Below are 138,244 nucleotides of genomic sequence, written 5' to 3' on the forward strand. Positions count from 1 at the left end.
ATAATCCACGTAGTTTAACTTGCGCCCGTCAGTCCTCGGAATTGCCGCCGTGGGCACTCCCAGGGCGGGGGTCAGGGAGCAGGAGGCTCCACGGTCACTCACGGGCTGGGGGGGGGGGTGGGTGGGAGGGGGCTCGCCTAGGGAGGAACAAAGGGCTTCTGTCTGTGCCTCTGGACCCTGGAGCTGGGGGAGGGGGAGGCGTGCAGGTTCTGAGAAGGGGGTGGGCAGGAGCCGTGGCGTCTCCCTCTCCCGGGCACCTCCCGGGCGTGGGGGCAGCACCAGGGGCTGCTAAGAGCACAGGTCGGGAGTGGCAGCTTCCCTGTGGCCCCGCCAGGCACGTGATGGGGTTTGGGTGCCCCAGGGCCGGGGGCTTGTGTGGGCCCAGCGCCCTGGTGCTGGTGGACACGGTGGGGTCAGGGCGGTACTGGTGACCGGCAAAGGGACCGGGGGCTGGCTCTCCGCAGTGAACTCCATCTGTAAGGAAGAGGACGTGGCGGCCCAGGGACGGACGCTGGAGGCCAGCACGAGTCGCCCTGGGACCCCCCTCCTCTGTGGAAGTGGGTGGCGGTTCCCCGGGCGCACGAGACCTCACCCAGGTAGCCGGGCCTTCCTGCTTTATTCCTCCGCGCACTGGCCCGGGACCGCCTCTACTCCGGCTCCGGGAGCGGCCAGTCTCGGGACTGGAAGTAGCCCTCCAGGTCTCGCAGGCTGAGTGGGGGGAAGTAGGGGCCGATCCTCTTCCGGACCCACCACCTGCCTGCCGCAGCATGCCGGCCCCCCAGGCGGCTGAACTTGTACCTGTAGTGCTCTCCCCGGACCCACCTGCAAGGGAAGACTCGTGTCGGGCAGCCTGGCCCCTTGCCTGCAGAGCAGCTGCTCCTTGGAAGGAGAGGCTGCGGGGGTGGGGTGGGGGGGCAGGTGACCCCCGGAAAAGGAAGGGCTCGACACTCGGTGCCACATCCTGCCCTCTGGCGCAGGCGAGCAGTGCCGATCAAGGTGGGGGGTCCAGAGCGTGGGGACCTTGGCACTCAGGCATGTTTTCAGGTGTTTGGGGCATGGCCGGGGGTGCCCGCATTTGTAGGAGCAGCGCTGAGGGCACGCTGGGCTGTCCAGGAAAGGGTTCTTACCTGGGGGGGGCCCTGTCCTTGAAAGGGTTGAAGGCCAGTAGGGACAGAGCCTCCCTGTCGTTGGCCAGGAGCTTGCCTGCCAGGTGAATGATCCACTCGTTGTGCTCGTAGGTCTGGGGGTGAGAAAGGAGTGGGGTGCTGGCTGTGGGCACAGAGCCGGGCACGTGGGGGGCCCCCTGGATGGGCCAGAACAGTTAAGCCGTGGTCCCTGGGGCCCTCAGCTTGCTGCTTCCTCACCTCCCCCCCCCCCCCAAGTGTGGTCAGGGTTAGTCTCTCCTGGGGGCCAGGCCTACCCTCCCACTTTCTCCGTCTGGGTTCCTCTCTGGAGGGGCCGCTCACTCCCTGCTCTTGGCCGTGGGGCAGGTGCCCGTGGACCGTTCCTCTCAGGGCCCAGCTCCCGCCATACTGTCCTGTCCTCGGATGGAGCGGGCACGGGCCTGTCAGTGTTGTCACCTGCCGGCCCCGGGGTCTCGTGTGAGGCGTCTTCCTGAGGCTGTCTTTGAGTGAACGAGGCCCCCGCTGACACCCTGACGCTGGCTTTCTCGGCCGCGTCCTCTCCCAGGGGGGCCGTGTGAGGCAAGGGCTCACCCCCACTAAGGGCGTCGTGGCCTTGGGAACGCGCCGGGAGCAGGAGAGGCCCTTACCTGGAAGGCCGCGAACCACATGAGCCAGTCCAGGCGGTAGTGGTACGGAGAGATGAGGCACGGCCGCCGCCCCGGGTCACCCGGCTTGCACTTGAACCCATAGTCCTCCCACACGGCGTCCGGCGCGCTGGCGTTGGGGCTGGCCGTGCCCTGCAGGATGACCTCCGTGCGCTCCTTGGTGATGCTGTGGGGAGACCGAGGCGGGGGGCTTTGGGCGCACGACGGTGGCGGCTGCTGTGCCTCTGCACCGTGGCTTCTCTCCTGAGCAGACCCGGCTGAGACTGGGGTGTCCACGCCCCGGCTGATCTCGGAGGCAGGTTCTTCCCAGAGCTTTGAGTGGAACCCGGCCTCCGGACACGGCGGTTCCGGCCTCTGGGGCTGCCCGGTTCCCACCCACCTCCCCACGACCCTGCCCTAGACCGAGGCTGCCCCCTTGGAAGGTTGGGGTCGGTCTCCGTGAGGGACCTTGGGTCTCACGGGCGCACACAGCGGACGGGGTGAGGAGAGACCTCGCACGTACCTTCCGAAGGCGCCGTATGTGTTGACGATCCTCAGAGAGTTGAAGGAGGTGTTCATGACCTGCGTGGGACTCAGCAGGTTGAGGACCACGGGGACACTGAGCCAGGCCACCAGGATGCCTAGTGCCACGTGCACTGCCTGCCGCACCACACAGCCTGGGGGGGGCAGGGAGGGGGATGGTGGGGTGAGCCTCACTCTAGGCCAGGTGCCCGCCAGGGAGGGGCGCCTGGCACAGCCCCGACACCCGAGCCAGGACGCTCTCTGAGGCTGATGTGGACCCTCTCTGATGGGCTGGTTGTTCCCATCCTGGGGACGAAGGGCTTCTGTCCACGGCGGGGGTGTCCACTCACCATATCTTAGGGTGAGCCGGGCCCCTCGGGCCGCCTCTTCCTGCATCTTCCGGACTCGGTCCTTGAGGCCCCCAGGCCCGGAGGGGAACAAGAACCCCAGAGCGGCGTCATCGAAGCAGGCGACGCTGGGCACCATGGTCAGCCAGTTCAGGAAGCTCAGGTTCCCGCTGATGACAAGGACCACCTGGAGGGGGCGGAGCAGCGCCTGAGCCCAGGGCAGGGGTGCTCACCGAGGACCTCGACCGTGGCACGCTCTGCCCGGGACGAGGCAGCCTAGCGTGGGTGGCCCTTGGAGAAACATGGGGTGTGCGAGGTCTGGACCCCTCTCCCTCATCAGGGTGTCCACGCCCCAGCTGATCTCCGAGGCGGGTTCCTCCCAGAGCTTTGAGTGGAACCCGGCCTCTGGACACTGCGATTCCGGCCTCCGGGGCTGCCCGGTTCCCACCCACGCGACCGCCAGCTGGTCTCCTTGCGCTGTTTGATGCCGTAGTTTGCGTTGGGGCAATTGCTGTGGTGACCGTCGACGAGTACAGGCCCGCGGCAGCCCCCGGGGACCTGTGCCCAAGTCACGCGGGAGGGGGACGAGGCTCTGGCTGCTTACCCGGAAGTTAGGGGTGGGGGGCGCCTGTGCGGCCACCCCATCCTCCACAGCCAGCGGTCCCCGAGGCACGTCCTGAGTGACCATGTACAAGGCTGGCCGGGGCCCGGGGCGCCTGCTGGGATAGCGTGGCCGGCCTCCACTCGGGTTCGGCTTCAGTGGGGCTGGACCGCCGGCACGCTCTCCGCCTGAACCGGGGCTGGCCACCGTCCGTCCCGAGAGGCTGGTTCTGCTGCAGGGTCTGGGGTGACCCGGGGTCTAGGAAGTCCCCATGTGCTTGGGGAGAAACCGCCGCCCGCTTTACCAGTTGTCTGCCGACTTCCCACTACCCAGGCTGTGGCAGTTTTCCTATAGGGCTCATCCCTAAAAGCGACTTAGCACCTTGGCTGTGAGAAGTAAGGTCACAGAACCTCTGAGCAGATGGAGTGCCAATAGCCTGGGGTTTTCCCGCACGCCCAGCCTCTTTCCCGGCGAGATGCTGGCTGTCACGGCTGCATCCCAGCCAGAAATGGGGAAAGTTCCTTCTGGCAGCTGTACATTTTTAAGTTGTTTTAGTGACTTGAAAATAATCAGGCCTGATTACAGCCCTGTCAGTGGGCACTGGAGGGGGAGGGGTGGGGAGGCTGCTGGGCCCGTGCCCCGTTCACGGACATGGGGCTGCGAATCCGGCCTCAGAGACCCACGCCGCCCCGGGCCGCACGGCTCAGCCAGATGCGCCTGACCCGAGCGGGGAGGGTCCTGTGAGGCCGGTCCTCCAAGGAGGTGCCGATGCCCTGGGCTGCCGCTCCCTGGGGATGGATGGGTGCCCTCAGAGCGGCTCGGACTCGGGAACCCGGCAGGAGCAGGCAGCGAGGGCAGCAGCAGCCGTGAGCTTCTGGCAAACGTGCGTCCTTACTTTCTAACTCCGTTCTCTTGACACAGATGATAAAGGCGTATAGTTCAGGCTCTTGACAAATGCTGACTCTTGTGTAAATCACCATAAAGTCTAGAAAGTTCCACTCCAGATAGTCCCCTGGTGCCTGTGTCGTCCACCCCCCCACCCTACGACCTGTGAGCCGACCTCTGCCTTCTGTCACTCTGCCTGTCCCCGAACGTGGCAGGCACGAAACCTCGGTGTCCCGAGACCCGCGGCCACCATGTGTGCAGTGGGGCTCGGGCGTGCGGGGCCCAGCGAAGCCCGCAGGGTCTCGGTGTGCCCCGCGGGAGCAGTGCTGGGGTGTCCCTGTGGGGCCTGTTAGACGTGCGTGCGTTCCCGTCGTTTCCAGCCAGCAGACTGCTTCTGTCGGGGCATCGGGTTGCCGTTGACGCTTTCACAAGATTACAAGTGACTAGTTTTTTAGAAGCTTTACAAGCGGTGCTCTGTGTGTCCTGAGACGCGTCCCGAGAGATGCTTGGTTACTCTGGGGCCACACGGGTGTGAACGTCGCATGTTTAGTTGCGAATTAGCTTCTTGCATGTGGGGTGAGGCTGGGGACTCCTCTGCACCCAGACCCCGTTGTAGGCCGGCGGCCCCGCTCGCACCTGGGACCTGCCCTGGGATGGCCGAGGCCCGCAAGTCCAGGGGCAGGGGAAAGGGGGGGGCAGGACGGGGCAGGAGTTGACGCGTTCACAGGAGACAGCCGCCTGCCGCATACGCCCGAGGAGACGTGAGGATGGGAGTGGCCAGACGGACCTGCTTTAGGAGGGACTTTGAGAAAAAGAGGAAGCCAGAAAGCAGCAGAATCGGCCCAGAGGCGAGAAGAATCCGAGCCAGTCACCCGCACACGTGAGCAGATGGACAGACCTCGGCAGCGACTACGGCCTGGACAAGCCAGTGGCCGTCACCAAGCCGAGCAGGCCGTCTCCCCGTGCAGCGACCTCACCGTGGGACGGCCCGGAGCGGGGCGTCGAGGTCAGGTCTCCCCGCGTGGCCCGTGGGTGCCGGGGGCCTCTCTGCCTCTGCTCTTCTCTGTGGCGGGCGAGTCCCAGCTGACGCCCCAGCCCCTTATTTCCTGAGTTGTGGTTGCAGCCGGTCCTGGTCCTGGCGACTGGGGAGGAAGGTGGGGTCACAGCCACCAGACTCAGGAGGCTCTGGCAGGAGGAGCCGTGCTTCCGGCGGGTCTCAGCAGCTTTAAGGACGAGGGCACATCACGAGGTGGGACGTGAGAGGCAGGGACTCACGGCTCTCCCGGGAGTAATTCTTGGTTCCAAGCCCCTAGATGATTTCTCCCCCGGGCCTTGGTCCCTGCTGGCAGGTGCCCTGGGCACACTGGGCTCCCCCCGCAGTGTGCCGCACACGGCATCCTGGTCCCCTTCCTCCAGGCCCCTGACCTCGGGCGCTGGTCTCCCTGGGCCCGGGGGCCCGGACGCTCTCCCAGCCGCATCAGCAGGTGACTCGAGGGGAAGCTGTGCCTCTTCTCTGCCGTCTTGGCCGTCGGCAGCTGCCTGCGTCTTCTGACAAAAGTCGTGTTTTCCGTGCTGTCGACTGGGGGTCCGCTCTGTCGGGACCCCACGGGGCTGGCGGGCTCGGTGCAGCTCCGGGGCCCCGGTGCCAGCAGAAGCTCCCTCCGCTGCTCCCTATGGCTCGGCTGCCACTGAGACGGTGAGCCCTGCCTCCTCCCTCTCGCCCGCACTCGGGTGCGTTTCCAAAGTCCTCTCTGGCCCAGCCAGGACACCGGGGCCCACCTGGGGTGGCTAGGTGGGGCGTTTACACCCCTGCCCCGCAGAGCCCGGCAGCCGCCCTCTCACTGCTGGCCGCCAGCACCCACCTCTGCCTACAGACACTGTGCTGACTCTCGTAGTGCCCGGGGACATGGCCCAGGGGCTCCCCTCCAGGCGTAATTGGTGGAACCTGCACAGGTACCGAGGCACAGTCTCGCCTCTGAGACCCCAGAGAAACCCAGTCCAAAGCCGCTAATCTTAAAGGAGCCTCACTGGCAGAGAACGTTGACGTTCTCCAGTGTGTCAAGGAGAATAAAAACACCAGGGGAAGGGCAGGGGGATTCTGCTGAGATCTGAGTGGCGCTTCAGAAGGCAACTTGACAAACCCTTGAGGGAAGGGAGACGGGCTGAGCAGCATCGGGGCTTCCTGCTGGACTTTCCAGAAACCCCCCGAAGGGGAAGGAGACCCGTGTGTCAGAGTGAAGGGGGGCCAGGACACCCCAGTGGAGCAAGGCACAGGCTCACGGGGCTCTGGCGGGCTCTGGTGTCCCAGGCTGAATTAGCAGTAAAGATGGTGTAAGCGTTTAGACTGAAAGATGTGAAACACGCGGCAGGACAGATGGCGTGTGGAGTGGCAGGCTGGAGTCGGAGTGGCACGGGGCTGGCCAGGTCGGGGCTCGCCCGCTCGCCACGTCGGAACAGAGGTTGGGGGAGCAGGGTGGTCGCACGGTTTCTTGACAGCACTTGGCAGGTGGGAGGCAGATCACCAGGGCGCAGCCATGGGGTCTGGCCCCAGAGCTGAGAACTGGGCAGAACCACGTGGCCCGGTGTCCGCCCCGAGTTCCGTCTGTAAACACCCAGACCGAGGACGGGGACGCCCCGTCCTGTCTGCCTCCCCGGAACAATCCGATCGCGCGCCCTTCCTCCTGTTTCCACCGAGCCGAGCCTGACGGGGACGGGCCGAGGCAGAGGAATGGTAGCTGGCATCCCGCCACGGCCTCCTCATCCTGGAAAAGTGGGGTCAGCCTCTGGGGCCCAAGGCCACAGCCGTCCTGCCTTATCATCGCTCGGCAGCCCCAGTGACATCTGAGCGACGGGCTTCTCCGGGTAAGGGCCCGAGGGGTGGATGTAGTGCGGCAGCGGGACAGCGGGGACAGAGCAGGTGAGGCGGCGTCCCGCAAGCCATGGCGGCCAGTGCCGCGGCACTCCTCCGGCCTCTGCTCTCCCCGCAGGCACTTGGGTGGCCTCAGCACAGGGAGGGAACCCCAGGAGCGCAAGCCTGACTCCGGGGAGGTCGAGGTGTCGGGCGCTCGCCGCACGAGCACTGCAGGGATGGCCCGGGTGCCCTCGGGCCTGCCACCACTGAGTCACGGGCACATGGAAGCTCACACGGGGAAAAGAAGCCAGGCACCCGGCAGAGACCCTGGCGAGGCGCAGGCCCTGTGAGGGCCAGACCAGCCTTGCAGTGAAGGGTATGTCCCACCTGCCTGGGATGGAGGAACGGACCCGTGAACAGTTAGCCGCTCGTCAGGAGAGAGAACTCAGCACCAAGAGGACGCTCGCTAGCACGGCCCGTGGTGGCCGGTGTCCGGTCACCTCTGCAGACAAGCTGCCACCGCTGGGATGGAACGGGAGTAGAATCACATGAGAAAATGTGCAACGAGGAGACAAGAGCGTTGAAGCAGCTACTGTGAGTAAAGTAAGGAATTGATGAGAAAACATCATCATAATTAAGAGAACTAGGAAAACTACGTAAAAGAACCAAATGCACTTTGAGAGTTTAAGAGGTCACACGAAAGATGGAGAATTTACCGCAAGGACTTCGGACAAACGGACACGATAAAAGTCCGCCAAACTGCGGGAACAGGGCAGGGGCCGCCTTGTGAACTGAGGCCCAGACCACCGCTGACCAAAGTGCAGCCCCCAGGGGCACGGGTCTGTCACACCCGGGGAGGTGTGGCAGTAAGAGTATCAGGAAGGCAGGTGCAAGCATTCTGATTGGACGACAGTGCTGAGCGCACAGATGAGAGGAGCCCAAGGAAACACAGGCGCACTTGGGTCCTGGGAGCCTCACCAGCAGGCTCGCAACGCGAGCAGGAGCCAGGGTCGCAGCGGTGTGAGTCCACAGTGGAGACCCCTGGGCATCGTGTCGGGCTCAAATGCCCACGTGACAGAGCGGTCCTGGAAGGTGGCCGGAGTCCAGAGCTGGCCGCGGCCTGTTGGAGCACCGTTCCAGCAGCACAGCTCCCGGGAGCCCTGGGTCTGCGCCCGGGGGAGGGGGGGGGGGGGCAGAGTCCCAACGGCCATACATGCGTGAATTTTTAAATATGTCTTACATTTCCTTAAAGGAGAATTGTTCGGGCAACAAACGACCCTGGACCGAGCGTGGCTGCCGAAAGGAGGGCTGCTGGCCCGCAGTGGCGACGGGCCGTTCGTGCTGACCGCTGGCTGCAGCGCCCGGGGCGGGAAACCTGCGGGTGGCTGCCGGGGGTGTGACGGACCCTGCTCTTCCCGCTTCTGTGCCAGATCGCCGGTGTTTTCCACTTGAGTGCCATCAAGAGGCTTTGCTGGCCACTCCCTCTGCCGTGCCCTAACCTGAGGCTTCCTGGAGGGGCAGACGGCCCAGGCCACCGGGGCCCACATCCCCATCCGCCCAGAGTGAACTGGGGTTTGGTGGCCACGCCCGGGCGGACCCTCCCTCCCCAGCTGCTCAGCACAGGCCGGGCCATCTCCTGTGGGGCCCTTGCTCCTGCTGCAGACTCCCCGAAGAGGGGGACGTTTGCAGCCAGCTGCCCCCTCGCGTGTGATCCCCAGAGGCCCCGAGGCCTTGCCTGAGGCTGGAGACGCGGGCCGCCTTCTGAGGCTCGCTGGTGCCCCTGTGTGGCACCGTTACTTTGGCAGCTGGGGGCTCTGAGTCTGCATCTGGGGACACGGGTCCTGTCGGCCCAGACCCGGTCCTCTGCCTGGTGACCAGCGTCTCCAGCCACACGTGAGAATCGGGGCTGCGTGGGACCTGCCCCGGGGAGGGCCACTGCTGAACAGCTTGCAGGGAACCAAGCGGCTCCGCTGTGGGTCACGGTCGGTGGCCAGCCATCCCACCCCTGGCGCCACCTCCTGGCCGTTGGGCTCCCAGCCCACCCCCGCCTTTGGAGTCGGGATGGGGTGTGGAGAGACTCCGCCCTGATGCTTCCCAATGGCCCCCCCCCCACTTCCCGCGCAGGCCATGGAGAGGAGGAAATGTCAGGAAGAGGCCCACAAGTCCATTATCCAGAATGTTCTGGCCCCACAGGCTTCTGACAATTTTGTCTGGGTCAGAGCTGGGGAGGATGTGCTGAAAGGCTGGCAACAGGCCCAAAGTGACCAGAGGCCTGGCTGTCCCTTGGTTCCTATCTTGGTGGGTCTGAGTAGGGCAGTGGCACAAACCTGTTTCTCACCTACCTGCGCCCACCGCGCCAGTCACCCTCCTGTGAGCCCACCTGGGGTGTCCTGACCCGGAGAGCTAGGGTGCCACAGAGCACAACGTTGGGTATGAAGTCTGCTTCTGACAAAGCAGCAGGAGCCCTGAGGCTGCAGAAATGCACGCTCCTGGCTCACTCCCCTCATCCCTCCTCCCGTCCATCGGGATGGTTACTTTTAATAAGAAAAAGGGCATTTGGCGTGTGTGGCCCCAGTGTGCTGAGGGGACACCACTGCCACAGCCTCTCCTAAGGGACAGTGAACGGATCACACTGTGTTTACGGCGGCAACGGAGCCTGAAACATGCCTGCAGGTCAACTTGTGGGCTGCAGGAGACCAGACCTGGGCCGGCAGCCCCGCGTGCTGCCCCCCCGGGGACCAGAGGGAAGCCTTGGAGAACACTCAGGACGCTGAGCCGTGCGCATGGCATCCTGGGCTCAGGAGACGCTGAGCAGGCGGTCCGGTGATGCAACAGACACCAAAGGAAAGGGGTTTCTGGAACTCCCGTGCCGGGCTCTCAGCTCCCAGTCTTAGAGAGGACACCCGTGCTTGTAGGTGACTTGCTGTGGCCAGGACCCCAACTCTGGCTCAGGGGCTGGGGGAGGCAGCTCTCTGCGCCCGCATCCCCGGTGAAGGCCCCCAGTGTGACACGTTCCCGATTCTGCCCAAATTCCTAGAGACTGGAAGGAGCAGGACGCTGTGGGTGGCGGAAAAGACGGGTGTGGGGTGAACGACTGGTCTCTGTACTGACCAGGAGCCACTTGCCTGGCAAACCCCCACTCCCACGCTAGGAGGGGGTGCCCCCCTGCCAGGGTCTCTCCCTGAGGCTTGAGGTGGCAGAATGGGGGGGGGGGGTCCGGGACCGCGCAGTTCAGCTCTCCTGTTGCCTCTCACGTGCACCTCTCCAAGGAGACAGCAGACCGGTGGCATTGCAGAACCCTCCGGAACAGCTGTGTAAACTGAGCGTGGGAGGAGGTGAGCATGCTCACATCCTCAATCCTTCCCCGAAGGAATGAATGGAAACAAACAGAACCAGAGACGCCCCTCAGTGTGTCGGGTGCAGAAACGGGAGCGTGGCCCCCGTCAGGACAACGCAGAAACCTTCGGGTGGGCGTGCCCACAGTGTACCGCTCGCTGGGGTGACCGGCACACCCGCTCCTGCCCCGAGACTGCGCCCTGCAGCCCCCCCAGCCTGAGACCCCACGCTGCCTGGGAGGGGGCCGGACACGTCGCGGCTGGACCAGCTGGCCATCCGTCCTCCCTGCTCCAGGAAGCTGGGGCCCGACCCCTGGGGGCATCAGACCGTGCCTCGGAGGAGAGCCGCCGTGCTAGCGTTCTGCTGCCTTGTCTGGCGCACGGCATGGCACTAGAAGGGGGGACACTGGGGACCTGCCCGGACTACAAGCAGAAGGGCTGGTCTTGTAGAATGATGCCCGGAACTGCAGGTCGGGAAGGTCCGGCTCTGGCCTTCCCTGCCCTGCGTTCCTGCACCATTGCCGTATGCCGTTACGCATGCAGGCAGCAGAGCCTAGAACAGGGTCGAGACCGGCCACGTGGCCCGAGACCCTCTGCTTGCAGTGTAGACGCTGGTGCCCCAGGCCAGGATTCGGACTTGCGGCCCAGCTGGGTCCGGCAGGCTGGCGCCCATCCTGACGCAGGCCTCCCGCCAAGCGCTCTGTGAACGGACAAGGGCACTTCGAGGGCCCTGGTTCTGCGGGCAAGTGAGGATCTCTCAAATCCCGCTCTCAAGGCGCTGAAGCCTCTCCATCCATTCTGTTAGTGCAAACCTCCCACCCTCATCCTGTCACGTAACAGGACAGCATGCTTTCCTCTTCCACTCGTCAAACCCTGGCTTCAGGGTTTTGGAGAGAAAGCAGTAGGTGCAAGCTGGTCTCGCGGGCCCAGGCGGGTTTACAGCCTGGAGAGGGTCCCCGTGGTCCACAGCCCGGAAAAGCAGCCGAGGCGGTGGCTAATTAAGGCCCCACGACGCTGAGCGGTTCTCTGGCACCATGGTAACCCTGATGCCAAGCGGGCTGTGCTGGCCAGGGTCCTCTGAGTCGCCTTGGAATGGGGAGGGGGAGTTCTCCTGTGGGAGGGGACAGGGGAGCCCACTGGCCGGGCATCCTTGGACAGCGGAGGAGGGTCCAGCACGAGGTGGCGCCCACACTGGCCGACGCTCTCAGGGATGCTCCAGCCTCTGCCCGAGGCCGCCTCCTGCTGACTTGGGGCCCTGGGACCACGGGGCTCAAGTGTGCGTGGGGCACGCGTGATGCACAGCGCCCCTGCCGGCCCGGGCGTGTCCCTCATCAGAGGGTGGGGGAGCAGGGGTCACGGGCCCGGCCACGCGCATTGTGACCGGGGTGTCACATGAATGCAACAAGTTCACGGACAAGGGGACCCTCCGCACTCAGCTTTTCTGTAAGTCCAAAACCGTTCTAAAAAAGTGTATTAATTAGAAAAGCAGAGCCACCGAAGCACTGGAGGGCCGGAGCAGAGCCTGGGCAGCCGTGGCAGCAGAACAGGGAGGAAATTCAGACTTTTCAGTCTGTGCAAAGAGCACGCGTTCACCTGCAAGAAGCCACGTGTGTAACTCAGAGAGAAATAACGGAACAACAAAAATAGTTCAAGAAGGCTGAAAGGAACAAAAGGAAACCCAAAGACGCGGAAACAAGTCCAAAAACACCAGTTGAGATACGTGCACTTGTGACTTGGGAGCGTGTCTTGCCTCCACTCGGGAAGAGACCTCTCTGCTGTGACCAATGGCCCAGTTGCCAGGAAAACGTTTGCTGCTAAATCTGCCTTCGGGACAAATGCAAACCCGGCCTGTCCAGCAGCCCCCGAGGTGCCACCTCTGCCCCGTGGCCGCCTGCCCTCGCGGAGCCGCGTGGGGGGCGGAAGCGCCGCGAGCGGGGCCCGGACGGGCCGCCACTGGCGACGGACGTCATTCCCTGCGGCCACGCCAGATGCACACGGATACCGGCAGGTTATTCCCAGGGACGTGTCGAAGTACACGTGTGGCAGAGCCGTGTTCACCCGAGGATGTGAGACTGGCTCAGCATTCGCGGCGTTCGTGCCACTCCCCGTGTTACAACTTCCGGGAGGGGAGGCCCTCTCCCAGCTGCTGGACAAAAAAAACCGTTGGCTGAAATTCAGCATCCACTCGGGACCCGTAAAACCCGGAACAAAAGCAGCCGGAGCGCGTACTGCCTCAGGGGGTGACGAGCAGAGGGACAGGCGAGCAGAGGGACAGACGAGCAGAGGGACAGGCGACGAGCGCAGGGGCAGTCGGACGTGGCCGATACGTGCAAGTCAGCACTGTGTCTGCACCCCAGCAGCAGAGAGGAACACGGTTGAGAAAACTTCCGCCGACAGGATCAACTCGAGTGATGCGAACGGCAGGAAGCCACCCCGGTGGGTATGAGACACTCTGCTGTGGACGTCCCGCACCGCAGGTGCCGGAAGGCAGGGCCTTCGTGAAGGTGGCGGCTCTTGCCGTCGGATCCCACTCCCCCCGTCGGATCCTCACCCACCGGAACGGCCAACGGAAAGACGGACCGGAGCAGAGTTAGCGAGGAGGCAGGACGAGCGGGGCTCACGTGCCGGAGGGAGAGGAGAGGACGCGTCCCGCATGACGTCGCGCCCGCCTAGGACACGGACTCCCGTTTGTCTGTGACAGTGACCACCTGGAAACACCCGGGATGGTACAGCCGCAGGACGTCCGCACCGCGGGACACACTCAGTAACCGAGGGAGCACAGGCCAAAGCACACCGCCACCACGGCGGACCCCAGGGTCTGGAGCAGGACGGCCAGGCCCGGCGCCCCTCCGTCTGGATAGGTGTTCCCAGGAACGCTCTCACGCGGCGCACACACGGCACCGGTCGTTGTCCGCGAGGACGATAAATACGACATAGGAATTGAAAGTCCCCACGGTGTTTTTCCTGGGGATCGACAGGTAGATGCCCACGTTTAGGGAAAGGAGAGGTCCCGGACGGTCAGCGCCCCAGGGGAGGGAGGTGGTGGAGCCCCTGCCCACCGCGGAGGGGCCCCGGAGCCGGGGGTTGAGAACAGCTGTCCGCGTGGAAGTAGACGACCACCAGCCCTTTCCTCGGAGACCCGACGTGCAGCTCGCACGTGAAAGGAACCCCACAGAAGGCACCACGGAGGGCTTCCCGGTCGCACGTCCTGGGCCACGTGCCTCGTGAGCCCAGCAGAGCCTGCGATCTCGGGGACAGTTACGGGGGTGACGTCGGCCGTGGACTCACCTGGAACAGGATCTGTAAGGCCCCGTGGAGGATGCACAGCCGCCGTCCAAGGAAGATGAAGAAAGGCACCACGAGCTCCAGGAAGTGGTTGCTGAGCGTCTCAAAGCGGTGGGCCCACCAGGGGGACTGGTGCAGGAGGTAGGCCACGGGGTTGGGCACCGGCTGCGTCTGGGGAACAGAAGCAGGCCCGTCAGCCGAGCCTGGAGCTCTGCCCACAGGGGACCTCTGCCCACGCAGCACCCACCGGTGGGCCCAGAAGCACAAGGGGGTTTTTAGGGGAGGGAGAGGTCTGGGAGCATCCTGGCCGGCAAGGGCACAGGGGAGGCCGGTCCCGTGGCCCTTTCTCCAGCGGCTCACGTGCTGGGGGGGAGGGGGGGCGGTACCGAGGATCAGCGACTGCTCAGGGTGTGCATCGCCATCCCCTGCCTGGTCTCCTGTAGCTTCTGACGCTGACCCATCGTGGTGCCCTGACGGTCCTGGTGACCTAGGAGCTCAGGTCTGTCCTGGCCAAAGGGACGGGGCACCGGGGGAGCCCATGTTTCGGGCCAGCACTCGCACGCGGGAGGTTTCTGCTCCGAGGCTGCCGGGGGTGGGGGGTTCCGGCCTGTGTGTGTTCCCGGGAATGGCCTCCGCACACGTGTGAGGGGGGCGGGTGTGCACATCCCACGAGGCCTGTGTGTTGACTCAGCCGCGGTGCTGGCCGCCCCAGGGCCCGGCTCACAGGCCCTGCGCCCCTGACCTCAGGGGCCCCGTCTTCCCTCAGACCCCTGGCAGGAGAGGAGGCCGGGAGCAGGCCACGCGGAAGGCTGCGTGCCCTCCTCACACACCCGCGCAAGCTCCACAGGTTCAAACACCAACCGGAGCCCTCGGATTCCAGGAAGGGTGCGGCCCACGATGAAGCGGGTGTGGGGGAGCCCGGCCCAGGCGAGGGGCCTTGCTCCTTCCCTTGCTGCCAACGGGCGTGCGCAGGCTGTGTGCCAACGCTCTCTCTCTCTCTCGAGGATTCGCGCTCACACTCCCTGCACACACACCTCACACGAGGACGTCACCATCAGAGGGGGAGGCTGGGGCCAAAGGGACAGACGGACAAGAGCGGTGGGGCCGGTGCAGTTCCAGCTTTGAAACTCTGAAGATGGTTCTGACACTAAAGGACTTACTCATCACAGGTGGTTTAGGCCGGAGGAGGAAGTATTTGTCCGTAGCTGCTGCCAGGACCCCGCGCCCACCTGCTCCCCAGCCCCGAGGTGCCCTGGCGTGGCACCTGTGTGGCGTGGACACCAGTACCTGTCCCTCTGTCTGTCGTGAGTGGGCAGAGGTGGGGACTGCTGGTCCAAGGATGCCGGTCACATGCTGCCCTGGACACGCAGGGTGGCGGGATCGGACGAGAGGCCGCAGGAGTGGGTCGCGAACACAGTGGCCCTCGGCCGCCCCGCCCCCTGGCTCAGGCTGGGGGCAGCTCCTGGCCGGACCACTGCCCGGGAAGGGCCACCGTCCCATCTGGGAACACTTTTCTTGCTTTCCATTGGACACACTTTCTGGCTCAGAGAAAAGTCGGTAGAATAGGAGAGACTCCCTGAACGGCACTCTTCCCCACCTCGTGTGCTTGGCCCCTCAGTACTTGAGCGCGAAGGGTGAGCGGTCTCGGTCACAACCAGGGACGGTTGACTCAGGTTCCTCCTGTTGCCCGGCAGGATGTGTTTAACAAAAGGCGACCCAGCCCCTAGACTCTCTAGACCCTCGTGTGAATCTTAGACACAGACTAGCTCATCTGCAGGGTGTCCCTCACGGTAGATGTGGGGCTTGCACTTTGGGCAGGAGGCCGAGGAGGGGACGGGCCTGTCCCCGGGGGCCTGAGGGGACCATGTGCCTTAGCATGGCCGTTTCCGCCTGGACCCGGTTAGGGGGTGTCGGCCGGGCCGTGCCCAGCACTTTGGGGCCGTGGAGTTCCCCACCCCCGCCTGCATTCCAGCATCCTTTGCGGGTTCTTGCCAGAATCCGTGGCTCTCTTGGCCTCTGAGCCATGACTTCTGGGTCCGCCGTTCCTCCTCATTGGTCAGTTGGTGTTCCACTGCAAGGGAGACCTGTCCCTCCGGCCCAGCTGCCTGTGCTGTGCGGGCACGCGGGTCCTTCGCTGTCACTTACTGCAGAGACGCTCCTTACCTTCTGGCCCTGAAGACGCTGCCGCCTCTGGTTCAGGTACGTTCCCCTCGATGGGAGCCCGGCCTGGGCACACGTGTCACGGGCTCTGGGCCCTTCGGTGGGCCCAGCGGGAAAACCGAGTGTGGCTCCGTCCACACCCGTCTAGCTCACAGCTCTGCGTCTACGCGTGTTCCGAGCAGACGTCTGCAGCCCGGGGCAGCGCCCCGCGGGCCTCTCCCCGTCCGTCCCAGGGGCTCTCAGCACGTGACACGTGTTCCCACCTGTGAACAAGAAGGGCGCACCTGCCCGCACGGCCTCGGGGCCTCGTTTGCTCTCTCCAGGTCCCCCGGCCCTCAACCCCGGGTGCGGCTGACTCGGACCCTCCGTGGCCCGGACGCGCGGTGGCAGGCGTGTGGGTGGGGCTACCTGGGCCCCTGAGCGAGTACAGCACGTGTGCCCAGGATGCGCCTTCCTCTTCACGATCATCTGGGGTTTACGGCCCACGGGGCCCCGCGGACAGGCAGCCCCCGGCCCCTTGTCCTTCACAGTGGACCGTCCAGCACTGAGCGACAAGCACAAGGAAGTCTTTTCTGCTGGGCCCTTCCAGACAAGCCTCGCTCACGGCCTCCAGCTGGTGACGGGACACGGGGACGTGTTTCTACTTGGCCTTCAGAGAGGTCAGTCCTTCGGAAGTCACCGCACCAGGGGGTCACATCTGCTTCTCCGGAGGTGTGGGGCCCTCTTGCGATCTGCGGAGGCCCCGGCGACAGCTGTCTGCCTTCTGGGACCCCCTGCTCCTGGGGAGATGGGGGAGAGAGGCCAAGCTCCTCACGGAGTCACGCTGCAGGGAGAGGCGCTGAGCGTCTCATCTGTTCCTTCCCTCAACGTGCAGGTGGGAGTGAGCCCGAGGCGCGGCCGGTGGTCACTGAAGTGTTTTCTGGCAGAAACAAACTGTCTGGGTCGGGGGTGAGGCTGGCCAGCCCCCCAAGGCCCCGCCTCCAGGCCCTGCAGCGGCCAGGCCACCCTCCGCTGCCCAAGGCAGGCTCATTGTGTTCTTGGCAGGGGGCGCCCAGGCTGGGGCTGCCCCCAGTTGGGGGCGCCGCGTTCTCTGCCAGTTTTCATTTCTTGAACTTCGTGTTTATCTCTGGTTGGGGCAGATTTCTGGGAACCGCATCTCTGGGACAAGGGGATATTTCCTAGGGTTTTGTGAGTAATTGTGTGTTCTCAGCAGAGGTCAGGCAAGACACATCTTCTCGGGAGGGCTGAGCTCGGGGCCTCTCCAGCTGGCAGCCCACCGACGCCACCTCTGGGTCATGCCCGCGGCAGCGGGAGCCTAGACAGGACAGTGGTCAGGGACCGTGTTGGGGTTTTGAGAAGGTTGTGACCTGAATTTGTAATAAACTTGGACAGCTGCTGCAAATTCCCGTTCCTTCGAGTTTCTGTGACCTTACTTATCGTGAAGCAGAGACACATGCTCAGTAGAATCATCCGCCGCTCGGCGCGGCAGGGGGCAGCGGGTCGGCGGGGGGACGGGGCCCCACGTCTGCAGGTGTGAGCCCCAGAGTGGGCCCCGTGCCCTCCACCTGGCTTCTCTGCCACACAGAAATGAGAACAAGTACTGTGACGGGTGTCCGACACCTCCCACGACAAGTCCTTGAGAGGATGGCTCCGTTTCCCAAGGCCCCACACCGCCGGCCGAGGGCTCACGCTCCTCCCGTGGGTTTGCTCCCTGCCGGGGGCGGCTGTGTCTGGGCCTAGGGGCTGGGAGGGTCCCGAGGTCTCCCTTCTCCTGCAAGGTGGAGACAGAGTTTTATTTTTGTTTGCACCGATGCTGGAAAAGACCACTATGTCATAAAATCTGGTTGTAAACCCTGGAGGTGGCTGGAACGTCGCACCCCATAAAGCAGTGGCAGGAGGGCCTGCTGTGCTCACCACTGCAGCCGCAGCTCGTTAGAGAATCGTGGCCGAGTGTCCGGAGCTCGGCCCAGCTTGCAGGCCGGGGGACGGCCAGCCGGGGGACCCGTGCGTCATCTTACAGCTGGGTCCCTTAAAAAGATAAATTTTTTTTAACGTATATTTATTTTTGAGAGAATGAGCGTGCACGTGGCAGAGGGGCGGAGAGAGAGGGAGACCCAGAATCAGAAGCAGCTCGGGGCTCCGAGCTGTCAGCACAGAGCCTGATGCGGGGCTCGAACCCACGAACTGTGAGGTCCTGACCTGAGCCGGAGTCGGACGTCCAACCGACTGAGCCACCCAGGTGCCCCCCAAAAAGACACTTTTAAAAAGGAAAAACGTGAGGACAACACGAAGGGTGATGAAAACAGTTTCAGGATTTGGGGAAAGCGACGTTCCTTCCTGTCGGTTCCAACGCCCTCCTCTCCAGGCCCTCAGTGAGAAGCGTGAGGACAGAAATGGCTTTTTCGGCCCTTTTCCCACTTTAGGGACTACGAATTATGTGCGTGAGGTTTTAATGAGAAGAGGAACATGCGTAATCCTTGTCTCAAGAACAAGTTTTGGAAAACCCTCGAGCTGCACGTACTCTGGTTCAACAGAAAACCCCTGTCGCGCCATCACTGCCAACCCGGGACGCTCGTGGCTCGCGGAGCCCGGGAGGTGAGGTGTCCGCCCCGCGGTCTCAAGTTTGCATCTGTTTTCGGGGTGGAGGTGTGTCCCCTGGGGACACGGAGGCGTCTCCCTGTGGGCGGCTCCCTGGTGGCAGGGAATGGACGTCGCTCGCGCCTGTCAGGAGAGGGTCTCAGGGTGACACCGGGAGATGTACCGTGTTCTCTCACACAGCTGGTGGCTGGCCTGCTGCGGGCCCCGACGTCAGGGCTGAAGGCTCCGTCCCTGGTGACGCCAAGGCGGACACGGGTGCCACGTGTGTGCTCATCTTGGGAGCTCAGACCCCCTGAGGCCGCCTCCGCTTCCCGCCCCGATGACGGGCAGCGGAGAAGGAAACAACGCGAGCTGTGCACACGGGTCCGGGACCGTCCTGGCGCCGGGTAGAAGAGCACGAGACACCGGGGGTGGCTGTGGCGGCTCCGCAAGAACTGGGGGCTCTCATCCCGCCCGAGCCCGGGTCCCAGCAAGAGGGCACTGGAGCCACGTCCCTCATGGACCGAAACAAGTCTGTCGAAAACGTCTTTCACCGACAAGGGGGAGAGAGGCCTTCGGATCAAGAGCCCAGCGGCAGCAAACCCGCACCACGGGGTGTGAGGGGCGGCCGCCCGGTGGAGGGAAAGCAGGTGGTGATCGGAGGGGAGCCCTGGAGATGCTGAGGGCTCGGACGGCCCCACAAGGCTGTCTTTCCGATATAATGTGCGATCTCTAAAGGCCAATTTGACTGGACAACAACAGTAACGACGTGGCCTGTGGCTCCCGTAACAGGACGCGTGCGACGGCAGCAGCGGGAGGCTCGGGGAGAGAGCGAGCGTGTCACCGTCCCGGTCCTAGCTGTGACGTACGACAGACTCCCACGGCAAGCCCTCAAATTACCACGAAAACGGCAACAAAACGATTGTAGCTAATGAGCTGAGAAAAGAGCTGGAAAGGGGTTGTAAGAAACATCCGAGAAATCCAGAAGAAGCGGAAAAAGACACAAGAAGATGTAAAGGACAGCTGGGCGGGACAGCAAACCGGCAGCAGCCACGAGACCGCCGTGCTTGGGGACGGTGACGAACACACAGCCGGAAGGCAGTCTGACCAGGTGACGCAACAGGGCCCGACGCCACACACGTCTCACGCGAGGACGCACGTGGGCTGACAATCACAGCGTGGAAGATGCAGGCCGCGCGGACGCCGCTGGCCGGGGGAGCATCGGACCGGCCTACGAGGGAGGGTCATTTCTTCCGGCCCACGTGTCCCCGAGTCCACGATTGGGGTTTCACGGTTCAGCTCCTCTCTCAATACTTGACGGGACAAGTAGACAGACAAAACACGGCGACACGGGGACGAAACCCCTACCATCCAGCTGGACTTCACGAGCACTCAGCGAATACGGGACAGACACTCCTGCTTTAGGCTCATACGCAACATTCACGAAGACCGTATTCTGGGCCACAAAACAAGTCTGAATACATCTGAAAAGATTCAAATCACATATATATGATCTCTGACAATAACGAATGGAACTAGAAATCAATAACAAGGACACTTGCAGAGTTCTCACCTACGCGGGAACTCGGTTACACTAACTGGCCTCACAGAGTTGACACTCTAGTATGCGTGTCACTGATCTGATGAAAACCTTGGGGTCGTTACCAGCTTCAACTTGGGAAGACAGGGTCAAGCCTCGAGGCGCACACGGGTCAGAAGCAGCCCCGAGGGCACGCGGCATGGGTCTGTACGAAGAAGGCAGTGACAGGGACCTGGGTTCAGGTCTGTGCCAGCAGCAATGACCTTCGCTGACCCTAAGGCTGCACCCCTGCCTCTCACGGACTTGGTCTGGCAGAGCTCGCCCTTTGGGTAACCCCAGGGCGTGGGCCACCACAAGCACCGGCCAGGTGGTGTTCCCCTCCTGTCCCCAGTACGCACAAAATACACTTCCTTCCTATGAAATCAGGAAAGCTGCCGGGGGACCAAGCCTTGACTCCCAACCCACGGGAGCTAACTCAGCCTCCACTCCCATCATGTTAACATTTGTAGCTTTCACAGTAATGTCAGTCTTGAGTCCGGTTCCTTCCAGATTTACGGACCCCTGTATTTGAGGGCGTTTGGTGACCCCCATCAAATTATGGTATGAACAGCTGGTAACCCAGGTCCCCAGGTGGCAGTTAAAGACAGGACCGACTGGCCGGAGACCCAAACAGAAGTCTCCTATGCTGGGGCCGGTGTGCGATGTAGGAGGAAGGTCCTGCTGTGCTTGGTGGGGGCGTTGGTAGAGCGGCCCCAGCTGTGCCCTCGGCTGTACCCAAGGCCAACGGGCACAGCCAGAAAGGGTGTGTGGGCCGTGAAAGACGCCGGTCACCGCTCGGCGGACCGGCGTTCACACGCGCAGATGACCGAAGCTCGCCCGGGGAGGGAGGACACGATGCCCAGGGTTTAGTGAGCAGCCCCCATGACACCGCCCAGCCCCGGGAGGACGCCTGGCTGCCTGGAGGAGGCTCCCACCGGCACTGCTGTCCGTCCCTGGGGCCCAGCCTGCCTCAGTCACCCCAGAGAGCATCCTGGCATGGCCGAGATCACTGGCACCCGGGAAGGAGCGCCTGGCCTGGACTCGGGAGGCAGAGTGCCAAGAATGACAGTAAATAAACATTAAAAAAAATTAAAAAAAAAAAAAAAAAAAAGTCTCCTGGGTGGCTCAGTCGGTTAAGTGTCCGACTTTGGCTTGTCGTGATCTCACGGTCTGTGAGTTTGAGCCCCGCGTCGGGCTCTGTGCTGACAGCTAGGAGCCTGGAGCCTGCTGGGGATTTTGTGTCTCCCTCTCTCTCTGCCCCTCCCCCACTCACACTCTGTCTCTCTCCTTCGCTCAAAAATAAACAAACAAACAAAAGCTGGTTTAGGCTCAGGGAGCAGCGGGAAGGCAGTCCCCGCTGGGCTGGGCTGGGCTGGTGCCTGGGGCCCCAGGAGCGAACACCGACGAGGCAGTGCTCGTGTGGACGGCCTCACGCGCACTCGGAGGGGTAGAGGCCGGGGGGCCCCCGCGTGGCACGGACCCGCCTCCTGAAGGGTCTGCTCAGGCATCGAGGCTCTGAGGCGGACCCCCGCAGGTGCCCTCAAGCCAGCCGTTCCGCCCAGGCGTGGAAGTCGCGCCTAGGAGCACAGTGGACGTGACAGGCCCCTCGGACGCGCCAGGGACCGCAGGACCTCACAGTCGCGGGAGCCGACCGTGACTTGTGTCCCAGACGGAAGGTCACCTCTGCGTGAAGGACTTCAGAACGAAACCGGTGCCGGCGTCTACCCACTGCCTCCCGCGGCCTGAGGTGGGGCACAGACCCGACCCCAGAAGCGCTGCAGGTGGATCCCGGCGGGTGGCCAGCGAGGCGGGAGCCCGTGTGGCTGCTCAGAGACCACACCGCACGCCCGTGTCCGCAGCCGCGGGCAGGGGCCCGCTCAGGCGTGCGCACGTCCAGGGTACGTCCGGGAACTAAAGCATCGTAAAGGTCACAAGTCCGGATCCCGACTCGTCTGTTCTGGGCAGAGAGGTCACGGGGGAATGCAAGTCGGCCACTACCTCACGTCGTGCTGCCCCGCGTGGGGTGCCACCGTACCTCGCGGCCACCCTGACAGGGAACGGAGGTGTCGGCAGATAGACAGCATTTTCCTTTCCTCCCTCGCTGAGCACCTGGCGGGGAGGCCATCCCGGGGCCTTTCTCGTGGACGGTTTCACCGTGTAAGAGCCCGTGAGCGTGGGGGCCAGGGCTCCCGGCACCTTCTGAGGGACGGCTGGCTTTGCTGTGGCTGCTCAGGGCCACCGTGGGACCCGCAGGGACCGTGGCTCATCCTGGGAGCGTCCACGGAGGTCACCCGCTCTTTCCCCTACCGAGGCTGATGACACACACGCAGGGGCCCTGCCTGGGCCCTCCTGTGCTCTGAGTCCGCCAGGAGCTGCGCCCAGGTCACGGGAGGACGTAGACGGGACACCGCGGGCCGAGGCTGCGGTGTCGGGTGCGGGCCTCTCCTGTCGGCGCTTGGGGCTGGCAGGAAGTCTGCCGAGCCCGCCCCCCCCCGCACCCCCACCGCTGGCCTCCGGCTCACTGCCCGGTCTGGGGAGGCAGGGGCTCAGCCCCCACGCCGACGGCACTCCAGGTTCTTGTCTTAGCCGGAAGCTCCTCCCTCCCTCTCACCTGCGTGCCTGCCCACCCCCCCCCCCCCCCGCCGGTTCCCTGGCTGTCCCTAGGGTCCCTCCTGTGAGTCTCCCGCCAACAGTGCCATGACAGTGAACGAGCTGCCCTCTCTCATTCCACTGCCACCTGCCACCGACTGGGGAGTCCAGATCACCGAGGACAGGCCGTGTGGCCCCCATCCTTGCTCAAGGCACACAGACAACCTGACGGGGCTCTGCGGGCGGCAAATAGCACGAGGGGTCCCAGCCCCCACTCCTGACCTGCGTCGGGTGCCCTCACTCCACCTAGCTTCCAGAGCATGGGGGAACATGATCCACTAGGCAAAAGCTTCTCCTAGACAGTCGGGGTGCTTCTGTCCCTGCAAGGGACCTGACCTGGGGGCACAGGCTCCTGGTCTGCGACAGTGGCACTGCAACCAGGGCCCCAGGGCAGCTGCTCCCTTACACCCTGGATTCCACTATGATCGCTGAGCCAAGACTTTGCCTGTCCTAGAAGACGGACTCCCAGAGGCCTTGGCCTCACACCGACATCATGGCTGGCTGGCCCCCTCCTCAAGACGTGGGTCACACGCCACCAGTCTGCCCGGATCCCTTGCAGGGTTGGAGAGATGCAGGAACTCTGCCTCCCTGCACCTGCCTCCAGCCCTTCTGAGGATGCAGGAGGCTGGGACACCTCGCCCACCCCGCGTGCAGGCTCGTCCGGCCCCTCCCTGCTGGCCAAGGCTCCTGATGACATAGAGACTGGAGTCCCGGGTCCCGCCTCCACTCTGGTCAAGACCTGCAGGCACGCAACACCAGGTGGTGCCGCGGGGACTCTGGCACATGCCACCTGTTCCTCCTGCTCTGACTCCCTTCCTCTGCACACAGCGGGCAGTGGCAGGGATGCGGCCGGACTGGCTGGGTGGCCCCAGGGGTCCTGGCTCAGCCCAGGGGGCCCCACGCCACCTCCCTCCTCAGAGCCAGGAACATTTACTGTCTGGAACTTTGTGGCAAGGTGGCTGCAGGACCCAGGGATGGACCCGTGGGCCCGTGGGCAGGAGGGGAGGGGAGTCTGTGGCGCATGTGCCCCGAGGACGGTCTCCTACCCCCATGAAATGCGGCACACGTGGGGACGTCCCTGCCCCGGGCTGGTTGACAGAGGACGTGAAGCCGAACGTGCCTGGGACTCAGAGTCGGCATCCACTCGACACGTCAGGACTGAAAACCCCCAAGGCGCGGAGGGCTTCAAGCAAACGCCTCGTAAGAGGGGCAGAGCACGTTGCCTTTCCCGTACTGGAGCCGCAAGCCGGGAGCGGGAAACGCGGAAGGAAACGTCCCGACAGGCGCGCGCCAGGGGTGTCACCAAGAGGGACGTGGCACCCGGGAGGGCTTCTCTGTGCACACACACCGAATGCTCTCGGGCTAATTCATTCACGGGGCAATGCGGTCCCCGCCCCCCACAAACGTGAGCAGTCAGAAGGGACACGAACGTCCAGAAGGGCTTGGACCCAGGCGGGGTTCCAGGGAGGGGTGGGGAACGGGGTGTGGGAGCCTTGGAAACGTGGGCACAGCGGGACTGGGGCCTGCCCCCACGTCCGTCTGCCACGGCTGGGGGGCCGGGCGCACAGTGGAGCACCTCCCAGCCTGGGGGTGCGCGGGGCCAGCCCACCTGCCTGGAGAGGGTGCCCGGGCAGGACCGTGGACAGCGGTGGAGGGACCGGTGCCCGAGGGACCGCTGGGCCCGCAGCCACGGGCACCGGGAGCCCCGTCCTCCAGGACGGAGCCCTCCCCACGTGCTGGGGCACTGCAAGCCACCTCGTGACCTACCCATCACCCCCCACCCCTCCCGAGAAAAAAAGCAGGAGGGGGCAGCCCTGTGAGCCGAGCCGAGGCCTCCGAGAGGCCGCACCTGTGGCGCGGCGGGCGGGTCCCCCGCGTGGGGCTCACCTCATAGTGGAAGTCCATGCAAGTGAGGTCCCGCCAGCACCGGTCTCCCCGGATCTTGATGAGGCCCTGCCAAGACAAGACAGAAGGACGTGAGCCGCTCCCGAGGACACGCAAACCCGTCACGGTGGGGCCGCCCAAAGGAAGCTTTGAGGGACAGAACTTCTCTGGCACCTGAAACACGGACCAGAGAAGACATGAACGAAGCTGTACGAAAGGCCCGCTTGGGGCTTTTCTGTGAGTAAGTCCCGTGTTACGTGTAGAAAACACCAGCTTCCTCCTACAAAGGCAGTTCCTTCTGTGCTTCCTGCAAGACTCAGCTCTCCTTTTCTTTTTTTAGATTTTTTATTTTTTAAGTAATCTCTACACCCAACATGGGGCTTGAACTCCAACCCAGGGATCAAAAGTCCCAGGCTCCTCCAACTGAGCTGGCCAGGCACCCTGAAAACAGGTTGCCTGAGCATGACTGCAGGAATGCGGTTGGGAGGCTTTAAAAACGGACAGGTTAGAAAAGCCACAGGCCCTGGATCCGCATACGCTTCTATGGACGCAGAGGAAGCTGGGCAGGAGGGGACATCTCCACCGCCCCCACGAACAGCAGGTCTGAAGCGTGCCCAGGGAGCGGCTCAGCCGCCGGGCACGCAGGGGAGAGGCCGTGCAGGGAGGGCCCTGAGCGGCCCGTGGCCCCGAGGACACTGGCGTCCACAGCACGCCGCCCGTCTGCAGCCTCGGGGACCACAGCAGCTCGTCTGTCGGTCAGATGCCTCCAGCCCGGCTTTCTCTTGGGAACTCGCAGCTCCCTGCGGACCCTTCCTAGGAGGGGGCTGTCCGCTGCCGGCACTGGAGACCCCGCTTGGGTCCCAGAGATGCTGCTGCGACGTCTCTTACATAACAGCTCGGTTAGGAGGTGAGAAGCCGCACCGACAGAAAGCGGGCGTGGGCTGCGGCTCCGCTTTCCCTCGTGACCGTGGTTTTTACAGCTGCAACAGTTCTGGGCCGAGTCCTACCAGCTTCACCCTCCCGCCTACCTCCCTTCCACCTGCCCGCCCGCCTTCCCACCCGCGTAGTCAGCACATAGAACTCAACAGGTCGAGCCTGGCGCAGAAGAGGCCTTGTCTGGCTGCGGCGGGGCAGGCACGTGGAGGGTGCCGAGAAGAGAACCCGGGCCCTGGAGCAGGAAGGTGGGCGGCCCTGGAGAGGCCGGGACAAGCCGCAGGAGTGAGGGGCACAAATGCCAGGCAGCGGTGTGAGGGAGCCCGGGCCGGCAGGTCTGGAGCTGAACAGACCGGGAAAGGCTGTGTTCGGGAACTCCCAGGGTCCCCTTGGCCTTGGGGTCAGGTTCGGGTGGGGACGGAGTAGGCCAGAGAGGGACACGAGATCGGTGACGAGGGGCCTCCGCGGCTGTCCAGGCAGAAGGACCATCCAGGTTGGGATGTGTCTGGAACATGGAGCCCACAGGATGGGTGCGGCATGGGGAGCAGCCGAGAGTTCGGGCTGGTGGGCGGCAAGGACGTGGTGACACCCAAAGGGGCAGGGATGAGAGGCGACACGGGAGTCCCAGTGACACGGTGTGGCCCTTCAGGCTTCCTGACACACCGAGTTAGCATTGGTCCTGCCGTGCACGCGGGCTTGGTTTACAGATGGTCGGCTTGCACATCTATCCCCAAGGGCTGCTAGCGCTCTGCTGTCCTGAGCCCCGACCCACTGCCGTCTCTGATGGGGTGCTGGGCTGGGGGGGCGGGGTCGCGCACACACCCGGCCTTCGGCCACCCTGGCAACCCGGCCTCTCGGCGGCACCTTCCACCCATGTGGAGACGAGCTCTGGGCGCCCGGGTGTGCTGTTTGAAGACCGGAGTCCCCATCTTTCTGGAAACTAGGTTTGCTTAGGTCACACAAGTGCCAGAGACACACCCCCTGGGCAGAGCTCTGTGGCACATTTGTGTCCACAGGAAAACCGAGTTCTGAGAAGTCCCGCGTGCCTGCTAGCCAGACCCGAGCGAGCCTGTCCCGGTGACGCGGACGGCCACGAGCTCCCGGTGATCGCGTGCCTGCTCGCGGGGCAGGAGAGCAGCCGCCGTCACGCGACAGCCCCGTGAGCGCAGCTCTGCTCCCCGCACCCCTTGGAATCCAAGAGCGGGTCTCTTTGGAGATTCAAACCAGGCAAAGAAGAAAAAAACAAAATAATTAAAATGTCATTCAAATTCTAAGTTGATATGAGACACTTAAAAATCTGAAACATTCTTCCGGGAGCAGAGAATAATTATATTCCTCCTCATCCGCTGACTTCTCCCTATAGTGCAGATGTCAGATTTTCCACGGATTTTTTCCTTCCTGAGTGAGCGTCAAAGGAACAAAGACTTCTGTCAGCCTTTTTCAGCCCCAAATTAATTCTGGAAAAAAAAAAAAGGCTCAGACAAGCCAGTGCCAGGCCAGATCCAAAGAGAGCCGAGTGACCCACAGCCGTCCACCCCTGCTCTCCAGGGAAGGGAGAATGCAAGACACAAGAACGTTCCGGGCTCGCTCTCCGGAGTCAGGAGGAGGCAGGGGCACGAAGGGAGGCACCCGGGATGCAGATGGGCCTCTCCGGACGGTCACGGGCCTGAGAACGTGCTTCTGAGCCCCCCCGTCTGGAGAGGCCAGGTGCAAGGCCTTCCCACAGGAAGGACATGGGCTTCTCCATGCTGCGGCCTTCACTCCTACCCGAGGGCCAGAAGGGGCTCCCGGGCCTGAGCTGCACCCGGGCAGTGGGCCGCCTCCTCCAGGGGGGCGCCCACACCCGGGGAGCCGTCTGCGGCAGCCTCATTCTGCGCGCACACGGCACCCCACTCTCTCACCGACGGGCCACCGCCTCCACCTGCACACGCAGGGGCCACGCCGGCTCCTCCCCTCGGGAGAGGCCTCGGTGACCCTGGGGCCACCCATACTAACGAGGTCGCGGGTTCGGGAGGAGGCACTGCTCCTCCCGAGAGCAGCCTGGTGGTCTGGGATGCCACTCGGGCTTCCCGCCACCCCTCTCCTCTGGGGGCGGAGCTGGGCCCGAGGACCCCGTGTGCCCCTCAGCAGGCGAGGTGGGGGGATCTCCGTGTCTCAGGTGCGTTTGGGGTTCACAGTCACGTGCCCCCTACGTGGTGCTGGGGGCTCAGGCACACGGCGGGGCCTCTCGGGACTGCCCCGTCTCCACGCCCGCAGGGCCCCGCCAGCACCCTCCAAGCCCAAGGGACAGTTACACAGAGACCACCTGCTGAATCCAGTGAGCTGGCGCTGGCCTGAAACCCGGGGGTGGGGGACTAACGCTGCTTTCCCTCCGCCCTGCCCCCTGGGCCCGAGAGGTCTTGGAGAACGGCCGGGCCTCCGTGCGGGGTCCTGTGGCAGGCTGTGTGATGGGCTGCACAGAACGCAAGGGAACACCGTGGGCCCCGTGAGCGGTAGGACTCGGTGCCCGTTGGGCCCTGGGTAGTTCGGAGGCGAGCGTCTGGAGATGGAGGCAGAGAGGGGCCGAGGGGCCAAGCACAGGGCCACGAGCTGGGGCTGAAGCTGGGACCAGAGGTCAGAATACCGCAGAAAGCACTTTCCAGAAACCCCCACGCCGCCTCTTGCGCCGGAGTCTGAGGTCTGGCCCCCTAGGCGCTCTTGGGAAGGACAGTGCAGCCCCACGGGAAAACCCCTTCCTCTGCCCGTGTTATTTCGCTGGAGCAGGTGGGAGTAACTGCTCTCCTTTCCGAGCGGGGATCCCAGGACACGGTGTCGAGGAACTGGCGACATCGGCTTGGGCTTGGCCGTCATGGGGCGGCGCGCTGCACCCCATTTAATTACATTTGACGCAGTCTTACTGGAGGCCTCTGACTCCAAGGAGGGCCAGACTTCAAAGTCTCTCTCCTCCCCCAGCTCAGAAGCTCCCTGCTCCGACCTCCCCCCCACCCCCACTCGGAGGTCTGGATGATTCCGGTTTGCTCCCTCAGGGCAGCCACTGGGCCTGGTTGGGGAGGGGGAGGGCGGGAGAGAAGCAATCCAAATGCAAACGGGGGAGCTACCCAGTTGTGGCCTCCTCGCAGCCGAGAACGAGAACGTCCCCTCCCACAGAAGTGACGGAGCCCCGGAGGAGGAAGAGGCCGAGGTGCGGTTGGGACACGGAGGCGGCGGGCCGCTCGGCTCCGGAGGAGATCCAGACACGTGCGCTCCGCGCGCTCACGGGAAGCTGCTGTCCCCCTGCCAGCGAGTGTCACAGCCGCGCGCGGGTCTGGACGTGGAGAGCGGCCCCTGATTGCTCCCGACCCCGCGCCCCACACGTGGCTTCCGTGGACGAGTCTGGTGGCCGCCCTCGCTCTCTGCGGCGGGGGTCCCCTAGGGCCGGGGGTGGCCGCGCGGTTACGCGGGACTCGCTCGTCGTCCCCGGGTGTGCGGAGTGAATCGGGGCCGCGTCTCGCCGCAGGGGCCGTGTGTAAAGCTCCACGATACCCTCAAGTCAGAGGGTGGAAGCTACGACTTACATGGAACGAAACACATCCGAAGTCTCAAGTTCAGCGTGTTCTGACGATTGAGGTACCCCCACCTCAAATAGGAAGCGGATGTCCATCCCGGAGAACGTTCTCCGTGACCCGTTTCCAAGCTGGTCTGGGCCCCGCCCGCCCGGACGGAACGGCGGCCAGCGCCGGCTCGGCCTCCCCGGGATCTCACCCCCGCGGACTCACCAGGCTGTGCTCCGCGCGTTGTGGGGTTCATCCGTGTTGCCGCCTTTGCCGCGGGCTCCCTTTTACGGCCGAGCGTGGCCCCTCATAGGAGCGCACCGCCGCTGACCCCTGTTGACGGACCCTGGGTTGTTCCCGGGCCTGGCCGTTCTGAACAGGGCCGACCTGCGGCGTGCGAGGGGGTGCGGGCCTCCGTGTGGACGCGGTTGTCCCCTGTCGCGGCACGGCGCAGGAGAGGAAGGCTGGCTCGCGGGGGCAGGTGCGCGTCTCGCCGGGTGGGACCTGCTAACGGCTGTGCCACGAGGCTGCATCCCTGACCCGAAGTGGCGGGCAGTGCGGGGGGCGCTCCGGGCCCCGCTTCCCGGGCTCCCGGCCGGAGGAAGATCTGCTTCCTCCCAGTGTGTTCGAGCCGCGTGCCTGCGTTTCTCGCGTGGTTTGCGTATTCTGTGGGTTAATTGTTGCTTGGGCCTGTACACGCTGCAGATGTTTTTCCTAGTCTGTAGCTTACCTGTTCGTTTTCTTCGTGTGGTTTTGCTGATGGAGATTTTTCATATCAGTCAAGTACACGTAGCAAAAAAAAATTTTTAATGGTTACTGTTTTTTTGTGCCATCGGAGCAGTCTTTGCCTTCCCTGAGATAACTGTGTGATCTTCGGAAAGCTTTGTTTTCCTGGCTTTTATGTTTGCAAAACAAATTCTGTGGTTGCCCCAGGGAGTGACCAGGTTGGAAATCAGTCAACTGCACCCGTGCGGGCACGTTCCGAGAGGTACTCCTCCGTGTGCCCTTCTAGGAACTTGCCAGCGTCGCTCTTAAATTTAGGTCCGTGGTCCACCTCAAAGTAGGGTCTGGTGCAAACGAAATCCCGTCCAAGCTCATTTTCGTTCCTCTGCAGATTTCCCGTGACTTCAGCACCTTTTGTAATGAGGAGCTTTCCTTTTTCCATTGACTCGACTCCGTACCCTGGCTGAATATCAGCCAAATAGGAGAGAGGTGGTCCATTTCTGGACCCTCTTCCCTGGGTCCACTTTTCTAGCTTAGATCAATATACCACGCTTCAGTTTTAAATTAAGCTGTAAAATCAGGAAGCAGGTGTCCCAGCTTTGTTTTTCTTTTTCAAGATTCTCTTTATTTACATATAAAACTTACAATCAGCATGTTAACCTCTCCAGAAAGCCCGGTGGGACTTTGACAGGAAATGCCCTGAACCTGCACACACATTCGGGTGAAGCGGTCTTCCGACCTGTGGGCGCGGGTCCAAGTGCGCGTCACCCGCCACGGACGCCCTGCACCTGCCACACATGCGCCTTAGGCATCTTCTATCGGGTCTGTGACCGCGTCCTGGAGGTCTGCTTGATGCAGCTGTAGACGGTATTTTCACAACTTGCTTTTCTAACGGTCCCTTCCTAGTACGCGGAATACGACTTGGGCTTCGCACGAACCTTGCTTCCCGTGTCCTGAGTTCATGTGTTCATTTTGCTAGTTGGTTTTTAGATTCCGCTGGGTTTTCAGCCTGTTGAATCAAGGGGTGTGAACAGTGCCTTCCTTTCTTTTCTTCCAGTCTTTATGCCTTTTCTTTTTCCCGTCTTCCTGCACCAAGACTTCCAACGTGACGCTGAGAGCGGCGGTGAGAAGAGACACTAGCTGGGTGTGAATGCTCCCGTCCCTCTCGAGCAAGGACCGGTGGCCCGGTCTCAGACACTGTCCCCCGAGGACGTCCCCCCGCTGCCACGAGCCAGTGTCAGTCTGTGTCGCGTGCTTTTCTCACAGCTGCTGCTTTACGCTGTTACTGTAGGGAACCGTGTCCGTTGATTTTCCAATGTTAAACCACCCCACGTTCCTGAGAGAAACCAGGTGTTGTCATTGCCAGAATCAAACTGACGGGTGTTTTGCTAAGGGTTTCTGGGTCTTTGCTCCTGGGGGTACTGGTCTCTTTTGTTCCTTTCTGTGATTTCCTCATCAGGCTTTGTTTCATTGTTTCAGTCACGTAAAACAACCTGGGAAGTGTCCCCCCCCCCCCCCCCCCCGCCCCGCTTTCCAAGAGACCCTGCCATCGTTTCTTCCTGAAGCATCTGGTAGATTCCACCAGGGAAGCCATCTGGGTCCGCGCTTTTCTCCCTGGAACGGGTTCTGGTGACGCATTCCGTGTATTTAATAGACACAGAGCCATTTAGGTCTCCCGTTCCCCCTCAGCTTTGGGAAGCTGCATTTGGGAAGGAACGCGTCCGTTCTGTTCCGTCTACGCTGTCGAGTTCATCCCAGGTGACTCGTACTGCGTCTGAGCAAAGCGTCTTCTCACAGTACCGATGATCGCAGCCTGGCCGTGGCCCCCGGGTCTGCCAAAGTGACCTGAAAAATGCAGGACCACAGGCCTCGCTCTGGTGGCTAACATACGGCTTTTTCTCTTGTGTTAACAGGATAGCAGGGCAGTCTGCCCACGACGAGCACCGGAAGGGTCCCACCTCGGGTGCCGCAGCTGCTGTGAGACACAGCCGCGAGCGGGAGCACACAGCGTGAGAGGCACCGGCGCTCGGTCGTCAGGCACCTGCTGAGGACGGCCTGTGGGAAACACGCTGGCATCTCTCTCCTTCAGGTCCCTGGGGGGGGGGGGGGTGGTCACCTGCACGTACGGAACAGCAAAGTTCGTGCCTTGCCAGCCTCTGAGAGGTGCCTGGGGGCTCCGGCGCCCGGCCTCCCGTCCTGCCGCACCCTGCGCTCGGCGAACCTGCCAACGACCCGCGCCGGCCACCGCAGAGACACGGCTCCCGATGAAAGTGGCTTGTTTCGGCTGCATTTGGTCGGTAAGAAGTTGGGAAGTTTTTTATGAAACTCCCACCAGGTGAACCAGTAATGAAATAATTTAGCACATGGTGTCGGAGGAACTACGGAAAGGATATGTGAAAAATTAAAGGCGCGCTGACAAAGCGAGAGCCGAGAGAAGCAGCCGCATCCCGGCCGTGAAATCCAACGGTCATCAGACCGACTCCTGACCCCCGCGGCCCGGCGTACACACGCTCCTCCTCGTGGGCCAGCGACCACACCGCTCACGTCACGCCAGGTTCTCACGGAGGAGGGGCCGCAAAGAGCCTCCGCCCGCCTGCGCACCCAGGCCTCCCGCACGCGCCAGGGAGGCCGGGGGGAGGGAGGTACGCGAAGGAGATGCTTTCGGTTGTCCGGTCGTCCAGGCCGAGGCCAAGCGCGCGCCTCCCCCCGGTGCCGTCCAGCGCGAAGAGTCCCCGGCGGCAGGGATTCTGCCTCGGCTCCCAGAACTCGGGGCACCTGAGACCTCGGCCTTCGGCCCGGCGCGGGCCGGCCGGCCCAGGACCGGTCAGGGACAGCCGTGGCGCCAAGGCCTGTGGAGAAGCCATCGTGTGGTCCGACTCGGGGAGCGGAAGCTCCAGGAGCAAAGGGCTCAGGCTTCGGTGACAGGCAGCGTCTCCAGGACGAACCCGGCCAGCGCCGACTCAGCCACAGACACACCTACCTGTGTCTGTCTTTACAGAAGTTGAGATTTGAGAACAAAGTGAAAACTTTTTTAAAGCATGATGAAAGGCAACCTATTAAACACTGACTCAGACACCCACGCCGTTTGCCATTTTCTGCAGATGGAAAGCCTCTCCCCACTAATGTGTTTGGAATCTGTGCCTTTAAAGCCGAAGACTGAGTTGAAACCTGGGAGAAGGGCTCCTGACTCTTCCAGAGAAGCACCGGGTGGGCCTGTGCCACTCCAGCGGGAGGGTACACCCGCGCCTCTGCCCCAAGGGAGGGAGTCCGACGGGGTGGTCGTGCCACGTGGCTGCCCGCGTCCCCGCAGCTGGCGCGGGGAGCCTGGCCAGGGGGCTGCGTCGCGTGGCTCTAGCTCAGGCGGCATATCCGGCCAGGCTGACCATCTTTCCAGGGCTCGCGGCCACGTGGTCTTCTCTGCTGCGCGACGGAGAAGCCCCAGGAAAACCTGCCATCGTGCCGGTCTCCAGCCCTGCCCACAGAGGTAGCTGTCTGCGCGACGCAGGGGCCGATCGGCCACCTCCCTGGAGGCCCCCGGCGGCTTGCCTCGTCGGGTTTAAAAAAATGATTTACATCCAGGCCCGAAGCGTGTGGCCAAGGAGCTTTGTGCACGGGCACGCCTGGGTGCCTCCCTCGCCAGCACGGGGGACCCTTCCCCGGCCCCCCACGTTCCAGTATGCCCCCCCCAGTCAGTCCCCACCCCGGATCCTGGCCACACGCTGGCCCCACCGGTTCCGGAAGCCCCCGCACGAGGAGCCAGATGTGCCGTCTTCTTGCTGATGGACCGTGGTTGGTCTCCAGCTCCTGGTGCCGGGGGAGGGTTTTGGGGAGTGCATTCCCAGGCATCCTGAGGACAGAAGGATGACGGGGTGGAGTAGGTTAACTTCGTAGGTAACTGCGTCGCGGCTTCCGTGAACTGCGCACCATTTCTCACGACCGCAGGAGAGCACCACAGGCCGGTCCCTCTCTGGTTCACTCCCCTGCCGTGAAGGGCCGGTGCCGTGTCCTCCCCGGGCCCTCCCCGCAGCCGCGTTTAGACTGAGGAAGTAATTAAGTGTCCGTGGGGCCGTGGGGGCAGGGTCCTGAGCAGACGGGACGAGTGCACCCATCAGAGACACCGGGGCTGCTGTCCCCCCGCACCCCTATGAGGACACGGGAAGAGTCCTCACCGGGGATGGGAGGCGCTGGGACACCGCCGGCCTCATGCCTGGAGGAAGGAAGCACCGCGCAAGCCACTCGGTCTGCGGTGATTGGCGCGGCCCAAGCCAGGACACTGGCTGCAGTGTGGTCCTGCCCTCTGTGGGTTCAGCAGGTCCTGTGGGCACACACGCCATCCCACTGCGCGTGGACTGGCAGGCATTTCCCTAACGGCTGGGAAAGCTGGGCAGTTTTCAAGTGTTTGCAGGGGTATCTGCTAAAGCTTCCCCCTTTCACACCGATCGTCGTGACCGCTGGGTTCTTGCGTCCTTTACGGGACCGGACACGGGCTCCCCGTGCGGGGCAGAGGAATTGTGGGTGCCGTCTATCACTCGTGTCTGTCGGGAAGAGAAGATTCTGATTCAAAAACCTCCCGTTACCTTCAAGAAGTGTTGTGATTTCCACTTTCACGTTTGGAACCCGCCTCGAACGAATTCCCGCGCGCGGTGGCGGGCTGGGGCTCATGGCCTCTGTGGGTAACCAGACACCTGAGCGCTGCACCTCAGAGAAGCATCTTGTCTTTCTTGGTGGCACTGACTCGGTCAGTTGTCCAAAGCGTGCGTCACGGTGATTTTGGTGTGGGGCTATTTCCGGATTCGCTGACCCTCCTAAGGGTTCGGCTGTCTGTCCTTGTGCCCCCACTGCCCGTCTCACCAACTGCGACCCCTGGAACAAGGGGTGTGCCTCTTGTGCGAGATTTTCTGGCTATTCTAGGTCCTTGGCGTTTCCAAACAAATCTAACAATCAGTTCATCAACTTCTAGAAAGAAAGTCCTTCTAGAATTACGTTTGGGTTGTGTGGCATCTATCAATCGATCTGGGGAGAGCTGGACAGTTGAGCAGTGTTGAGGCTCCTGACTCACACAAGTGTGTCTGTCTCTTTAAGCCTTTCTCATTTCTCTCAGCAACGATGGTAGCTTTCAGAGAACAGTGTTAGACTTCTGTTAAAATTTCGAGTATTTTACGGTTTTGGAGGTTATTAATGACATAGTTTACATTCTCTTTTTCTTTTCTTTTTTTCGGGGGGGGGGGAGGCGGGTAAAAAACAAACCACTGTATTTATTTAATGTATTCATAAAGGCTCAACCAGAGACTTCATTTAAAAAACAGAAACGAAACAAAAATGACACCACAGCTTAAGATACAGAGTCCTAGACAAAAACGAAGGAAAGGGCAGATGATCTAAGGAGAAGATAAAAAGAGAACACAAGGAGAGAGGCTACACAGTCCGGGTTCTTGGCGAGAGACCAGCTTCGAGCAGGTTTCTTGCAGACACGTCTTTTAAAAAATTTCTTTTTAATGTTTGTTTGCTTTTGGGAGACAGAGTGGGGGAGGGACGCAGAGAGAGGGACACACAGAACCCGAAGCAGGCTCCAGGCCCTGATCTGCCAGCACGGAGCCCGACGCGGGGCTCGAACTCACGGACTGAGATCAGGACCTGAGCCGGAGTCGGACGCTCAACCGACTGAGCCACCCGGGCGCCCCTCTTGCAGGTACTTCTTAAAGGCCGTGAGGTTTCTCCAGGCTTTTCACACACAGCGTGTGTGCTCAAAGGGCTACGGGTGCTGGATTCTCCTAGCAGGGTCTGGATGGACAGCAGGGTGGCCCTGATGTCACACACACAGACCACACGTCCTTGACGGTGTCCAGGCAGGTGTCACCCTGGGCGTCCGCGTCTGGGTAGCGGCAGACCGTGAGGAACGCCCCCCGTGGGCGAGTCGTAGGCACCGGGGGGCTCTGGGGAGAGCGCGTACCTCAGGTTTTCACACGCTGTGCCCGCCGCTCCGGGGATGATCCCCACGCATGTGAAAAGGTTGATTTGGGGAAGGTAGAAGTTCCTTTGTCACCAGACCTCGTGGGGGTCACAGGCTCCTGCTGTGGCATCTTGCCCGCAGGGCTCCAGGCGACACCCCCACTGGGCCCGGCTCCTTCGTGGGTGGCTGGGTAGCGGTTCCGTGGGACCCCCGGGGCGCCGCGGGCGGGGAGACAGGAGCTCGGACGGCACGACAGCGACGACCCCGCAGATTCGCTCCCTGTCGGCTTCTGCTAGCCTGATCCGTGTGCCCTGCGCGTGAATCCCACACCTGGCTAACTGCACGCGCTGGTCCTGAGGACCTTGTGACCGCTCCGCCGCGAAGACGGGTGCCTTCACTTCCTCCCTTCCCGCGTTCGGGGCCTTTGTTGCTTTTCCTTGCTTTTCTGCGCGAGCTACAGTCTTCAGTACGACACCAGGTAGACGGGATAAGCGGGCGCCCGGCACGCGCTCCGCCTCGCGCTCCGCCTCGGCAGACACGCGCGGTCTCCTCAGGTGAGCGCGGCATCGGGCGGGTGCCTCGCATGTCGGGCGGAGGACGCCTATTCTCAGGGCGCCAGAGATTCGTCGGCCGTGAACGAGTGTTTAATTCTGACGCTTCTCCGTCAGTTAAGAATTTGGTGAACTGTATCGGTTCACTTACGTCCACTCGATATCCCGCGGAAAGCCCGTCTACCATGAGGCTTGGTCTCCGTGTATCATGCGGCTCAGGCGCTGCTGGGTTCGTTCGCTAATAATTCAAGAGTGTTTCCCGGTGCTCTTGAACAGACTGCTGTGTAATTTCCTTTTCTTGAAACGTCCTTGTCCTCACTGACCTCACAAAAATAAGCCCAGAAGGGGTTCCTCTGTGTCGTGGATGCGTGTGGACAGGATTCACTTTCTTCCCTAAATGTTTTACAGACTGATCAGTAAAATCTCTTCTAGGCCTGGAGTTTTCTCAGTGGAAGGTGCTTCTTATTTGGTTGGATGATCTCAATTTACACAACTATTCGGACCGGGCACCGGGGCGGCCGTGTCAGTTAAGTGTCCGTCTGTTGGGATTAGATGGGAGCCACGCGCCTTTGCAGGTCGGCAGGGGTGCTGTGTCCTTCTCGGGGCTCCTTCTGTGCCCAGGTCCTCCTCTCTGTACCTCGCCCCTCGAGTTCTAGCAGGATGCGGGCCGAGGGAACTCTGGGCCTCCCTCCGCCCGCCCCTGCCCCCTCGTAGACGGCCAGGCACCCGCCACGTGTCCCGCTGGCCCCCCACCCCCGCTGTCTGCTGTCCAGCATGCGTCACGTGCCAGGCCCAGTTTCCAGCTGTTCACAGGCAGAGCCTGCTCCACGGTGGGGAGGCCACGCTGACCCGCCTCGGGGGCCCGGGGGCCGTGTGTGCAGGGGGGTCACTGCCCGGCGCGCCGGGACCGCAGCAGACGGCGGCCGGGTGGCTTCTGCGTCCGCGACGCCGGTCGTGAGCAGGCGCAGGTCAGGCCGGGGCTGCACCTGCAGGCAGCTCAGTCCTCGGCAGGCGCGTGCGGCCCTCTCCCCGCGTAAGCGACAGGCGCTGTCCTTTCCCGGGCCTGCTCCCCGCTGCCGCTCTCCAGCGAGGAGGAGGAGCGGCACCCAACACAGACGCAATCGAGTAATTACCCCTTTTAGTGCACCTGATGAGTTTTCACCCAGCTGGTGCGAACAGTCAATCAAAATGCCACGAGAGGCGCCTGAGCGCTGTCAGGCTCCGTGGGCGCCGCTCCGCCACCCGGCGCCCCTCCCCCGCCGCTCTCCTGCCTCCAGAGCCTGCGGTCCCAGGCCGGTCCCCGGTGAGGGACTCGAACAGCAAACACCTTGGATTTTCAAAAGTAGTTGAAGAAGAACTCCAAACTGAAGTCCCAGACGGACACGGAACCACGCCCGCTAATCACAGCAAATAACTTCCGTGTGTCAGGAAAAGGAGCCGCGATCGTCAGGCCTGCCGTCTGACCGCCGGACGAGGAGTCTTTGTGGCGGGGTCTGGCCACGCGCTCACCCCGCACGCCAGCTCCCGGGACCTGCAGCGACGCGCACCGCCCGGGGTCGCGAGCCCTGCCAGCCACGTTGGGGCCACACGCGGGCCCCCGAGGCTCCCCTCGCGGGCAGCCTGGGTGCTGCTCACCAACCACGTCCACCTCCCACACTCCGGCTGCTTCTGGTGCCCCGCCCCCCACCCGCCACACAGCCCCAGATGCAGCAGTAACCAGACCGCGGACGGTCGTCACACGGGGATGAGGGGCTCGAGTGCCCAGGAGGGCGTCTGAAGTGTGGGAGCGCGCGGGCTTCCGGCAGGAAGAAAGGACCTGGGGCAGCCTGTCCTGCTCGGGGACCTCCGACTCCCAGTTAAGGGCTGGCACCACTCAGGATTTGAGGCGACAGGGCACGAAGACGGGCTCCCGCAGGCCAGACGGGTAATGGGGACGAAGGGCATCGAATTAACGCCAGGCACGGAGGGGCAGACCGGTGCCGGGAGTGGGGGAAGGACATCTGACGACGACGCGGCAACCACGGAACTCTATGGGACCCGGCCAGAAAACACTCGCCGATTGCACAGGGATGGAAAGCAGCCCCACAGAGATCTGGCAGGGCCTGCCCAAGTCAGGGACGGACACACGGATGCTGTCCCAGGCTGAGAGTGACAAGGGCCTCTTGCCAGGGACGCAGGGCACACCAGACGGCCGGTGCCAGGGCGCGGGGGACAGGAGACGGCGGGCTGTGTGGACTGAAGGGGACGCGGGCAGAGCCACCATTGTGTGTGGCAGAAGCGTGCTCTCTGTGAGCTCGTGCGCGCCCGCACCTGCGAAACCTCAAAGCAGACAGGTGGCTCAGCACACCTGAGGGCCGGGGCTCCCGACGTAAAGGAAGTCAGTGCTCCGGCATAAGCAGCAAGATCTTATCAGCGGAGAGTGAGAAGCCCAAGAGAGCGGACACTAGTCAGGCCGAAAGGAACCAAGTCCCTCCTGAATGGAAGGTTCGGATGATGTTCCCGAGACACCTGAGGGGGACGGGAGGGGGAGTGGAAGCAGACGCGCACCTGCATGGGCCCCGTGGGAGTCTGCGGCCGGGGAACCCTGGTCGCCAGGGCCCAGGAGGGCGCGAGCCAGGAGGACACCAGGCGGGCAGCACGCGGGCCACGGCATCGACCGGCCACGCCGGAGCGAGGCGGCCGCCAACACGCCTGGCTTTTGGGAGACGCTCCCCGGGGCCAGCAAGCCAGGTGCCGACGGGAAGGACTCTGCACGGCTTCTCTGGGGTGACGGTCACAGGGGACTGTGTGTCCTTGACCCGCTCCCCGCCTTCCTGATTTAAACCACGTAAAACATTTCAGACCTTCCAGAAATCCCCAGGAGGGACTCTGCCCGTGAGTCTCCCTGTGGAGCGGGCTCAGAGTCGAGATAGGCCCCACAGGAAGTGCTTGTGCACAGGACTGGGGGCCGGGGGCACTCCTAGGGCTCAGAAACAGGCCCCCGAACACGGAAAGCAGCAGAAGGGGCCCCGCGGGCACAGCCCCGCCAGCAGGCAGCGAGGCGTGGCTCCTTTGCGGCACGCTTCCTGAAGCCTAGCCACTGAAGGTTCCGCTTACCGCTCCAAGCATGATTCTGAAAATCAGCCACCGAAAGCCCCACAGAACGATCTGGGACGGGGGGGTCCCTGTGGGCAGTCGAGACAGAGTCCAAAGAGGGCACAGGAAGATTCCCAGGAATCCTGTTTCCAGAAGCTGGGACTCCCATCCTGGAATGACAGTAAGGACACAAAAGGCCACGTTAACAACAGCCAGACATTTTCCAAACTCAGCTTAACTTCAACGATGCTTCAACCAGGACAGGTGGTGTGGCCCAGGGACCCGTCTCACCCCCAGGCCGGGGCACATGTCAGAGAGGGCAGTGGGACGGCCATAGCACCCCAAGCCAGGCTCTCTGCAGGGCACTGCACGGACCTGACACGGGCCCCACACTCAGCACACACCGCCTGTGGGTTTGTGGAAGCCTTTTCAATTCAGTAGTTTTGAACACGGAAGCAGAGCTTTGTGGGTTCTTCCCTGAGACCACCTCACCAGGACAGAGTGTACGAGGCCAGATGGCCTGACCCGGACATGAGGGCCCCAGTCTGCCCCAGATGAGCGGGGAGGCCTGGGGGAGACGCGGGTACAGGCGACGTGGCCCCAGGTGAGCGGGGAGGCCTGGGGAAGACGCGGGTACAGGCGACAGGGGCTTTAAATGAAACGGCCTCCTGTCAGCGCTGTAAGGGCTTGGCCTGGGGCAGCCAGGAACTCCACCGCAGGCTGTGACGGCAATAGCTGGGACCCAGCTGACCAGTGTGGTGAGCGGCGTGGGCACAGTGGGGGCGGGTGTTCCGTGCACCCGTGGACACTGAGTTGGCCTGTCGTGGAAACGTGAGACCTTGACAGCTTCCCGGCTGCTGTCACTCGGCCTTTCACAAGAGGCTACGTGGCATTCTGCATGTTGCACATGCTTTTTAAAAAAAAGTTTAATTTACCTGGAGAGAGAGAGGGAACGCATGTGTGCACAAGCAGGGGAGGAGCAGAGAGAGGGAAAGAATCCCAAGTGGGCTCTGTGCTGTCAGCACGGAGCCCAACACAGGCTTGAACCCATGAACCCCGAGATCATGACCTGAGCCCAAGAGTCAGCAGACGCTTAACCCACTGATCCCCCAGGCGCCCCTACACACATTCTTTTTTGTCTCATTTTGATGAATCTGTGAAACTTTACGCACACGAAAAATACTCTGGACAAGGGTCCATGTACTATGGTTCCATTCACAGAAGGTTCTGGAAGGAGCAAAACTGATACAGGGGAATACAATGGGAACTGATACAGGGGCAAACACCTGGGGGGTGACACCCCCTCAGGGTGTGAGTCAGAGGCACCTGAAGGTCTATGTATTTCATTGTAAATTTCTTTCTAAAACAAAACCACTGCAAAGAGACAACCCTAAAGGAGTCCTGAACCCGAGATTTTAGGGCCACACGGATGGCTCGATGCCTACAGCTTACTCTGAGATGCACTGGAGGTGGAGACGGGGGACATGATGACGCCCACGAACAGCCTGCTCAGTCTCGGTGGCAGGTGTGTGGGTTCTCACTGTGCCCGTCGGACACTCGTCTGTGGTTTGACATTTTTCATAATAAAATGGGGGCGACCCATTTGCTCTCGTATGTTCTGTGCATTTCTGAAGCCCCGGTTCCAGGTCAGTTGGGTCTTAGGACGGGGTCTGCTTGCTGTGAGGCAGTGCCCAGCACCGAGGCTGGCGGGCAAACCGGCCCCTACTCAGAGGGGCGGCAAGTCCCGCCCTATACCGGCCAGCATGGCATCCGTGGGCTGTCCCGGCTGAGCCACGTGCACCTGTGCTAGGGACACTGGGGCCACCAGAGCACACCCTGCACCACCCAGAGAAAAGTCCAGATGCAGAAAGAGGCCTAGGATGCCGGGGAGGGGTGCCCACAGGAGGGGGGAAGCAAGGCAGGCTGCGGCCAGGCCCCCACTAGTCACGGGCAAGATGGTCCTACAAGGTGCTCTGGCGAGGCCGGGAAGGGGCATTGGTACCACCCGTGTGCGGGGGACTTAGCGTGTGGGATAGCCACGGGGGCTCAGCCTGGCTCCCCAGCACCCGCCTGCACGCGCCCAGAGCTGAGAACCCTGACTTCTCCCAGGAGAAGGGGGAAAAATGCAGGAAGTGTTTGCACTTGGTCTGTCTTAGGAAATTCCAGACGCAGACTGACCGTGTACCTCGACTCAAGGTGCTCTTCCCCTTCACGGTGATGGAGGCCCTTTGCTTTACAGTTTACTTCAAACCCCCGTTCTTGTCTCGACCAGAAAAAACCAGACGTCGTTCCTTTTATGACAACTGCTCTAGTTTTATTGTGAGAGAACAGTCATTGAACTTGGACCTCGTTCTCTTGGGGTGTCACTTCATGACCCAAGCGTGCCGTGCGCTCATCGACGGGCCCCTCTGCTTTCTGACAAAGTACCTGTCGTCCTGCCACTGGGCCGATCCCTCCCCCCGTGTGGCGAGAAAGTGTAGGAGGCGGGAGGCCCGTGCCGCCGCGCGGCAGCACGAGCAGGCAGGTGGGTCCAGGGCGTTCTGGGCAGAGCCAGGCAAGCCCCGGAGGCCGCAAGGTGGAGTGTCCACCCCGAGCACCGCAGGCACGGGGACGTCTGCCAGCACTCACCGGAAAGGCCTCGTAGCCCGCGACGCTCACGTGGGTGCACGGCGTTCCCCAGAGTGCCAGGCCCGCCTTCTCTAATTGCCACCTCACTTTGCACAGATGTGACGAGCGGAATTTTAATATGCAGCTTGAATGACACCAATCAAAGTGATGTGCAAATGGCAGGGCCCAGAGACCCACCTAAGTGCCGCCAAGCAGGCGATGGGGTGGGCAAGGGGCGCCCTGCCGCCTTAGGGACTCACGTGTACTGGCAGAAGGTCACCTGCCCTCCTGCCTCCTTGCGAACCTACTGGAACGTTCCCTACCTTGCCCGGGTGCTCAGGGGGAGCAGAGCCGCCTATGCCCCCCCCCCCGCCTCCGCTCCCCCGATGTGGCTGGAGCTGCCACCTCCCCGGCCGCTGGCCCTCGGGCCATCAGCGCTCGCGACACCGCCGGGGAGGAAAGGGTGGCCCACAGACCCACCTGCTGCTGCTTCCCTCGCCTGGATCTCATCGGGCGGAGCAGCTGCGCTGCACACATCCGCACAAAGGCACCATTGTTCTCGGGCGGCGTGGCGGGAAGGCGGCCCCGGAAAACAAATGCCCAGGGGTGCAGCCGGACGGCTTCCCGCAGCCCCGAGGTCGCGATGAGGACGGCCAGGGCGCCGCGGGGGCACCACCGCAGGCCGGGCGGCAGGGCGCTGGGGCGACCCAGACACAACTGGCGGGTCCCACCGGGGGCCCGACGTCAGTGACGAGTCCCACTCGAGAGGGCGCCTGTGCCTTTCCAACCTGCGCTCACACGTATCCTCTTGCAGAGAGAGGGGACGGGGCGCTCTGGCCCCTTCACTGGTGTGCGAGTGCCACGTGAGCACTGCAGCTCCACGGGGTCCCCCGGAAGGCTCCGCCCCAATGGATGCTCCTCGGGGACGAGGCCCACGTGCTGCCCCTGCCTGTAGCTTTGGGGCAGTGGTCACAAACGCCCACTAGGGAGCCACGAAGCATGAGGCCCATGCAGCTACCTGTTTCTGGAACCTTCACTTCTGTGGCTCCTGGCTTGTTTCCAGTAACGCTGACAAGTGCTGAACAGGCCGCGTTGGGGAAGCTTCCCGCGAAACCGGAGGGAAGGCCCCCAGCTGTGAGAGACGAGGGGTCGGTGCTCGGGACCGGACACTTGGACGGTGACCACCCCAGCAGCTGTCGGGTAGCGGGGCGGCTCCCCAGCTCTGTTTGCCCTTCTGAGGAGGAGACAGGCAGTGGGGGTGGGGCAGGCCGCTCTCACGGAGGTGTCGATGGGACACGTCCACGTCCTCCGGGTCCCCGGGCGGCCACAGCCCCGTGCCCTGCAGTCTGCGGACAGCCTGTGTGGTCGGAGAGGGGAGGCTCTCTCGGCCGGTGCTTCTGAACCAGCATTTAAAACCGCACGGTGTGTGACGTGTGGCCCGCGTCTGCCAGGGCAGCCGCAGGCGACTTCCGAGGAAAGACCCCATACAACACGCTGAATTCGGGCCCTCCGTGTATTCCGACGAGAGAAGCGCACGGGGCCTGGATCTCCCGACCTCACCTGTCAGTGGTGGGGGTCCCTTGCCCCTCTGGCTCAGCTCGGGGCACCTGCTCCCTAAATCAAACCTTCCCTGTGGACTTAGGGACGTGAGGAGAGTGGAGATGCTCTTCTGTTCAAGATCCAGAAAATGCAGCACTGAGAGGCCGGACCCGTGCCTGGAGCCTTCAGGAGAACCGCGCGGGACGGGGGCGGCGGCCTGGCCGCTCCGCGGCGATCCCTTCGCCTGGGACGGGAGGCAGACCCGCCTGGCGAGCGAGGCGCGCACGACGCCTGCGTGGAAGTCACCCAGAGTCCAGGTCCACCCGGCACAAATTAAGCCACTTGTGACCTGGGAGAAAAACACAACCTACACCAAGGCTTCAGAGGCGGGAGGTGTGCAGACGGCCACTCCAGGAAGGCAATACCAACCGAGGTCTCGTTACCTTCCCCAAAACTATTACAGTTACTTAGAAAGAATAATTAAGCGTTGCACCTATGGATCCTTCAAGAGTGACAGCCACCGTCCGCATGAGAAGCAGGAAACCCATTAGCTTCGGGTTAAAAACAGGGAAAAAGGAGAAAGACGCCTCCCTCCAGACGGGCTGTCATTCGAGAGGAGCGGCCCCACCCTCGGCACCTGCAGAGTGCTCGGAGCCCTGGAAAGTCACTTTCTGCGTCTTCCTAGGTTCCATCTCAGGACGGGAAGTTATGAAGCAGCACGCCAGAGTGTGCTCTGCGCAGTCACCGATGGGGCCCAAGGGGGCTGCTGGCTACGGAAACTCCAGGGGCCCTTGTGTCGTTGAGGGTGGGAGCATCCCACAGGCACGGCTCTGGGGTGACCCTGCCCCTCACAGGTACCAACCGGCACCTTCTGTCCCCCTGCAGGCACCGTCGCCGTGGCAACCAGCTGCAGCCAGGAGGCATCACACGTGTGCCTGCAGGGAAGGGCACGGAGAGGGGCCTTGCCTAGGCGACCCCTTTCAGCCACAAGGATGGCTTGTATAGCCACTCTTGCCCCAAGGAGACAGACTAGGGCCGGGCGGTACTGATTCCAGCCCCACCCCAGAGATGGGCCACACTCCTGCCCCCACCCCCCACCCCGGTCTGCTCCGGATCTGCCCCAGAATCCTCCGGAACCCCCCTGTGCGGGGCAAACGTGGCACGTGGGGGGCCGCCGACCTTGCTGTTGGACAGCCCGCGAGGGGAGACCCGGCCTCTGAAAGAAGCGAGCCTCACGCTTCAGATGCGGGATTTAAGTCCAATCAGACTGTAAACAGGAGTGAGTTTTCTGGCACGTAGATAGGTTTGAAAGAGCTGGTTAAAGGTTTCAGGCTTCAAATAAACTCACTTTAAAAATGCACACTCCCAATTATGAATCGTTTAGAAAATTGCGAATCTTGTGTCGTAAGGCTGTCCTTGGGCACTGCAGGGAGCAGGAAGTGACCTGTGTGACCCACACCCACACCGCGACCCTCCCCCTCTGTCCACCGGCGCAGAGTAATGCTCGGTCACCATGGCAACCAGACTTCCTAGCCCCAGGTGTCCCCTGTTGCTCAGGACCGTGCAGGTGTCACCAGCTAGCCCAAGAGCAAAATTCAGAGCAATGACCTTCGCTAGCTTTACTGGTTTTGGATAAATATGAAAATGCTTCCTGTCAACGGAAATTAGATCTAGCAACAGAGATTTCTTAGGATTAATATATTCCAAATATTTAACATACATGAGGCTGAAGGGCACGATGTGTTACCGTGTCTCTGCCTTTTGTTTGCCGGGCATGAAAATTAGCCAGGAGCTTGTCTTGGAGCGGCCTGCCGCAATCCCGAAGACGCTGCCCGGTGTCCAGGTCACCCTGGACCTGCCCTGCAGGCTTGCGCCGCTCGGGCTCACGGTGCGGCGGGGGGCGGGGGGGGGGGGGGGGGGACCCTGCTCTCCGACAACACCGGGAGGCAGGTCTGCTGGGAGGCTCTGCGCGGTGCGGGCCTCGTTCCAGCGCTGCGGCTGAGCCCCGTGCCCGTGGAAGTGGGGTCACCCTCGCCCCACACGGTCCTGAAGAATGACCTGCTTTTCTAGATCTTCCACACACTCCGCGAACACTTTCTGCTGTCCTCGATGCTGCTAAGAGGCACACCCTTGTCACCTGAAGGAGGGCAGGGCCTGGCCGACGGGAGGGGCCCGCGTGTCCAGTTATCTCACCCCGTGAGGCGCGGCCCGCCCCACACACCTGCTCTGGGCAGCGCATATGTTCGGCGGGACAGGAAGCGGACAGGCGGGCAGCGGTCACGGAACCAGGACCCCGGGGGGCGCTGTCGGCAGCCGGCACTGCTCGGACCTTGTGCACAAAGAAGCCTGGGGTGGTGGCTTGGTGATGGGAAGGGGCAGTGATATCCTCAGGCACCACGTCTGTGATGCCATCAGGAGAAGTCTCCAGAAGGGCTTTCTTTTAGGTCAGTGCGCAGTGAGTGAGGACTAGGTTTTGCGTTAAGTCCGCTGACGTGAGCCATCAGGAAGACCCCACACGAGCGGCCCGCGGGGAGAGGGTACAGCTAACCGGCACGCCACTGACCGCCTCGCCTCCCCTCCCCTCCCCTCCACCCTGGGCTCTCCTCCCCGGCTGGAGGCCCAGGCCCGCCTCAGGTCCCCGCTGCCAGCGCCCCCTTCTCCGGCCCGTCGGCCAGCTCTCTGCTTGGAGGCCACCCTTCTCAGGCAGGGCCTTCCCCGAATGTAACGTTTACAACCAGGCCTCAGCCCATCCCTGCACAGCCCGCCCAACACACACGGCGCCACGGACCGCGCGTCTCCCCGGGCTGCCCTGCTCCGCAGAGACCAGGCGAAGGGCGTTCAAGCCGGTAAAGGAAGACCTGCCCACGAGGCACGTACAGATGGGACCACTCGGCAGAGAAACAAAGCTGGGCAAGAAAGAACCAAGCGAGTTCGAGAGCTGAAAAAGAAAGCGTCTCAAATTACAGTTTTACCAGATGAACCTAAGAGCCGTCGAGAGGACAGGACCAAGTGAAAACAGCTCGACTGAAGTTACGCAGGCCGCAGAGCAGACTCCGTAAAGCCTGGAGAACAAAAGAGCACGGGGAACACACATCGTCAGAAGGCCCTACATATACACACGGGTGGAATCCTAGGAGAAGACGAGAGAGACGGGCAGGAAAAAACAGAAAAGATAGTGGCAAACATTATCCAAACTTGGTAAAAGACACAAGTTACAGATTCAAGAACCTCAGGGAATCATAAGACAGGATCCAAAAAACGTGCACAGAGGCGCAACGCGGCCTAACTGCTGTAAACCAAAGGCAGGACCCCAGCAGGGGACAGTGAGACATTACAACGTGCGGAGAAGGGACAGGGTGAATGGCAGCAACTCGTCAGGAGCGACGGAGGTGAGCAGACACCGAACCAGATGTGGACTCTTGCGCCTCCTGGACTCTCCGTTCTGAGATTAGAACCGGGAATCCACAAGCTTTGCCAACAGCGAGGCCCCCAAATCATTTGCGCGGAGAAGATGCTGAGAGAAAGATCTAGAGAGTAAGTGGAGCAACCCCAGCACACGTGTGAAGGGAAAACCACCAGCCTCTGTCAGCAGCACTGATAAGGCTTGTCTGTCTAAGCAGCACGAGACAGAAAGTTCTTCGCCGTCATAGCCCGTGCTTAAAATGACTGCAAGCCGTTTTCCTTTGGACATAAATCAGAGCGGTAGGACTGTGACCTCAGAGCCTTCTGTTAGTAGCAAAGAAATGGAAATCACCAGACATCATTATAAAAACCCCGCAGCCTATGAGAAAGCAGAACTTTCCCTGGTATTAACCACATAAAACCTGCTTCATTTGGGGCATTGCGATTTCACCTTCTCGGACAGGTGAGTCCTTCAGCTGTCCTTCACACAGTTCCCCACAGGCCCCTGAGACCAAGGGTCCCTAGTGTGGAAGGGACGGGACACAGCTGTCTGCAGAGAGGTGTCAGCTGAGTAGGACTTCTGGAAAGTTAGCTGAGAAGCCAGGCAAGAAGCAAACCTTCCCTCCTTGTGGGGAGCATTGTGCAAACAGTCCTGGAAGTTTTTTCCTTTTTAATGTTTATTTAGAGAGAGAGAGAGAGCGGGAGCAGAGGAGGGGCAGAGGCAGAATCCCAAGCGGGAGCCATGCTGCCAATGCAGAGCCCAGCGCGGGGCTCAGTCCCGCAAACCGTGAGATCGTGACCTGAGCCCAAACCAAGAGCCAGGCGCTTAAGCGGCTGAGCCACCCGGGCGTCCCTCCTGGAAATTCTTACAGACTCGGTCTGAGATAGAACGCTACCTTTGCATAAACGGTAGTGATGCTAATTTTCTGTATCTTCATGGGAATTTGGATTACACAGGGGTATAGGTCTGTCAGACTCTCAAAGCGTGCGCTTAAGATCTTCGCATCTCATTGTGTGGGAGTTCTTTGTCGCGGGAAACGACCCGAACAGCTCAAAGAGCCGTCCTGCTGGCGTGTTGAAAACTCTCACATGTCCCTCTATAGTGTCTGATTCTCCACAAAGCGTTTAAATATTTTTTAAAAGACTCATTCCCATATTCACTCTAAGCGTGGCTTCTGGGACAAGCGGCAGTTTAAAACACTGAAGTTCACAGTTTAACTGGAGCTCAGTGAACGACCTGACGCTCAAGTGTACCCACGTGGCGTTAACTCTGAAACGCAGCAAAATACACGGCGGGTTGGTGGACGGACGGAGAGGTGAGTAGATTAGCTAAATCACAGAAAAAAAAAAAAATCAAGTAAGATACAACCTGTAGAAGTTAGATGGTCCGTGTATGCGTTTTTACTCTATAATCCTTTATTTTTATTTTTTTGGTATGCTGGAAATTTTTCATAGTGATGTGATTTGGTTTTTTTAAACATGGCAGCTATTTATTCTTTATTTTTATTTTTATTTTTTTTAGCCATTTATTTTTATTTATTTATTTTTTATTTTATTTATTTTAATTTTCTTAACATTTTATTTATTTTTGAGACAGGGAGAGACAGAGCTTGAATGGGGGAGGGTCAGAGAGAGAGAGGGAGACACAGAACCTGAAACAGGCTCCAGGCTCTGAGCCGTCAGCACAGAGCCCGACGCGGGGCTCGAACTCACGGACCTTGAGATCATGACCTGAACCGAAGTCGGCCGCTTAACCGACTGAGCCACCCAGGCGCCCCTTTTTTATTTATTTTTAAAGTTTATTTACTTAGAGAGAGATAGAGCACACGCACGAACGGGAAGAAGCAGAGAGCGAATCCCAAGCAGGTTCTGCACTGTCAGCATGGAGCCTGATGTGGGGCTCGGTCGCACAAACTAGGAGACCGTGACCTGAGCCGAAGTCAAGAATTGGATGCTTGCCAGACTGAGGTGCCCCCGTAATGACACGATTTTAAGAGTCCTAATCACACTTATCCTTAGCCACTGTGAAAATAATAAAAAGTTCTAAGACCTAAAGAAGAAAAAAATATGATCTCCTACATGGAAAGTTAAAACAAAATGCGGAAAATGAGTTCAAGTATCAAACGGCATCAGCAGCAACTGCAAATGGCATTAAAAGGACTCCTTTAGGTGCTCAGGGACCAAGTGATTGTCACAAAAGCTGAAGAGGGAAAGGAACACCTGTTTATCTTGAGTTTTTCAGAGGCACAAGATTTAGAGCAACCAGTTGATGAAGGAAAGTTACTTTTAGAAAAATCAACCAACCAACCGAGCAAAACTCTGATAAAAGCAGAGTGACAGAATTTGAGCACAGAGCACACCCTCCGGGGCGCGGGGTGGCTCAGTCGGCTCAGGTCATGATCTCGTGTTCAAGAGTTCGGGCCCTGCATCGGGCTCGCTGCTCTCCGTGGGCACAGACCCGCTTCGGATCCTCTGTCTGCCCCTCTGCAAAACCCCTCTCTCGGCCTCTCCCCAACTTGCACGTGACCTCTCTCGCAAGCGCTCTCTCTCTCTCTCAAAAGTAAATAACCATTAAAAAAAACACAAACAAGAACGTGAGCTCCAGACTGGCCACCAAGGCTACCGGCCCTTCACTTCTGCTGACCGAGAACTTGCTAAAGGACAGGTCAGGCTGGTGACAGGTGGCCTCAGCAATCTCACCGTCGCAGAGAGAGAGGAAAGGTGGCCCGAGCTTTCTGACCGGCAGCGACCGAAGTCCCGGCACCCACAAAACGTTCCTGCCCAAATCAAGGCCGACTCTGGAGTAGCCGGGAGCCCTGTGGCTGGCCCACCGGGCCTGGAGAGCAGTCCGCTCTGTGCAGGACTACACAAGTCCTGTCTGGAGCACAGAGGGGGAGGGGCGTGGAGAGGCTGCAGGGGGCACCCATCGGGCGTGTCGGTGCGCACTCGGACACGGGGGCCGTAGGAAAGGCGCTTGCTTAGCCGGCGGTCCCCGAGCACGGACTGAAGGTGGGAGCTGTCCCCCCCTCCCCCCCCCCCCCCCGGTGTCCCAGGTGTGCTGGCGGTGCATGGTCACAGACCCCACCCGGGGCGGCACGTGCTGAAGCGCGTCCAGGTGGAACAGCAGCGTGTGGGATCCGCGTCACGGCCGAGCAGGAAGGGAGGCGGTAAGCAAAGCCCGGGCCGCTGCCTGTTCAGGGTCACCGTCAACACGGAGATGGTGCGTGTGCGCTGGAGGGTTTTCGTAATCAAAAGTTGAAGAAGAACAGAGCAAGGAATCGGCATCTACGGGGACATCCAGGACGGACTGCCGGCAGGCTCGTGAATCGCAACACACTGAACTGCGATGTTTTAAACTGCCACGTGTCCCAGAAGCCAAACTTACAGCGACTATGGGACTAAGTCTGTTAAGAAGATATCTAAAAGCCTCGTGGAGAAAATCCCACGTCATCGAGGGACATGCCCGAGTCTCATGCAGGCCAGCGGCACGAGCACGCGTTTCCCGGAAGAGGAGCCAGGAGGGCAGCGGAAAGCCACGGTGTGGGAGCAGGGGGCCTCTGCTACCCAGACCGCTCAGGTGCAGCTCGGAAAACAAGTTCTCTTTCCGAGATAGGAGACCCATGTTCAGGGGGACTGGCTTCTGTAAGGAGGCAAAGACTCCGAAGGGGGCTGAAGGGTGGGCAGACACGGCTGGTGGTGCGCCAGCTGTCACGGCCACCCCGGGACGGCCTGGCGTGGGAGCAGGCAAAGGGCAGAAGCGTGTTCTCTGCACAGAAGCGCACACGGGGTGTCACATAGGGCCCGAAGGAAGGAAGGGGAGGATCCAGGAGCCTGGCGCACGACAGCCACGTCGCCCAAGAAGACTGAGGACTCTGCTCCAGTCCAGTGGCCACGTGAGAGGCGGCACCGTGCTCCCCAAAGCGCAGGGCCTGCACATGCAAAGCCCCCTGGGGCTCACACCCGCCCCGGGCTCGGGCCCACCTGTTATTTTCTCAGTTGTTCTTTTCCTCGGGGATTATGACTGTAATTGCTGATTTTGGCACGATCAAAACGGGGAAAAAGCCAGAGAGTTGTCCATTTGCTGATGCTGAGCCAAGTATCCCGGACCGGGTCCCGAAGCCACGTGATGGGGTGGCGGGGCGCGAGCCTTCCCCCGCGGGCTGCGCCGTGGTGTGCGTTCTGAACGGGCGCGGTGCTGAGGCGGGACCTTCGCGCGAGTCTCGCAACAGAACCACGTACATGCTTAGAATTTGGGAAGGGGCCGAGCCGTGGGGAGTCCGGAAACTTCTGAGGCCCAGAGAGCGCCACTTGGCGTGGCGAGAAGCACGGCTTCCTGTCTCCTGAGTCGCTGCTTTCATCCCCAAGCCCTGGCCTTTTTTGAGGCACATCGCACAGCTCTCACTCAGATAGGAGGAGGTTTCTTGCCGCCCAAACACACAAAACCTGAGACACGGCACAGACTGAGTGGACAGGAGGGCAGTAACCTCACCCGTCCGGCGGAGGCACCGGGCGCCACGCAGCGCGTCCCCTCCCCGCCTCCCCCGGTTCTGGGGACCAACTCCAGAGCACCCGCAGCACTAAATATCGGTCAGGAAGTACTTCGCTCTCCTGCTTTCCTCACCCGGACTCACCCGGACTCCCACGCCCACACTGGCCCTCATCCGTGGCTCTGGCTCGACGGAGACCACCGTCTCTCCGGCCTTGCCAGCCCCTCCCCACCTAGTCAACGCCCAGGACTCCCTGACCCCTCCTTGGACCCTCCAAGCACCGCCTGCGTCTAGCGTCTCCTGCCAGCAGCAGCACAGAGCAAGCTCGGACCCGTCCAGACAGGAGACCGATCCGAGGGTCCCTTCCTGGTCTCAACACCCTGCGGTCCTCCAAAAACCTTCACTCCTCCCAAGCCCCCAGCACCGGCAGGCCACCGCAGTCCCTGCGCTCAGAACCGGCCCCCGGCCCCCACCCCTGTCCCGCCTCCAGCCACGAGTGCCGTGAAGCACCCGGTCCCAGGAGAGGAAAGGGCTTCTCACCCGGCCAAGGGCACCTGGCTGGGAGCGGACCTCCCTGCGCCCCTCAGGCAAAGCTTCACTGGCTCCCTCTCCTCCTCTGGCCGCCCCCACCCGGGCTCCTCCAGTCCTGTGCCCAGCTCACATCTGCTCACATCTGATCCACCACTGACCTCATTTTATTAGAAGCAACTCAGTAAATACTAAGACAAGTTTATTATTCCTTAATCAAAAGCAAAGATGTTCACTGAAGATAAACTGGAACTAAGGAGAAAAGCAGTCTGACCACCCAGAGGTAAATCTAACTAATTCCCTGATCATATACTTCAAAATAATTTTGGAAGATTTTTGTAGAAGCAAATTGCAGGGGTGCCTGCTGGCTCAGTCAGAAGAGCATGTGACTCTGGATCCCGGGGTTGATTTCAAGCCCCATGCTGTGTTTAGGGATGACTTAAAATATTTTAGGGGCGCCTGGGTGGCTCAGTCGGTTGAGCGTCCGACTTCGGCTCGGGTCACGATCTCGTGGTTCGTGAGTTCGAGCCCCGCGTCGGGCTCTGTGCTGACGGCCCGGAGCCTGGAGCTGCTTCGGATTCTGTGTCTCCCTCTCTCTGCCCCTCCCCTGCTCACGATCTGTCTCTCTCAGAAATAAATAAAAATAAAATATTTTTAAAAATGGGATGTAGTATATACAATTTAAAACCCATTTTAACATATCTTAAGTATCTTTGTGTGTCATTACATGGTGGTGTTTAGTAATGCAGAGATGTAATTTTAACTGATTCTCCACAGCTGAACCTTCAAGTCTATTTCCATTTTCTCCTGCCATGAACACGGTGCTGAGCCCCTCGCAGTTTGCCCGCACACCCTAATCCTGCCGCAGAACATCCTGAAGTGAGGCTGGTGACCGGCAGGCACATGTGTAACTGGGCAGCCACACGTCCTCCAAGGAGGCTGCACCAAGTCCTGTGCTGCCGGCAGTCCCCGCTTGCCCCACCGCCCCCAGCGCTGCCGTAGACAGTCCTTCCAAATGCCACTGTTGGATACAGCAGTTGCTTGTTGGCTTGACAACCGTCTCCCGTCACCACTGGGCTGAATTATTTTACGTGCTTAGCTACGTAAAACCGCTCAGCAAACTGCTCACTGTTCACAGTGGCTTAGTAGTTTGTTCTCAAAACACCCCTCCTGATGATAAAACCGTGACATCCACGCCGTCTCACGCATCTGCGTACCAGACCCGGGCACGCCGTGAAAACACCTTCCTCAACCCCTCAGTGCAATTACTTAGTAGATGCCTACGCACACGTCGTAACACAAACACAACATGTAACGTAGAAGACGTGTTAGGTAGAACACGCACATACGTGTGTGTGAACGCTGCATGTTTATCAACAGGTTCATTTGTTATAGTTCATATTTGGCTTCCCCACACGTCCTACGTGGCTTTTTAAAGATTTAATGTGCTAAAACTTACCCTTTGTGCTGTGTACTTTTAAACTCTTACTTTACAGCAGTTGTAGGTTCAGAGCAAACTGATGAGCATCGCACCGTTCCCGTAGACTCCTTGTCCCGGGTTCTGTGATGTTGACCCAGGCGTAGACCCGAGAGACCCCCATCACCGTCTGCGTGTAGGCAGCCCCCTCCCCAGCCCCCAGCCAGGATCGCGCTGTGTGCGGCACCTGAGATGGGCTCCTCTCACGCGGCGTCAGGCCTCTGACGCTCATCTAGGTCCCGACAGTGGTTCGCTGCTGGTCAGTGGTGCGCTGTAAGCATTCACACCCTTCCTGGCTCTGTCCGGCGTGGGGCAGAGAAGCAGTGTCACCCCGTCAGCCACGAGCACACCCAGCACCCGGATCTTGGTGTCTGACGCGGTTCTCCGTGAAAGAGAAGCAAGGCCCCTGGGGAAAGAGCTGAATCGAGGGCTACAGAAGGGAAATCACGAGATGGGGCTGCAGCTCGTAGGGCTGGGAAGTCAGGGGGGGCTCAATAAGGGTGTGGCAGCCAGCCTCGGGGCTCCCCGCAGCTAAGGCTGGGCGATGAGCACCAAAGCAGGTCCTCGTGGTGCTGGATCCTAGTCTGTGAGAATAGAATGAGGAGCCACAGCGACATAAACAAGTATTTAGTAAAGAAATGGGGGAGAAAGGGTAGCTCCTCCTCATAGGGGAACTGCAATTCACAACAGTAGAAGGGATGATGGAAACAAGAAAATCACCTCCAGGACGTCACAGTAATGACGGCCACAGGGAAGCCTAAAGTCAGGGGACAAACCCTGAAGGAAAAACAGGGTAATCGCATAACTTCAAGAAACTCCCCCAATTTTCAATAGCGACTATGTGGCTTTAATGTACATACACAAGTCATTTGAGGGTGTCGCTGAGTCCTCCCTCCCCTGGGGTCGCGGGGCCCAGACACTGGCTTCCAGAGGACAGAGGAGGGACGGGAAAATGCACCCGACACAGGACACTCCCGGAAACACACTCTCACCAGGTGATCCAGGTCAGCATCACCTGCGGGGAGTCGTGAGGATTCAGGCACCTGATCTGGTGATGAGAAGGGCACCTCCCCCCGTGACCTGTCTCATCACGAGAAACACCAGGTAAACCCAGCCTGAGGGACGCTGTACCAAGTAAGTGACCAGAACTGCTCACAACTGTCAAAGTCAGGAGAGTCCGGGAGGCTGGCACAGACCCCAGAGGGCAAAGCGGACGAGGCGTCATGCGCAGTGTGGCCCAGGAGGGGCCCCGGGACTGGGGGGCACTGGTGGGAAAGCTAGAGACACCCAACCACGGTCTCGTCGAGCTGACCGTCCCGCCAGTGCTGACGTCTCTGTTCCACCAGTTACGTGCCACCTGCGGGGACGCAGGGCTGAGGCTGACGGGGACTCTGCAACATTTCTGAGTCAGAAACTATGTCAGGACCACCTTTTCAGAGGTCCTGTTGGCACCATTTCGCCAGGGACAAGCCACAGCCTCGGGTCAGCGCCCGGCTGGGCCCCGCCCCAGGGCGGGCACGCGCCTGGCCGTCATGAAGAGGACCGGGTCTCGGGGGCTCTGCCTTGTACGGGAGCCCCCCTCACCCTGGAAACCCGGGACCAAAGTGTGGCCGTGCCACTGCTAACCCCGAAGCCACCCTGGCTCTTACCGAGGAGCACGGACCTCAGACGGCGCCTCGGAGGCTGCCTCTGGCTCCACCGTTAGTTTTCCATTTTGTGCTTTGCCTCTGGTTGCGTTCAGCCAACGGACTGTGGTCCTCTTGCTTGGCGCTTCTGTGCCCAGTTCAGGGCCGAGCAGGAGGAGGTGCCGTGTGCCCAGACCCGAGGCTGCCACGCTGCCGGGCCAGCCACGTCCCGGACGACGGCCACACGTGCCTCAACGCAGCCATCTCTCAGAAGCACCAGAACGCATGCTGCGGCTGTGCTGGCGGTCTGAGTTCCGGAGACACGTCATCGAAAAAAAAACCAATGCGTTTTCTCCATACACCAAGTCACACCCTCCGCCGAGCATAGGGCCCTGAGCTGCCAGCGGCCTTGAGAAGAGTGACAACATAAGAATGTGCCAGCCTAGAAAAACCCAGACCGCTTGCCTCCTCGCGGCATCCGAGTGTGGACCCGTGCACAGGCTCACCAGGGACCAGCCACGCTGTGATCGAGCCCCTCCCCGTCCTACGTGCTGTGGTGGTGGGGGGACCCCGTGAAGCCCCAGCCCTCATGCGCGGACTCTCTGGTGAGAGGAAGGCAGGTGGAGAGATGATAAGCCGACAGATAACGCAAAGACCCACGTCAGAGGGTGGTGGGCTGGAGAAAAATGAAACGGGGCCCGGGGCTGGGAAGCACGGCTGCGCAGGTGCAGGAGGTGGACTGGAGGGAGGCATGCGGCCCTGGGGGCCACTGTCCCACAGTGGGAGCAGCCAGTGTGGAGGCAAGTGTGAATGGATGTGGTACAAAAATTAATCACAATCCTGTCCGCACGTCAGTCTTCCGAATGTTCCAAAGCTACTCATCAAGGCTAATACCAAATGGAAAACCAGCAGTGCTCTTCCTTGTCAAAGGTATTTAATGTTCGTTTATTTTTGAGAGAGACAGAATGTGAGTGGGGGAGGGGCAGAGAGAGACGGAGACACAGGATCGGAAGCAGGCTCCAGGCTCCGAGCCGTCAGCACAGAGCCCGACGCAGGGCTCGAACTCACGAACTGCGAGATCATGACCTCAGCCGAAGCCGGACGCTCAACCGACGGAGCCACCCAGGTGCCCCCAAAGGTATTTAAATATGAGACCAACCACATGCCCATAATAAGTACAGGGATCGTGCTTTAAAAGAGGTATAAAATTCTCGGTAAGAGGACACAAGCCATTAAGAAGAGATGCGTTGTACACACTTAGGAACTATTAACGGCACTAAAACTGCACCGGTATCAGTGTCTCCATTCAATGAATCCACACAGACAAGAGCTGCTATTGTAACAGCAACAAAGCATGGCTTCCTCGCTTAAAATTTCTGTTTTAAAATATCAAAGCATTTACAAAAGAAACTGGCACACAGCTGCTACTCCAGGGCTAACCTAACAATGCCTCTCCCTGTTAGTGGCGTTGGCAAAGGTCAGGCTTGCCGATGCTGTGTTCCTCTTGCATCCAACAATGGGGCATCGGAGCCAGGAAGCTCCAGGGACACACGCCAGACTCGGGAGGTTCCAGGCCAGCCAGTGGCTGCAATGGTGTCTGAGGAGACCAAAGCCATTCTCTGGCCTCCCAGCTGTTCACTGTGATTCAGGACACATCAGTGTTTACCTGGCAGGGAAGGAGCATGGGGGCAACGGTTCCTCCTGCCTCAGACAGGCGACTGCTAACGCTGCAGAAGTAAAGGGAAGGACCCATCTCACCAGTTGCTTTTAGCTATGACCAAATGAGATCAAATGTGATAAAAAAAAATGTGATCAAAACATGGGCTTAAAAATGATTCTTCCTAAGGAAGAATAACGCTCTAGAATATACATGGGGAAGAAGGCCGTGGACCAGTGGCTGTGTCTCTGAGCCTTACCCCAGCACAACTGCAGGTACCTGTCTCTGTGAACTATAAAGATCTCGAAGATGGGAAGAAGGACAAATAGGTCAGTGGTACCCAATCTGGCAAAGAGTTAACCCGCCCCACAGTCTCCAAATCCAGAGACCTATAAAGCATCCACTCCAGGTGGTAATAGTTCCCAAGAAAAAATCTCTATGAAGGGGGTGGGGAATGGGGAAAGGAAGTAACAGATTATCAAATATGTTTCATTCAGTAAAAATCGTATCGGAAGAAGTCAAACAGTTGTGTTGGTGAATTTGGAATGAAATGTTAAAGCATGATCAGAGATGAAAAACAAAGCAAACCAAAAAAGAAGAGGCAACTATTAACTCCAGGGAAAACAACGAGTTACTAGAAACAAGCGAGCACAATTTACTGTTGGCTCAGCAGATGACATTTACACAATGTAAAGACTGAATATGAATTTCATATACTATATTTGTGACACACTTGTACTGAGATGAGGGAAAGAGAAGGATATGGGAGGGAGAGTAATCCTTATCATTCATAATAGGAAGAATATAGAAAAAAGCTTAAGTGATACACCAAGAATAGTCTCCATAAATGTATTATTCAGAAATATGGAGATAAATACCAGCAATGGTAAAAAAGTAAAGGAGTTGCTCCAGGAAACAGAATGGGGGTGAGCAGAGGTAAAAGACACTGCTGTTTTTGTTATAAGCTGTGACATACAATTTCTTCCTAGTCCACGCACATTTCTAATGTTTCTTAGAATTAGAAGAACAATCTTAAGGCCCAATTATCTGCTCACAGTGTAATAAAATCAGAAACTGGTCAACAAAAGGTACCCTACAAAACCCTGAGGGCTTGGGACTTTGGAAGCTCTTCTCTAAACAGCACTTGGACCAAAGAGACATCAGCACTGACAATTATAAAAGTATACTGTGTGCCATTATCAGGAAGACACTGGACTCTCAAACAGGCAGGGTGGGTGGCCAGAGACACAGAGGGGACTGGTCACCTGCCTCTATGCTTTCATTAGCAGGTAAGAAGAGATGGAAAATTAATGAGTTAAACAATCAACTCAAGATCTTAGGAAATAATAAACCCTTTCCTCCCAGAAAGAGGAAACAACCTATAAAAAGTAAAAATTAATGAGCTAGAACACATTTTTTAAAAAATCAGATAAAACCAGTTATTTGAAAAGACCCACCATGGAGACAACCTACGGCTGTTTTGACCACAGGGATAAAGGAGGGAACAGACAAGCACTCAGGAGTGCCCAGGAGCTGAGCTAGAACTACAGCTGGGGGTAGGGGTGGAAAGGCCACTCTGAATAGCATGCAGCCATAATGGTAACAGCAGGAGGGTGTGGGGGAAGAGTGTGTGGCAGTCGGACAGACCCTGGCCGCAGGGACTTCAGCAAGTCTCCAGAAAACAGGGTGGTGATAAAACCATGGTTCTCAACCCCCAGGGGACCAGCATCCGGGAGACTCAACAGTTCATCAGACGTGATGTCACCATCACAAACATGGGCTGACAAGAGACACTGTATTAATTCCCAAGCACATGGCTCTGCCGCATTTAATCTATAACAACTTTCCTGTTCTAAAGTCTTAAGTTGGATACAAACCCTTTTCCACATTTCTATTTCAAATCACTGGAAATAAATCCAAAAGCCCCCCAAAAGCAAATGCTAGTCAAACATCCACATCTACACAATTTAATAAAAATAAAAGGCAATTTAGAAGCATTGCAGACAAAAGCCACCCACATGGATTCAGAACTAGAAGTGTGAATAAAAGCAACAAAATGCTTCTTTTCTATTCTAGAGTTCTGCATATTAAAGAGATAAGCAAGTTTCAGAAATAGAAATGGGTAGCTAGATGTGATGGGGAAAATGGAGAATAAGCAAAATGTTAGTGATCACGTAAGGAAGAAAGGTCTTTAAAACAGATCTTCTTCTAGGTCTTAGTAATTCTCACCAGATAGTCCTAAGCGAAGAGAATGGCCCATAATCGGCCCCATCTGGGTGTGCGGTGACCTTCACCTGAGCGTGTGCGCACATGTGTTCGCACACAGATCTGAGGAGGCGTCAGGGTAAGAGAATACGGTAAGATAGGGGTTACCGGGGGGAAGGAGCAGACCGAAGATGCAAAAGACCACACTGGAAAACAGCACCATGTACGGTGTGTGCACACGAGGGAGGAGAACCCAGCACCTTGAGAGACTTGCCCAAAGGGGCCCCGGCACCCCAGACCTGACTTTCCCCCTTCAACACGCTGGGCTGAACACTGCACACCCCGGGGGGCAACTGTGCCACGTGGGTCACAGCCAGGAGCGCCTTCAGTGACCCCCGGGGCCGCAGCCCCTCAGGACGGCTCCTTCTCTCCAGGAGCATGGTCTCCCTGCACTGGTGACCCCAGGGACCGGAGAAGGGAACAGTGGTGTGCCGACAGAGCCAGCCGGGCAAAGAGAGGATGGCGGGGCCGGTGGGGGCGGAAATGAGGCAAGAATACTCCCCCTGGGGGCGCCTGGGTGGCTCGGTCGGTTAAGTGTCCAACTTCCGCTCAGGTCATGACCTCACCGTCCGTGAGTTCGAGCCCCGCATCGGGCTCTGTGCTGACAGCTCGGAGCCTGGAGCCTGTTTCAGATTCTGTGTCTCCCTCTCTCTCTGCCCCTCCCCTGTTCATGCTCTGTCTCTGTCTCAAAAATAAATAAATGTTTAAAAAAAAAAAAAAAAAGAATACTCCCCCTGGCACCCGGGTGGCTCAGTCGGTTGAGTGTCTGACTTCGGCTCAGGCCATGATCTCACGGTTCGTGGGTTCGAGCCCCACGTCAGGCTCTGTGCTGACACCCAGAGCCTGGAGCCTGCCTCGGATTCTGTGTCTCCCTCTCTCTTTGCTCCTCCCCTGCTCACACGCTCTCTGTCAAAAATAAACAAAGATTAAAACAAAATTTTTTTTAATTAAAAAAAAAAGAAAACAAGGCTCCCCCTGGATCAGGACCAGCCCCAAGACCCTGATGGAGAGAGCACCAGAAATTCCAGGCAGCCCGGGTCACTACGGAGAACACCCAACACAGGCCGACAACAGGAGGTCTCTGGGCCTCTCAGGCGGTCGTGGCCAGCCAGGGCTGCTCACAGTGGGTAAAGGGCAGAAGCCATTCAAGACGGTTCCTCTCACTCTGGAAAGGGCTATGCCTGCTAGTTGAGATGCTTCCCAGCCCACGCAGGTCACACGGGACCTCTGAAGACCACCTGGCACGGGCTTCTGTGTCCCTCCTAAGGACCCGAGCGGACAAGAGACCAAATCCAAACAATGCTGAGCGGCCAGTGTCACTGGCGGGGAGCAAGGAGAGTGCGAGCGGACACCCATGGAGCCATGCGAGGAGAGTGGCTGTGTCAAGCCCGAGCACCCCGGAAAGCACAGGGAAAGACGCCCCCGAGAGGCTGCACAGCCCGGCGAGCTCACAGGCCGGGACAGGAGAGGCTGCCTCTGATTATGGGAGTAATGCGATTACGAGAAACTGCTTTCTCGGGCTTGGGGGCTGGGAAGGGAATTAGAAGAACCATCAATTAGAGCAGAGGATATGAGATCCGGGCAAAGCGCAGAGCTGGGACACAAGGGTCTGGAGACGGTTTGGTGGGATCTGCTGTCACAGAGTCCGCCCGGCCCTCGGAGGCGGTCTAATCGCTTCCTGCAGGCGAGCTCCGCTCCAGCACTAATAGGTTTTAATAAAAACTTCCAATTGGACCAGTAAACCCCTCATTAAGCTGTTTTTAAAGCACAGATTTAAGAGCAGCAAGGGTAAGGGGTCACAAGCAGCATTTAATTCACGACGGCTGGTGGGAGGTGCTGCTGGGACAGACACCGGAGTTCAAGGGTCCAGGCCACATTCGCACCGATGCCAGCACAGGACCTGCCTGAAAAGCGCACCTAATGAGGCAGCAGCGACCGGAGGAGAGTGCCAAACGCCCGGGGGGCTGCTCCTCTGAGCACAGCCACAGCCTGCAGGGACTCGCTCGCCCCTGACGCCCCGCACGGCACGTGTGCGCCCCACCTGCACCTCTGAGTGCCTCGAAACACCGACGGTGCACTCGCGCGCCCCCCCCCCCCCCCCATAGCCCACCCACGGTCCTCCTGCTGCCATCCGGCCCTCCTGGCCTCAGGAGATGGCGGTCAGCCCCCAATCTCCTCCAGGGTCCTGCTTCCTGGCCCCGTGGCCCGCGGCTGGCTCTGCCGGTGAGGACTACACCCGGCGTTCAGCACACCAGGATAAATGAGTAGCTCATCCACTGAGCTGCTTTCCGAAACCAAGCGTCGCTGACGCATCTTGTTCTCGGCCAGACGGGCCTGCAGTGAAAACAGAACGCTCTTTTCCTACAAAGGAACGTCCCGAGCCGTGGAGCCCGCCGGAATCCTTCTCTCAGACCCCTCGCGCCCCAGGGACGGGTGCCTGGGCAGTCTGACGCAGGAGGACCCGTGCTGCTGACTTGCTTCCCGTGGCCAAGCACCGCGTGAGGTTTCAAGCCGCGAGCCGCACCTGAGGAAACGAAGCAGGCCTGGGACCGCAGCTGCCCACTGTCCCGGCAGCGCTAACGGCACTAACGAACGTCTGAGCGTTCACGCGGCCTGAGGGGCTTGTATCAGTTTCTACCTGCAGTTTCCCGCCCCAGCTGGGCTGCTGAGCCTCGGAAGGAAGGGGCCAGATCTCCACGCCCCTCAACAAAGGACCTTAACCACGACAGCACCAAAACACAAAAAACACAGCCCGTGCGGCCACAGGCAGAATGACGAAAAGCTACGGAAATACCACCCCCTTGAAAGAAGACTATGGCGTAAACCGAACGTGCTCAGGGAGCACATGCCCACGTGAACACCAAGGTTCCCGAAGCTCCTGATAGAAGATCAGTGTCGGGGGAGGTGGGGACCCGGACCTGCCTGGGAGACCGCCTGGAGGCCAACAGCAGCACATGCTGGGGTCCCTCAAGCTAAAATCGCAATCCAAGTTACCAGATCCTTTCTAGGGCCGGAGACACTCCAGAAGCCTCAGGGCCTCGAATAGCAGAGAGGTCTCATCATGTGTGTGTCTGGGCACAAGGGCCCTGTGATGGCTCAGCTCCTGGTCACGGGGCCTGTCCCCTCTGCAGCCGCCAGCTGGCCTCCCCTGGTGCCCGAGGCCGGCCCAGGCCCGGAGGGGTGGAGCCCTGCATCGGCACCAACACTGGGGGGAAGCCGCACGACTCAGTCCCGAGGACAGGGGGCCCTTCCTGGGTCCCCACCTCACCCAAAACAGGTGGCCATCAGGCCTCAGGCCACATTGGGAGGCTGTGGGCCAAGAGCAGCCCCTTCTGGGCAGAAAAGACCGGAAATACCAGCCGGCCCGGCCTGCTGGTTGCTACACGGCTTTCAAGGACGGCACAAGGGCCCCACCCTGAGCTCATGATCATCAAAGAGCACTTTCCGCTGGGGAGCAGGAAACAGCACTTACAGGGGACCTGAATTAATTACCTTTACACCCACTCTTTGAAGTAAGAGTTACCAACCCAGTGGCCTTCAAGGCACAGCCACACGGAGAGCCTCGGCAGAGAAACAAGCGGCAAAGCAGCCTCCTAGCACCCGGTTAACAGTGGCCTTCATATGTCCTGGAGCAAACAGCCCTACTGTCCTGACCGTCACCTTAGCCGGAGTCCCAGCCGGCTGCAAACAGGCACTCGAGGGCCCGGGTCCCGGGACAGCAGCAGGTGCCACTGACGATGGGGAGCGGGCCCTCAGGACCATGGAAAATGTTCCAGACACTTGGACATCCTGAGAAACGTGTGGTCGTTCTGAACAAGGGGAAGGTGCTAGAAAGAGGACGTGGCCCCGCAGCCCTCCTCCCAAACCGAAGGGAGTTATATCTCACCTACCACGTCCTTACAGGGTCAGAGAAGGCGGCAGCTTGAGTCCGCAGAGGTAAACAGCCGTGCCCACTCACGGCCTGGCCGGCGAGCGCCCAGAACTTCCCACGGGGGCGGAAGCGGGCTGTGCCGTGCGTGCCCAACGTGGCTGCCGAGCGCTTGCCGTGGCGCAGGTGTGGCTAAGGAGCCGCACCTGGTCTCACCTGACTCTCATCAAGCCGCCCCGCGACGGCTGGTGACGGAGCAGCTCCGGGGGCCGCGGGCCGGGGCCCGAGTTCTCCGGGAACGTGTACCCCGTGCAGCTTAGCGCTCGGTGCGAGACCCAGTGCGGGCGCGGCCTCGTCAAAGTCCACTTTGCAGAATAGAGACACGATAAATGTAACTAAAACGAACCCAGAACGGCGCGTACACACAGGCCCAGAGGGCCTGCTCCTCGTAAGAACCGAGTTCCTGCGGGCAGCCCCAGGTGAGGCCGACGGGCCCCCGCCCGGAGGCCTGAGTCCTTTCCGTTTGGTGGCTCTGGGGCTTGGTGGCCGGGCCGGTGGCTGCCGTCCTGTGAGATTAGCGAGGGAGAGAGCAGCCTGGGACGCCGAGGGGCCGCACCAAGCGCACCCCACACGCCGCCTTCTTCCTCGGGGGCCTGCTTCCACGGGAGACGTGTCAGCAGCGCCACCGGCTCCCGGCGACACAGCTGGGGCTCACGAGCGCCAGGTAGCGCCCACGGATGCACAGATGGGGGGCAGACTTGTTTAAACTCGGAGCAAAACGGTGGCTGTTTGCCCGAGTCTCCCGACGCCAGTGTTCCCGCCGAGGACGCCCTCGCGGCCTCACAGATGCCCGCAAGGCTCGGGCACCGCCAACCCCGGGGACCGGAGGGGCTGGGGCTCTGGGCTCTGCCTCCATTTCCCACGTGAGGCCTCCTGCGGCCCCCTCCCCACGCAGCTCTCCTAAGCGCGGGGGCTTTGGCAGAGGGGCCGGCACGGGTCTCCCAAAGCCTCGTCGCCTCGGGGGGAGGCAGGCCGCGAACCTCGGCCAACACACCTGCCGCTTCACCGCCACAGGCGAGCGCGTCCTCTGGCTTCACGACTGCCGATTTTATGGTAGCTATGGTAATCGCCCCGGATTCAGGGCACGGGCACTTTTCCCACCTGGAAAAGGAGTTAGGGTCTGCCGGGTCTCAGTCACAACTGGAAAACAACAATACTCCTGCAGCCGCAGGTAAATCAAGCAGATTTTAGCAAGACGAGAGGGAGAAGGCAGGTTTCTTGGAGGAGTGTCTCGCAGTCACGTGGACCCTAACGCTCTCGCCGACGGCGAACTTCACGCCCAGACTTCTAGCCTCCCCTGCTCCCAACCGCATGAGGCTGGCAGGGTACTAACTCGCTCTTACGGTTAAGAAGCGCTCCACGGGCAAGGGGGACGGGGAACCATCCCTGCTCTCTTCCGGCCGAAAAGTTCAAGACACAAGCCCGAGAAGGAAGGCCGCACGCGGACGCAGCTGGCCGCCCCTGACACCGAGGGCGCCCGGCCGGCTGAGAAGTTGGTGAGGGACACGGGCCCAGGGCAGATGGAGAGCCTCACTTTCGATTTTAAATTTCGACTCCGGCTTTGTCACCCACCTTTTAAGGTAATTCAAGATCGGAGAAACAGTCCGTGTTTGCGTTCCTCTTGCCAGAATCCGACACTCTTCCTTCGAGTTGATGCCCATTTCTGTGACTTCAAGCGTCTCTGCCTGCAGAAGCCCTCAGCAGCCCCGGCAGAGCAGCGGGGAGAGCCCGCACGTGCCTTCCTGTTGAGGACGCGGCGTGGCCGGCCGGGGGGTCCTCCCTCCTCTCTGGCACTGACAGGGGTGCGCAGTGCTGTGCCTGTGGCACCGCTGGCCGCAAGGAAGCTGCTCTGGTCCTCTTTGGTCCTGACCCATCCGACCATGACGTGCGTGGGAGGGTCTGTGGCATGCGCCTTTCATTCGGGTCTGGACAGTCCTCAGCTTCTATTCCTTCGACGTTCTTCTGCCTGCTGTCCCCGCTGGCGTGCGCCCCGCCCCACTGCACGGCCAGCAAGGACACCCTGTGCCCAGCGCCCCTGCCGGCCCTGTCTGCTGCTCTGTCGGCCGGGCGGGGCGGTGCGTCTGTGCGTGGGCACCGTCGTGGCTCCTGCTGGGGCAGACAGACCCACCCCTTCCTTTCCCGACGGCTCCAATATCGGGGTCACCCCTGCTGCCTGCAGGCTCCTTTTCCCCCTGCGTGCGTACATCTAGAAATTCTTGTTTAGGTCAAACGCTGTGTAGAGAAACGGTGGGTCCGGAGAGGAAGTGATTACCCAGAAGTGAGCGTCTGCAGTGAGGCTGTGGTCCGGCAGGGAGGGTCGGCGGGACGGGGTCATCTGGCCGGAAAACCGACTGTGCTCTGTGAGCGACCCCAGCACGGGGCCTGGGGGCAGCCTCTCCCCATGGCCCTTGCCCACCCGTCAGCAGAGGAGGGCCCTTCCCAGCCTCCTCCTGACCCCCTCCAGCCCACTGGGCAGCTGAGTGGCAGCACAATTGCGGCCCCTCACCAGGACACGGCCTCTGCTTCAGCCCCCCTCCCCGGGGCCTCGGGGCTTGATGTCCCTGCCCCAGGGCAGTCTGTTCCCTCCAGCACGGGCCACCAGGGAGACCCTCTTGGGCTTCCTGCCCTGCCTGCCCCAGTCCTTCTCGCGTGCCCAGGGAGGCCCGCAGACCGGAGCTCGGAGCTGCCACGTCTGGGACAGTTGCGGGGGCCTCTCCTTGCCAACCCCCCGGGCTCTCGGGCTCAAAGGTGAAACCAGTCACGGCCCCACGCTCCTGAGTGGGCGCTGGGGGTTCAGACCCTGCAGCTGCTCCACTGACTGGGCTCGCGTGGGTCAGGCCACGAGGTGGTCTCGCACAGCACCCAGCCCCCGCTCCCCGTGGGACGGGAGGGACGGCTGTCGGGGACGCTGTCTCCTTCTCAGCGTACTGCTTGCAGATGGCCAGGACGGGGCTGGTGTGCTTGTGGGTGTCCCAGGGGGCCTGAACAGGACATACGTGATCCCCGGGGCGGGCCGCTTCCTGCCGGACCTTCAGCCAGACACCTGGCAGCCCCCTCAGGCCATCCTCGCCAGCACCCCTCCTGCGTCACTCGTGGTCCCGCAGGGGACGGCCTGCGTCCCCGCCAACTGCCGCTTGTGCTCTCAGGAATGAGGACACGTGCCCCATGTCCTGGCCGTGCCGGCTCCTCACCTCTGTCTGTGCTGGCACGAGCACAGCCCCCGGCCTCTGGCCCTTGTCTAGGCCGTGCTCCCCCCACCGTCCCGCCAGACCTCCGTGTGTCCGATGGCATCAGGGCGTTCTGTCGATCTCCTCTTCCAGCTGGAACGTGAGTCTGTGACGCCGATGCCATCGCCGACGTGGTCTTTAGTGCTACGCTTCCTGTCCCTGTGCCCCCCTCTGTCTTTCCAGATCACTTGGATTTCTCAGAACACCACTTTGTCCAGCATTTTACCTGCATCTCCACGTGTTTCCGGTGACTGCTCGAGGGGTCACAATACGCACCCTGAACCCTCCTGCACTCTCCTCGGGGTGTGCAGCTCCACTCGCAGCATGGAAACCCACGACCACGCGGGTCCACCTGCCGCCCTGCGAGCCCCGTCAGGCCCGTCGCGTGCGTCCGCTCTGGGAGCGTCACGGGTCTCAGAAGGCAAACGACTTGTTTTGCTTTAAACAGTCAGGCGTGCCGCAGACGAAGCAAGAACAGGAAGCGGTCTTCCACGCTGACCCGCGGACTCCGCTCTGGGCTCCACACGCCTCCCGGAGGCCGGGTCTTCCCTCCCGTCCCTCCCGGCCACCCGGGGCAGGGAGCGCGCCTCGGCGGCACCCAGTCCCCGACACAGGGCCCTGGCTCCCGGCTTCCATTTGAGGCGCCGGCTCACCGGCCCTGAGCCCTCAGGGCCGCTTCCAGACCCGCGTCCAGACCCACCTACCGCTCTCAGGACGCTCCCTTTCCCTCGGTCAGCACCACCCAATGCCGCGGGAGACACAGTTTCCTTCCCTCGCACGCCGTGTGGACTTCCCCGGGCTTCTTGCATCTGTGCAGTCGTGTCTCCAACCAACGTGGGGACGTCGCCAGCTGCCCCTCGTGCCGGGGCTCCGCACACATGCCGCCAGCCTCCGAGCTCTCCCCCGGGTGCCTGAGCTCTGCGCGGCCTGGGGGGGGGCTCTAGGCCCCACTCCGTGCCACCGTCACCCAGCCCCTCTGGGAAGTCCTTCATTTCACACACCGTAGTCTTCAGTTCTCGACTTTCCGTCTGCTTCTTTTCTCATCTCGTCGGTTTCTCTCCTGAGAGCTCTTCTCATTCTTCAGGGCCTCAGTGCAGTCACCAGTCCCCACAGCTGCGCTGGGCTGGCCTGAGGATGGCCTCTGTCGACGATCGTTTCCCTCCAGGACGGGCCTGCCGTCCTGGCCCGTTGCTCCTCGTGCGGTTGGGGATCGTGCTGGGGCGCCGAGGGCGGCACGGTGTGGGGCGTGTGGCTCTTCGCGTCCCCTTGGAGCGTGCTGACGTGTCCGTGTATCAGCAGGTGAGAAGGTGAGACCCACAGGTGGGCTCTGCTGGGCCCTATCCACCGGGGGGCCCCCTTGCCTCTGAACAAACACTACCCACGCGCTCACGGTGGGTGCAGCACTACCTACACGGCATGGAATCACTGCCCGACGTCCGCCCCTTACCGAGCAAAGAAATCGGACCGCCGCGGGCTGTCCCACCGCCCTCAGCCCTGGGTGAGCTCCTCCTCTGCCCAGGGGTGTCCCGGGCACTCAGCGCGGCCTGGGGGGGAGAAGGGTTGGCCTGCAGGACGGCCTGACCTTCACCCAAGGAACAGTGTTGATCCGTCAGGACACTGCGCGCTCGCTGCGGTGGGGCCACTCGACCAGCCGTCTGACGCTGCCTTCTACCCACAGCACACCCCAGTGTCACGCGTGCCCAGATCTGCACGGGGCCGGCGCTCCGGGCACAGAAGCCGGCGTGGGCCAGGACTCCAGGTTCGATCACAGACATCGGCCAACGTGGTGACAGACTCTCAGGCGAGGCGAGAGGCAGAAAAAGCACACGGGTACATACCCCACACACATGCCAAACTCCCACGGCGTCACTTTCTGATTTCCACTTACCAAACGAATACCTACAAAACAAAAGGAGAAACACGTATCAAAATTTTGCCTTGCTTTGTCAAAAAACTTGCAAGACTAAAGCATCCTGCTACCCAGCTAAGTAAAGCCCACTTCAGTGACCCCAGGACACCGTGGGTCAGGTCACAGACCCCATGGGCACTAAATGTGGGGAAGGTGGGCATAAGGGGGACCCCCTAGGTGCTATGTGTGTGGCCAGAAGCCCTGTCTGCCCAGGCCCTGCCCCACATATGGGGTCCCAGCCCATGCTCACAGCCGGCCAATCAAATCTTTTAGGGGGGCACTTGGGTGGCTCAGTCGGTTAAGCGTCCGACTTCGGCTCAGGTCGTGATCTCACGGTTCGTGAGTTCGAGCCCCGCGTCGGGCTCTGGGCTGACAGCTCAGAGCCTGGAGCTGCTTCGGATTCTGTGTCTCCCTCTCTCTGCCCCTCCCCGACTCATGTCTGTCTCTTTGTCTTTCTCTCAAAAATAAATAAAAGTAAAAAATAAATCTCTTGGAAAAAGGAAACGTAATAGTGGATATCTGGCAGTAAATAGTTTCTGTACATAGTCAAACACCATGGAATGTCATACCCTAGAATCAGAAAGTTCGAAGGGCACCCAGTACCCTGAGCACAGATTATCAGAAAGGGGACCCTACAAGGAAGGGCGGCCTTCACTGTGGAGTGCGTGCCCAGGCGCAGGCTGCTGCCCCCACGGAACGGAAATGGCCCCATTCCGCTCCCTGAACCTCCCAGAACAGAGGCAGGAGTCCGTGTCTGTGCATCAGCTCTCTTTTCAGTCAGTGCTCCGTCAACGCATCTGGGCCCCAGGCAACGTTCAAGGCGGACGTGGGTGGCGGGGCGCAGGCCGGGGCGGCTGGTGGCGGGCCCTGCGGGGGGCTGCTGCGTTTAGGACAAAACGAGGCTTGCATCGTCCACCGTCCGGAGGGAGCGGCCACGCAGCGCGCCCTGTGGCACCAACCGTGACCCCCGCACCCCCCGCGGCCCTCTGGCATCTGCTCTGGGCGCTCTTTGAAGTGCAGGCTCTGTCCTCTCTCTCCAAGGGACGTGGCAGAGGCGGCTTCCTCCGCAGGAAGGACCCCCTGAGCCTCCCCGATGCCGGTCCAAGTTTCTGGAGATAATCCTTTCTTCTTTGGGGGCCAGGAAGGTGGGGAGAGAAAGGGACGGCTGCACAGCCATCCTGACTCGCTACAAAGGGCCCTTGAGGAGTACTGCCAAAGTAAAGCACAGATAAAAGGATCGGAAAGCCGACGTTGTGGAAAGTTGATGCTGGGGGGCAGCTGGAGTGAAGTCACGGTCGGGGCTCCCAGGGTTCTAGCAGGTTCCAGCGTCCGAGACAGAAAGAGCCGCTGCAGCGAGACCCATCTTTAAAACCACTTAAACTCATGCAGTAGCGGCTGCTGAACTCTAGCTGTCTCGTCACACGTCGCCGGTTCCCGGGATGGTGAAGCCCCAAGAGCAAGAGGGCAGACACCCAAAGTCCCCACTGATGTGACCGGGAGACCCGCCTCCCCTGCAGAAGCCTCCCAATACCTGGCTCCCCGCCGCACACCTGGGCTGTGTGCCCAGACTCGGACAAACTGACTTCACCGCGGACAAGGTCACCCAAGGGACCTCACCGGGCGGGGAGGGTCAGCAGTGGCACAGATGAGGCTCGTCAGTGGCACTGACCACCCGTGTGATGTGATGTGACGTGACGTGACGTGACGAGATGGGTGCACGATCTCCGTGGCCTTCTCCCTGAACCCACAACCCAGCCCAGTTGCGAGAAGAGCGTCAGACGGGTCCCGACCCACAGCATCCCTGACCAGTCCTGTAAGCTGGGGGGTCAGAGACACTGTCCCAGCCCAGAGGAGCCTAAGGGGATGTGACGCCCAAATGTCCTGTGGCTCCTGGGGGAGGGGGATCCTGGGACAAAAGAGGTCAGTATCAGTCTGACAAGGAAGAGGTTGACAATACACGAAACTGGGTGTGGGGTGCCCAGGAGCTCCCCATACTGTTCTGCATTCTGTAAACCTATAGTTCTTCCAAAGATGAAGCTTATCACGTTAACAGGAAACGCTGAAGTAGCTAGGCAGAAACCCAATCTGTGCCCGTCAGCCAGGAGAGCCACATCCGGCTTTGCTGGGTCCTCAGCAGCGAACAAAACTGCGTGCGGCAGCCGCAGGCCGGGCCCTGGGAGGGACCACACGGCTTCCTTCCACTGGACAGAACCTCTGGGGCCCTGGGCACTGTTCGAGGCACACAAACTCAAGTTCTCAGCAAGGACAGCACGGGCGCACGGTGGGCTCAGACGTGCGCACCAAGGCCCAGGCGTCTCAGGACCAGGAGGCACGGGCTCGGCAGTGGGGGGTGGGGGTGGGGGTGGGGGTGGGGCGGGGGCTGCCTGCCGGCCACCTAATCTGAGGCCCCTTCTAGCTCCATCCGCTCCCAGGGCACCACCTCCTGTCTCTCCCCGACAGATGATGCTGTACCTGGTTAAACAAACGGAACCGAGAGGTCATCTCTGCCCCTAACCACACAGTCTCAGGGGCGGGGACACCCTCACACCGCTCCTGTCCCAGAGCACCAGGAAATCAAAACCTGCTCCGGCCACACTCGATGGCTGGTGATGGAGAGGGGGCCTCCACAGCCGCTCAGCACCCCTGCACGTGTGTCCTTGGAAAGCCTGAGCCCTCACACGGGCTGGTCCTGCATCCCTATCGGGGGCCTGCCGGCCTGGGGACGCCCTGACTGCTGGCGAGCCCTGCAGGGGCTTGGGGCCCCTGGTGCTGAGCCGCTTCCCTAGTTCCTCCCGCAGAAAGAACACAGTCCTGGGCCCAGCCACCTTTCGCGCACTAGGAAGGCCCGCCGGGCACCTGCCGCATCCCTCCCTCTGATCAGCGGAGGCACAGAAACACGGGAGCTCCCGCTTTACCTGCCTGCCGGCCAGCAGCACCCCAAAAAAGTGGAGGGAGTCACGCCCCCTGCTGCTGCCCGCCGCAGCCCAGGGGCTCCCAGTCCCACCTTCCTGGGGCTTGGGGCTCCCCTTCCCTATCAGGGGCTGCAAATCCTGGCCCCCAGGGCCCAAAAAACCCATTGGCGCCAGCCCAGGTCTTCACCGTGAGGCTGGGGGGGAGGGGGCGGCCGGGTAGATGGAGATATCACGACTCCTCACCTTAGATTTGCCCAACATGTGAAAACAGCATCTCTTAACTGCCCGGAACTGGAGCAGCGGAGACCCAAAATGAAGCAGCCGCGTGCCCTTGACAAAACACCCTGCTGTGCGGGAAGCACAGCCCCAAAGGCCATCGTGAACACGGGGCCATGCTGGGTGCTGATGGCACAGGAAGGTTCTAGAAACACTTGCGGGTAAAATCATGAGGATGTGGAGTTTGGTAAAACACGGGGGACGTGGGGAGAGTCAGAGGCCCGGGTCTGCCCGGGTCCCGTCCGGTGGCTGAGCATCCCACGTGGCAGCGCTGCCTCAGCCCACAGCCCGCCCCACGCCTGACCACAGGCCACGCGGATGCAGGACTGGAGCTCTGGAAGAGGGCGCCCCGGAGCACAGACCCCACGGCAAGGGGCATGCCACCAGCTCACCTGCGCCCCGGTCCCTCGTTCCTGCCCCCGCGTCCCCAGTCCCCCTCCCGCTACGCCTCCTGCGGCCACAACATAAGGACTTCACACGATCGGTGCTCCACTCCCCGAACCCGAGGGCTCGGGCCACCGATCTGCAGAGCACTGACCGCCTGGAAGGGAGCCACTCTCCCCACGACGAGGTCTCCGGTCGCTGCCACCACAAAGTGGATTCAGCAGCTCCCACCTGACACGCGGTGTCGGGAACGAAGTCGGGAGAGCGGGCAAAGGGCAGTCACGGTTCCAGAACATGCCGGGTGCCGCGTGAGGCTACCCGGCTCCGCCCCACGACAGCCACCTCGGGGGACTCCAAGTGCCACCGGGCAGGAGCAAACGTGGGCAGGCACGGGGCCGTGGTGCCTGTGGAGAAGCACCTAGTGCACCTGCCGGCACCTCCCTGCCTTGGGGGGAGGGGCTTCCCGTCCCCACCACCGGGCGCCAGCCGGACACCTGCGAGACGTTTTGCCAACAGCGTCCATGATCTGCGTATCTCACCTCAAAGAAATATTCTTTTTCCCCAACTTTAAATAAATGGGACATGCAAAGAACGGTCTGTGTCTAACCGTCATTTGGGGTGTCACGAAAAAGAAAGCCTGTTCCCCCCGTGTGGGGTCCTCACTCGGTAAGTTTTCAATGTCACTCTGATCCCAAAACTATCATCCGTCAGGGAAACCCGAGCCAAGGGTGGAGCTGGAAATACCTCGGAGGCGGAGGGCGCCTGCGTCCCGCCAGCCACCTCGCCTGGGTGCAGGTGCCCGTGAGCCCCACAAGGCCCCACATCTGTGCCACGGCAGCGTGCAGCTCGGCCGTGGACACTGGCATCACGGGCATGGTAGGTAAACCACTGGTCTCCACCGACAGATTTTGTTTTCTTTTTCACTTTTCACCTAAAACATCTCATGCACCATTTCTGAGAAAATGTAGTTTTATTTTATTTTGCACATTTTTTTTTACACGTCCAAGGGAAGGAGAACAAAATAGCTTTTCCAATGAGAAAAATATAAGACTATTTTTGTCCACACATACCCAAAGTGGTTTTCAGAAATTTAAACATGGGGTTGATCCTCCTTGGCCACATTCTATGCCATGACTAGGAAATACTTTTCACAGTTCAACTTTCTCTGGTTGCCAGGCACGAGAAGGCACGCCCCAAGCCACGTGTCCCAGAGGAAGCGTGCCACCCTCTCCGGTCTCTGCAGCGGGCGCTCGCGGTGTGGAACTCCAACCGCTAGTATGGGACAGAGGGGCCCAGAATGCTCCCTTCTCAGGCGTGGTTTAAAATCACACGTCTCAAAACACAGCAGCCTCTGAAGACGTCGCAGGAAAAGCCAGCGGAGCGCCCCTCTGTTGGTAAACACCCCCGGCCAGGAGACCGGGGGCAGGAGGGAGGCACCGGGGGCGTCGGACCTCCGGGAATCCCACGAGGGGAGGAGCAGACGGGCGAGAAGGACACCTCACGCCGCACAGCCGCTTTGCAGCTGCTTGAAGCAGGAGGCACGCGGGACGGTCCCCCGGACCCTGCACGGTGTCAGCACATGCTGACAACAGTAACACGTCATCAGGAGGGCCCCGGGGGTGGGTGTGCAGGGTGACCGAGATGCATGGCCTTCTTTCCCGCAGCCCGGATTTGCAGGAAGGGCCTCCCGCATGCACACTAAGTGCTACCCATCCCTGCCTGACCCGGCGCAGTGCTAAGCGGGGTCACCCACAGCCAGGAACGGGCCGGACAAAAGTCCAGCCCAGACTCCACTCAAACAGGTGCGCACCTGCCCACAGGGAGCTGCGAGGGGCCCGCCGGACAGACCCCGGGCAACTGCCACAGCCCTGGGGTGACCGTTCGAAATCCACCTGCGAGACAGCACTGAAGGTCAGCTCCACGGGCACAGGAGCAGACTGTCTGGGTTGGAACCCAACCCTGGGAAGACCGCACAAGCTTTTCCATCCTGGGCCAGCGCCGCACAGACGGCTGGGCCACCGGACTACACTCTTGGCCCAGAGGACAGACGACTCCTCGGTCAGAACACCGCAACGGACGCCCCGGAAGCGCTTCACCCCTCCGCGTCCACACAGACGCGGATGTCCACATCTAATTCAGGCAGGTCTACACAGACACCAACGCTCCGTGTCTGCTTCCTGTACGTCTGCACCGATACCCTCCCTCCCTCCCACGCGTGCACACAGACACCGACGCTCTGCCCCGGCACTTCTCAGAAAGCTCTGGGTTTTCCTCTGCCAGGCGAGTCTTCCCTTCCTCTCGGGCCCAGCACCGGAAAGACGAGGGGGATCCCTCTGACCTGCTCAGACACCCCTCGGCGCCCCGGGGCCGCTTGACTTCAGTCAGCCTTTCCCGGACCACGGGCCGCCCTGGGACACGGCCTCTCGGTTCCCGCAGGCCTTCCCCAGCCTTCCCGCCTCTGTGGAGCTCCGCTGCCCCTCCGACCGCTTGGCCCGGGAGCCCGCTCCCCTGACCCCTCAGCGGGGCCAGCCTCATTGTGGCTCCTGGCACTAGCTGGTAATGGTTCCTCCTGAACAAGGAAGGAGCTGGAAGAGCAGGAAAAGAAACAGCTTCCAAGTCAAGACCCCCCCCCCCCCACCCCCCGCCCCCAGAGCACTCCCAGAAGCCCACACGGAGACCCGCCCTCCATCCACAGGACGCCCGGCCGCAGGAGGCTGACATCAGGGTCTCTGGGGTGGCCGTGCCACTCCCAACCGACTCGTGATTATTCCCAAAGAAGAAAGGCCCTGGGAACGTGACTGACTGGCAACCGGCAGTCTCTGCTCCCGCCTAATTGGAATGGCGATGCTCCCCTGCACTCGTGTGAGAAGAAATCTTGCTCTGTCTCCCCAGCTGGCTTGCTCCGCGGCCCGTGACATCCCGAGGACGCCGCGCTGCGGCACGGCTGGCCTGCGGGACTCCAGGGCTTCTGACTTACCAGATCTGTCCCACGTTGACCAGGGACATGTAGAGGACCCAGAGAGTGGCCATGAGCACCATGTTGGCACAGCCGGTGACCAGGACGAAAGACGAGACGCCCAATCCGAGGAGGGCGAGGGCGTCCAGGTTGGCGTTCATGTGCGACCAGTCCAGCAGCCAGAGCACGGTGGGCGCGTAGCTCACGGCGTCCCAGCCTCCCCGGCCCTGGAAGTACCGCCGGACGCTCTCCAGGTACGCCCGGCAGGGCAGCAGGCCGCGGTCGCCGATCAGCTGCTTGTTCTGGTGCAGAGCCACCAGGAACGCCACGACTGGAAGAAACAGGGCAAAGGACCGTGAGCAGGAGCACAGCTGCGTGTGCACACTCGGGGGGAGGGGGCGCGGCCGGGCGGGAAGACGAGGCCGGGTCTGGGCAGCGGCTTGGGATCAAAGCAGGGATGCGAGGGGTCTGAGTGTTTCTCACAATCCCGGGGGCCATGCCGGAAGGTCCGGTCTGGAGAAGCTACGGAACGCGTGAAACGTACACAAGCACACGCGGGCTGCGTCTCCTTGCACACGTGGTACGTGCGTGCACGAGACACGCCCCAGGCGAGTGGCCGGTTAGCGGCCCCAGACCGCACTCCGCGTTTGTCGTCATCACACACGCCCGGACCACCCTGGGCCTGGAGCCCACGCTACAGCTCACGTGTAAGTCACGAGCACCGTGTTCAGACCGCTGGTTTCTGACAAGTCCCGCTCCTACAAGAGCACGTTCACGTCCTCTGGACTTGAGCGTCTGCACGGAGACGCCACAGGATGGCGGAGAGAGCACGGCACCCCCGCCTGCGCACGGGAAGGCGAAGGGGAGAGAGCCGGGTCACAGGTGGCCACAGAGCAGTTCCACGCAGACACCACGGGACCCGTGGACCCCCGACACGAGCTGCACTCTGTAAAAAGCTCCACAGTGCTGAATGTCCAGGGTGAGGACCACCGCGTCACGGGGCAGGGGTGAGACCGAGGGGGAGAACGGAGCACGGCGGTGGCGGTGGCTTAGTTGCCGGTTTTGCACACACTGGCTAAGGCTCCCGGTGTCACGTTCAGGTTGGGACCGCGTGCGACCCTAGTCTAGGGCCAAACCAGCAGCAATCAGCTAAAGCGTCTGAAGAGAAGTAAGGAGGAAACAGCACGAAGGCCAGGAGACCCCGGGAGCACACTCTCAGGGACGTGCGCCACACAGAAAGTGGGATTCTAGTACTTGGAGACTCAGATTAAGTCCCGTGGGACGGCAAAGAAAATTGTAAACAATTCTACATAATGAGTCAGTACAGATATAAAAATAGAATCCTAGAAGATGCTCAATTAACCAAAGAGAAGGCAGGAAATGAGAAAAAAAAAGAAACAACAGAAGAAACAAATAGAAAACAACTAGCCCCACGGTAGATTTTAATCTGTCACTCTAAATGAGAGTATTCTAAACTCAGCAGTAAAGACAGAAATTGTCAGACTGGAGAAAAAAGCAGGACCTAAATCTATGCTATCTACAAGAAATCCACTTTAATTTTTTTAAGTGTTTATTTTTGAGAGAGAGAGAGAGAGAGAGAAACAGAATGAGAGAGAAGGAGATGCAGAATCGGAAGCAGGCTCCCCACTGTCAGCACGGAACCTGACACAGGGCTCCTGAGAGCCACCAGATCATGACCTGAGCCGAAGTCGGACGCTTAACTGACCGAGCCACCCAGGCTCCTCCAAGAAATCCACTTTCAATATAAACACGTAGGTAGTTAAAAGTAAACGCATAAAAAAGATAACATCACAAAAACATTAATCAAAAGAGAGCTCATGGCTGTATTAACATCAGACAAGAAACGTAAAAACAATAATATGAGGGACAAAAAAGGACACTGCAGATGATAAACGATCAACACATAGACACAACAGGATTAGATGTGCGTGAACCTACCAACAAAATTTACGTGCTTAAACTGACCTCACTTACTACAATCAAGTATATACTCTATACACGTATTCATTGACTTGACCTAACACATTCTGATCGCTATATGTATAAAAAAGCAAGACACGCCAATGTGACATCTTTAGAACACTCTACCCAACAGCAAAATAGGTATTATTTTCAAGTATATGTGGAACATTCACTAAGACACTCCACGCTGTGAGCCATGAAGCAGATAAAACATAAAGAAAAGAGCTAAACTCTAAAAAACATGTTTCCAGCACAGACAGAATTAAACTAGCAGTCAGCCACAGGATGTTATCTGGAAACACACCCAAATCTTTGGATATTATACCACACACCTCTAAATAGAGGTTTTAAAAGCACAAGCAAGGGGCACCTGGGTGACTTAGTTGGTTGAGCATCTGACTTTGGCTCAGGTTATGATCTCACGGTTCATGAGTTTGAGCCCCGTGTCGAGCTCTGAGCTGACAGCTCAGAGCCTGGAGACTGTTTCAGATTCTGTGCCTCCCTCTCTCTGCCTCTCCCCCACTCATGCTCTGTCTCTCTCTCCTTCAAAAATAAACATTAAAAAAAAAACCACACAAGCAAAATTATAAGATTTATTTTATTTTTTTTAATTTATATCCAAATTAGCATATAGTGCAACAGTGATTTCAGGAGTAGATTTCTTAGTGCCCCTTCCCCATTTAGCCCATCCCCCTTCCCACAGCCCCTCCAGGAACCCTCTGTTTGTTCTCCATATTTATGAGTCTCTTTTGTTTCGTCCCCCTCCCTGTTTTTATATTATTTTTGTTTCCCTTCCCTTATGTTCATCTGTTTTGTCTCTTAAAGTCCTCATAGGAGTGAAGTCCTATGATTTTTGTCTCTCTCTGACTAATTTCACTGAGCATAATACCCTCCAGTTCCATCCACGTAGCTGCAAATGGCAAGATTTCATTCTTTTTGATTGCTGAGTAATACTCCATCATGTGTATATTCCACATCTTGTTTTCCATTCATCCATCGATGGACATTTGGGCTCTTTCCATACTTTGGCTCTTGTCGATAGTGCTGCTATAAACATGGGGGTGCATGTGTCCCTTCGAAACAGCACACCTGTATCCCTTGGATAAACGCCTAGTAGTGCCATTGCTGGGTTGTAGGGTAGTTCTATTTTTAGTTTTTTGAGGAGCCTCCACACTGTTTTCCAGGGTGGCTGCACCAGCTTGCATTCCCAAAAATTATAAGATTTTTTAATTGAATGAAATTTGAAAATACAACATATAAAAACTTGCAGGATGCTCTGGAAGCACCACTTCAAGGAAAATTTACAGTAAAGTGCTCGTGTCAGAAAGACAGAAAGTCTTGGGGCACCTGGGTGGCACGGTCAGTTACGTGTCCGACTCTTGATCTCAGCTCAGGTCTTGATCTCGCAGTTGGTGGGATCGAGCCCCGTGTCATGCTCTGTGCTGACAGCACAGAGCATGCTTGGGACTCTCTCTCTTGCTCTCTCTCTGCCCCCTCCTGCACACGTGTATGTACACACACATGCTCTGTCTCAAAATAAATAATAAATTAAAAAAAAAAAAGAAAAAAGAAAGATAGGTCTCAAATCTAAAGTTCTACTTTTATCAAAAAAGAAAAAAAGCAAATTATACACAAAACAAGCAGGAGGAAAGAAATCTTTAAAAACCTAAGAATGGAGATCAATGAAATTGAAAACAAGAAAAAAATAGAGACAGTCAGTAAAACAAAAGCTGGTTCTTTGAAAAGATGAACATAATTGATAGACCTCTAGCCAGACTAATGAGGAAAAAGAGAGAAGCAGTATCAGGAACAAAGAAGGGAACATTGCTACTGGTCCCACACACGTTGCAAAGATAATACAGGAATATTACAATCTCTTGAGGACCATAAATTCAGCAACTTAGATAAGACAGACCAATTACTAGAAAGACACAAACTACCAAAACTCACAAAAGAAGAAACACGGGTACTAAATCACAACTGCAGGCCAGAAATGCAACACGAGTTCAATACTCAGAAATCAATGTGATTCCCTGCACTAACAGACTAAAGAAGAAAAACCATGCGATAATATCAACAGACACACAAAAAAGCACGTGACGAAATTCAGTATCCACTCATGATAGAAACTTGGAGCACATCAGGAACAGAAGGGAACCTCATCAGCCTACACAGCGGCTACGACAAACCGACAGCCAAAACCAGACTTGGCGACGGGTGCTTCACTGGTTTCCCCTGAGGGTCTGGAACAAAACAAGGATATCTCACTACCCTGCTCAATGGTGTGGAGGAAGTCCTAGTTCATACGGTGAGGCAAGGAAAAGAAGTCAAAGTCGTAGACTGGAAAGAAAGAAATAAAACTGTCTCCATTAACGCTTGATACGATTGTCTACGTAGAAGATTTTTTTTTTTTAATTTTTAATGTCTATTTATTATTGAGAGACAGAGAGACAAAGAGCGTGAGCAGGAGAGGGGTACAGAGAGGGGGAGACACAGAATTCGAAGCAGGCTTCAGGCTCTGAGCTGTCAGCACAGAGCCGGACGCAGGGCTCAAACTCACAAACCTCGAGATCATGACCCGAGCCGAAGTCAGTCGCCCAACCAGCTGAGCCACCCAGGCGCCCCAGAAGATTTCAAAAAATATACAAAAAAACCCCTCTTGGACCTAATGGATGAGTTTATCAGAGTCACAGAATACAAGAACCATACATAAAAGTCAGGTGTATTCCCATATGTCAGCAATGAACCGTAATCTGAATTTTTTTAGTTACAATGAATAGCAAGGAACCCTAAAAATGTGCACAGCTATAGCTCTAACGAAATACATGCAGAATCTGTATACAGATTCAAACAAAAACTGATGAAAGGAATCAAAGGTTTAAAAAAATGGAGAGAGACATCGTGTTCGTGGATTGAAAGATTCAGCATTACGAGGATGCCACTTCTCTCCAGCCCGATCTACAGATTCAATGCACTCGCAGTCAGAATATCCAGCAAGCTCTGCTGTGGATACTGACGAGCTGATTCTCAAATGAATATGGAAAAGCAAAGGACCTGGAATTGCCAGAAGAGTTCTGAGAAAGCGCAAAATTGGAGGACTCCTAGTACCCAATTCCAAGAGTTACTGCAAAGGTACAGCAGCCAAGACGGTGTGGTACTAGCAAAAGGAGAGACACAGAGTCAACGGAACAGGACCGGGGGTCCAGGCACAGACCCACACAGATACAGCCGGCTGATGTTTGACGAAGGTGCAAAGAGTGTTTAATGGAGAGAGACGGCCTTCTCGACAGATGGTGCTGGAGTGAATACTTGACCATGCGCAAGAGCACAAACCTGGACACACGTCTCACACTTGGAACAAAAATCTACTCACAAAAGACCCCAGACTAGATGTAATCTGTGGCTTGGGTGTGGCAAGGGGGTTTCGGACACAACACCAGAAGCGTGACCCGTGAAAGGAAACCACAGGTACGCTACCCTGTCAAATGAAAACCTTCCACTCTGTAAATGATACTGTAAAGAGAACGAAAAGACAGGCCACAGGTTGGGAAAACATTTACAAAGCGCATAAAGCACCTGATAAAGGACTTGTATCCGGAATAAAGTACCGTTAAAACTCAACAATATGGAAACAAACAACCCAATTTTTAAACTGGGCAAAGAATGTGGACACTGAAGTCACCCGTTTCACACAAGTAAGATACACAGATGGTAAATAAACACAGAAAAGATGCTCAGTATCATTTATTGGGGGAAATGCCCGTTAAAGCCACAATGCAACATCACCCCTCACCTACCCAGACAGCCAAAGCCCAAACACTGAAAATGCCAAATGCTCCGGAGCATCCAGAACAACGGACGTCCGCTGCTGGGGAGAAGGGAAACTGGGTGCAGCCACTCTGGGCGACGCTGGCAGTTTCTTACAAAGCCGGACAGAGCACAGGACCCAGGAATTATATCCTTATGTGCTCGCCCACGTGAACTAAAGACATCTGTCGACACAAAACCCGCACCCGGGCGGAGCACACAGGAGCTGGGTTCATAACTGCCACCGTGGGAAAGAGCGGAGACCCCCCCATCCCCGGCGTCGGAACGCGGGAACGGGTGCGGCACGTCCCGTGTGCGAGTCCCGTGTGCTACGGAGCAACACGGGAGGGAAGACGGGGAGCCGCCGGCTCCCCCAGACGCTCGGGCGGAGCGGAAGCGCCCTTTGCAAAGTACCGGAATCCAGAGCCCAGGGCCACATCCCGCGGGATCCCGCGGACTCTAGCTGAGGCAGAACTGCAGGGCAGACCGCGGACGACAGCGATGGCCCAGGGGCCGGTGGCCGAGGCAGCGGTCTGCGCGCACAGGGGCGTCTGGGGGAGACGAACGTCCAGGCCCGGGGTGACGGATAAGCGTGCATTTGTCAAAACCCAGAGAACCGCGTGTCACAGAAAATGAGCTTTAATGTTTACAAACTAGCAAAACGAGACGGCCTGGAGGTCAGGGGACGCCAGGACGGAACGCAGACCGTGCCAAATGACCGGGACTCCACGACGCTGAGTGCACGGAGCGGGGGGGGGGGGGGGGGGGGAGGCGGGAGGAAGGCTGCCCTAAGGAACTCTGGAAAAGGTGCGGAGCAAAAACCGTGGGGACAGAAGGCAAAGGAACGGTCTGTGAACACCGGCGTCTGGTCGGTTTCTCTCACGGAGGAGAGCAATTGCGAAACCGCTTTGCAGGTGCACGGAGCTGAGAAAACAGATCCGCCAGGCGGGTGGTGGCCCGGACCTCACAGCAGGGGACGAGGAAGCTCGGAGGAGCGAGGAAGCTCGGAGGAGCGAGGAAGCAGGGGCGCCCGCACCCCGCGAACCGCACCGAACCGGGCCGGCAGCCGAGCCGCCGGCGCCGATACACGTCACCCTCCGCGGAGATTGAGACGCACGCGCAAGGAACCGGCCGGATGCGCGTGAGCACGTGCACACCTGACCCGCTCCTTCCGGAAGCAGCAGCACCGCTCTAGTGACAGCACTCCCGGCTCCCGACGCCACTCTCCGGTGAAGAAACCACAACTGGAGAAACGGCTGGTTGTCGGGCCGGGAACAGACAGGGGCCGGCAGCAGTGTGCGGCAGCGGCGGTCGGTCCCGGCGCGCCGGGAACGGGGCACAGGGACACACGTGAGGCACGCGGGACCGTCGGCGCCGCCAGAGCCGGACAACCCGAAGCCGCGATCAGGAACAGCCTGCGCCCATAACCGGAAGCGTTAGGTGTAACGTGAGGAGAGGAGACAGAATCCTCCCCAATGGAGGAGCTCCAAATGATACATGGACAGGCGCTGGTGGGGCTGCTGGGGGGGGGCTGGGGCCTTCCTCCCCTGGGGTCGCCAGGCCCAGAGACCGCTTCCAGAGGACAGAGAAGGGATGGGAAAATGCACCCGACACAGGACACACCCGGAAACACACCTTCACCAGGCGATCCAGGTCAGCATCACCTGCGGGGAGGCGTGAGGACTCAGACACCCGATCTGGTGATGAGAAGGGCACCTCCCCCCCCATGACCCGTCTCATCACGAGAAACACCAGATCAACCCAGCGTGAGGGGCACTACCAAATAAGTGACCAGAACTGCTCAGAACTGTCAAGGCCACGAAAAGTCAGGAAAGGCCGGGAGACTGCCACCAGACCCCAGGGGACAAAGCAGACGAGGCGGGGTGTGCAGTGTGGCCCAGGAGGGGCCCTGGGACTGGAGGACTCTGGTGGGAAACCCCAATAAAGTCTGGAGTAGGCTTAATAGTTGTTTTTCTTTAATTGTCTTGAAAACCCGCTCTATGTGGCTCACCACGGTGGGAAAAGAAGGGAGTCCTGACCCCTGACAGGACGGGGGCCGGGGCGGGGGGGGGGGGGGTGGCGCTGGTGGTGGAAGGGGCCAAAGTCCCCTGAGGACAAAGGCCCGCCGCCCCCAGCCACAGAGAGCACACCAGCTCTCTTCTCCCTCACCTGCCTCCACCCAGGGCAGGAGCTGCCCAGTCCACATGCCCCGGACCCTCGAGGCCACATTCACCGGTGCTCCCCCGGGTGGAGCCCGGGCCCCTGCTCCCCCCCATCTCTTCCCCGGCCCGTTCCAGAACACTGGGGCTCCTCTACAGAGGGGCCTAATTAGCAGAGGCACATGCTTCCTCCCAGGAACCACAATTCACACTCCACTGCCACGAAGGAAAACAATTTGGGCTCACCAGTGAGCTTTAGAATTTTTCTTTTTTTTTTTTTAAGTAATCTTTATGCCCAACGTGGGGCTCAAACTCACAACCCCAACACCAAGAGTCAGATGCTGTACCGACTGAGCCACCAGGTGCCCCTCGTCTCACCAATTAGTTTTAAAAAGCAATTCTAAGCAAGAAGCATAGGAAAATTCCTACCTTACCTATCAGGAAACAATGAACATAACTTGGATTACTATTTCAGAAAAGGAAACCCATTTCAGTTTCCGCTCCTGTTACAGAAATGGCTAAGTAGAAAGAAGCTAAAATTTCAAAATACCATAACATCTCAAAGCTAAACCAACCAACTGAACCTAGAAAGGCTTAGTCAACCCCCACTGCAGCCCAGGAAGGCAGGAGTCAGCCTCCCACCCCCAACCCAGGAAGACAGAAGACAGCCCCCCATCCCCTAGGGTGGGGAGGGTAACCAAGAGAATGATCTAGAAGTGACCAGACTACCTAAATATGCATTATCAAGGATGTCTTAAAATGTTTTCTTTAAAAAACAAAAAGCAAAAATTTTCTCTCCCATTCAGATGAATCTCTAGAAGATTATAGCAGAACCATCCCCCAAAACGCCATTCTCCGCTGCCTGGTTCTTAATGACCGTGGTCACACTGCGGGTCTTGGCACAGAAACACCCAGGGCTTTTTCTTGACAGGCGGGAGCCGTAGACAGCTCAGAAGCGGTGGCGGTACCCGCGTCTGAAACAACCTGGAGGCGTTTCACGGAGAATCTTGTAAAGTCAAGGGAGCATCTCGTTAGAATCTGAGCAGCCTGGAGGACAGAGAAGAGCTCGCTTCCGTGATCTCTCAGAAAGAGTGAAATCTTGGGGGGCGCCTGGGTGGCTTGGTCGGTTAAGCGTCCGACTTCGGCTCAGGTCATGATCTCACGGTCCGTGGGTTCGAGCCCCGCGTCGGGCTCTGTGCTGACAGCTCAGAGCCTGGAGCCTGCTTCAGATTCTGTGTCTCCCTCTCTCTCTGCTCCTCCCCTGTTTATGCTCTGTCTCTCTCTGTCTCAAAAATAAATAAACGTTAAAAAAATTTTTTTTTAAGAAAGAGTGAAATCTTGGAACAACACAAAATGATGAGGGATTTCTTTTGGTTCCGTTTTCCTTCCTCGAAATTTCCAAAGAACAGCTAAGAGTTCTGGAAGCACGATGCACATGCCGGCCTCGCTGCCTCCATCCAGCTCGCTCTCGGGCGCCGGCCGTGCTGCTAGAGCCCAGGTGAGGCCTCAAGCATCCCGAGAAGGAGCGCAACAAGCTACTGCCTTTATTTATTTCTTATTTTAAAGAGAGAGTGTGAGCGGGGGAGGGGCAGAGAGAGCGAGAGAATCCCAAGCAGGCTCTTTGATCAGTGTGGAGCCGGATGTGGGGCTCCATCCCATGACCCTGGGACCACGACCGGAGGCGAAATCAAGAGTCGTGTGCTCAACCGACCGGGTCTGCCAGGTGCCCCGCTACCGGTTTTAGAAAGTTCCGACACGCCTCGCGGTACTCAAGGAGTTGAGTTGTTCGGGGGCAAGAGGAGAGCTCTGCCTCATGTAACCGAAGTAAGGGAAGCCGACAGAGCAAGTGCCCACACGTTCACAACGAGCATGAAGTGGGTAAAGCAAAAGCAGGAATTAGAGTTGGACCAAAACCAGCCTTGAGACCCTTTAGAAGCAGGATTTTCAAAGACATGTCATTCCAGGGACTCCCCGGTAAGGGTGTGGAACTAAGGAGGTGTGCTGTCTGCTCACAAGTGACAGTCCCCTGTGCCCGGTACTCAGAGCCCCCTCTGGACGCTCAGCTGGCCAGGGCGTTCACATCTTCTCCATCACACCCTCACGTAGCTTCGTGAAGCAGCTTCTCCAGCCAAGTGGGGAGGCTTCATGGGGCAGGGGTCCCTGAACGGGGCACGTTTGAGACCCACTGGGATGTTCAGACAGACGTGGGCCTAGAGGCAGCAGACTGGGCAGGGTCAGAGGACCAGCCCAGAACTAGGGCAGGAGTCTCAGAACGAATGAGCACAGAGTCCCCTGAGAAGGAATGAGCAAGGGACACTCATGCAGATACGCCGATAAATCACAAGGACCCAGAGTGAAGATGGCAAGGCAGCAGAGACTCTAAAAACTTGCAGAGGAAAACACAAGTTACTCAGATGCTGCCGGGGAGGAAGAAATGCTGATTTGGCCTTGGTCCTGGGGTCGGGAACTTCACGAGTGCGGAGGCCGAGAGGAGCGTCTGCTGTTGTGTATGTCAAGCCCCTTTCAACCTGACCTGGGTTCCCACCAACCAGGTGACCCTTGGGGCTTGGGGGCTGGTGGCCGGGGGACCCAACCTGTGATTAGCAGGTGGGAGACCGAGCTGATCACCCAGGACCGATGATCTCATCAACCACACCTGTGTCACGGGGCCTCCACAAACACCCCAAGGGAAGGGGCTCGGGAGCCTCCGGGCAGGTGAAAGGACACACGGAGGTGCCGGGAGGGTGGTGCCACCCCTCCCCCCCGCAGGGCCTGGAGGCTCCGAGCCCCTTCCCCACCCCTTGCCCTGTGTGCCTCTTCCAGCCCTGTTCCCGAGAGTTGTAACCTTGACGATGGACCAGTAAACATGAGTGAGGGTTTCCCTGAGTTCTGTGAGCCGTTCTAGCAAATTATGGAGGCTGAGAAGGGGGGGGGGCGGTGAGAACCCCGACTTAGAGCCGGTGGATCAGAAGCACAGGTGACAGCCTGGATTTGTGACTGGCATCAGAAGAGGGGGTGGTCTCGTGGGACTGGGCCCTCAGCCCCGGGGGTCTGCATAATGCCGGGTGAGAGCATGTCAGAACTGCTTGTGAGGGAAAACCCCCATGCACTCGAGCCCAGAAGCGTGTCAGCAGAAAGAATGAAAGTGTTTCCCGTTAGGCATCTGGGAAAGAGCAGGGGTCAGACTATGTGAAGACTTCTCATCATCAATCCAAAAAGTTCTGAGAAAACTTGCTTTGACTGGGAATCACAGAGCCAGGCAAATGAGTAATTCCCAGGGGTGTACGAAAGACACAGGAAGTTCACCTCCAAATCCTTTCTTGAAAAGTTTGGGGTAAATTCCAGCAAAAAAGAGAGACTAAAAAGAAAAAAGATGGTGACGTGAGGTCTGAAAAATGGGGAACACAACCAGGAGAGAGTCGGGGGCCTCTTGGGTGGGTGGCTGGTATCCTGAGTGTCCACACCAGGGGGCTGGAAGCGGCAGGGGATGGGGGGAAGGGAGGGGGACACGGCTGGAAAAATATCCCATGGGGACAAAAAGCAATGACAGAGACAATCGGCAAAGAGTCAAGGAAATCCTGTGAAACAGGATAGAAGCAGAAGCAAAACAGTGTCCTTCCTGCAAGCTCACAGGTGGGCTAACGACCTGCGGTACGCACTCTCGTCAACGTGCAGAGGGTGAAGCGCAGGACAGGGGTCAGTCACTTAGCCTTGTGGCGGGTCAGCGGTCCCGAAGAGCTATTATAAAACTCAGCGTCAAGTGAAGTGTGTGGACAGCCCCCCATGGCAACCGGCATCGTGAAAAACCCTGGGACTTCGGAAACTTTACCGAAACCTTCTGGAAAAAGACCAGTGCGGGATGGGTGCCCATTTGCCCGGGGCCGTTTCAGCCACGGAACCTCGTCCCTGGAAGATGGGAAACCAGTTCCTTCATACAGCTGGAAAACACTGATTCTACCCCAAATAAGAGAAAAGATGGGGGGAAATGCCTCTGTCAAAGCCAGCGGGTGTGTGCTCGGCACCGGGCTTAAAACGTCGGCCTGACCCAGTAGCTCGGGACCGCCTCGCTCGCGCTGCAAGACAGACCTGCCAACGGAGATCAAAGGCGGCCCCGCTCATCTGAAAGCCTGAGCCTGGTGCTCTCAAGCTGTGCTCCCTGCCAGCGAAGCCACCAGGGTTTTCCGACCGTTACAGGCCCCCTTTTAAACGTCTATTAAAGCTTCCTCGGGTAACAGCGTCTCCACTTTCTGCTAAGTGACAGCTCGAACACACAGAAGGACTGTTTAATCCTGTAGAGGATAAAGCAGCGCCAGCAAGAACTATTTTTATAGTAATTTAAAAGAGAGGAAGGCGTGGCTGAACGCGCACACTGGCGACCCCACGGTCCACAAATCGCCCCAGGGTGTTGGGTCACCACTGTGCCCCGAGAGACGGGAAACCCAGACTCGTCCTCCTAGAGCGCACCCCACTCCCCAGTGTTCCTGCCGTGGGAAGGAAGAGCGAGATGCTCAGAGCCCATGGCGCAGTGGAGGCGGGCCAGGCCAGGGACCAGCACCCTCTGGATCCTCCTGGAAGAGAGCCAGTCTGCTCAGCTGGGCCATCTCAGTCTGGGACTCCCCCCGTCTCCACCGTTCTCCCCCCACACCCACACTGGTTTGAGAATCTGAGTGTGGGCTCATCCTGCATCTATCTCCCCGTGCAGACTCCTCCACTTCCCGCAGGCTCAGATGGCTTGTGCCCCTTCTGGGTATAGGGACAGGGGCAGGGAGGTGTGCTCGGCGCCTGGGGCAGGGCTGCTGAGGGCTGGGCGGTTCTGGGCCCGGTCAAATGTGGATCTTCCCAAACCCCGCAGGTGAGGCGGAGGCTCAGGCTTCACCTGCCACAGTGCAGAGGCCTCCCCAAAGCCACGGGAGCAGAAGTGAGGCCTCGGGGCCAGCACGACCTCCTCGGCTGTGCAGGGGCTGCCTGGGGCCTAGGTGCGGCTCCTGAGTGGGGGGCACAGCATGGGAAACATTGAGGTCAGGCGACTGGGCCGGCACAGCTAGCGGCCGGGAGCTCTGCGGGGGCACCCCTCGGCCCATCTCCTGGGAGTGGGCGCCCCCCAACACTGCCCAGGCTAACTGGGGAACCCAGCTCCCGGTGCGGATAGAGGTCAAGGGGGACCAGGTAAGAACTCACTTGCCAGCACTCTTGCTCCTCCAACTCTACCCCATCGGACCTCACCCATCCCGGCTGGGAGGAGGGGTGCGGAGGGGGAGCTCCGTGTATCCGCCTGAAGGGATGCCTGTGGGAGCTGCGTGGGGAGAGGAGCGTCCTGGGGGCCTGGGGAGCGTCCCAGGGAGAGGGGTGTCGGGGGAAGAGCCTCCCGTGGGGAGAGGTGTCCCAGAGGAGCAAGGCATCGGGGTGGGGGCGGGGAACCGTCCTGGGGTGAAGAGTGTCAGAGGAAAGGGTGTCAGGGGAGGAGCGTCCTGGGGGAGGGGGTGACCCAGGGGAGGGGTGTGGGAGGGGAGGGGTGTCAGGGGAGGAGGGGTGTCCCGGAGGAGGCAAGAATGTCAGGGGAGGGGTGTCAAGGGAAGGCGATCTGGGTAAGGAGCGTCCTGTGGGGAGGGGTGTCCCAGGCAGAGGGGTGTCAGGGAAGGCACATCTCTGGGGAGAGGTGTCCCAGGCGGGAGGGGTATCAAGGGAGGGACGTCTCAGGGTAGGGGTGTCCCGGGGGAGGGGTGTCAAGGCGGCCCGAGGAGGGGCGTCTCGCGGGAGGGGTGTCCGGGAGGGAGGGGTGTCAGGGGAGGAGCGTCCCGAGGGGAGGAGTGTCCCAGGCAGAGAGGGGTGTCAAGGGAAGGCAGCCCCGGGGGTGGGGGGTGGGGGGGGCGCGTCAGGGGAGGAGCGTCCCCGTGGGGGAGGCGTTTCAGGGCAGGGGCTTCAGGGGAGGACATCTCGGGGAAAGGGTGTCGGGGGGGGCGGGGAGGGGTGTCCAGGGAAGGCGACCCAGGGGTGGGGTGTCAGGGAAGGGCCGTCCCGGGGGAGGGGTGCCCCGGGGGAAGGGGTGTCCAGGGAAGGCAGGCCGGGGGAAGGGTGTCAGGGGAGGGACGTCCCGGGGGAGGGGTGCGCCGGGGGGAAGGGCGTCAGGGGAGGGCCGTCCCGGGGAGGGAAGCGGGGGGCACCGTCCCGGGGCTGGGGGCGTCCTGGGGCGGTGGAGGTGTAGGCGCGTGCGCACAGGGGCAACAGTGACCGCAGCCCCGGGCTCCGCGGACTCACAGTAAATGAAAGCGAGGGCCCTCAGGAGCACGATCCTGGTCAGCCAGAAAGTGCCCGTGCGGAGGCGGGCCGGGCAGCCTGTGGGGTCGCGCCCTGACTCCGGCGGGGTCTCGGGCTCGGGGCCCGAGTTCCCCGCCTTCCGCCTCCTCAGCGTCTCCTCGGGCGCCGCCATCGCGGGGCCGCCAGTGCGCGTGCGCGGGGAGCGCCTCGGGCCCGGACGCCCCGCCCACACTGGGAGGCCGCGGCTGGCCGCGCTTAGGGGCGGGGTGCGCGCTCCAGATCCGGGCGCGCGCGCGCCCCACAGGGCGCACGGGGCGCTGCGGCGGAGAGGGCGCGGCCCGGGGTGGGTACCTGGGACCACCTGAGGGTACTCCTCCCGGAAAGGGGCTGAGCTTTCGCTCATTCACCAGCTCCCGGTGCACTTTCCGGACCTAGGCGACTGCCCTCATGGACCCTCACTCTAGGGTTGTTGGAAAGCTTGGGTCTGGCCAGGCCCAGGGTGGGCCTGGTCAGCGTCCCTGTGAGCGGCAGAGGCCCCTCGTGGGTCCCGCGCTCCCTCGACGCGTCCCCGCGGTGTATGGAGTCGTATGCCGGCAGAGGAACGGTTGGAGGGGTGGCTTCACCCCAGGGCTCCCGGCTGCCACGGCTCAGGGTGTGTGGTCAGGTGTCCCACAGGTGTCCCTTTCCCAGCCCCTCATCGCCACTCTCCGAGGAGGATGTTGTTGGGATGACAGGCACACAGCTAGCGAGGGGCGGCACAGGAAGCGGCTGCGTCCTGAAATCCGGCCGGATCCTCGAGCTCAGGTCAGCAAAACCCCCTTATGCGGCCACACACTCCTACCAGCTCTCAAGACTGGACCTCCAGCCACTGGGGAAAGTGGGGCTCTGGGATTCACAGGAAAGAGGAACTTACCCACCAGTGACCCAAGCGGAACCCTGGTGAGAACACCAGCAACTCCAGCTTACGGGGATAGAGCAGCCCAGGCACTCCGCAAGAGAGGTGTGCCGAGTGCGTCGACTCCTGGGTCCCCCTTAGGAGATAGAGGGTGCAGGGCAGCGGATGCATTAGACCTTCAGTGGCTAATGGGCAAACCGTGAGGTGCTTGGAAGCAAAGCATTAAGGCACGCGTGGGTTTCTCATTCTCCGCGGCTCTGTACATATTAAAGACCCTATTCTTGTGCGTAGATTGCAAATGTTTGTCCTGGGGTTCTGTTTTGACTTCTCGTTCCGAGCGTTTTGAAATATAAATTACTGATACTTGTGTGGTCAAATGATCAGTCTTTCTTGCTTGTTTAATTATGTCTTTACCGTATGCAGGGTGAGCTCCATGAACCCTTCTTCAGCCTCCAGCTAGCTGCCCCCCACCTGCATTGTTGGGGTAATAGCACATACATGCATCATATAGTGTGAGGTTTTTAAAAAGTGCCCCCCACTTTTTTTTTCTTGCCATGAAAAAACCCTCCCTTCGGAGCTTAAGGGTGAAGTGGGACATATAACAGATTGGCCGGGGGTGGGGGTGGGGACAAACACCTTCTGCATCCTGGCAAGCCCTCAGGGGAGAGGCGTGTGCCCAAGAGCTCCCATCCTTGGGGATCAGAGGGACAGTTATTCCAGGTCCTTCCAGGCGAACCCACAATGCACCTCTCCTCTCCAGCATCCAGGTCCTGCGCTTGGGATGGGCCAGCACAGCTGTTTGGGAGAGCAGGGAGAATCTAGCGCCCCTCACCCTGAGCCCGCTCGAGTGTCCAGGCATTCCCCGGATGCGGGAGGTGCTCAGGGGACGGAAGGCACGGAAGGACAGCCCTGCCATCAGGTGTGACCCTGGGTGCCGCTTTCAGGTGGGGACAGGCCTCACAAAGGGCCCTTTGTCCTCAGCTTCCCCCGGCCGAGTTGCATTGTTCTCCCCAGAGAAGGGCACAATGGGGCATTGTGCAGAGCAGAAAAGGGCCCTTGTCCAGCATCCAGCTCCCTGGGCTCCAGGCTCCCTCTCCGGGTTTACCCAGGGTGGGCGAGGCCATCAGAGAGGTCTTCTGGGAGCTCATGTTCTATTTCCTCCGGGACCCGCCTTGCTGGGAGCTGACTGCAGAAGTCCAGCGAGTCTGAGGGGCCAGAACCCACGTGAGAGCGGACCTCACAGAGCGGGGCTCCGTGCTTGCCTGTTTCTGCCTGAATTTAATCAAGAGTGCACAAGTACATTATTCGGCATCTACTGCAATCTAGATGAACCTCAAAAATACCATGCTAAGGGGCGCCTGGGTGGCTCAGTTGGTTAAACGTCCGACTTCGGCTCAGGTCATGATCTCCCAGTTCATGGGTTCGAGCCCCACGTCGGGCTCCGTGCTGACAGCTGGGAGCCTGGAGCCTGCTTCAGATTCCGCGTCTCCCTCTCTCTCTGCCCCTCCCCTGCTCGCACTCTGTCTCTGTCTCTCTCAAAAATGAATAAACGTTAAAAAGAAGTAAAAAAATATATCATGCTTAGTGAGAGTACCAAACACACAAGGCCACGTGTTGTCTGAGGCCACTTACACGAAACGTCCAGGGCAAGCAAATCTGGAGACAGAAAGTAGATCAGTGGTTGGCTGGGGCTGGGGGCTGGAGGCAGGGGGCAGGGGGGCAAAGGGAACGACTGTTAATCTGTGCACAGTTCCCTTGTTTGATGACGAAAATATTCTGGAGCTAGACAGACGTGATGAAGGCTCAGCAGTGCGAACGCGCTGAGTGCCACTGACCCGTACATTTAAAAATGCTTAAATGTGAGGCCATGTGAATTTCGTTTCAATAATAATAATAATAATAATAAACCCTACATTGTATCAGAATCTCCTAGAAGGCACCCTTTTTACATTTTGGAGTAAGTCTTGTCATTTACACCAAACTTACCTCTTCAGCTAGATTAGGGGGCATCTTAGGGCTTTCGCGTATTTAGATGTGGGTGCATCTGATGGTCCAAGGAGGCACTCCACTCAAAAACGCATCTTGTTTTGTAAACCTTGAGGCTCGTGCTGGGGAGGCACAGGATGGCTCCGGCACACGAGGGTCTCTCCAGAACAACCCTTCACCCACACCAGGAGCCCGGGGCACGGGGCTCCTACGCCTACATTTGCAAGCCAAAAACCATATAAGAAAAAGTCAAGCTGGTTACAGAGGGACTGGTACGGAGCCCCGCGTGGCCAGAGCCAGAGAGGAAGAGCCCGGAAAAAGACGAGAGGGGAGACAGGGAGGCTTCCCTGAGAGGATCCGTCAGCTCAAGACCGGGGCTGGTGTCAGAGAGACCCGCGGACGAGCCAGAATCCCTGCAGGGGGGCCCGTCCTGGGGGGGCCCATCCACAGCTCCTCCGGTACAGCCCAGAGCCGAGGCGCGCACAGGCCCACGGGCTGGCCGAACTCCCAGCAGCTGCGGGCGGCTTCACGGAGGAATGAGCCCCGCGTCGGCACCTCGTCCAGCTGTCCCCAGGCACCCTGGCTTGGCAGCCCCCGCTGCATTGGGGCAATTGTCCCCGACGTGCATCTGCAGCTGTCTCTGGCACCCACGAGGACCCAGCTTGGGCCCGACCGAATCACCCACCCTTCATTTACCCCAATTTTTCACGTCCCGACATCTGTTGGGGGGGGAACAGAACCCACGGGCGCAAACATCTGTCACTTTCTCCTGGAGGGGTGGTCAGTTTGGGCGGGTCCCACCCTGACTGTGCAGCGGCCAAGACCCCGGGTGATGCTGGCAGGTGCAGGTGGGGGTGGGTGAGCAGGTGCTGGGCCATTTGCTGGTTTTCTGGAACTGTGACTCACGGACGGCTGTTCCGCTTGGCTCGCCCGTCTCCTCTCCTGGCACCCTCGGCTCCGGGCCACGAGCACTCTCATGCCTGCACCCCAGCGGGAGAGGTGGCCCCGCGTGGCCCTGCACGCTGGTGTGCCGTGACCGCGAGGCGAGAGGACAGCAAAACACCCCGGTGCCGTTACATTCCGTGGCCGTAGAGCCCTATGGGGCCAGAGAATGTGCCGCGAAGTGTTTTCTCTTAGAGTGGGGTCCTGACGAGGAAGAAGTTTTGGAAACCGCCCGGGCCAGGGGTCACAAACAGGAGGCCTGCAGGCCGAATTCTGCTCCCAGAGCTGTGTCAGTCACCACAATAACGCCGCGTCGCAAACAGCCTTGAAGCTGTTGTGTTGGCCGGAGGTGCTGCCCATCGAGCGGGGCTCAGGTGTGCATCTGCGGTCAGCGGGTCCCTGGCTGGCCCTCGGGATGACCGGGGCCTCTTTCCAGCCACCCACAGGCCGTAGGACTCCTTACAGCCTCACCCACAGCAGATTCGACGCTCCCCTCCCGATCGGGCTCCAGAAGGGACCCACATCCAAGGCCCCCAGTTTGGTCCCAACCTCAGTTCGTAGGTGAGACTGAGGGCTGGGCTGGGGGGGCTTGTCCCCAACACCGTCCATCGCTGGGTCTCACCTTCCTATGGCTCTCAGCCAGTGATTAAAGCAGACACTTCATTTCTGAACAGGATGGGTGGCGTTCTCCCTGAAGATGGGAGGTAGGCCCAGCGGTGGGGACGGGCTCTGGAAGTTGCTAGCGTGGAGTGATGAGGGGTCACAAACGGAAAAACAATAAACACGAGGCGTTGGCTACCACAAGCCCCAGCACCCGTGCACCTCAGCTCATGCAGGGGCCACGCTGACCCCGCAGAACACACAGGCATTCCGGACCCCTCTGCTGCCCAGAGCAACCCCGGAACTCACCCGAAGTCAAAGGGCCACAGGGGACGTCATCAGGTCCCGTGACCTAGAACGCTCTCCTTTCCAGAACTCCAGTGCCTTCTCGGGGAGATCCCTGCAGCTCCCTCCTACCCCCTTCCACACCCCGAGGACAGGAGGCCGGGGCGGGCGGCCAGCTTTCACGCTTTGCTAGAACGCTTGGCCAGCAGGGGTCCTTGCGGGTTTGCAGCCAAGGAAGCAGGCCGGGTCTGTGCCAGCCAGAGTGCCAGGCCCTGAGGGACTGAGGCAGAGCAGCTCCACAAACTGCCCCTAACCTCGAGCTTCAGGGGGCAGACCTCTGCCAGTCCTGCTCTGAGTCTCCCTGGTGGGCTCCAAACAACCACTAGCTCTCCCACTTTGCTCAAGGCTCCCGCCTGAGAGTGTCTTAATTCAACCCTCCTTCGCCAAGTTCAGAAAAATAAATACTTGGGAGACAGCGGAACTCTTTTGACAGGGTGTGTTTTAATTTGCCTCTGGCACCGCCGCGTCTCTGGAACCTTCCGCGGTGGCAGAGCCATCCGGGGCCCCTCGCTCCGAAAGAGGATTTTTCTCTCTGATATTTTCGTTTCAAGCTAGCATTGGCCTTTCCCGGTCATAACGGACACAGGGCTCTGCTTCCAAGGGGTCCTGGCTTCGACATCTTGAACCAGAAGCCTCATTAAATCTGAAAGTTAAGTTCGGAAGGACAAGCATAGCTCCCGGCAGCCTATTTGGGCTCGAAAGCTGGTTTTCTGGAGTCACCTTCAACGTTCTGGCTCCCCTCCTGCATGGGGGTTGAGAAGCCCTCTCCCGGCCCCACTGCCTCTCAGAGGAGCCCAGGGACCAGAACCCAGAGGGGCTTGGTGCACGGGGGTTGGGGCTGGGGCCCAGGTGGTGGGGAAGGGCAGGGGGCCTGGGGACTGAGGTCCAGGGGCAAGAGCCCATAGGAGCCAGGGGGCCCATGGTCCAGAATGAGGGTAAGTTCTGGGGCCCAGGGGAATGAGGGTCCAGGAGGAGGGTGGGGTCTGGGGTCCGGGGATCCAGGAGCCTGGTATCACACAATGCCCGTCTGCAGAGACGAGGCTTACGGGATGGAAACGTCCAGAGGAAGGCCCAGGCAGACCCCAAGCCTCTGACACCTCAGCGGACTCAGTTTCCCCGCAGGTGGTATGCTGGTGCCTGGCCTAGACGCCTGGCACTTGCCTCTACCCAAGGAGGGCTCTGCATGCAGGCCCCAGGACCCTGCCTGAGGACGGTTTGGGCTGCGGAAGCAGTCTCTGCTTGCCATCAAAGATACACACTGAGACCCGAACGTCGCCGGTGGAGGCAGGCCCCCAGGCCCAGGACGGGGAGAAGAGAGATGGATGGGCACAGCCGGAGGCCAGGGGGTCGCGTCCAGCAGGGGGTGAGTGGAAGCCAGAGCAGAGTCCACAGCTGTTCCCGACACATCTGCACAGCACATGTCACTGGGCAGACAGCGTGCGCCGGGCTCAGCCCTCCGGGCTAAGCATTGCCCTCTCCCCCGATCTTCTCAAAGAACCGCCACAGGAGGGGGTCCAACTGCCCTGTCCTGTCCCCGGCCACCCCTGGGCAGGGTGGCTTTCCTGATCGGCCTCAGAGCCGGTGACAAGGTGCAGCCTGGAGCACATTCACCCCAACCCGGCGGTCGGGAGGTGTCCTGAGGACCAGCACCCACCACGGGCTGGCCCAGAACACCCTGGTCCTGCAGGCAGGGGAGGGGGGAATCTGGGCACGATCTCCCGGCGGCCTCTGCACACACAGAAGGCGAGGGGCAGACACAGCCGGCTTCCAAGTGGACATCAGCCCAACCGAGGAAGGGCTTTGACCCAAACCAGAAGGTCCACGCCAGCTGGCAAACTACGTCGGGAGGGGTGTTTCAACAAAAAGCTTGGCCCGGAGCCCTGGGAGTCTGTTACTGGGGCCACTGGACTCCTGGCGCCCCTGTGAGCCCCCTCGCCTCTCGCTCCGGAGACCCAGCAGGGCAGGACGGGGCTGTCTTTGCGGAGCCACTGCTCAGAGCTGATCGCTCATCTTTGTCCTGGATGTTTGGTTTCTGCAGACCAGCCAGTAATTAAAAGCACCAATTAATCTCTGAGACCGAGCTGGGGTTCCCAGGATGTGATGCCAACTGCTTCAGGCTGGCTCGATGAGAGGCCCAGGTCACGGCGGCAGACACACAGGGGACACGCCGTCCCTGGGGCTCACGGGCCCATGTGGCCCGCGCCCGGTGCCTTTCTCTGAAAGTGTGCACAAACTGTGGACGTGGCCGCCCTGGCTGTCCAAGATGCGGGCCAGGCTGAGGGTAGGCAGAGGGTAACACAAGGAACGAGAGCGGGATACCGTCCTCCATGGTGGCCTCCTCAGCAGCCCTTCCTTCCCATTCAGCCTCTCCAGCGCCACACATGCACACACACGTGTGCACACACACAGGTGCACACACACACAGGCTTCCTATGCACCCCTAGAAGCCAAGGGCTGGGGAAGTTGGGGGCCCTTTGCCTGGAAGAGGTGTCCCTGGGGCCCTCCAGGCCCAGACTGGCCAGGTCTTGTAGGCTCTCAGGGTGCACATCAGCCTACACTTCCTTCTTCCCAGGTGCCCTTGGAGCCTCTGCCAGGGGCCCAGGTCTAGAATCTTCATGTACATCAGCCATCCCGTGCTCTAGGGTCTCAGGGCCTTTGTACATGTTGTCCCCCACTACCCCCACCATGAGGGAGTGGCCTTTCCTCTTCAAGCAGTTGGAACCTTCAGGTCTCAGCTTAATGTCACCTCCTCAAAGGTGCCTTCCGGGACCCCCCACCCCCCCCCAGCATGGTGAGTGTCTCAGCTCCATGGTGTTTGCCCACAAAATCCCCTGGCACAAAGCAGGTGCTTCATCAATCCCGGTGAAGACAGGAACCAACCACAGCCACACCCTGGGACCCACCCGGGGCCTGCCTACCAGCTGAGGACATGAACTGAGGGCAGCACTAATGCAGGATGAGTTTGGAAAGCACACTAGCAAGTATTACAGGCCTTCCAGAAGGCCAGGAGGCTGTGGGGCACTCCTGGAAGCCACCCCATGTGTGTGCGGCCGGCCCTGGGCTGACGAGCTGGCACCTGGGTGCCGCCTTGTGGGGAAGTGCACACGTATGCTCTCGGCCAGCCGGGGGTCAAGGCCTGGCAGGATAGGCGCCTCCCCAACCATTCTGCAGGAGCTGTGGGCTGCACGTAAATGACAGGCGCTCACCGGCACCCCTCCCAACCCCCAGGGTGCTCAGTGCAGCCCAGGGGACATGAGGGTGGGTCCTAGGACCACACACCCTGCACCAGTGTGTGACCTGGGTTTGGCACTCCCCCAGCCCGGCCTCTACCCTCCGAGGATCCCAGTGGCCACCTGTCCGTGACTCTCTGTGGGCCGGCAGGAAACAGCGAGAGGCTACCTTACCTGGTGTCCCCAGTGCAGCCCCGGTTTCATCGTCCTTGGAAAAGCAGGGCTCTTCATGAAAACCCAGACATGGTGCCCAATGTCACACTGGGTGCAAGGAGGGATGGGGTGGGGCGGGGTGTGGAGGGGGGAGAGAAGGAGAGTCTGGGCCAGGTCCGTCAGCCTCGACACTCCATGAAACTCCTGCTTGCACTGGCAGGGGGCAGTAAGTTCAAGTTCTGTGGGTGCCCCCAGGAAACCTCCCCTTGGGCCCTCCCTGAGTCCTCCAACTGCACAGTGGGGACCCCAAGTGGAGGGCAGGACCTCTGAGGGGAAGCCAGCACAGGCCAGTAGGTAAGGGTGTTCCCTGGCAGGTTACAGAGCAAAAGGAGACCAGACACAGGACAGGAGGCAAGAGGACAGACCACTCCCAGAGGCTCTGCCTCTGCCATCAGGTGCCCCCCCTCCCCCCGCCCCCAGGGCTGTTCCCCTTAGATGCAACACCCCCAGTGGCACTTTCCCATAAGGCAAGAGATCAGGTTCCCTGGGCAGCAAAGCCCACTGAGAAAAAAAAAAAGGAGCGCCTTGGGGTCACCTGCAAGTGGCAAAAAATCTGGGCAGGCAGGCACCCCCCCTCCCTCTTAGGCCCTGAGGTGTCCCCACACAGGCACCTGTATGTTTTAGATGCAGGGCTGCGGGGTCCCTGGGCAGCCCCAGGGCCCTTGAGGTGAAGCCTACCTCCCTAGATGGGCAGCTGAGATGGACAGGGCTCCAAGGCCCAAGTATGAAACCTCTTCTTCTCTGAAGAATCTGCAACCCAGGGGGGGCAGGGGCTGGGGGGGAGGGTGTGTGGGGGGGGGAAGGGACGCAGTCAGAGGTGCGATGGCGGCCCCTGAGTTGGAAAAGGTGCACAAGAGAGATGCTTCAGCCCGACCCACGCACTAACTTTCGACTCGGAGTTTTCTGGTAACAGACCAGTGCCTTCTGCTGCGGAAGAGACGGAGAGCCGACGTTATTCCTCCGCAGCGGCCGCCACTGGCCCAGGCATCCACAACTCCGAAGAGGGGCGCGCGCCTGGGGGACCCGGCTCCCTTGCCTAGGGTCACTGAGGGCGCGCGGGCCACAAGCTCGCAGCCGCACGTGTTCCCACTCGGCCACCCGAGGGCCTGTGGCGAAGCTCTGGGCGGCCGGTCCATCGTCTCCCGGCGGGTTTGGCGAAAGAATCTGAGCCGCCCTCGGGGACTGGCAGGCCCAAGGCCAACTCGCGGGGGCGGCCTCGGGCGGGGACTCCGAGCCGCGGCCCGGCGCTAGCGTCCGGAGAAATGTCCCCTCTCCGACCCCGCCGCCCCAAGCCGGGCGGCACAGCCCACCCCCTTCCCTCCTGGCTGGCGCTCCCATCTCCTCCACTGCAGGCGCCCGAGGCGGCCCTCACTTCTCCAGACCACCCAGGGCCGCCCGCCCGACGGCCTCGGCGCTGCGCCCCCCCCCCCCCCGCTCCGGGTCACGCCCGGAAGGCCCGAGGCCCCCGCGTCCGGCCACGCCATCCGCCGGGCGGCCCCAGGGACTCGCAGCTAGGGTCAGCCCAGTCCCTGCCCATCGCTCCCGCCCCCCCCCCCCCCTCCGCTGCCTGGTTCCTGGGGCCGCGCCCCCGCCTGCGCCTTCTCCGCTCACACCCGGACAGGGCGAGGGACCAGGGATCGCCCAGCTTCGGGGCGCGGCCTTCGGGCGCGCTTTACCTGGACGTGCGCGGCGCGCAAACTCAGGGCGCGCTGGAGGATCCTGTCCGGCGCGCCGGCCCTGCGGGCGGGAAGCCCGGGCTTTGAAGCTACGCGGCCGAGCCAACCCTGCCCGGGGCCGCGGGCTGGCAGCAGTTGACCCCGGCGCCTCGGGTTTGCGGGCGAGACGTCGGGGCTCAGGACCGGCTGTGGCGAGGCGCTGGCGGACCCGCCTCCCTGCGGAGCGGGCTTTCTCGGGCTGGGCGAGGGGGCCGAGGGCGGGACGCGCAGGAGCCGCCGCGCGCCCGGCAGAGGCACCCGGAGCGCCCCGCCGTTCCGGGTCCCAGACCCCTTTTCCTCCCCGCCCCTGCTGGAAAGGGGGCCCGCGGCGCGGGGCGGTGCCGGGAGGGGCGCGCGGGGGCGCAGAGGGAACCGCGGCACTTTCTTTGTGTGGGGGAGGGGCGGGCAGCCGGGCTCCGCCCCCCGGGGGCAGCGGGGCGCGCGCGGGCCAATGGGGACCCGGGCAGGGGGCGGAGCCTCGCGGCCGCCACTTAAAGAAACTTGTTGCGGGTCCTCCGCCGGGACGGAGCTTCGGCGGCGGCGGCGGCAGCGGAGGGGCCGGGGTCGGGCTGTGGCGGCGGCGGCGGCGGCGGCGGAGGGGGCACGCAGGTCGGGCCACCGCGCGGCGACCTCGGGTCCCAGAGCGGCCGCAGCGCAGCCCGAGCAGCGGCCCCGCGGGTCCCGGTGCGCGCCCCTCCGCGCGCGGCCCCGATGCTGGACATGAGCGAGGCCCGTGCCCAGCCGCCCTGCAGCCCGTCCGGCACCGCCAGCTCCATGTCGCACGTGGAGGACTCGGACTCCGACGCGCCGCCGTCGCCTGCCGGTTCCGAGGGCCTGGGCCGCGCGGTGGGCGCGGGGGGCGGCGGCCGGGGCGACGCGGCCGAGGCGGCGGACGAACGCTTCCCGGCCTGCATCCGCGACGCCGTGTCGCAGGTGCTCAAGGGCTACGACTGGAGCCTGGTGCCCATGCCGGTGCGCGGCGGTGGCGGCGGCGCGCTGAAGGCCAAGCCTCACGTGAAGCGGCCCATGAACGCATTCATGGTGTGGGCGCAGGCGGCGCGCCGCAAGCTGGCCGATCAGTACCCGCACCTGCACAACGCGGAGCTCAGCAAGACGCTGGGCAAGCTGTGGCGGTGAGTGCGCGGTCCCCAGGCCCCGGGGGCGGGGACGGGAGCCCCAGCCGCGCGGGCGGGCCGGAGGGGGTCCTGGGGTTCGCAGGGGCTCTGGAGGTGGCCCCACGCCCGGCCTCGGCTCTGCTCCCAGTGGCTGTTCCCAGGGCGAGTTCCGGCGGACAACCGCCCTCCGGCCGCGTTGACTGCCCCCCCCCCCCCCCCGGGGTACGCAGGTGGTCGGGGCCACAGAGGGCTGCAGGGCGAGCACGCAAGCCCTAGCGCACTCCCTCCCGCCAACAGCCTGCGGAGAGGGGGACCCCACCTGGGATTGGCCCCCAAGCCCGAGGCCTGTGCCTCCCTGAGGAAAGGTGGCTTCTGTCCAGAAGCGGGAGGCGGTATCAGGCGAGGTGGTGTTTGCTGGAGGCGCCCCTCTTTCTAAAGGGCTCCCCTCCACTCTGACCGCCATGTGCAAGAAGTCAAGGCAGACGGAGGGGGTGCATGTCTGCCCCTCGGGCACCTTCCCGACAGCTGCTGCATCGTCTGCCCGCGCTGCGCCCCTCGGCAAGGAAAGTCTGGGGATGCAAGAGTGGTCGGGCACAAGCATGCTTTGTGCTCACTTGGGCATGGTGGAACCGGACGCTTGTGCAGAAAGTAGGGCCACAGCAGGGCTGCTTGCTGCTCAGAGCAGCCCGTCCCCACCAAGGGGGGTCTCCTTGGGTTCACATGGATGGCTTTGGGTTCCGGGCGCCGGTTCCCGTCTCCTGCTCCTCTCCTCGTGAGCGGGCCCTGGGAGTTTGCACGGATGTCCTCTGTGCCCTGTCCCACAGGCAGTTGGAGGTGAGCTCCTGGAAGGGTTTGAGGGGCCCGGCGTGTGTTGTGAGCCTCAGCGAGGACCACCGGTTTAGCCAGTGTTCCCGGAGGTCTGGGAAGCCCAGATGCCCACGGAGTCCCTCCCCGCTCGTTGCTCGTTCCCGGGAAGCCTCGTTTGATCCTCGTGTGTTCTCAGCTGGGTTCTGCCTCCTCCCCCGCCTGCCTTAGAAAGCCCCAAAGGGAGGGGACTTACACAGTCTGGGGGCAGAAGGAAGTAAGAAGATGATGGAGATGGAAAGCTTTGGGTTTCGTTCCAGCACGTTCCTTTGACCCTCAGCAGAAGTCCTCTCTGGCCCGAGCCCCCGTCCTCAGAAAGGGGGGCGCCCGCCTGGTGCCTGCTGAGGTGCGGGAGCACACACAGGCCTCCCTGTGGGCGTCGGGCGGGGGGGCGGCGTGGGTGCCCTCACCGTGCCACCTCTGCCCTTGGTGCTGCAGCTTGCTGAGCGAAAGTGAGAAGCGCCCCTTCGTGGAGGAGGCGGAGCGGCTACGGGTCCAGCACAAGAAGGACCATCCGGATTACAAGTACCAGCCGCGACGCAGGAAGAGCGTGAAAGCAGGCCAGGGCGACTCTGACTCCGGAGCCGAGCTGGGCCCCCATCCCAGCGGTGCCGTGTACAAGGCGGACGCGGGCCTCGGTGACGCGCACCACCACGGCGACCACACAGGTGGGCGCCTGGGGCCCCACAGCATTTGCCTGCCCCAGCAGGAGAAGTGGGGGGTCTGGCATCCGCTGTGAGATGCGCAGTGGGGTGGGGAGCAGGGGCTCGCTCCCAGGGCTGGTGTCCGCGTCGCCCCAAGGTCCCCCGTGCACACGGGGGTCTGCTTAGCCCCCTCTGAGCCCTGACGTCCTCACAACTTTTCCCTGGTCGGGTGCCGCATGACGTGGGCGTTTTCTGCTCCGCCTGGAGGCGTTTCTGCTTCCCCTGGCCTTTCTGCGGGTGCTGACCCAGCACTCACTCGTGTCCCCTGTGCGGTGGTCAGCAGCCCAGCCTCAAGATCAGACGGGCTGGGGGGGAGCCCGGCCAGCCGAGCAGTCCCCGGGGAAGCTGGCTACTGCCGCGAGCCTGGGGGAGAGTGAGCTTTGTGTGCGTGGCCTGTGGTCACGTGCAAGGGGCCGGGCACTTCCTCTCCTTTCCCCCATCTTGGTCTTCTGGGGTAGGGGTGGGGGCCTCCGTGGCCCAGCTCTTCCTGCAGAACAGCGCTTAGCGGAATTTCCTCGGCCGAGCAGTGAGGTCTGGGTCTGGCTCTGCTGGAATTTCTGGGAAACGTACAGAAACAAAAAGCCGTTGATTTCTACCTGTGGCAGTCAGCGGGCTGGTTTTCCTCCTGGGTGTGCGTCGCCAGCCGGCCGGCCCCCCACAGAAGGGGCATTCATGCCTGAAATGTGCTCTGTCCCCAGGGCAGACCCACGGGCCGCCCACCCCGCCCACCACCCCCAAGACGGACCTGCACCACGGGGGCAAGCCGGAGCTGAAGCCGGAAGGCCGCCGTCTGGCAGACAGCGGGCGCCAGAACATCGACTTCAGCAACGTGGACATCTCAGAGCTGAGCAGTGAGGTCATCGGCAACATGGACACCTTCGACGTGCACGAGTTCGACCAGTACCTGCCCCTCAACGGCCACTCGGCCCTGCCCGCGGAGCCCGGCCAGCCCGCCGCCGGCTCCTACGGGGGCGCCTCCTACTCACACTCCGGGGCAGCCGGCCTCGGGGCGTCCCCTGTGTGGGCCCACAAGGGAGCCCCGTCGGCCTCGGCGTCGCCCACCGAGACGGGCCCCCCGCGGCCGCACATCAAGACGGAGCAGCTGAGCCCCAGCCACTACGGCGACCAGTCGCACGGTTCCCCGGGCCGCGCCGACTACGGCTCCTACAGTGGCCAGGCCAGCGTCACCACGGCGGCCCCGGCCGCGGCCGCCAGCTCCTTTGCCAGCTCGCAGTGCGACTACGCCGACCTGCAGGCCCCCAGCTACTACAGCCCGTACCCCGGCTGCCCGTCCAGCCTCTACCAGTGCCCCTACTTCCACCCTTCCCGTCGGCCCTACGCCTCGCCCCTGCTCAGCGGCCTCTCCGTGCCGCCCGCCCACAGCCCGCCCGGCAACTGGGACCAGCCTGTGTATACTACCCTGAGCAGACCCTGAGGGCGCCGTGGCCCGTGGGGGGGACTGGCGTCGGAGAGGGAGAACCTTTATCTCAGCAAAGACAGAGCCTCGGGTCTTCCGGAAGGGGTGCAGAGGGAGAAGAGACGGCGGCTCCGGGCGAGGGCCTGCTGACGTCTGCGGGCAGCCACGCTTGGAGCCCGACGCCCCGTTGCTTCCAGATCTCCCCGCTCCCTTCGGCCAACAAAGCCCTCTCTTCCTTGTCGCTCGCTCTTGGCGGTGACTGGTGACTGCGCGGGGGACGGCCGTCGGGCCCTCTTCCCTGCAGACAGCAGCCCCTTGGTTTTGCATCTCAGTGGACCCGAGGCAGCCACAGCACAAAACAAAAAGGAGGGACGAGGCGCGGGGGCTCCGGCCGCCCGTCTCCCGGGGTCCCCACCAGCCTCGCGCCGGGAGCCCACGGGACCAGCGGCATCCGCAGCCTGGCGAGCATCTGCGTCTGTGGGAGCAGACCTCTCGGGACCAGCCCGTCAGCTGCGAGGGGCTCCCACAACGCAGGCTCTACCCAGCGAGGTTTGGCTGGGACTAACGCTTCCCTCGTTTTATTTTATTTTATTTTTTAAGTTTTGTTTTTGAAGCTTAAACACGTTCGATTTGTTTTGGAAGCTGTTGAAACGTATTTATGTTCTGTATTATTTTATCTTTAATTAAGTAATTTGTGCAGAAAGTAGGATTTCAGACAAAACGGAGGCCGGGTTGCTGAGCTCCGGGGCCAGGAGGACGCGTGGGGTGGGGGCCCTGGGGCTCCAGGCCCCGGGGAGGTGGCCGGGACCCTGAGCGGGGAGAAGGGATTGCCTCGTAGTGTCTGTGCCCGGGTTGGGGGTGCCCGTGGCACCCGTGTGAGGTCGAGGCTTAGAGGGCATGGGTGTCCCTGGGCTCCACCCCTGCTCACAACGGTGCCAAGCCGGGGACGGGGTGGCTGGAGAGGCACATTAATCTCGGCTCTTAGGACCCAGACGCCACCTACAAGCTGTGAAACTAAAACCTTCTCCACTAAGTGTTTAGAGTCTTAGCTTTAGACGAATAATACCCGATTGACGCGTACCTGCTTGCGCTGCGTGCCGACCAACGGTAATCGCCTACTTCATGGAAACTTGTGCCTTTAAAACTTTGTACATTTGAAGACATCCGAGAAGTTGCTTCTTTTTACTTTTTCTACTTTTTCCTACCTTTTTCTAGAAAAAAAAAAAAAGAATTTGTTTTGCATATCTCTTTCTGGGGGTGGGGGCAGGGAACTACAGCAAACTCATTTTTATGCAAAATCCGTTGTTCCGCGTGGAGTTTGGGCTTCCGCTGTCACTTACCTGCTGTGTTCGGCTACTTTCTGACCAAGCAACGCTAACTTTTGTACAGACCAATTTGGTAAAATTAAAAAAAAAAAAAAAAAAGCTTTTTATCTACTCAGGCTGCGTTTTGTGTGTTGCTTTCCGTAAGCCTGGCGGACGGGGGCTCCGCGAGAACGGGGTCTGGGTCCAGGGCCTTGGCGGAGGCAGGAGTGCAGTCTACCCCGAGCCCTCCTCAGAGGATGTGGGCATCCGGAGCCCCATGGAAGGCAGAGACAACGCTTCAACCCTGGGGCACAGCCAGGCCCCCCCCTCCCCCCCGCCCCCTGCAGGGGCTGTGTCTGGATTTGAACGGATCTCAGAGGCCCCAGGAAGCCGGCCATGCCGCCAGTGTCTTCTTTCCCCAGGGGCCTATTCAGTAGGCAAAGCGGGTCCAGATTCGGGGCCATGGTTTCCTCCCAGGCGAATCCCAGAGCTGGTTTCTGGGTGGCTGGCGGCATTTTTCGGGCGCTGGCGCGGAGCCAAGCTGGGAGCTGGGTGAACGGGAACCAGGCAGGGCCGTCTGGTTGGCCGAGTGTCTGCAGGGAGGGATGGTTGTGGGGGGCAACCGCAAGCAAGGGGGCAGCCTCACCCCTTGGCCGGGCCTCCCCGCAGCTGGTTCAGGGGCTGCGTGGGGCTGGGGGCACCCACCTCCAGGCCCTGCAGGTGCTTCTGGGGCATCTCCGGGCCCGAGAGGAAGCTTACACTTCTCGCGAGAAGCCAGCTGCTTGAAGCAACTCCCTCTGTGATTTTAACGGGGTGGTCCGGGTAGGGGGGCGCCCTTCCCGTCCCCTCGTCTGCCAGCCGCCCGCGTGGCTGCGATCCAGGGCGCGTCCCTCACCCCGCTCTGGAGAGCCACGTCCGGGGCCTGCCAAGAGTAGTGTTTGGGAAGAGCTGCCCGGATTTACGAGGGTTCGTGAGGTCTGGGGCGTGCCAAGCCTCCGGGGCGAGGCGGGGTCTGGGAGGGGGCTGCAAGCCAGGCTCACGGATGCCCCCGTGGAGCCAGTCCAGCACATCCTGCATCCCGCCAAGGGCCGTCCGGGTCCATATGGGCCTCCAGGCTCTCACGTGGACACCCCAAACCAAGGAAAGCCCCTGCAGCCGGCTCCCTGATGGAGGGAGTGAGGCCGCCCCGTTGCCGTTCTGGGGTTGACTCGGGCCCTTGCCAGGTTCCCGAGGGCTGGGGTCCCGCCAGGTTTGTTTGGACTCGGAGGGGCTCCTGCGTGTTAACTCCCCAGAGGCCCGGCCCCTCTTCCCACCAACCTGACGGGGTGCGAGGGCCCTTTTGGCCCCTGTGCCCCAGGCAAGCCTCCCTGGGGGTTCCCTGCGTCTGAGCTCACCGTGTCCTCTCCTCTCCAGACGCCCCACCCCTCCCTGGGGGCCAGGCTGGTGGCCTCCCCTCTACAGCACTCTCAGACGTTGGAGGCTGAGCCCACAGCCGAGCGTTCTGGGGGTCACGGGGCCCCTGCTCCCCGAAATCTGGGTCCCCGGTGGCCTTGTGAGGAGGTGGTGAGGCGGACACCCCCGGGGGTCAGGGCAGCTGGGAGGGGTCCCCGGGACTGCCCTGGTCCGCAGGCGCGTGAGGGTTTTTCCAGCCAGCTCCCCCAGACAGCACTGTTCACAAGGCTGGCCTCACCCCTCCGGGCCCCAAGTCCAAGCTTGTCCAGAGCCCAGTTCCCACTGAGCGTGCTCCGTCGGCCCATCCTGGGGACGAGCTGGCGGGAAAAGTTCCTCATTTTTCATTTCCTTCCCCAGAGCTGAGCGCGTTGCCTCTGACCTCAGCTGAACAGAATGCCCTATTCAGAGACAAAGGGGAAAGGGCGTTTATGACCCAGACCCCACTCTGATAGATTGGGAAAGCCCCTCCTGGTTCCGCGTATAATTGCTCTTCCTGGGACGACGTATCGGCTTTCAGGAGCAGACTTTCTGTTTGGATGTGAGTTCACGGCCGGCGTGGCTGTCAGCTCCGGGGAGGCCTGTGTCTCTGAGCCGCTGCCTGGGGGAGACCCGGGGCCCCCCTCCTCAGGCCTGCCCAGGGGAGAGGGGGGCGGTTTCCACACCCACCCTGCCTGCTTCGCATTTAGGGGACAGCACCCCAGGGCAGGTGTGAGACTCAGGGTCGTGGCCTGGTGCATGGACCCCGATCTTTCCCCCCCAGTGTCTGGCCCAGGGCCTCCAGGTCAGCCCTGGACAGAGGACCTTTATGGACCTCGTCTCTGGCTGACCAGGGCTGCAGGAGCCGTGGGCCACACGGCAGGGCTGAACCGACTTGTTTCCAGGCCACTGGACGTTAAAGTCTTTAGCACCCTGTGTGGACACCTGTCTGGGATACATTCCACCAGGCTTCATGGAAAACTGGGGCTGACCATGAGCCAGTGCTGCAAGATCCCCCTCCTCCCACCCCTAGGGAGACCCCAGGTGCACACCCCAAGGCTGGGGGTCAGAGCTGCTGCCCCCCGGGACTCGGTAAGGACCCATTCCCAAGGGAGGGCCGTGTGTAACCACCCGGTGTCTGCTCCTCTGTCTCACTCTGGGCCAAAGCGTGCCTGCGTTTGGGGTCCTACATCCTGGAGAGAGCAGATGTGCAGACCAAGTCCTCCCAGGATGGGGCCGTAGAGGCCCCGGGGCGCCCCGGGGGCCGCGGGAGCCTTCCGAGGAGAAAAGTTGGGAAGGGAAGGAGCAAAAGGGGGAGACATGGGAGGCGTGGCCCTGCCTTCAGGTGAGGGTCCTCCTGGAGCTGCGAGCTCAGCGCTGCCCACCCCCAGCCCATTTCTGTCCCAGGAAGAGTGGGAATCGGGGCCCTGAGGGTTTCCCCGTCTCCTGCGTTCCCTGCTGGCCTGGGGGCTTCTGGCTGCCTGGCGGTGTTCGGGGGCGCTCCGTGAGGTCAGGACCTGGCTGGGACCCAGTGGCTGGAGGTTCTGCCACTCGCCACTGATCTCTACGTGCCTCCTCCCGTGACCATGTGACAGTGACGACCTCGCCGAGGTGCCGACGATGAAGCTGGCATGGCCATGGCCAGCACACAGACACTTGACAGGTCCCTCCCTGCCCCGTCCTGCTGGCGGGCTTGTCCCCGGAGCCCTGGGGTCCTCACTCCCTTCCCTCGCGGTGACCTGTTGCCTTGGCTGCCCCTAGCGCAGCCCCCCTGCCTCCCCCACCCACGCTGGGCTGCCCTGGGGGGGGGGGTCCCGTGTGCACCCCCCCCACCAGCACCCCCATCAGCCCAGCCTTCCCCAGAGGGGCCGGGGCCAGAATTCAGTCCCGCCGAGGCTGGCTGCCGTGGGAAAGCGCAGGACACTTCCCGAGGCCTTTCCGAGAGGCTCCCCGACAGGACGGGAGCGGGAACAGCCTGGGCGGCTGCGGGAGCCCCGCTCACCAGGTCCCCCAAAGCCGAGGCGGGGCGGCACCCCACGCTGGGCGTGCGGCCGGTCGCCGGGCCCGCCGGTCCCTGCAAAGGGTTAAGGGGCGCGCGGCCCGGTGGGAGTGCGGCGGTAGCGCCTGCGGGCCGGGCAGAGCAGCCGGGCTGGTGCGCGGCCAAGAGCAGCGGGCGAAGGCGCTGCATTTTAATGAATCATTATTGCCGGGGAGGCCTTTGTCTTTCTTTATCCGGTGCACAATAAAAGAATTAATTAGACAGAAAATGGCAGGGCAAGGAACTGACAAGTCATTAAGGGCTGCTGAATGACCGATGAGGTGCGGGCTGGGGTGGACTTCGGCTCCGGAATGATAATGGCCGGGCCGGGTGCTTTGTATGCGCGACCAGCCGGCCCCTGTGCGGGCATTGTGGGCGCTGCCATTGTGGCCCACGGGGCGGGCCGGGCCGGCCCGAGTCCCCAGAGGCGAAGCGGGCAGTGGGAACCTACGGCAAAATTGCCGTATTAATTTTTGTGGGCAGACACAGCAGTAAATATTTGGATGCGCGGGGACTTGGGGATGGGTGTTCTGCTCCCTACTTCCTGGCTCGGGGGGCGGGGGTGGAGGGTGGCAGGGGGTGCTCCCCACACTGTGAGACCAGAGACGCAGAAGGCAGGGGTGGGGGGAGGAGAGGAATGGGAGAGGAAAGAGGGGGAGACCCAGAAGAAGCTCTTCCCGGAGCCAGGCTCCGCCACCCTTAGCTGCTGTCATGGTTATTCAGACGTCACCAGGAGAAAAGTACCACCCACAGATCCGGCTCTACCCCCCCCCCCCGAAAAACTGGGTTCCTCAGCGGGTGGAGGGCAAGAGAAGAGCGACGGTGAAGTAGGAGTTCATCGGGGGTCCCGCTGCCCACAAGTCCTGGCCCACGGGGTGGGGGCTGGATTCGAAAACCGGCCGGAGCCCCCTCCCTGGTTTCCTGCTGCTTTGCACCTCGTCCGACCCCCTTTGGTTGTGGTCTCAGGGTCTTCGCGGGATGGATGGGGGTGGGGGTAGAAATCCCAGACAGGTGGGGAGAGATCTCCCTCGCCCCGGGGGTGATGAGAACGTCAGAGAAAAAGCAACGTGTTGCTGAGTCGGTCAGCAACCCTTCCTGTGCGGGATGTGAAAGGACGGGGCCACAACATCTGGAGCGCCTTCAGCAGGGCTATGCCCGCATCCTCTCCTCTGGCCCACACGACATTCTGGAGGGGCCCGACTGACAGATGAGTCCCTTGTTCCAGGACTTGAACATAGGGTTGGGTGGCCAGCCTGGGTCCCAGTGCTGTCCCTGGGCCGCTGAGACCAGAGGACAGCCTCTCGGGCAGCAGAGGGCAAGTGCTGGGCGTCCCTGGGTGGAGGGCGCTCCACCCCAAGTCAGGCTGCATGGAGCAGAGGCCACACTGGTTTCCAGGTGACAAGTGTCTGGCTTCACCACTGGGAAGCACTGTCACTGTCTTTGCAACTCACTGCCTGATGTCCCCTCTCAAACTTGTGAGTGAGCCTGGGCGGACCAGGATACCATGGGCATCACCCCTGAAGAGGGGAGCCCCCCCTCCTCCCCACTTCCTGAGGCCACTCAAGTCCTTTGAGGAACTCATTCACTAATGGGGGAGGGATGAAGGTGGCCAGAGGGCCTGGGTGACTCTGGCTCTAGAAGCCCGAGTCTCCCACCTTTTCCCAACAGGGACAGAGTGTCAAGGCAGAGTCAAAGTTTACCCTGACACACACTGCCTGATGCCTGGAGCTTGGGCTTCCCGGGATGCTCAGCTTTGGGCAGGTTACTGGCCTCTCCCGCCTCCGTGGTCCATCTGTAAAATGAGAAGAAGAACGCCCACCTCCCCAGAAACGGTGCTCAGGAAGACAGGGGATGCACACGGGTGTATGTAGCACAGGGTCACTCTACATACATCACCCAACATTGATGTTGAGCTAAACTGATAGGGCTCACACTTCCGCAGGGAGTTGGCCTGCCAGCCACGACAACCAGCTCTATCTGTCCTTCCATCATCCACCCATCTGTCCATCTGCTTACCCATGCATCCATCTACCCACCCTTTACTCCATCCATCTGTTCTTCTGTTCATCTGTCCTACCACCCATTCTTCCATTCCATCCATCCATCCATCCATCCCCTTCTATCCATCTATCCATCCATCCAACCCCTTCCATCCATCCATCCATCCATCCCCTTCCATCCATCCATCCATGCATCCCCTTCTATCCATCTATCCATCCATCCAACCCCTTCTATCCATCTATCCATCCATCCAACCCCTTCCATCCATGCATCCAACCCCTTCCATCCATGCATCCAACCCCTTCCATCCATCCATCCATCCATCCATCCCCTTCCATCCATCCATCAATCCACCCATCCATCCATTATCCATCCATCCATCCTTCCATTATCCATCTATCCATCCATCCATCCACCCATCTATCCATGCACCCATCCATCTATCCTCCATCCATCCATCCATCCATCCTTCCATTATCCATCCATCCATCCTTCCATTATCCATCCATCCATCCATCCATCCACCCATCTATCCATGCACCCATCCATCTATCCTCCATCCATCCATCAATCTATTCATCTGTCCATCCATCCTTTCATCCATCCAGTGATCGTCATACAGCAGGTACAGGGTTCAAAGGAGAGGGAGACTGACCTGGAGAGCAATAAAGGGTCACATAGGACAAGTGCAGAGACTGGGAATCCATACAGGGACCCAGCCTGCTCTGCGGGCTGCCAGGGAGGCTTCCTGTGGAAGCTGCATCTCGTGAGATGTTCCCACAGAGGCTTGTCCTTGAGCAGCGGCCTGTGACCTCAACCCTCATCCAGTGTCGGTCCTGGCAAACAGCATCATCCTTTGCTGTTCATTCAGCCCCCAGGATCCATCTGGACCCCTGGGGCCAGCTCCTTTCTCTCTGGTCCTGAGCGAGCGGCAGCACCGAGGGGCCGCAAGGGCAGGTCTGAGCCATGCCCCAGTCAGGCAGAGCTGGTGGGCTTGGACCCAGGTGCAGCCCCTCACAGCTCTGGGTCCCAGGGCTTGGCGAGCAGTGTGCCCAACTGACACAAAATTTGCCCGGGCATTTCCAGTTCTGGCCCCGGCAGTCACAGAGAGCCGGGATGGTAGTCACCTGGTAAACGGGTGTGGAACGTTCCACACGGTTCGCGCCTGTCTGTGGTGTGGGTGGGGAGCGAGTGGAGGGCAACCCCATCCCACATGGGCGGTGTGCCCCCCAAGTCAGGGCCGTGGCTGCACCTAACTTGCATCCGTGACCTGGGCCATCCTGGACACAGCCAGGCGCTCGGTGAGTATTTGCTGGATGAACAAACCCGTGAGCACATGAAGGTGCCACCAGGGTGTGCGTGCATCAGATGGGGTCCGGCGCTGCTCCTCTCAAAGAACTAGAACCGCACAGACAGAGGCGGGCAGAGCAGCCGCGTGGCAGGAAGCTCGGGGTTATGATGTCCCCGTCAGGCGGCAGTGGCTAACGCGGACGAACGTGACCTTCAGGTACCAAGAAGCAGCTGAGGTGTTTGTCAAACTCTCCCGCACAAGGTGTGGTACCTGCTAGGGTTGCCAGAGCTGAGAGGGGGGAGGGAGAGTGTGGAGCGCTGCAGAGGACATGGGCCTCGCCCTTCAGGGCAGTTTCCAAACGAGCTGGCACGCAGGTGCCCTATAAGCTGCAGGTTCCTCCCGGGCATGTATACACTCATCCAAAATGGGCAGAACTGGAATGTTCCTCGTAGGCTGCCCTTCAAGGAAATCGACGAACTATGACCTTTCACGCATCGGGATCCAACTCAGCAGTGAGGAGAGTGGAGGCAACGTGGAGCCTCCCGTAGACACAGGACATTTCGAGACTCCGTTTATGTGAAGTCGTAAGGTTCTGTTTGGGTTGTGATTTTGTTTTTTAAGGCAGGGCAGTGAGAAAAACACTTCTGGGAGATTTCTCCCCGAATCAGTCCAGAGTTATGCCGATCTGCCACGTGGAAAGCTACCTCCCTAGAATGTCTCTCCATAGACTCGAGGTCCAGGTGCCCCAAGTTCCACATTCTGGAATGTTCCTCTCTATCCAGCACATGGGAAGAAAACGTCCTGAAGCAGGTGCACGGCAGCGACGATGGCCTTTTGTTAATTATTGGGACACCGGGAGCACTTGTCGTCCACTGAGGGGGAGGAGGGGACAGGGAGACGGACCCACTCACAGCTGCCCCCAGATCCTCCAGGAGCTGGAAAGTCATCCACTCATCAGGAGGCCATGAGCACCCCAGCATCTGGGCTGGGGGCAGACAGGTGTGCAAGGGGCTGGGGACGGGCTGACCTCGGTGCCGAGCCGAGCATGGAGGGCTTCCGGCCCGGCCCCTGCCCAGCCGCCGTGATCTCAGCAAGGGCTCGGAGGCTTGCTGGGCTGGCGCCAGTCTTTGCCCTATTTAATACATGAGGGGACACGGCCTGACAGGTCTGTGCTTTCTCCACAGTGCCCCTGCTGGCTGAGACCCCAGGCCGAGCCCTGGGAAGAGGACAGGGCAGGGCAAGGCCCCGGGGGGCGAGATGGGCTGGGGGCTCTGCTGAAGTAACCGGGGCGCCCCACACCTGTCCGCCCTCTGCACGGCGCAGGGTCTGGCTCTCTCAGGGAAGGAGGAGGGACCCTTGCCGTGTCCGCCGATCGGAAGGGAACTTCCTCCTGGGCTCTGTCTCGCCAGTGGTCCCATCCGCCAGTGGCCAGCCCGCAAGAGCACACTGGCCGTGCCCACAGAGGAAGCATTCTTGGCTGTTCCTGAGGTTGACTGGACCTGAGGCTCTGGACTCTGGCTGGACCCCCCCGGGAGGGCAGTGGGCACACTGGGATGCCCAGGGCAGCCCCGAGGCCAGGAAGGGCCCGCAGGCCCCCTTAGGGTGCAGGGGGCGGGGGGGGGGTGTGTGTTGCTGAACACCACGACTGGCCCAGCCCCTGCCACCGTGATCGCCTGGCCCCGCGGGAGCTGCAGGGACGCCAGGCGACCTGAGCAGGAAGCGCTGGCGGGAGTATTTCCTTCCCCAGCCCCAGGCCCAGCCCCAGCCCCGCCTGCCCGCCCAGGGAAATGGATGTCACAGGCCCGCTGCTGCAGGCAGCCGAGGCTGAGGGGGGCTCTCACCGCTTCAGGAATGCATGCCGTGTGGGATCCTGCGGGCTCGGGCTCTGTCGCCGGAGCTGCGGGGAGGTGGGCGTCCTGCTCCCATCTGGCAGGGAAGTCATTTTCTTGCAAAGCGGGGACGCAGCCAGCTCGGTGCCTTTGGAAAGGAGACAAAGTACATCTTAATTTGCAATGGGGTCTCGGGGCCCTCGCCCCCGCCTCCCGCTTCACACACCTCGGGTGTGAGATGGGAGGGCTGACGTCCCCAGAGCAGGCGCCCGTCACCTGTTCCTCCCATTTGCGAGCTAATTCCGCAGGGTCCGTGGGCGGCAGCGGGCGCGGCAGATCCGGAGTGTGGGCGAGGCGCTCCCTCTGTCGTTACAAAACAGCCCACGGAGCCCCCAAGAGTCCCCAGCCAGATCCTCCTTGATTCCGAGTTTCTGAAGCTCGGGTTTGCAAGATGCAGCCTGCCGATCCTGGACGCTGGGTCAGAGGGATGGAAGGGCCCCAGCTAGAAGCAGCTTCCGTGGTCCCTGCTGGCTGCCCCCGGCTGGGTGCATCAGGGAAGGCACAGGCTCAGTTTACCCACCTGAGAAACAGGCACTCGTGTGCTGCCTGTCTGGGGCCCTCGAGGGTAAGGGAGCCGATAGGGAAGGAGGTACAGGGCGGGCGGTCAGGGGGTCTGCCTGAGTGAGGAGAGGCTTGGACCCAGAAGAGCCGGAGGAGAGGGATTAAAACGCTGTCCCTTGCAGCCAAGGGCAGGCAAGCTAGAGTGATGAGTGCTGGTGGCCCGCTCTGAGGCGGGGCAGCCCCCGGAAGATGCCCGTGAAATGAAGGACACGTGTGCCCCGTGGGGCCACCACCCACCCAGCCGTTGCCCGGAGACCCTGCCTCTTGGGGCCGGGGGTCCAAGGCTTCTCTGCCACTCCCCGGCCAGCACCTCTCATCCTCAGCTCACATGCCACCTCCTTCGAGAAGCCTTCCTAGACTGCCCCAAACGACGAACCCATCGGATTATTTCCTCTGCAGCTCAGGTCTCTGTCGGCGATCACCACAACAGGTGGGACCACATGGGGCCCGGTCGCCCCACCTGCACATCACAAGTCCCACGAGAGCAGCAGCGGATTCGTTCATGCTCCTGCTGACCCCAGCGCCTCTTGCCAGGCTCATGGAGCTGCCCATCAGCAGCTGTGAGCAGCCGAGGGGCTTCAAGCAAACAGAGGGATGGGGGGCCCCACTCAAACCCCACAGCCTGGCAGCAGGCTGGAGGCCCCACTCCCCAAGCTGAGCACGTGGTATCTCCCCGATCCCGTGCCTGGGCAGGGGTCCCTCCTGTTCTGCCGCTGGGGAGCCGGGGTCTCCTGGGTCACAAGGCTTCAGAGACTGGTGAGGCCTCTCAAGTTGTCGTCTGCCAACGTGAGTTTCTCGTGACCTTGACAAGCGCGTGTGCATGTTCAGAGGGCTGACTCTCTCCGAGGCCGGGACCAGAGCGGGCAGTGCCCTCGGACAGGAGCTCCAGGCCCTGGAGAGAGGCCCCTTGTCAGCACGCTCCCGCTCAGCTCTCTCTGGGCCGCGCTCTGTGACGCGCCGTGTCTGGGGGAGAATCTGAGAGACCAGCTCTCGGACCACGTGGGCCGGGTTCGGGGGTCTGCGCCTGCTCCACGAAATCAAAACCATATTTTCTGTCCTGGAGCTTCCCAAAGTGTGTCAAAGCAGACTCAGAAAACTCATTTGGACAGATGCCGTTTCTACCCGGGAGGATTTGATTTTCCCTGGAATGCCAGCAGAAACATCAGCTTCAAGTGGTGTGAGGGGTGGCGGGGGAGGGGACGCAGAGACCGGGCTTGGGCCCTGGAGCCGGCCGGGGGCACGGCCTCCCTGGCTCCGCCCACCTCCACGAAGCCTTGGGCGCACCTCTCCGTGCCACTGGCCGGTGGCTGTGCGTCACCCGCGCACGGGGCCCTGGACGAATTCGGTGAGGGGACACAGACGGCCCCTTCGCACCTGGCTCAGCCGGCTTCTGGAGTGATGGGGGGCAAAGGGGGCGGTGCCCGTCAAAGGGAAGGACAACAGATGTGGACCAACCTCCCTGGATGGGAAATCAGGGTCCCTGGACAGCCTCCCCAGGACCCTGTGACACCCCACACCTGGGCTGTTAAAAATTAGTAAAATACACACAGTCCTCAGATATCACCCCCGCCGTGGCCACCCGGCGATGTCTCCAGTACGAACCACTACGAGATTGACGGCCGGGTGTGAGGGTGGCCACGTGTGGGCCGGGGCCAAGTGTGGAGGCTGGCGCCGGCTCGCTCGTGCGTGGTCCTGGGAGAGCAGGGTGACGGAGGTCAGGCTGGGGGGTGAAGGCGTGGGGCCCATCCACACAGAGAGACGGGGCTTGGCCACACACCCTCAGAATAGGGTGAGGCGCTGTCGCCTGGACCACAGGCGTGGCTCTAGAGCCTGGATACACCTCGACAACACCGTGCTCGGTGACAGAGGCCAGTCCCCAAAGGCCACACGGTGTGCAACTGCAGACAGAGAGTGGGTGGGGAGGGGTGGGGAGGTGACTGAGGATGGGGGCGGAGTCGTATTTAGGGGGGATGGAAACGTCCCGGAACCTGATGCGCCCGATGGCCACAGACACTGTGAAAGTAGTAACTGCCACAGCACTCCTCACTGGAAAACGGCGGATCTCACCTCCACGAAGAAAATGAATTAAAATAGAACGGTTCGCAGCAGATGACTCCGGTTGGGGGTGACTCATCCAGACCGTTTGCATGGTGGTCACTTGAAGACAAATCTGACCTTTTCCAGAAAGTGGAAAGGCCAGAGTGAGGTCCCAAGGGCCCCGGAGGGCGGGAGGCAGACTTCGTGTGAGGGCAGAGAAGGGCCTGAAGCTCAGACCTTCCCTCTGCCAAGTGGTGGAGGCCGGCTCACCCTGCTGGGTCGGGGCGGGGCGGGGAGCTCTGGGTTTGGAGAAATAAAGGCCGTTGTCAGGTCCCGGCAGGTGGAGTCCAGGGGCCTGGACCATGCTGGGGGTGCACGGTGAGGAGGGGGAACGGCCCTCTCCTTTCCTGGAGAAGCTGGCTTGGAGAAGAGGTGGTGGGAGGCCAGGTGGCCTCCCTGGGGGCATGGGTGACAGCCCAGTGGGCGTCCTGGGGACCCTTCGCCCTCACTCCAGGGCCCCGTGCACTGTGTGAGCAGTGCAGACACGCCCCCACACTCATCCACGGTGGCCCGTGTGGCCCAGGGGTTCGTTCCTCCCCCCAGAATCACATACCACTCTGCGAGCAAGGGGCAGGCCCCGGAGAGATTTTCCAGGCTCCATGGAAAGAAAGCGCTTCCAGGGCCAGAGTCTGGGAGGGGCCAGGCGGGGCCGGGAGCCCAGACACAGCCCCCAGAAGGGGCTGGAGTGCCCGCCGGTCACCCAGAGTCTCACACGCCCCAGACAGCAACACCTGGACGCCTCACAAGGGAAACAGCCTCTGGAAAGTCCACCCACATAATATCCCTTTTCACTCTTCCTTGGCGATCGCGCCTCATTAACCAGCAGCAACCGAGGGCCATTTCTCCAGAGGCTGGTGGATCCCCAGGGGGAGTGGGGAGTCCGCGGTTCCCCAGCAAGGCGCCAGCCTGAGCAGCAGCCCCTGGTGCCCTGGGAGGCCGTGGTGTCTCAGGCAGGCTTCCCCGTCCCCAGCTTTCCCCGGGTGAGTGTCTGGGACTGGGGGCCCGGCAGGCACAGAGTGGGCCCTTGAAGGGGAAGGCGGGGGAGGAGAAGAAGCTTGCGGGGGGGGCAAGGGGACGGCACTGATCACTCAGGCCTCTCGCGGTGGGGGGGGGGAGCTGCCCCTGGCGGGGGCCACACAGCCTCTGCTCGCCTTTGCTCCCTGGGTGTGATTTCTCGCACTGTCACCTTGCAGGCACTGATGACAGCGGCCACCCACAGGAAGGACACTCATTCTGCTCAGGCACAGGCTTCTGATCTCCAGGCGGGGACTCTGGTCGAGTGCATTTTATAGGTGGGGAAACTGAGGCTCAGAAAGGTGCTGCATCAGGACTCCTGTGCGGTGGAAAGAGTTAAGAATCATCTCTCTAGGGGCGCCTGGGTGGCTCAGTCGGTTAAGCATCCGACTTTGGCTCAGGTCATGATCTCACGGTTCGTGGGTTTGAGCCCCGCGTCAGGCTCTGTGCTGACAGCTCGGAGCCTGGAGCCTGCTTCAGATTCTGGGTCTCCCTCCCTCTCTGCCCCTCCCCTGCTCACACTCTGTGTCTCTCTTTCAAACATAAATAAACATTAAAAAAAATTTTTAAAAACTCATCTCGGCATCTTGTATGCATCCCCCCTCCCAACCCAGCATTCAAACAGACAGGAGGTCCCAGGTCCCATCTGCCTGCCCCATCTCTGGGCCCGGGGACAGGGGGAGAAAATCAGGGCAAAGGGGTAATGGATCTGGAGGTGTTTGCCAATTGCAAAGCTCTAGCACCCAGGGGGTGATTATTATTCCCACAACACCTGGGGGCGATGGTCAGGGACAGGCGCTCTCATGGGCCGAGTGTGTCCCCCAAACCCCATGTAGAATCCCTAACCCCTAGTTAGGGTTCCTCGAACAGAACTGCATTTGAAGACAGGGCCTTTAACGGGGCAAGTAAGGTAAAAGAGGTCCCTGGGGTGTCTGTAGGAGATTCGGGCACAGGCACACAGGGAAGACCACGCAGGGACTCGGAAGGAGCCGGCCCTGCCCACACCTGGATCTCGGACTCCCCACCTCCAGAAGAGTAGGGAAATACATTGGTTGTTATTTAAGCCCCTCATCTGTAGTGCTTTGTCTGGCGGCCTGAGCAGACAGAAGCCACTAAATATTTTATTAAAATATTTGCAGGTCAAGTGCAGTGTGACTTAAGGCAGCCCGTGGCCATGCTCCGGGAGAGATTCCAGAAGCTTCTGTGTCCCTGGATGTCTACCCAGCAGCCCCTTCCCGGGGTGGGGGCGGGTGGCCCATCAGGGCTCCACGCCACCGTCTACACGGAGCACAGTGTGGACGTACACAGCGGCTGGTCCCACGACCGGCCCTCCCCCAGTCCAGGCCTTGGCACGGGAACCCCGGGCGAACGGCCGCGGGGAGGAGGAGCCGCCAGGGAGAGGTGGCCCCGGAATGTTCCGCCTTTGGCTCCGCGCCTGCCCGGCAGCGAGGCGAGCACAAGGTGAGTTTCACACTCCTGGGAGGTTTTGGTCCCCAGGCTTCTCTCCCCCCCAGAAGCCGTGAATGGACGTTTCATGGAGAAAGGCCCCATTATTTTTCCCCATGTAAATGTGACCGCTCTGCGTGGGCTCCAGGGTGGCTCACAGCCCTCCACAAACATCTCAGGGGCCCGGGAGCGCGGCAGGCGCGTGTGAACAACACTGCAAGCCCCCTGCGGGCCAGCAGGCCCCTGCCCCCCAGGCTGGGTCAATATTGATGCAGAGCAAAGGTGGCGCCAGGCCACGAGTAAGGAGCGTGCAGAGCCACCCCAGGGCTGCTGCCAGAGGCTCTGGCACCTGGGCTGGACAGAGCTCTCAGGCTGGGGCAGAGGTGGAGGCTGGGGGCAGAGGTGAGGACTGGGGGCAGAGTAGAGGCTGGGGGCAGAGGTGGGGGCTGAGGGCAGAGGTGGGGGCTGGGGGCAGAGGGGGGCTGGAGGCAGGGGTGGGGGCTGGATGCAGAGGTGGGGGCTGGGGGCAGAGATGGAGGCAGGGCGCAGAGGTGGAAGCTGGGGGCAGAGGTGGGGGCTGAGGACAGAGGTCGGGCTGGGGGCACAGGTGAAGGCTGGAGGCAGATGTGGGGACTGGGGGCAGAGTAGAGGCTGGGGGCAGAGGGGGCGCTGGGGGCAGAGGGGGACTGGGGGCAGAGTGGAGGCTGGAGGCAGAGGTGGAGGCTGGGGGCAGAGGTGGGGGCTGAGGGCAGAGGTGGGGGCTGGGGATAGAGGGGAGCTGGGGGCAGAGGTGGAGGCTGGATGCAGAGGTGGGGGCTGGGGGCAGAGATGGAGGCAGGGCACAGAGGTGGAAGCTGGGGGCAGAGGTGGGGGCTGAGGACAGAGGTGGGGGCTGGGGGCACAGGTGGGGGCTGGGGGCACATGTGGAGGCTGGAGGCAGAGGTGAGGGCTGGGGGCACAGGTGGGGACTAGGGCAGAGGTGGGGGCTGAGGGCAGAGGTGGGGCTGGGGGCAGAGGTGGGAGCTGGGGGTAGAGGGGGGCTGGGGCAGAGGGGAGGCTGGAGGCAGAGTGGAGGCTGCAGAGGTGGGGGCTGAGGGGGACTGGAGGCAGACCGGAGGCTGGGGGCAGAGGTGGGGGCTGAGGGCAGAGGGAGGGCTGAGGGCAGAGGTGGGGGCTTGGGGTAGAAGGGGGCTGGGGCAGAGGCGGGGGCTGGGGCAGAAGGGAGGATGGAGGCAGAGTGGAGGCTACAGAGGTGGGGCTGAGGGGGGCTGGAGGCAGAGTGGAGGCTGGGGGCAGAGGTGGGGGCTGAGGGCAGAGGCAAGGGCTGGGGGCACAGGTGGGGATTGGGGCTGAGTGGAGGCTGGGGGCAGAGGTGGAGCCTGGGGGCAGAGTGGAGGCTGGAGGCAGAGGTGGGGGCTGAGGGCAGAGGGGAGTCTGGAGGCAGAGTGGGGCTGCAGAGGTGGGGGCTGGGGGCAGAGGTAGGGGCTGAGGGTAGAGGTGGGGGCTGGGAGTAGAGGGGGGCTGGGGGCAGATGTGGAGGCTGGATGCAGAGGTGGAGGCTGAGGGTAGAGGTGGGGGCTGGGGCAGAGGGGGGCTGGGGGCAGAGGGGGGCCTGGGGGCAGAGGTGGGGCCTGAGGGCAGAGGTGGGGGCTGGGAGTAGAGGGGGGCTGGGGGCAGAGGCAGGGGCTGGGCCAGAGGGAGGCTGGAGGCAGAGTGGAGGCTGCAGAGGTGGGGGCTGAGGGGGGCTGGAGGCAGAGCAGAGGCTGGGGGCAGAGGTGGAACCTGGGGGCAGAGGTGGAGGCCGGAGGCAGAGCGGGGCCTGGAGGCAGAGGTGGGGGTGAGGGCAGACGTGGGGGCTGGAGCAGAGGGGAGGCTGGAGGCAGAGTGGAGGCTGGGGGCAGAGGTGGAGCCTGGGGGCAGAGGTGGGGGCTGAGGGCAGAGGTGGGGGCTGCAATGGGAACTGCAGGCAGAAGTAAGGCTGGGGGGCCTGGGTGAGCGCCCTGCCACCCCCCACACCTGGTTTTGCTTTGCCAAAGTCAAGGGGGGAGAATTTTCCTACCTTATTTGCCTAAGGCTCAGTTTGCAGAATATGCTTTTCAGGTGTGTAAGCGGAGGGTGGCCTCCTCCCCGCTGCCTCCAGGGTCCCAGCCCGAAGGGTGCCCCGCTGGTCCGGACCCTGCCCCTGCAGCAGCCCCTGACGGCTGTGGAGGGACGGCCTCTCTAGGGGGTGGTCATCCGGGCCCGAAGTGTGCGTTGGAGCTCAGAAATCAGTTACAACCCAGGGTCGTGGGATGGCCGGCCGGGCCTCTGGGTGGGCGCTGGGTCTTCAGGGTGGACGCGTGTGTCCGGTCAAGTTCCCGGCTTCCTGGGTCTGTCCACCTCCTCTTTCCGCATCTTTGCCATGGGCGGGAGGCGGCGGGCCGTGGCCCGAGGCTGCAGACCCAGGCGTCTCAGAGCAGGGGGCGGGGCGCCTCCTGGAGAGGCCCCAGGTTCACCGGGCTCCCCCTGGTCCCTGGGGCCTCCTGAACCCAACAGCTTCTCAGTTCCCCCTTGCTTACTTATGGAGACGGAGGGCTGGCTCCCTGTGAGGGTGGCCCAAGCTTAGTAGGATGGCCTGAAGTGAGGCAAAGTCTCTCTGTTCCCACCTTCCTTCCTCCTGCTTTCTGGGGGCAACGGAGCTGAGCCCCCCACTCTCCTTTGCCTGCCCGCAGCGCCATGGTGGGCAGGGGCTGGGACTGGGAGCTGGGGGCTGGGGGCTGGAGGCAGGGCAGGGGCAGGGCTGGGGGCAGGTGCTGGGGCTGGGGACAGGGGCAGGGGCTGGAGCTGGGGGCTGGAGGCAGGGGCTGGGGGCAGGGGCAGGGGCTGGAGCTGGGGGCTGGAGGCAGGGGCTGGGGGCAGGGACTGGGACTGGGGCAGGGGCTGGAGGCAGGGGCAGGGCTGCGGGCTCGGGGCAGTATCTTTCGTGGTCTCGTGCAGAAGCAACCACCCCTGGTTAGAGAGGGAAGTCAGCCTCGAATGAACGAGTGAATGAATGAATGAATGAATGAATGAATGGGTTTGCTGCGGAGACCCGAGAGGCTTCACAATGTCTTCTGAGAGGGGGCCAGCCAGCGATCGAGCCCACCCCTGCGGCAACTCCTATTGGCGGATTTTCTCGTCTCCAAAGCGGCCCTGCCAAGTGTTATAAAAATACAGCCGAGCGCCAGAGCGCTCATCGACGCACTTACTGCCTCGGGGTGAAAGGTTAAACAAATCCCTCCTCAGAATTTACTGCGCTGGCTTCTGCTTCGGCGGGGCCCTGCCGAAGGAGACGTATTTCATGCAGAAATACCTCCCCTAAGTGTTGGAGGAGGCAGGGGCCCAGCACGCAGAAGGCGGCTTCCAGATTTTTATGGAACAAAGGTAGCTATATAAACTCGCCAAAAACAAGTCCTTTACAGAAACCCGTTTGTAAAACTTACTTTCCAGTAACCAGTAAATCAGAGGGTAGGCTGGGAATTGCTAGTTGAAATGGGCAGTGGTACTTTTATTTTCTTGATTCTGTGCTGATTTGAATTTTTGGAAGACGGTGTGGGGAGGGAAGGGGGTGGCCCTGGGGGGGGGGGGTCTGTGCCCAGCCCACTGCCCGGTGAGCCCCGCTGACCTGCCCTCTGCCCTCCATGGGAATGGGGGGCATTGGTGAACCGCATACGGGATGGATGGGGCTCTAGCTGGGTGTGAGGTCACCCTGAAGGGCGCAGGCACGGGTGGCGTGAAGGGCTTGGCGTGTAGGGTGGCCAGGGAGCGGCTTCCCGCACCCACTGCCCAGCCCCGGGTGCCTGCGGAGGGCCCGGGTCCCGGGACTCCTGATGCGAACATGCCCCCGTCCAAGTGACACAGGACCTTGGAGGGTGTTCTTGTCCCCGTGGCAAGAGTGGCCGGCCTCCCCGGGCAGGACGTGAGTCGCCTCCTGAGCTGGTCACTCCTGTCCCCATCCACACAGAAAACGTCCCCCAGGGCTGTCCCGGCATTCTAGACTTGGCGAGCTGGCTCCCCAAAGCTCCCTGGGCCCTTTGCTCAATCACCAGTCATAAGGGGGCTTTGAGACCCTGGCCCAGAGCAGATGGCATGGACTAAGAGGGGAGGGTGGTAGAGACCCCGAGGGGGCCAGCCAGGGGGACTGGTGCCACTGTGATCTCCCCCATCCGAGTGGGGACACGCCATGGTGCCCGGGCAGCAGCCTGGGCCTGGGAGGCCAGAGAGGTCGGGTGGCTGAGCCACCACATCACGCCCCGGGCCTCCAGGGGACCTTCCTGGTGGGGTCTCACGCCTAGCGGGGAACAGACGTGTGATGATGCTTAGGTGGGGCGTCGGGGGGGGGGCTGCTATGGGGCTGGAGGAGGCTCCCCCAAGGCCTGGCCCCGACCTGCTCTCTGTAGGGCAGAGCCTCCTCGCCACAGGGGCTGGGGGAGCAGAGTCCCCGGGGGCTGCCCTGCACTGAGGCGGCCAGCGGCCCCACAAGGGCGTGAGTCATCACGGGCAGGCAGGGCCAGGGTGGCCTGGCAGGGAGGGCCCGGTGGGCGGGGGCCGTGCCCCTGTCTGGCCAGACGGGCCGAGTCTCCGGCAGGCGCCTGAAATAACTCTCGGGGCGTCCAGCAGCGGGAGGAGGGTGTGGACGCCAGCAGGACGGACGCGCCGGTAGCCGCGAGCATGGGTGCCAGGCCAGGTAACCAGAGCCTGGCCCGGGACACCCCTCTGGCCCAGGCGCAAAGCTGGGGGGGCAGCCCCCCTCCCCAGGGCCTCCACATCCTCCTCCAGCTGCCGCAGGAACTTCTGGGCTCTGATGGAAACCTAGCGGCTGTAACTCCCTCCTGCCTCCTTCCCTAGGGCCCTGGGGGGAGGGGCCCTCGACGCTCTGCACCGTCTCCCGGACCCACCTTCCAGAGGCCGCAGACTCTCAGCAGGGACCTCCAGCCTGGGTCCCGCGGACCCTGTCACCCAGTGCACCCGTCTCCATCCACAGCTGGCAGGTCCTGGCCGGCGCCCCGCCCTTGCCCCCGCCTCCCGGCACAGGGCATTAACGAGGGGCCTGTGTCAGTGTCCTGGGGCCACCGTAATCATTCCACACAAATGGGGCAGCTGAAACAACAGCAAGCTGTCCTCTCCCCGCTCTAGAGACTGTCTTCCCTCTGCTTGTCTGCGTCTCCCTTCCGACAAGGACCTGAAACGTTAGGTTCAAATCCACCTAAATCCGGGATGGCCTCATTACGCCTGTGAAGACCGTTTCCCAGTGAGGCCACATTCTGTGGTTCCAGTGGACACGAATATGGGGGGACGCTCCTGAACCCAGTGCAGCGCCCAGTTGTGACCCCTACACTTGAGGCCCAGAGAGGTGAGCTCCCCGGTGCACAGCCAGGTCCACAGGGGCCTGTGGGTGGGAGGGGTCCCCCCAGGCGCTCTGGGGAACTAGGCGGTTGGAGGTTTGGCTGAGCGCCGGAACAGGGGCTGGCCAGATGGGGAGAGGGGGCCGTGCCGGGAGGCTCCTGACGGGCCAGGCTGGACCAGCACCCCCAGAGCCAGGCTCAGAGAATGCCCGCGGGAAGGCCTTTGCGCACCGAGACAGATGTTGGAGTGAGGCTGGCCCAGGGCGGCCCCAGTGGCTGCTACAGTTGTCTGAGCCTCTGTCCTTCTGGAACACCGTGGAGGTCACATGCCCATGGCCAGGACAATGAGCATGTGGCCTGTGGGGAGCTCTTGGACAAGCGGGCAGGACACCCATGAGGAAAGTGAGGGTACAGGGGTGGGGGTCCTGGCTGGCACCTCAGGCTCAGCTGTTGGCCAGCCAGGCTCGGCTCCTGTCACACTCCTCCAGGTGGCCCAATGCCCCTGTCCTGGACTGGGTCCAGCATGTCCTCCCCGACGGGCCTCCCTGGGGGAGGGGGCATCCAGGGCCTCAAAGTCGAGGCCACAAGAAGGCCAGTAAGAGGCATCCGTGGTGCAGAGGGGCCTTGGAGGACCCTCTGGCTGTAAATGCAAGGTGCCGGGGGCCAGACAGAGGTAACCCTGTGTTAAATACACTGCCCGCCAGCAAGGGGTGGGGGACACCCTGTGGAAACACGCCAGGGCTGTGACCCTGAAACCAGGAGGCCTACAGCAATCCCATGTGTGGGTGGCGGGGAGGGAACCAGGCAGGCACCACCAAATGTGGGGGATGAGCATACAGGCCACCGGCAGTTTCAAAGGCTCTGTTAGGCCAAGGGTGTTTCCATGTGGGGACCACCTGTGTGTCCCCGTGGCCCCTTCCTTTGGCAACAGAGCCCTCACCCTCCAAAGGAAGAGGAATGCAGACAGGTGAGGCCAGCATTCACAGGCTCTGGCCTTACTGGCCTTATAGCCTTACTGGTCTCTGGGCGTCAAGGGGAGATGGCAAGAGCCCAGTTTGTCCCAGTCTGGCTCTGAAGACAGGGATCCCAGAAATATCGGGCAGTGAGCAGACTAGAGCCAGGGGCAGCAGGCCCTGCCCTGTGGGCACGAGGCTCTGCCCCACGGGCACCAGGCTCGGCCCCCATAGGCAGTGGACTCTGTCCCATGGATAGCTGTGGGCAGCAGGCCCCTGGGCACCAGGCTCTGCCCCATAGGCGCCAGCTCCCCCCACCATAGGCACCGGGCCCCACCCCATGGGCAGCAGGCCCTGCCCTGTAGGTGCCAGGCTCCGCCTCCATGGATATAGGCTCTGCCCCATAGGCACAGGCCCCGCCCCCATGGCACCAGGCCCCGCCCCCAGGGGCACGAGGCCCCGCCCCATAGATGTCAGGCTCCACCCCATGGGCACCAGGCCCCGCCACACAGGCACCAGGCTCCGCCCCCATGGGTACAGGCTCTGCCCCATAGGCATAGGCCCCTTCCCCATGGGCACCAGGCTCCACCCCATAGGCAGCATCTTCTGCCCCATGGGCCCCAGCTGTCAGAGCCCCCAAGGGGCCGTGGAAAAGTCGCAGGGGACTGAGGTCAGAGGCCGGAGGGATGCAGCTGACAGCGGGTTTAGACCCTCCTGCCTCTTGAACGTGGATAGAATAAGTTGCTGTCATTCGAAGCCCCCGTCTGGGGTCCTGGTTACTGGACCCTGGTCTTACAGTCTCCTACAGCTGCCGCTGTTGCCAGCCCTGCTCTTCTCGACCACATGCCTCCAGTCTGCCCTCCACTGCGGGCTCCCCGACGGTCTCCACCCACATCCAAGGCCCGTTCTGCCCCGTGCGGGTGGCTCCCACATGTGGCTGTCCCGGGGGGGCGGAGGGAGAAGCTGGGGAGAAGCCGTAGGGGGGAGGTGGATGCTCAGGGGGCTAGGGGCCCTGAGCGAAGGAGCTAGGCGCCGTGGCTGGATCAGGTGTCTGTGAGGCCAGTGCACGACCCCATCCCCCCTCCCCGCTGGCCAGTGGCCTCATCCTCCTCCTGCCTTGGGTCGGACAACCCAGTGGCCCGCCTTTCCCCAATGGGGTTGCACCTCTGGGGCGACAGGCGCCTGTGTCTTCTCTGCTTGAACCCACTCAGCCGGCCGCACAGAGCTAGGCGCGCAGTAGGGGCGAAAGAGCCTATTAACCTGACTTCCCCCTCGGATGCGTATTTAGCGGTGCCCACACCGAGTGCCAGGTGCCCGCACTCAAGGGGGATGTTTACAGCACTGCCTGTAAGCGGGCCCCATGGTTGAGAACTGTGAGCACAGAGCCCGACGCGGGGCTTGAACTCACGAACCGTGAGATCATGAGCTGAGCCGAAGTCAGACGCCAGGAGCCCCTCAAGTCTGTTTCAAAGGGAGTCTTCCCGCGGCAGGTTTCCAGCGCCCATGGGCCCTCTTCCCGGGACACGCGGGGAGAACACAGACCTGGGGCCAAGAGAGATTCTCCTCCGAGGCCCCTGAGGACCTCTGGGGGCCCCATTTCTGGGCGATCGGGACCACGCTCGCGTCTGCCCTCATCTTGCGCACAGCCCGGAGCCCCTCACCGGCAGGCGGGAGGGGGACAGCCCGGGCAACTCCCCAACGGGGGCCGCGCTGGGAGGAACAGGGGAAGAAGGTGAACTCGGGTGGAAAATCGGTCCTCGGGGCGCTGCGGTGGCCGTCACGTCCCCAGGAAGGTGAGCGTTACCCCGGCACCGCCAGGCGGCATCTGTCTGCCTTTCCCCGAGGCAATTCCATAGCCAAGCAGCTGCTTGCACGCTCAGGGAACACGGCAGAGACACACGTGGGGACGCGCACAGGCGCACGTGTGGGCCACAGATCAGCGCGCTCAGCTCCTACTTGTCCTCCCTGCCCGCTAATCTGCCTCTGGCACAGGTGCGGGCCAGCAGCGGGGCGCCCGCTCTTCCTGCCCAGAATGCCACACGCCCCCCACTCCCCTCTCGGCGTCTGGGCCACCTCAGCACTGCTCCCAGGCTGTTCCAAGTTCCGGGCAGCCCAGCACAGCCCCATCTTTGCTGAGGACCTGTAGCTGTGGGAGGAGCTGGCCGGGAGCGGGGTGGGGGGTCCAGACTCAGCAGGGGTCCCGCCGGCTAGGGGTGGGGGGCTGCAGCTGGCAAGAAGTCCCCTACCGCACCTGCGTCTGACAGGTGGCGCCTACCGTGCCCTGGGCTCTGGGGCCGTTGTGCCCGGAGGCAGGGCGCTGGGTCCGGGGTCAGCTCGAGCTCTGAGCAGCTTTGAGGCCCCGGGGGGGCCTCTGTACCTCTCTGGTCTTGGTTTCTCCTGGTGACCCAGGAGGGCTCTGGGGTGAGAAATGGACAGTGGCTGGTTTGGGGGACCCGTCCACCCTGCAGGGCCCTCAGGGCCCCCAGGAGAGCCGGTTCTCACCTGATGAGGTGTGGGCCCAGGGGACGCACCCAGCTGGGCCGCCAGGTGGGGGTCGCAGCGGCCCGAGGAAGGAAACCAGCCAGGAGCCTGGATCCCTCCGGGCCTGACACCGTGGACGTGACTGTGATTTATGGTCCCGGCACCCGCCATGCACAGTTCTCCTCAGCGGCCTCCTGGCTCCAGGGAGAGGTGCAGGTGGGGGTCTGGGTCCAGGCTGGGTGGGTGTCCCAGTCCCCTCTTGGTCCCTCCCTGCGTTTTGTCCACAGAACTGAGTGGGCGAGCCGTCCCTGCAGGGCCGGGTCCCGATGGGAGCCTCGAGCTGGTGACCGCTGGCCCCTCTTAGCCTCAGTCTCCCCACCTGAGCGCTGGGGTTATCTGGAGCGCAGCACAGGCTGGAGGGCAGGGTTCGGTGAAGGCACGACCCCAGCCCGTCCCGGCGCCTGAGAGGACGCCCTGGTTGCACTCGCGGACACAGCTCTGGGGCGGACTGTGCCGGGTCCGGGCCCACTGCCTGCGGCCACATCTGCTGCCCAGGGTCAGCGGAGGACAGCTGCCTCCAGGGCCTGGCGTGGGGCCGGCAGGCTCGCCTAGCCCTGTTGAGGTCCCGCAGGCCCCCCATGAGCCCTTGGGCCTCGGGCCACAGTGGACAGGCAGCCTCAGAGCTCTGGGCACCTGGTCGGAGCCAGCTGTCCATCAGGGCGCGGCAAGCAGGGCGCGTGGCCCCTCCGGCCCCTCTGTGGAACCTTCCGTGGCTGTTTTCCTGGATCCACACCGTGGCCTGGGGCTCTGGCCACGTTCCTGGGGAATGTGGGGAGACGAGAGCGTCTTAGTTTCCGACCGCTCCTGTAACAAATCCCCGCAAACCCAGTGCCTTAAAACCGCGACATCGTGCTCCGTCACAGTCCACGGGTCTCCTGGGGCCAAGGTCAAGGTGTGGGCGGCACTGGCTCCTGGAGGCTCCAGGGGAGGATCCTGTGTCCTGCCTTTTCCAGCTTCTGGAGACACCGCCTCCTCCGGGACCGGGTCCACCCCCCCCCCCACCCCCGGCCACCGTGTCTCCCTGGCCCCTCCTCCGCTCTGAGGGTCCCCTGATGGCCCTGGGAGCAACTGGATGACCCGGGTGAACCCAGCTTGCTCAGCTGACTAGCGAACTCAAGCCATCTGCCGCAGAGTGCAACATGCCCCCCAAGTGGCAGGACCCCCAGCCCCTGTCCTCTGTGCCCTTTGCTCAGGGCATAGTCCACGGGCCTCGGTACCGTCAGAACTGCCTCCTTCTCCCCCAGCTGAGCCCTGGAGACCCGTGCTCACGCCCAGAGCCTGCACTCGGGCCAAGAGTGGTGCCTCGTGCAGCCCCTCCCCGGCACAGGGCCGAGGCCTGAGGCATAGCCTCCCAGCACTTTGGGGGAGTCCCCTGAACTTCCATTTGCCCTGGGGCTCCCCTTTCTCAGGCCAGGGGGCGGGCTGGGGAGCTGTTAGGAGCTCTGCCGTCAGAGGCCAGAGCTGACCATCTGTCTAAGCTCCAAGTGTGGTCACCGCGGGGCCAGGGTTCAGCTGGTGGGTGAGTTCCGTGCATCCCCTCAGCAGAGGGGAGCTGGGTACAGCCGGCAACGTCTCTCCCTCTGGGAAGGGGCCTCAGGACCTTCGAGTGTCGGGACTCCACCTGGGAGGCCCTGGGCTGGCACATCGCCTGTGGGCTCCTTGTGATGCTGGATGTGTAAGAATCCCAGCGCAGAAGTTTCCAGAAAGAAAAGTCAAGCAAGATGCAGGCTGCAGGGGAGCTCCATCCACGCCCAGAAAGTTCGGTCCGCACCCCAAGCTGGCGGGTCTGAGGCCTCCAAGTGGGCGTTGGCCATGGGACTGGGGAGAGTTTGTTCAAACCCCCAGCGTGGGTTTGCTTCCGTGTGAACCGGGTTGACCGCTTGCATGTTCAAGGGCCCCCCCATCCAGGCCACCAACAAGCTCTAAACCCGTTTCACAAAATCACGGAAACGCTCTTCAAACTTGAGTCAGGGAGCCGCGTCCCTGTGGGATGAGCCCCGAGTCGTCCCGCGGGGCGGCCCCCGATCCCCCCTCTGTCTACAGGGCCCAGCTCTTTTCTGCCATGGCCGCACCAGCCACGCACAGGGTCCCACATCCCACGTCCTCGCCAATGCTGGTTGGCCTGTTGGTGGACCGTGGCCGTGGTGGGCGTGGAGTGGCACCCCTCGGCGGGTTTGCCGTGCGTCCTCTGACGGCCAGTGACGTTGAGGATCTTTCCATGTGCTGATTGGCCGTTTGTGTATCTCCTCTGGTGAAATGCCTGTTCAGATCTTTTGCCCATTTTTAAAAATAAGATGGCTTGTCTTTTGGTGGTGAGTCGTAAGGGGTCTTTACATATTCTGGATACTGGTCTTTTATCAGACAGGTGATTTGCAAATATCTTCTCCCACTCTGTGGGTTGTCTTCTCACCGTCTTGATGGTGTCTTTTGAAGAACGAAACTTTTTAACTCTGGTGAAATCTAATGTATCTGTTTTTTCTTTTATTGCTTATGCTTTTGGAATCTTTATTCATTTTTATCCAAGTGCAAGGGATACATTTTGCAAGGTGCCCGAGCCCTTCATGAGCAGGATGGCGGGCAGGATGTGCTCAGCGTTGGCACAGACCATAGTTGTCTTCGAAGCTGAGGGAGGCCAAGGCAATCAGGGAAGACTTCCTGGCGGAAGAGGCTGGTCCTTCGCGTTGCCGGGCTGGGACCTTGCCCCTTCAGCACGGTGGGGGCTCCTTGGTGTGGAAGTGGGGCTGAAAGCCCCCCGCCCTTGGAGCCCAGATACTGGACAGTGAGCAAAGAGCGGCAGAATGCGGGGCTGGACGCACACAGGGTAATTAATGTTGACTTACAGAAGCTGTATTAAATTGGATAGAAACTGGCGAAAATGGGATTAGGGAAGCAGCCGAGCCAAGAGCACACAGAAGGAGAGCACCCGGCCGCACTCTCGGAGGCGGGAGAGCGGGAGCAGGCGCTGGACATTTCTCGGTGATCACGTCATGTCCGAGGCTCCAGGCTCGGCCTCCCCACGCCCCCGGAGGGGCGGCCAGCTCTGGGCCGGGAGGATGGGAAGGCGGCTGCTCCCCTCCCTGTGACCGGCTTATCTGCGCTGAGCTCACTCCAGTCGGAGGATTAATTTGGAAACAATTAAAATTCTGTGCGAAACCAGCAGCAGGCCGGCAGGCACGGAGAGCTTTCAGCACCGAGGCGGGATCCAATTAGTGTGGATTAAGTCGGCCGCAGACCAGCAAGCAGGGGACGGCTCCCAGGCAGGGCGGCCGGGGCTGGCTCTCCGGTGCCCGGGGCCCCCACGCGCACCGACGGCGGCCCAGCCGGGCCCACGGCAGGGTCACTGCAGGCCACGCCCGCGCTGGCGCCTCGTTCGTGCAGCTGTCCTGTGCGGTCGCCCATCCCGCGCGGGCCTGGCCTCCGGCTCTGTAACGGCTGGTTCGGGATTTCTGGAGACATGGTCAGTCTTTGTGGGCCTGCTGGGACGCTCCCGGCTGTCTGGCCAGCAGGCGGCAGAGGTGACGTATGGTGAAAGGCGCGGGTCCTCAGGCTCACCTGCGGTCCAGGTGTGTGAGGACCCAGCGAGGCCACCATGGAGCCGAGTCGTGGAACCTTCCCGGTTCGAGTGAGGGCCTGCCGTGCAGACACAGCCAAGGGGATGTGGGAGCAGCTGTCCTCGACCAGTCGTCCCGGAGGCCCCCTGGGGCCACGGTGGCTCGTCCATGTGCCCCGAGGCCCCAGGGACTTGGGCCGGGCACCGGGCTGGGGGCTTGGCGCTTATCCTGTCCGTGGGCAGGAACCCCGCGCAGCCCGGTGCCGGCCCCGCCGAGGGGCAGAGGCCGTGTCAGAGCCACAGGCCCACGTTGGGGAAAAGGCAGTGGCACGGTGTCTATCCTGCCAGGCCTCCACACGCCTCCTGGACGTCAGGGGCCCGGGTGGCCAGCTCTGTGCCAGCACTGGCCGGAAGCACAGGGACACCCTCCGACGGCATTTCCAGCCCCGCGCTCAGCGCGCACAAAGTGGGCGCGTCCGTGTGTCGGGGTGCACGAACACGCGAGCTGGTGGTGTCGGGGGGCCAGGCAGGCTGAGGGTCTGTGTGCACATGCCTCCTTCCCACCGCAGGGCCTGATGGCATCATGTCTCGGGGAGGGGGCTCTGCAGGCGAGGCATGTGGGCGCAGAGGGCCGGGGAGCCCAGACGCTGGCCTCCTTCTTGCTGTCCCACCGCCGCCTGTAGGGGACCACAGAGCTGGGAAGGGGCGCTGCTCATGGGTGCGGGGGCGGGGGGGGGAGAGGGCCTGGTGGCGTCACAGCGACCCGAGCGGGGAGGGCCGGCGGGCGACCCATCCGCAAGCGGAAGACAGAGGTGGAGAGGTCAGAGCGGGAGGGCCTCCTTGGACTGCAGTTCTGCGTGTGCTAATGAGCTTGAACTCTGGCCCCACTGCAGCCCGCCTGGCGGGGTCGTCCTGAGGCGGTGGCGTTATCGGTTCCCCAAGACTCCGGCGACCCCCAGCCGTCTCCGTGCCGTCTGGGGCCAGACGCGGACGCCCGCTTCCAGCCGGAGCTGAGAGGTTAACACCGCTGGCAGCCTCCGCAGCCAGTGCGGGCGCTAGAGCACGGAGGGCCGACCTAGCAGCCTGCCCCCAAGGTGGGGGAGGCCCGGTTAGCTGGGGGCTCGGGGAGGCTAGGCGACTGGCCCCGGCCACGGGCAGCGGGGGGCTGGGTGGGCCATATGTGACCCAGCCTCGCTCACGGGGTGGAACTGGGCCATATGTGACCTGGTGTCTCCCTGAACCCAGAGGGAAAACTGGACTCTGCTGCTGGGACCCCAGGATCTGCCTCCGAGCCGGGGCATCGGGGGCTCCCCCAATTTCCACGGGTGTCTTTGCCCCCGGGGCCGTTGAGTCACCTGGGCTGGAAGGGCTGGTGCCTCACCTGGCCGTGACCTTTCCCGGGGGTTTCAGGTGAACTTAGTAAACTTCTCCTTCTGGGTGAATTCCCCAGCAAGGTGACGGAACTGGGGTTTTCCTGGCTGGAATGCGGGGCTCGTGCAGGGGTTCTGGCGACAGCATCCTGTGCCGCAGGGATGGCCTCCGGTGACCGATGGCTGCCCTGAGGGCTTCAAGCCCCCCAGATCTGCGTCAGGAGGCTTGAGGCGGCTTGTCCTGGTCCCAGAAGGTGCCCCACACTGGCCAGGCCCCCTCAGTCAGCGCCCCCACCGTCTTCCCTCCCAGTGGGAGCTGGTTGCCTCTGACTCCCGCCCCCCAGAGTCATCTCTGTGCACCCCCTGGGTCTGACGGACAATCCAACCCCCCGGTCGGGTTGTGGCAGCCTCAGCTCTGGCTCCTCCCCCCCTCGGAGCGGGCGCTGGGCGCCTGGCCACGGGGCCATGGGTCCCAGGGGCTCAGGGTCAGGGAAGGGTGTGTGGTTCCTCCCAAGGAACCCCTCCCAGGAGGCTGGATGAGGAGCTGAGTTCACTTCCTGATTTGCCTGGAAAATACCCTTGGAATCCACTTGGCAAGTGGCCGCAGTACCTTTGCGGGAGGACATTTCTTCCGCTTGCAGTGAGAGCACACACAGCACGGAGGCCCCTCCCGGCTGGACACACAGGCTGGACTTCCCTGGGGTGACTCATGGGTGCCCGACTTCCCCTCTGCCCGGGCCAGGGGCGAGGACGCACAGTGGGTGCCCAGGCGGCTTCCCCGGGGGCAGGAGGGACCGCCGTGGGGACACGCCAGGCCAGAGATGGTGCTCTTGCTTCCTGGGGGACACGATGCATCTGGGGGCGTCCCGGAGCCCCTCCCCAAGGGGCGTCTGGAGTGGGAGGGCCTCTCGGAATAGTCTCTTCTTGTCTCTCCCTCAGCCCCGGACGTGGGGCTGGAGCTCCTGACCCAGCATGGCGGCCCAGCTTCCTACAGGATGGCCTGGCGGCTGAGATGCAGGGGACAAACGCAGGGTGTGCCGTATGGGGCCTTCTGGAGCCACAGCCTGAGGGGCTCCGGTGGAACAGACAGGGGAGGAGCCATGCCATCTCCCCGAGCCTGTTTCCTCACCTTCGAACCGCTCACCGCAGCGTAGGAATCCAGGCTCAACACGGGGAGGTGGCCGGTGCTGGCCTCTTCAGCGGGTCCCTTCGGTCTCTGTGCCTCAGTCTTCACCCCTGAGAAGTGGTCGCCTACCCTCGCGGAGGGCAGAAGATGCTGCGTGATCACCGCGTGTGCAAGAGACGCCGTGCATGAAGGATGCTCTCGTTACAAATGTTAATGAAGGAGGCAGGGGGGACTGGTGCCCGGGTCTGGGGACAGCCTCACCCCACCAAGCTGGCGAGACCCTGGACCAGGGGCCTGGGCCCTGAGCCTCTGTCTCTTGATCTGCAAAAGGCGGTAGCTGCATCCGTTGTCCACAGCACGCCTGGGATCCAACGAGATGGGCACGTGCTGGGATGACATTTGTGTGTGGGTGATCAGCCCGGGAGGCACCAGCGTTGTCTTTGCCCGGATTTCCCCCCCAGAATGTGGGCCACGGGCCAGCTGGACGTCACCTGGAGGGGCCCTGGATGGAGACAGCCTCGGAGGAAGGCCGGGCCTCTGTGTGGAAGTCCGCTCTGCCCCACAGCACGTCCTGGGCTGCAGTTAGCTTCTCTGTCGCTGCCCCGAGGGCAGATGTTGGGAAGAGATCTGGCCTTCCGGAGCTGGAAGCACCAGGACGCGCAGGTGGGGTTTGGAATCAAGGCACAGCACGAGCTAAGTGCTGTCACCACTGACGTTAATCAGGAGTCGGAGAACCCCAGCCGGGTGACGAGTGGCCTATCGCTGTGCCTCAGTGTCCCCTCCTGTGGAGGGGGGGCAGGGCCCACAGGCTGGAAGGACAGCCGTCTCAGCTGGCCGTGCGCACGGTTGAGGGCACCGCGGTGATCCTAGTGCGGGGGCCCGGGGTGGGGGTCCCAACGTGGCCGTCGGCCGCTGTTGGGGGAGAAGTGACTCCCGCTGTGTCTTTGCTTCCCGGCAGGGCAGCCAGAGCAGATGATGGCATCCGACGGGTAAAACGAGCCCATCGGGTGAGGCCCAGCTGGACGCAGGTCACAGGCCCGGACGCCTGATACCCCTGAGAAGACCACCTTCCCCCCCGCTGTCACTGAGCCGTGTTGCCGTGGAGACGGCCCCTGCCGGGCACAGAAGACGCCTTCGGAGCGGGAGGTGGGCAGGCGAGGGTGGCAAGGGCAGCTGGGGGCAGGGCGTCCACGTGTCTGGGGAGCAGGACAATGGCTGCTGGCCGCTGGCCCCTTCAGAGCAGGCCTGTGGCGGTCAGTTTCCCTCCCAACTTCTCCCAAACATGTGAGCTCGCTTTGTGAGAGAACCAGACACAAGGATCCTTTTTCAGAGGATCACCTCCTTTCTTTCTTTTTGAAAAGTCAGAGGCCACGGCCGCCTGGGTGGCTCAGTCAGCCAAGTGTCCGACTTCGGCTCAGCTCACGATCTCGCGGTCCGTGAGTCTGAGCCCCGCGTCGGGCTCTGTGCTGACAGCTCGGAGCCTGGAGCCCGCTTCCGATTCTGGGTCTCCCTCGCTCTCTGCCCCTCCCCCGCTCCTGCTCTGTCTGTTTCTCTCTCTCTCAAAAATAAACAAACATTGAAAGAAGTCGGAGCCCTTCACAGCCGCAGTGATGGCGGGCTGTGGGCGTGCTGGGGCTGGCAGGGCCCACGCCCTCGGGCCCTGCACTCACCAGCCGCCCCGGGCCACCCAGACGGGGTGTCCCAGACTGAGAAGGGGTGTCATGTGTCCAACCAGACAGGGGCACATCACGCTTCCCCCACGCGGACCTCAGGCCTGTCCCTCTGCGACAGAGGCCACTGGGGTCAGCCTGGGGGAGGGGAGAGGGCCATGGGGCTAGCGGGCTGCTTCTCTCCGCGGGGACGGGAATCTTCGAAACGCTACCGTGGGGTGGTCGCGTGTACCTGTGAGAATGCTGGGAGCCCTTCGGGTGAGCGCGTCAAATGGGTGAATTTCTGGCCCTTGAGAACCGTTTAACGTTGTCAAGCGTCCCATCGATACTTCCTGCACTCAGCACGCGCTGCGAGGCCACTCCGTTGGAGGCGCTGGGTCAGGGGTCCAATTTGGGAGGATTGACAAGGGCTGGCCCCGTAACAGCGGGAACGTGCTTACCGCCGCGGAGCTGTGCGCCGAGCAGTGGTTAAAATAGGACATTCCGAGACGTGTGTGTTTTACGCACCGAGGAAGGAAACACACCTGCCCCGAGGAGGGCTCCCCCCACCCCGTGCGTGCGGCCCTCACCTGTCCACACCCGGACCTCCGGGCCTCCCCAGGCCTGACCTCGCGGGCGGGTTACGGAGCCACTGAGCACAAGAGCACAGCCCCTTCCTGGGGGCCTGGGGTTGGAAACCAGTGCACCGAAGGGCCGTGCCGTGGGCTCTCCGTCGTGGAAGCAGGGGCCCTGCGTGGGGCCCACAGCCCCTCTCTGGACGAGGCACCTGCCTCTCGAGCCTGAGGGGGGCCTTTCTCCCAGCGACGTGGGGGGAGAGAACAGGGCCTCCGTGAGAGACCCGACCAGGGCGAACGACCGGTCTGCCGAGGGGCCGGCGCAGGAAATCAGGGAGACCTTGCTGCCCCCCTGTTCTCCCAGGGGGCAAACCTGGAACCTTCTGGAAGGCTTGGCCTCCTTGCCCCGTGGGGTTTAGCTTGGACAATACAGACAGCGTCGGCCAGCCGAGCTGCTGTGGTCATGCTCCCATTTCCGCATGTTGGGGGACAGCTGGCGGGCTTGCAGGCACCCCACCTGGAGCGGTGGGCCCCCCCCCCCGCCGCGTGAGCCGCAGCCCCAGACTATCCACCCGACAGAAAACAGATGGCCCTTCTTCCTCCGGAGCCCGTGGACCGCGAGCCCGGGGAGTGCTCTGCACCGGTCCAGGGAGGCCGGGACCCCCGCTCCACAGTCTGAGACGCATCAGCGTCTCCGCCCAGGAAGGAAGCCAGTGCACCTCCCCCTCTCCCGCCTTCCCGCCGGAGGCACAGCTATTGCCCCCCATATGCAGCTGCCTTCTCCGCAGACCCTCGACGACCCCCTTCCCGACAGGCCAGGGGAGGCTGGCCGCCGGGAGGGTGGGTGCAGTTGTGTCCGCTTGGCACTGTGGCCACCGGGTCCTCCTGTCACACGCCTGGCCCCAAGCACGGTCGCCTCTAACCCCAGGCCCCCCGGGCTCCCCTCTGGGCTGGCACGTGGGCCCCTCACCTGCTGGGTCCTGCCGTCCGAGCTTCTCCCCTGGGGCCTCTCCCTTCTGACCGCCCCCCGCCCCGGCCGCCTCCCAGCCACCCCAGGAGCATCTCCTGAGCCCGGCCGTGTGCCCCAGGGAGAGGGCCTCTCTCCCTCCAGCCACGCTTGCCCCGGGGTATCCAGCGGCCCCTCTGCCCCCTTTTAGCATCCTCGGTCTGGACGCAGGACCCGGGACGCCGCCAGCCCGCCCGTCAGGCATTGCCGACGGTTTCCTGACGCCAGCCTTCCCTTCACCTCCTGGGATGCTGTGCAGGGTGTCTGCAAAGTTCACGGCTACTCAGAACCTCAGAAAGTGACCCTGGAAATAGGGTCTTGGCAGATGTCACTGTGTGATCGGACAGAGTGGGGCAGACCCTAGGTACAGAGATCGGCTTTGTCGCAAGAAGAGGAAAGGAAGGCGCGGAGGCAGAGGCCGGGGGATGAGGCCACAGGCCGAGGGTGTCGGCCACATTCGAAGCTGGATGGGCGGGAGGGACCCTCCCCCAGGGCCCCAGGAGGGAGTGCGGCCTCTGACTTCTGGTCTCCAGGCTTGGTGGGGGGGGGGGTTCGGCCGCCACGGGACAGGAGGCCGCTTGGCCCACCGGGGTCTGTCCACACGGCTGGATGGGATCTGGGCCGTCGGGTCTGAGCGTGTCCATACTCCGCTGGGCCCTGTGACGCAGGCGGGGTGAGAGTGGGGGCGCGTGAGGGCCTGGGCGTCACCCCCGTGCCCCTGGCAGCATCTGCCGGGCCGCTCCAGACCTTGGCTCCCCCGACACTCTCGGGTCCTCTTGGCCTAGACGGGGCCTCCTGAGGGGCGCCCGGCTTGGCCCCGACAGCCCACTCCCTGGGCGGCGGCTGAGCGGCTCCTCCTGTTTTAAATTGCCGCCTGGTCAGGTTCCCACTGCCCCCCACCCGGCGGCCCCCCTGGCTTGGCAACGAGATTGTCCTGGTCTGTTTTTCCAGCGGGCGTGGGCCGGGTGGAAAATGACCTCAGAGGGTGGGGAGGCCCGGGAGGCCCGGGGGAGCTCAGAGGGCATCCTGGGGGGACGGCGGGCTCCCCCACGGCGGGCCGGGCCGGGGTCTGCCTTCCAGCACTGTGCCCAGGGTGACGTAGGGGTCACCCGCACTCTCAGCCGCCCCGGAGGCCCGCTCGCAATGCAGCCGTGTCCGGCTCCTGTCTGGCCCTGTCCCCCGGGCCGTGTTGAGGGAAGTCTGTCCGGAGGAGGCGGGCGGTGGGCTGTGCTCCCACAGCCTGGACACCCGAGCACCAGCCTCAGCCGAGGAGGAGGGATGGACTGTGCCACCTGCTCGGCGGGGCTGCGGGGCCACTTAGCCATTTGGATGGTGGGGTCTGAGGCCGTGGCTCCGGGCGGTGGGTAGGGGCCACACGGCTCGGGGACAGAGTGATGGCATTGATAAGAACGGCCCTCAGTCAAGGGCCTGCCGGGAAAGAGAACTCCCTTCCCCAGGCATCTGCACCACAGGGAACCGAGTGACCCCGTGGTGGGGTGCAGAGGAGGGGCGGGGCGTGTAGAGACGGGAACGAGAGAGGGTGGAGAGGGCATCCCCGGCCTCCCCCATCTCCAGGCTCAGCCCCCCGGGGCCTGGGGCTCAGAGAGTCCGCGGGGGACACCCAAGAGAGGGGCCTGAGATGAAGCCAGGAGTTGAAGCCAGGTGCCCAGCCTCGGTTGCCAGGTGGACACGGAAGGGACAGACCGCCCCGGCGGAGGGAGGTAGCTCCCTGGGTTGGCGGGTGGCAATCTTTGGCGGTCCTTGGCGTGTGGCCGCATCGCTCCAACCTGTGCCTCCTCCCCTGGGTCTGTGTCTCTCTTCTGTGTCCTATAAGACCCTGGTCTAAGGTGCATCCTGGGTAATCCGGGCGGACCTCACCTGGGAAGCCTTAATTACATCTGCAATTGGGCCTTTTTCCAAATACAGTCATAGTCACCGGCTCTGGCAGACTCCGTTCAGCCCCCTGCAGCTGGGCACACAGGCAGGTCCCAGAGATGATGGGAGTTGAGATCCGCTGTGTCCTTCCTCTTGGCATAGCTGGACAGAGGTTGTTGCATGACCTCTGAGTCCTTGCAAGAAAGAGCCCAGGGCAAACTTTCAGGTCCTGTGGGATGTGCCCACCTGTAGAATCATCACCAAATTCAAAGGTCAGGGTTAGGGTAATTTAGGGTTTGCTGTTTCAACCCTTGACTGGTAGTTTTGCTCCCATGAGCCCCTAAGAGCCTAGAGAAGGGAGTTGAAGGCTGTCTGCCCTCCCAGATCACTGCCTCTCAGACCCTTTTAACTCTGTTCATCCATCCATCCATCCAACCCCTTCCATCCATCCATCCATCCATCCATCCATCCATCCATCCATCCCCTTCCATCCATCCATTCATTCCCTTCCTTCCATCCATCTATCCATCCATCCATCCATCCATCCAACCCC

The 138,244-nt window shown here is 61.4% G+C and overlaps 2 protein-coding genes and 2 long non-coding RNA genes across 8 annotated transcripts; 2 read left to right on the forward strand and 2 right to left on the reverse strand.

The window, feature by feature from the left end:
• Nucleotides 1–599: 599 nt before the first annotated feature.
• Nucleotides 600–88,800, reverse strand: LMF1 (lipase maturation factor 1). 3 transcript variants are annotated; one of them, XM_053894191.1, is made up of 11 exons: nucleotides 88,589–88,800; nucleotides 74,406–74,715; nucleotides 67,836–67,846; nucleotides 39,227–39,375; nucleotides 24,447–24,512; nucleotides 13,598–13,765; nucleotides 2,641–2,824; nucleotides 2,292–2,445; nucleotides 1,852–1,955; nucleotides 1,128–1,240; nucleotides 600–822 (listed from the first exon to the last, which is right to left on the reverse strand). In XM_053894191.1, the coding sequence occupies exons 1-11, from the start codon at nucleotides 88,758–88,760 to the stop codon at nucleotides 616–618; spliced, it is 1,638 nt and encodes a 545-aa protein (XP_053750166.1). In that variant the 5' UTR covers nucleotides 88,761–88,800; the 3' UTR covers nucleotides 600–615. The 3 variants fall into 3 exon arrangements, with proteins under 3 accessions (XP_053750166.1, XP_019292859.2, XP_053750165.1); XM_019437314.2 differs by having other exon boundaries at nucleotides 1,772–1,955; nucleotides 88,589–88,796; XM_053894190.1 differs by lacking the exon at nucleotides 39,227–39,375 and having other exon boundaries at nucleotides 1,772–1,955; nucleotides 67,786–67,846; nucleotides 88,589–88,796.
• A 10,317-nt stretch (nucleotides 88,801–99,117) lies between these two features.
• SOX8 (SRY-box transcription factor 8) lies at nucleotides 99,118–103,891 on the forward strand. Its single transcript, XM_019437362.2, has 3 exons — nucleotides 99,118–99,647; nucleotides 100,932–101,161; nucleotides 101,896–103,891. The coding sequence occupies exons 1-3, from the start codon at nucleotides 99,226–99,228 to the stop codon at nucleotides 102,630–102,632; spliced, it is 1,389 nt and encodes a 462-aa protein (XP_019292907.1). The 5' UTR covers nucleotides 99,118–99,225; the 3' UTR covers nucleotides 102,633–103,891.
• A 3,668-nt stretch (nucleotides 103,892–107,559) lies between these two features.
• Nucleotides 107,560–113,070, reverse strand: LOC109259683 (uncharacterized). Its single transcript, XR_002076735.2, has 5 exons — nucleotides 112,732–113,070; nucleotides 112,518–112,653; nucleotides 110,041–111,548; nucleotides 109,085–109,176; nucleotides 107,560–107,831 (listed from the first exon to the last, which is right to left on the reverse strand). It is a non-coding gene; the product is annotated as an uncharacterized LOC109259683 (long non-coding RNA).
• A 16,789-nt stretch (nucleotides 113,071–129,859) lies between these two features.
• Nucleotides 129,860–134,185, forward strand: LOC109259680 (uncharacterized). 3 transcript variants are annotated; one of them, XR_002076734.2, is made up of 3 exons: nucleotides 129,860–131,198; nucleotides 131,976–133,249; nucleotides 133,545–134,185. It is a non-coding gene; the product is annotated as an uncharacterized LOC109259680 (long non-coding RNA). The 3 variants fall into 3 exon arrangements; XR_008419149.1 differs by having other exon boundaries at nucleotides 131,976–132,100; nucleotides 132,610–134,185; XR_008419148.1 differs by having other exon boundaries at nucleotides 131,976–134,185.
• The last annotated feature ends 4,059 nt before the right edge of the window (nucleotides 134,186–138,244 follow it).

The sequence above is a fragment of the Panthera pardus genome, unplaced genomic scaffold (genome assembly GCF_024362965.1).
Source record: "Panthera pardus isolate Hobbes unplaced genomic scaffold, ASM2436296v1 HiC_scaffold_4, whole genome shotgun sequence".
In the NCBI taxonomy this organism is placed as follows: Eukaryota; Metazoa; Chordata; class Mammalia; order Carnivora; family Felidae; genus Panthera; species Panthera pardus.

Bases quoted from the DNA above. Each gene is read 5' to 3' on its own strand.
- SOX8 (XM_019437362.2), top strand. From the start codon at position 99,226: ATGCTGGACATGAGCGAGGCCCGTGCCCAGCCGCCCTGCAGCCCGTCC. The intron at 99,648-100,931 runs GTGAGTGCGCGG...TTGGTGCTGCAG, and splicing joins ACGCTGGGCAAGCTGTGGCG to CTTGCTGAGCGAAAGTGAGA. The intron at 101,162-101,895 runs GTGGGCGCCTGG...CTCTGTCCCCAG, and splicing joins CCACCACGGCGACCACACAG to GGCAGACCCACGGGCCGCCC.
- LMF1 (XM_019437314.2), bottom strand. From the start codon at position 88,760: ATGGCGGCGCCCGAGGAGACGCTGAGGAGGCGGAAGGCGGGGAACTCG. The intron at 13,766-24,446 runs GTGAGCCCCACG...TCTGTTCCCCAG, and splicing joins GCATGGACTTCCACTATGAG to ACGCAGCCGGTGCCCAACCC. The intron at 2,825-13,597 runs GTGAGTCCACGG...CGCCCCCTCCAG, and splicing joins CCTTACAGATCCTGTTCCAG to GTGGTCCTTGTCATCAGCGG.